Raw genomic sequence first — 127,047 nt, 5'->3', positions numbered from 1 at the left:
GATGCTGGAGAGGATGTGGAGAAATGGGAACCCTCTTGCACTGTTGGTGGGAATGCAAATTCCTGGGTGCAGCCACTCTGGAAAACAGTGTGGAGGTTCCTCAAAAAATTAAAAATAGACCTACCCTATGACCCAGCAGCAGCACTGCTAGGAATTTACCTAAGGGATACAGGAGTGCTGATGCATAGGAGCACTTGTACCCCAATGTTTATAGCAGCACTCTCAACAATAGCCAAATTATGGAAAGAACCTTAATGTCCATCAACTGCTGAATGGATAAAGAAATTGTGGTTTATATACACAATGGAGTACTATGTGGCAATGAGAATGAAATATGGCCCTTTGTAGCAACGTGGATGGAACCGGAGAGTGTGATGCTAAGTGATATAAGCCATACAGAGACAGATACCATATGTTTTCACTCTTATGTGGATCCTGAGAAACTTAACAGGAACCCATGGGGGAGGGGAAGGAAAAAAAAAAAAAAAGAGGTTAGAGTGGGAGAGAGCCAAAGCATAAGAGACTCTTAAAAACTGAGAACAAACTGAAGGTTGAAGGGGGGTGGGAGGGAGGGAGGGGAGGGTGGGTGATGGGTATTGAGGAGGGCACCTTTTGGGATGAGCACTGGGTGTTGTATGGAAACCAATTTGACAATAAATTTCATATATTGAAAAAAGAAAAAAGTCCCATGCTGTAATGATTGAACCAGCCAGGAGCCCTAAGGTGAATTGTTATTTTTTTTAATGTTTATTTTTCAGAGAGAGAGAGAGGGAGGGAGGGAGAGGGAGAGAATGAGACCATATGAGTGGGGGAGGGGCAGAGAGAGAGGGACACAGAGGATCCTAAGCAGGCTCTGAGCTGTCAGCACAGAGCCTGATGCAGGGCTTGAACTCACAAACCATGAGATCATGACCTGAGCTGAAGTCGGACCCTTAACTGACTGAGCCATCCAGATGCCCCTAAGGTGAATTATTTCTGATGGAAGCATAGAAAGAAACCTTTCAAGGGGGCACAGGTTATACTATAAATCCTACAACTGCTTCTATAATTATAAAAGTATATTTTTCAGAATTATAAAATTATCAGTGGTAGGCTAACTTTGTCCTTGTCTTATCTGCCTAGGCTGGCCCTCTCTCATTTCCTCTCCACCTTCCCGTCTCCTTGGAAAGACTTTAGGAATAAAAAAGTTAAAAATGGATCAAAAATATTCTGCTGTTATTCACATATTCATGCAGTCCAGATAAGATTCAAATAAAAATTTTTAAGTATTTTTTTTTTTTGTTTATTTGAGAGAGAGAGAGAGAGAGAGAGAGAGAGAGAGAGAGAGAGAGGCAGAGAGAGAGAGGGAGAGGATCCCAAACAGACTCCATGCTGGAGCCAGACACAGGACTTGATCTCATGACTGTGAGATCATGACCTGAGCTAAAACCAAGAGCCAGATGCTTAACCAACCGAGCCACCCTGGTACTCCCCACGCCCCACCCCCCAAATTTTTTTTAAGTCTCAAGCTTTACACATATTGGTTCTTCAAATTTTCTTGCTAAAACCAATACAGAAGAAAAAGCTGTTTGAATAATGACCTTGGTTATTAGGTTATCAGACCCACAAAGCAGGAAAGTTAAAACTTTTTTTTTTTTTAAAGTTTTTTTAACGTTTATTTATTTTTGAGACAGAGAGAGACAGAGCATGAACGGGGGAGGGTCAGAGAGAGGGAGACACAGAATCTGAAACGGCTCCAGGCTCTGAGCAGTCAGCACAGAGCCCGACGCGGGGCTCGAACTCACGGACCGGGAGATCTTGACCTGAGCCGAAGTCGGCCGCCCAACCGACTGAGCCACCCAGGCGCCCCGGAAAGTTAAAACTTTTGACATGATGTAAATTTTTGGCTTATGAATACAGAGGTTCATTGTATACCAGAAAATCAATAAAAGATGCAAAATGTATATATAGCTATGGAGTAAAAAGAAATTAAGCCTTTGGTTATAGGTTTTCTAGTTCTGTGTTTGGAGGAAACAAAATGTGTTATTTTGGTTAAGGTAGTAACTAATAAAATGTTTGAGACTATACTACAGCACAGTTATAAAGTGACATATCTTATACATATGGGATAATTGTTTTGGCTTATCTACTTGTTAAGGGAACTGCCAATTTTATGAGAATGGTAAATTCAATATATTACATGTTCATTTAACATGCTCATTAAGGTAACTATTTTAGAGCTGAATTAAAACTGTAAAACATGTTTACATGCATCTAAACAAATATCTGGGAGGGCTTGAGAAAGGTGCATTAATGAAAGGCATACAGGGGCGCCCAGATGGCTATCAGTTAAGCATCCGACTTTGGTTCAGGTCATGATCTCACAGCTTATGGGTTCAAGCCCCATGTCAGGCTCTGTGCTGAAGCTCAGAGCCTGGGGCCTGCTTCGGATTCTGTGTCTCCCTCTCTCTCTGCCTACCCCTCCCCCATTAGTCTCTCTCTCTCTACCCCCCCCCCCCATAGGCAAACATTAAAAAGAAATTTAAACACACTGTGAGAGATCTATACTTGTGGCATACTCATAAATTGTTTTAACACAAAGTACCTTATTTTTGAAAAAATGAAACTTCTTGTAATTATCACTTATTGCTGCTCTTACATTAGCAACTTATTAAAATGTCCTGCATTTAAACTGATGCAGCCACTGGTGGAAAACAGGATGGCGGTTCCCCAAAAAGTTAAAAATAGAACTACCTTACAATCCAGCAATTGCACTATTTAGGTATGTACCCAAAAGATACTAAAAGGTAATTCAATGGGAGACATGCACCCCAATGTTCATAGCAACATTATCAACAACAGCTAAACTGTGGAAAGAGACCAAGTGCCCATCAACTGATGAGTGGATAAAGATGTGTGTGTGTGTGTGTGTGTGTGTGTGTGTGTGATGGAATATTACTCAGCCATCAAAAAGAATGAAATCTTGCCATTTGCAATGATGTGGATGGACCTACAGAGTATTATTCTAAGCAAAATAAGTCAGTGAGAGAAAAATGCCATATTTCACTCCTATGTGGAATTTAAGAAACAAATGAACACAGTGGGGGAAAAGATGCAAACCAAGAAACAAACTTTTAACTACAGACAACAAACTGATGGTCACTGGAGGGGAGGGGGGCAAGGGGATGGGTGAAATGGGTGACGGGGACTAAGGAGTGCACTTATGATGAACACTGGTGTTGGACCTAAGTGGTGAATCACTGAATTCTACACCTGAAACCAACATTACACTGTATGTTAACTAGCTGGAATTTAAATAAAAACTTGTAAGAAAAAAAAAATTCCTGCATTTAGGTACTTCTTAATTAGGTTTATGTTTTGTCTCCTGGTCAACTTTTTGCCTTCCCCAATTTGAGAATAAAACTGCCCATGTGTCTTTTAAAACTACACGTTCTTTGGATATCCTGGGATTGCTACAAGGCAACCAGTGATTTGCTTCTTCATCTTTAGAAGGAAGAATACTAGAATGAACTGGATTTGTTTGGTGCTTCAGATTTTAACTCATTTGGAACTATTAGGAGAGCTCTTTTTAGTTTTCCAGACATAGGCTAGAAGAACAAACCCTGAAAAATCCTAAGAGAAATTTTTTCAAATGATGTAACATCAGAGAAAAAGTACCTTCAAATTTTGATGAAATAAGCCCTCCCAGGAGATCTTGAGCTCTTGAATGCTAAAAATCTGCTAGGAGCAGATGATCTTCAGATGAGGTCTGCAACCTCAAGACCTTCCGATCCAAGACATGACGACACAAAGCAGGCAACTTCCACCCAGGATGGCAGAAAAAAATGGATTTTCATGGCTCAACTTTTGTTTTTTTTTTTTTGGCTTTCCTTCAAGTCATACTTACTACTGTCCTTGGGTGCCCTCTAGCAGTCACCTAATGGTTTCACAGAATGCTTTCATACATTCTCACTATTGTACTTTCATTCTCCCCATCTTCCTTGTGACCTAAGGCAACACTCTTGCGTACTTCTGTCCATAGCTACTGCTCTAAATCGAACGGACTTCCAGATTATTTTCATCCCTGACCTGAACTCAGTGACAAAAAAATTGAACACTTGACTTTTTATATACCTCAGGTTCCTTCTGATATTTGAAGTGTCCTCGTATTTATTAACCCCAACTTCCAGTCCTTGAAAAACGGGAACACGACTTCAACAAAATACTTCTGCAGAACTCATTATAGTACAGGCCTTATAAGCTCATTTGAAGTGGGAACGAATTCTGGGGCTATCCTTGTGGCGATGCTCAGTGTGTTCTCCTCAGAGACTCTCCAGCTTGATTTGCAAGAATCTGCCTGCCTCAAGGGACACACAGTTGCCCCTAACATGATAAATCTTATTTATGTAATGTGGTCAATTTTATTTACACTCCCAGTATAGTCTATCCTCATCTTTGTTTTAAGCCAATCTCATTTTCACCATTCTTTTCAGCCAGTGTTATCAGTTTGTTGGATACAGCTATAGCAGGGCAGAGAGGAATATTTATAGCCTTTTATACAAACTCTTTCAGAAAATAAAAGAGGAGGAAATACTTCCCAACTCTTTTAATGAGCTCTCTATTACTCTGGTACCAAAACCAAAGATACTGCAAGAAAACTACAGACTAATATCTCTCATGGACATAGATGCAAACAAACCCTTAATGAAGTATTAGCAAATTGAACCCAGATATAAAAGTGTAGCCCAACATTAAAAAATCCATGAAACTCATTATATCAGATTAAAAAAACCTACATGATCATTTCAGTAGATAAAAAGCATTTGATAAAATTCAATATCCATTTGTGAGAAATCTTTTTGGGAAAGAGGAACAGAAGGCAACTTCCTCAATATTATAAAGGGCATCCACAACAAACCTAATAGTGAAAGGCTGAATGCTTTCCCTTTAAGTTCAAGAACAAGCAAGGTTCTCAGCTTTTGGGGCTTCTATTCAAATCGTACTGGAGACCCTGGGCAATGTAATAAGAGAAAAGGAAAGAAGGGAGGAGGAAGGGAGGGAGGAGCAAACAATAAAGAAAACAGGAAGTAAATAAAACACAGTTTAGAAAGGAAGAAGTAATTTCTATTTGTGGACAGTATGATTGGGTATACAGAAAACGATAAAGAATCTACAAAAAAGCTACCAGTGAGTTTAAGATCACAGGATGCAAAGTCGATGCACAAAAATTAATTTTTATATAATAGCAGTAAACCGGAGAACAGTAACATTTTTAGTAACACTAAGAACCATGAAATACATAGGTAAAAATCTATCAAATTATATGCAAGATTTATATGTGGAAAAGTATAAATTACTGAAGACATCTTAAAAAACTAAACTAAATGGAGATACTGTGTTCATTCGCTAGAAGAGTCAATACTATTAAGACTGTAACAACTGACTTATAGATTCAATGGAATCCCAGTGAAAATCCCAGTAAGTAACTGACAGGCTGATTCTAAAATTTCTATAGAGGGGTGCCTGAGTGGCAGTTGGTTAAGCATCCGACTTTGGCTTAGGTCGTGATCTCATGGTTCATGCCTGGGTGGCCCAGTCGGGTAAGCATCCGACTTTGGCTCAGGTCGTGATCTCATGGTTCATGGGTTCGAGCCATGCGTTGGGCTCTATGTTGACAGGTCAGAGCCTGGAGCCTGTTTCAGATTCTGTGTCTCCCTCTCTTTCTACCCCTCCCCCGCTCCCAGTGTGTGTGTGTGTGTGTGTGTGTGTGTGTGTGTGTCAAAAGTAAATATTGAAAAAATAATTCTCAAGATTCACTAATTAAAAAAAAAAAACACCAGTCTTTTAAAAATGTAGGAGTTTCCCACTTCATTTTTGAAGATGCTATATAGACAGCAAATAAGAATATGAAAATGCTCAACATCATTTATCATTAGGGAAATGGAAATAAAGAAAACAAGGATACACACCATACACCCAGTAACAACAAAAAAAAAAACAAAAACAAAACAAAAAGGCAAAGCAAAAACATATCAACAATCAACCCCCCTAACAACACTGAGTTCTGGTGAGGCTGTGAACCACCTGGAATGCCTGTACATTGCGGTAGGGATGAAAACTGCCACTTTGAAAAACTGTTTGGCGGTTTCTTATAAAGTGAACATATGATTATCATACAACCCAGCAATCCTACTCCTAGAAATACGCCCAAGAGAAATGAAATCTGTTCACACACAAAAACCTTTTGGTGGAAGTTAACAGCAGCTTTATTTGTCATCAGTAAAAATCGGAAACAACTCAAATCTCCTTCACCTAGTAAATGGATGAACAAAACGTTGATACATTCATACAATGGATTACTACTCACCAATTAAAAGGATCAAACTACGGATACATACAACAACATGGAGAAATCTCAAATGATTATGCTAAGTGAAAGAAGTGGGCTCAAAACCTACATATCATAGGTGATTTCAGTTATAGGCCATTGTTTAAAACACATCCCTAGGGAAGAAACCAGACCAGCAGTTGCCAGGGGCTTGGGGAGCACAGGGTACTTTTTGGGGTAATGGAACGGTTTTATACCTTGTGTGGATGGGTACGTGAGAACATCCATTTGTCAAAATTCATACAACTGCACACTGAAAAGGGTGAACTTGACTTTATGTAAATTATCTCATTAACCTTAAAAAAAAAAAATGACCATTACAATATGACCATTACAATAACTGGTCCATGCACTCTGTTTTCCAAAGTTGATTCTCGTTCACCATCAGGTTGTTTGCATAGCTTGCAATAATCTTTATTGCTTGCTGGATATTAACCTTGAAAAAGCAATGGCTTGGGATGAGTCTTCTTCCAGAGATCTTGTGCAGCTGTTAAGTTCAGATTCGGAGAATCCTGGTCCATCCAGCTATGCGTACTTGAAGAGCTGAACTTCGGGAAAGCGCATCTGCCCAAACCGCCCAGGGAAATTGCTTTTTCTATTTCTTTTCCTCACCTGCTCCAAGAGCAGCAAGACAGTCCTCTTGACAACTCACAACGGCTGTAGCTTTGTCGTTGTTCTAATGTTCCATTTTCCTCCTTTGTTACAGACTTTCATCCAAAAACTGACCTGGCAGTTCCTATTTTTTCCTTTCTTCCTTCTTTCTTAAATCCAACATTTTATTACTATGTTTAGTCAGTCATCACCAGAAACTGAAGTCCAAAACTGTTTTTATTAAGTAACGGGTGTATATGGTAAAAATTCAAATCTTACAGAAGCGTACAAGAAAAAAGCCTCCTCACTGGCCCCACGCACCTGACGTTAGTCCCACCCAAACCTACTCCTTAGAAGGCATAATACTCTGGGTTTGAGTCTGGTTTTAGTTCTTCTGATAGTCACAACCTCCAACTCTCCAATGAAGATCCTTCTCTCTCTGCTTCTTGGTTCATAAACTCCGGTGTAAAAAGATAATAGCCCTTACACTAGATTTGCCTCCTTGTCACACGTCCAGTATGTTAGTCTTATTATTTAGCCTTCTGAGAGCCCACTACATGCCAGGTGGTGTTGTAGACCCATACATGCGATAGTGAACAAAACTCATGGACTAATCTGACTTCACAGCACTTCGATTCTAGAAGGACAAAGAGCGACAATAAACAAACACAAAATCTGTCGGACGGGTATTCTAGAAAAAGAATAAAAAGCAGGGTAAGGAAAATAGGGAATACGGGGGCAAGGGCAGATCAATGAGCTTGGCCTTTCTAACTTCTCTACAAACTTCTGGAGCCAGGAATCCTGATAGTCATATTTGCAATTTCAAGTTCAGTCACCTACCACTGGTTTGCTCTTGGGCAAATCACTTAACCTCAAGTTTCCTCATCTATGAATGAGGATGAAAATACCTTCCTGATAGGGCTGTTGTAAGGATTGAGATAATTGTGCTGAGCACAATGGCTGGCACTCAGTGAATGCACCAAAATACGACTTATCATTTTTATTAGCACAATGACACAACACAAAACCCTGAAAAAAGAACAATCAAAAGGCCTATGTGAACAGCTTAGTTTTATTTTTATCATTATTAGGTGTGGTCACTATGCCCCAGCATTAGATGACTGCAGTTTTATTTTATATTGAACTCTATTCTTCTATTGCCTTGTGATTTCTAATTTCAGAGATACTGGTGGATAACTTTCACATGTTTTTTAGTGTTTTTTATTTTTATTTTTTTAATGTTTACTTTTGAGACAGAGCATGAGCGAGGGAGGGGCAGAGAGAGAAGAAGACACACAATCTGAAGCAGGCTCCAGGCTCTGAACTGTCAGCACAGAGTCCGACATGGGGCTCGACCCCAGGAACCATGAGATCATGTCCTGAGAAAGTCTGAAGCTTAACTGACTGAGCTACCCAGGCACCCCGTTTATTTATTTTTGAGCGACAGAGCACAAGCAGGGGGAGGAGCAGAGAGAGAGGGAGACACAGAATCTGAAGCAGGCTCCAGGCTCTGAGCTGTCAGCACAGAGCCCCAAAGGCTGGAACCCACAAACTGTGAGATCATGACCTGAGCTGAAGTCAGACGCTTAACCGACTGAACCACCCAGGCACCCCTCTTTCATATATTTCAACAAAAGTCGACACATCCAAAAATTACCACAAGGATATACTTTAAGTCACGGTCACTGTCAAATATTTATGGAGTGGCTACTATGCACCAGAATCAGCTCTAGGTTCTGGGGATATAGCAATGAACAAAACAGAAGAGATCCCTGCTTTTATGGAATCCGCATTCCAATGGGAGAGATAATGAGCAAACAAACACGATGAGATCACATAGTACTAAGTGCTATGAAGAAAATTAAGCAAGAGGAGTGTGTTCTTCATGAGATGGAGTGATCACGGATTATACTTTATGAAGACAGGGTAGTCAGAGACAGCCTATCTGAGGAAGTGACGTTTATGCAAAGATCAGAACATTGAGAAGAGCGTAAATATTATATATAAAAAACTGTTATCTCACCATTATTTTGTATTCCAGCATCGACTGGCACAATGAGACTTTAAAAGCTTAAGTAGATGCTTCTGCAAAAAATAATGCAAAAATCCACCTACTAAGACACTTATTACTCAAACATATTGTGCCAAACAAAAAGCTCTATAATTTTTTAAAGTTGCATTTTAAGAGATGGATTAAATATTTAAATATATTTAGAAAGGAAATTATATATAAAAGCACCAGGAGAAAATACAAGCAAATACTTATATAAACTTAAGATGGGTAAAATCCCTTTATTTAAAACAAAATTTTAATGTTTATTTTTGAGAGGAGAGACACACAGCATGAGTGGGGAGGGGCAGAGAGAGAGACAGACAGACAGAGAATCTGAAGCGGGTTCCAGGCTCTGAGCTGTCAGCACAGAGCCCAATTTGGGGCTCCGACTCATGAACTGCAAGGATCACAACCTAGGCCGAAGTTGGATGCTTAACCAAGAAACCCAGGTGCCCCCTTTTTAAAAAAAAAATTTTTAATGTTTATTTTTGAGAGAGAGACAGAGCATGAGCTGGGGAGGGTGGATGAGTAAAATCCTTTTAAACATGACCATGAAAGTCAAAAACATAAAAGGGGGCACCGGGTGGCTCTGTTGGTTAAATGTCAGACTTTGGCTCAGGTCACCATCTCATGGTTTGTGGGCTCAAGTCCTGCATCGGGCTCTGCACCAACAGTGTGGAGCCTGCTTGGGATTCTCTCTCTCTCTCCCTCTCTCTCTCTGCCCCTCCCCTACTCTCTTTCTCAAAATAAGTAAATAAACAACAACAAAATAAACAAAGGCCAAAATTAATAAATGTGACTATTTTAAAAATGTTGAACAGAAGGAAAGCAAAACAACCCTAAGAAAAAATACTACCATAAATTAGATTCAAAGTGAAATGAAAAGCTAATAAACACATTTGTAATGTATATTCAAAAACTAATAGTCTTAACACTTAAAAATATCTTAAACCACTAAGGAAAAAAACCCAAAACCAGCAATAGTCATAAACAAATAATTTGCAAGGAAACACAAATGGCCAGTACAGTAATGAAAAGATGTTTAACTACAGTCATAATGAAAGAAATGCAACAAAAACTGAGTTTGTGCTTATCAGAATAGCAGAGGTGGAAACACAGCAATAAAATTCAGTTTTGCTCAAAGTACAGAGAAACTTGAACTCCCATGTCAAGAGTGTAACATAGAAACAGCTTAAAATTTTAATAATAAAAGTGTAAAGGAAATCATAAATATCCTAATTGTACTATATCATCAATATTGTGAAGATTTGGACTTAATGACAAAAGTATTTATGATATACTGTTGAACGTGCCCGAAAGAGAGCATGTTTGGTGTGACATTACATATGTTAAATTAGGTTTATACAGATTGGTAAGTGGGGGTATAGTCACCGAAGACTAATGGTGATTATGCACAATGGGATTTGAAGTAATATTACTTTTTCTTTGTGTAAGTACTTACATATTTACTTTTGGAGCTGTCCCAAAGAAGGAATTGTAGAAAGCTAAACTAACTGGACAGTTAGCTAACAATTCACATATTTCCCAGCAATCATCAATATGCTTTTTGAGTTTTCACCCTGCCACACAAGGGAAAGGGGAGTGGGTGTAAAGATCTCCCAAGCCCAGATTATGGTCAACTCTAATAAGGGAAAAATGCCCAGTCGAGAGCTTTCCTATCATTTGTATGATGGCATCATTTCCTTGTATGCAAAAATGCTAAAGCTGCCTAATATTTTACAAACTGGCATTACCTAATATTTAGTTCAAGTGACAAGGAAAACTTCCACTTCCAAGCCAAAAACACTTCCCCGTTCTAAAACATACTACAAAAATACAGTTATCAAGATTATAGTTTGGTACTGGCATAAGGACAGACATAGATCAATGGAATAAAATTAAGAGTTGTGAAACAAACCCATACATTTATCTTCAATTGAATTTCGACAAGGGAGGCAAGATAGTTCAATGGGGTGAAGAATAATGGTCTTTTCAACAAATGGTGTTGGAACAACGACATCCACATGTAAAAGAATGAAGTTGGACAGTTACACCTCATTTTATACACAAAATTAATTCCAAATGGATCAAAGACCTAATGTAAGGGCTAAAATTATGAAACTCTTAGAAGAAAACTTTTATATTAGCGTAAATCTTTGTAACTTTGGATTAGGCAATGGTTTCTTAGATGCCACCTAAAACATGAGCAGCCAAAGACAAAAATTGAGATAAACTGGACTTCATCAAAATTAAAAACTTTTGTGCTTGCAAAGGTCACTACCAAAAAAAAGTGAAAGACAATGCACAGAATGGGAGAAAATATTTGCAAATCATATCTGACAAAGGTCTAGAATCAAGAACATATTAAAAAAATTCTTAAAACGCAGTAATAAAAAGACAAATAATTTTAAAGTGGGGAAAGAATCTGAACAGGCGTTTCTCCAAAGATCCACAAATGGCCAATAAGCAAATGAAAAGACACCGAACATAATTAGTCATGGAAATGCAAATCAAAGCCACGAGATATCACTTCATAGCCACTAGGTTAGCTATGTTAAAAAAGATGGGCAAATACCAGTGTCAGTGAGGATGTGGAGAAATTTAAACCTTTACATATTTGTGGTGGGAATGTAAAATGATGAAACCATTTTGGAAAAAGTTTGGCAGTTTTCACAAAGTTAAACACAAAACTGCCATACATATGACCCAACAATTCTACTAGTGGGTTTATGCCCACGGTAACTGAAGACATGTTCACAAAAAGATGTGTGCTCAAATAAAGGCTCATAGCAGCAGTATTCAGGATAGCCAAAAAGTGGAAACCACCCAAATATCCATCAAGAAAATGTGATGTATCCATACAATACTATTTAGGTATCTAAAAAAATTAAGCACTGATACCTATTACAGCATGGGTAAACCTTGAGAATATTGCACTAAGGGAAAGAAACCAGACACAATAGGACACGTATTGTATGATTCCATTTAATGAAGTATCCAGAATACGCAGATTTAAAGAGAGACAAGTAGAATAGTGATGACCAAGAGAAAGGCGATGGGAAGGAAGGGAAGAATGGAGCATGACTACTGATGGGCAGGGATTTCTTTTTGGACTGCTGTATATGTTCTCAAATTAAACAGTGGTGACCTTGTGAATATTCTAAAAGCATTGAATTGTACCTTTCAAAATGGTGGATTTTATAGTATGTAAACAGTCTCAACTATAAAGTTTTTACATGGGGCGGGGAGGGCTCCTGGGTGGCTCAGTTGGTTAAGCGTCTGACTCTTGATTTCAGCTCAGGTCATGATCTCATGGTTTGTGGGTCTGAGCCCCACAATGGGCTCCATGTTGACAGCATGGAACCTGTTTGGGATTCTCTCTCTCCCTCTCACCCTGCCCCTCCCCCACTCTCTCAAAATAAACTTTCAAAAAAAGAAAAAAGAAAAAAAATCTTATAAGGGTACCTGGGTGGCTCAGTTGGTTAAGTGCCCAACTCTTAATTTCGGCTCAGGTCATGATCCCAGGGTTGTAAGATGGAGCCCCGCATGAAGCACCATGCTCAGTGAAAAGCCTGCTTAAGATTCTCTCTCTCCCTCTTCCTCTGCTCCTCCCCTGCTCATGCTCTCTCTCAAAAAAAAACCCCAAAAAACCGAAAACAAAACAAAACACATAAAACATAAAAATTTTTTTACAAAGAATGATGGCAAACTTCTTGCCTGAAGCTACTGTATGATAGAAGATAATGGGAGAGCATCTTTAAAGTACTAAAAGACAATAAAAACAACAAAAAAAAATGATGATCTAGAATTCTAGGCCCAGAGAAAGTTTGTTTTAAAACTGAAAACAATGCTTTCAAAACTTTTATAAATACACAGTAATCAAGATAATGTAATATATATAGGTCGATGGAACAAAAATGAGCCCAGAAACGGACCCACACATATAAAGCTTTTTGATTTTCAACAAAGATACCAAGTTAATTCAATGGTCATTAGAACAAACAATCTGGAACAAACTGGACAGTCATATGGATAACCATGAACATCAATATATACCTTCACACAATATACACAAAAATTAACTTGAGTTGTATCACAGATCCAAATGTAAGAGTGACAGAGAAAATCTCTGTGACTTTGTATTTAGCAAAAATTTCTCAAACAGGACTAAAAGCATAAAAAGGAAAACAAAAAACTAATAAACTAGACTTCAGCAAAATTTAAAACTTTTGCTCTTTCAAAACCACTGTTAAGAAATTGAAAAGGCAAGCCATAGACCGAAGGTATTTGCAAATCATACGTCTGATAAAAATATTTGCATGCAGAGCATATAAAGAACTCTTACAACCCAATTTAAAAATAAGGAGCCCCATGAGACTTTGGGAATAACTGGGAAACGAGTATGGCACATTTTCTCCCCAGAAAGTAGTGAAAAACATTGAGAAAACTGTTGAAACAATGATTTTAGAACTTTGGAAAATGACCAAAGGCATGCAACAAACAGAAACGTTTACTCCAAAAGAGCTACCGATCCTTAGTAAAAACAGTGTGAATCTGGCATTTTAGCCCAGAGCAGTTTCCCCACCCTTCTGCCCCACACACAATCCCCCCACAGCCTCCCAAGTTCTGGGGCGTTATAGTTCCACTGGAGAGGGGCAGGCTGTGAGAACCTGCAGCCTCCTTGCTGGAGCGGGGGCTCAACTGCTTTTGGAGCAAAATGTGGGAAAAACTCACGGTCAGAGGTATTGCTGGAAACATCAATGCTAGTGGCAGTCAGGGAAGGCCAACATGGTAGCTAGCCTGAGGTTAAGATACTGATGGCAGCAAGCAACAGATAAGCAGAACCGTGGAAATTTAACACAGTGATCTGGGGATAAGAGTGAGTAAGCCTCCACCATATCCCAGGATGGGAAGGTATGTACGGATGCACGCATATAACCTAGCAATACTCCTTCTAGGTACTTACCCAAGACAAATGAAAAACATGTCCACACAAAGACTTGAAGGTGAATGTTCATAGTGGCATCATTCATAATAGCCAAAAAAGTGGAAACAATCCAAATTTCCATCAGCTGGTGAATGAACCAAAGTGGTATATCCATACAACAGAATACTGTTCAGCAAAAATAAGAATTACTAACACATCATTTGCAACGACATGGACAGAGCTGGAGGGTATAATGCTAAGTGAAGTAAGTTGGTCAGAGACAAATACCATGGGATTTCACTCATATGTGGAATTCAAGAAACAACAACACAAAGAGCAAAGGGGAAAAGCGGGGGGGGGGGGGGGGAGTCGGGAAGAGAAAAAGAGAGAGGCAAACCAAGAAACAGACTCTTAACTGTTGAGAACTGATGGTTACCAGAGGGGAGGTAGGTGGGCAGATGGGTGAAACAGGCGATGAGGATTAAGGAGAGCATCTGATGTGATGTGCAGCAGGGATATATGCAAGTGTTGAATCACTACATTGTACACCTGAACCTAATGTTATACTGTATGTTAACTAACTAGAATTTAAATAAAAACTTAAAATTACTAACACACGCTAGACACGGATGAACCTGAGAACACATTAAATGATTGGATTCTGTGGTATGTAAATTATACCTCAACCAAACTGTTAAAAGTAATGGGATAAAGATCTGATTAGACCTTTCGCCAAAGAAAATACACAGGAGCAACAGGTGTTAAGCTGGGAATATTATTAGTGGTTACGTAAATTCAAATTAAATCGTGAGATACTACTATGTATCCACTAGAATGGCCAAAATTCAAAACACTGACAATATCAAATGTTGGCAATAATGTAGGGGAAACCACGTACGGTACTCGTGAGAATGTAAAATGGTACAGCCACTTTGGAAAACAGTTTGGCAGTTATCTTAGAAACGGAAACAAATATTTACCTTGTGACTCCGCTATTCCATTCCTATTTATTCAAGATAAATGAAATCACATGTTCCCATCAAGATTTATAGATCAATGTTCACAGTCCCTTCATTCATAACAGCCCAAACTAGAAATAGCCGAGGTGTCCACCCATGGGTTGGTGGATGACAAACTGGAGTATATTCATACAATGAATGTAGTATGAGTGAATGTAGTATATTCATACAATACTCAGCAATAAAAAGGAACCGACTCAAGCAGTAACGCTGATGCCTTTCACAGATACGCTGAGCAACGCAAGCCTTACACAAATAATGTTTTCATCTACTCTACAGCGACACAGCGGATCAATGGCTGCCTAGGGGCTGAGGGTGGATGGGTGGGAACAAGGTGTAAAGGGGCCTATGGTACCTTCTGAGGGGTGATGGAAATGTTCTCTATCCTGGCTATGGTGACAGCACAGGTGTATGTATGTGTCCAAGCCCATCAGACTGGACACTTAGAAAGAGTGTTTTGTTGTATGTAAATTATCACTTACTGGAGTTGCTTTTAAAAAGCCGTGAAGAAAAAAAATCTGATTAGGAATAAATAGATCCCCACTCTTATTGAGAAAACAGGCCTCTAAAAAAACAGAAATGTGCAAACTCATCTGTCTGGCTGTCTCCACTGCAATCCTAGTGTGTTTAGTACTTTCATCTGTTTTCACCTGTTTTAGCAGCACTGACACGGACCAGGGTCTGGCACAAGCGTAAAACTGTTAACAGATGCACAGTCAGATAAAGTATTTTCCAGTGACTTTAATAATCGTACTCCCTGAGAGATAGGACAATAAATCCTTATTCAAGAACGAGGTTTCACACAGCTGTGTTATTTACATACTTGCTATGTCACGCCTGATCACCAGCTTTTGCTAAAACTACGGAACCATAAGCTCCCTAAGGGCAGAAACTCGCTTTTCCCCGTCAATGTACATGCAGTGTCTCACACAGTATCTTGCATCTATCAAGTGCTCAAAAAACAAAGGCTAAATGAATGAACCAACACTTCACTCACCCCGCATTCCAGTTCAAGCAACTGCCGCATATTCTTCAGGCCGAGAAGACTTCAAGATTATCAACAGAACTCTAAGAACGAAAATCAGACTACAGCTACTCACATGCTCACATGCAGTGACCTACAGGCGCTCTCTAGCGATCGATGTCAGCGCAGCAGAACGCGATTTCTGAACTGTTAACTGCCACATTTTTCATGCCTTGCATTTCTGGCTGTTTATGGCAACTTAGTGAATCACTGGGAGCTGCTGCTTCAGTAGGGAGAGACGATAAGCATAAGACAAAGACATCAAGGCTCAATTTTGATGTCCAAGGTTTTTTAATGCCAAGGGAAGAAAGAGGAACCTAAAAGGTAACTTTTGATTTGTCAGAGCCACATTCTGGAGGCAGAAAGGGCTTTTAGCAATTTGCCAACTTGGGTGCGCAACATAAAAGAAATCATCGAGGACCTCAGCCTGGCTCCATCAGGCAGTTTATTCTACGAACCAGTGAGATGGGAAGAATGGGCAATGATAGAGGATAGTTTTCTCACTCAAAAAGAGCCAAAAGTTTGATCAAGTCTCTTTCCTAAGAGAACCGGAGGTAATGTAGCTAGATCTTGGCTGTAGAGGTCTACGACAGGCCTGGCACTTTCCTCTCCAATGGCTGACACTCTGGGGAATATGTGAGAAAACCCTAGATAAAGTTGTACCCTGGCTGTGCAACAGGATCACACCACAACTGTTAACTTAGCGTCTCTGGCGTGGGGTCAGGCCTTATTATTTTTATTCATTTTTGAGAGGGAGGAAGGAGAGAATCCCAAGCAGGCTCCCCACTATCAATGTAAAGTCCAACGTGGGGCTCAATCTCACAAATCACAAGATCATGACCTGAGCTGAAATCAAGAGTCAGACACTTAGTCAACAGAGCCACCCAGGCACCCCAAGGCCTTAATAATTTTTTTTGAAAAAACTGTCCTCCCTTCCTACCTCCTGAGTTGATCTAATGTTCAGCCAAGTGTTAAGGCTTACCAACGTGCGGGGATCCCACAGCTGAAGAGTGCAGTACCTGTCTTCCACGGTATAGCCATCCTCGTGTGTAAACTCCCTGGCAATTCCACCACTGACTCCTTTTCACAGGGCGCTTGAGCACAGAATTCCCCACACAAACCAGGGAGCATCTTACTGAACACAGCTCAGACTTCACTACTGGAAACTCTCAAAGCTAGATTTTGAAGAGTCTGTTCTGCGAATGAGTGTCTGGTGGACAAGTTTCACAGTTTAAGCATGGATGTGATACAAAGTTAACTACCTCTAGAAGGCCTGAAACTCACGCAACTGTCCCTGCAGAGCTCAACACAGGGGACAAGTCGGACTGGAGCTATTCATCAGCACTGCTCACAATTCCCGTGGGTCATCACAAACACACCAGCTCAGTTATTCGGAGCTTGTGTGTTCTTACCCAAACACTGTAGTCATAACAAAAGCTAGTGGCATCTGGGAAAGCAAACAGAGGTTCCTCAGACTTTCAACCTTTTCAAGGTATTTCCAGCCTCTTTCACTGAAAAAATTAGGAAACTCGGACTCCATTTAGTAATGACATAGGACCAGCTCTGCTCATGCAGTCCTTAATGAACTTTCTGAGACCCAGGTCTTTACCAAGTTGGACTTATAAGACCTTTGAAAACATTTAGGTGAGGATAGATTGGAATGGAAAACCAAACTCCCAGGCTCATGTAAGACCTATCAGCCATTGGTCACATAAGGCTGGTGAGCACTTAAATGCCGCTATTTCCTAGTACAGATATGGTATAAAATATACATCAGATTTCAAAGACTGAAAAATATCTAAAATCTCACTGATAATTTCTATACTGATTACATGCTAAAAAGACAATAGTTTGGATATTTATTTATTTTTTTTTTTTTAATTTTTTTTTTCAACGTTTTTATTTATTTTTGGAACAGAGAGAGACAGAGCATGAACGGGGGAGGGGCAGAGAGAGAGGGAGACACAGAATCGGAAACAGGATCCAGGCTCCGAGCCATCAGCCCAGAGCCTTGACGCGGGGCTCGAACTCACGGACCGTGAGATCGTGACCTGGCTGAAGTCGGACGCTTAACCGACTGCGCCACCCAGGCGCCCCAATAGTTTGGATATTTAAATACCCTAAGGCCTTTAGCCTTCACAATGTTTGAGCTCCAAAAATGATGAACTATATACTATTTGACTTCCTTGATGGCTATCCTCCGAATATTTGGATAATGAATATCCTTAACATTTACAGACTTGATAACATTTCAACATTTCAGTTATAAACGAGCTACTTTATTTTTTTATTTAAAAAAAAAATTTTTTTTTTAACATTTATTCACTTTTGAGACAGAGAGAGACAGAGCATGAATGGGGGAAGGTCAGAGAGGGAGGGAGACACAGAATCTGAAACAGGCTCCAGGCTCTGAGCGGTCAGCACAGAGCCTGACACGGGGCTCGAACTCACGGACCGCGAGATCATGACCTGAGCCGAAATTGGACGCCCAACCGACTGAGCCACCCAGGTGCCCGTAAACGAGCTACTTTAAAACGTTATGACAGTTATTTGACATTTTTCTGAAATACAAATTTACATTGTTAACGCTAAACAGTTTTGTTTTCAGTTATCCAGACACTAAATTATAGAGCCAGTCAGAAAGGCTTTAAGTCTTTTATTTTAAATGTTCACTTATTTTTGAGACAGAGAGAGCTCACAAGCAGGGGAGGGGCAGAGAGAGAGAGGGAGGGAGCAAAGGATCCAAAGTGGGCTCTGTGCTGACAGTAGAGAGCCTGATCTCATCAACGGTGAGATCATGACCTAAGCTAAAGTTGGTGGCTTAACTGACTGAGCTACCCAGGCGCCTGAAGGATTTAAGTCTTAAACTGACTTTGTTGTAGTTTTTGGTCAAGTACTTTTTAATGCTGATAAAATAATGAACATCGAACTCATGAATTCATGGAAAAGAACCAGACAAATAAGGCACTATATGGCGGAATGGTCTTATAATTACAGCATCAGTATGATATTGCAGAAAAATTATTTTCATTTTATGTGAGAAATCAAATCTTAAATCATGCAGTAATACTTATGTTTTTTATTTTTTACATTTTAGGACAACTCCCTCTAAGGTGTTAAGTTTCTACTATTCTCACAGATCTTGCTTTGTAGGAATTCCTGGTCTAGGAAGTTCCAAGTTATCTACAGGTGTATCTTTGAACCAATTTGGAGAAACCTGTGAAAGTCTGGTGATCCTACAGATATGTTGTATTAGATTAGGGAATTTGTGGGGGGAGTCCTTGACCTAATATAATACAAGGATGCCCCAAGGTTTCTGCTGCTTCTCCAGGAACTAAATATAAGCTTATCAGTCATCTTTCTCTGTCTGCTAAACAAAGATAATCATAGTGCACCCACGGGCAACCCATAGCCTTCCAGGAACCAATAAGCCTCTTCTGGAATACTCTACTTCCAACAATAGCTTACTTCTGTTGTGAATGTCTGAGAAGACTGGCATAATGAAAAGAGTTTGGGACAAATGAACCAGAGAGAAAACCTCATGAATGCTTCAGAATGCATTTCAGCACTTCACTAGACAAAGCTGGGAAAGCATGGCCCTATTCCAACAGGTATTGGATGTTAAGGGGGAATATGGGGGTGGGGGGAGTTGCTGGGAGAAGGCCCAACTCAACTGACCTAGAAGTCATTGCACTAGAAAAGTGTACCTTACTCATCGCGTGCACTTACTGCCCTAACGGTGTTGGCAACATTTTTGTCTAGAGCACTCCTAAACCTTGTCTCTCTCTCTCTCTCTCTCGCTTTCTCACAACTTGCCAACTGTCTGGCTTCTCTCTCAAGGCTCTGCCTCCCATTTCAGATCTAATTTATGTTAGAGTTGGTAATCTTTCTCTCTGGTTCTCCAGGGAGTATTTCTGGCATAATCAGCTTTCCCCAAGTGGAAATATTCTGTCCTTAAGAGTCAACCCTCCAAGCTGTGGCAAAAGGACAGACGGGAGTTGTCCTGGTCTTGTCCTTCATCCTCACATCTAAATGACTACTAAAGTGGAGTTCATTTTGCTCTCAAAACTTGTAAGTGCCTCCATCTTTCTTTTTCCTATTGTCACTCCTTTGGTTTTGTCCTTCATTATCTTGCTTGAACTGCTATAAATTTTCCAACAAAGTCTCTCTGCCTGTAGTTTCATTCTTCTGTATGGGTAAATTGGTCTTTTTCCTGTTTAAAACCCTTGAATTGTAGTCTGGGACGTATATCCCTTCGTGATTTGCCACCTGCTTACCTCTCTAGACATAGCAACTCTCCAAGAATGTCCTGCTTGTGTGTGCTATGCTTTCTGCCTTAGGCTCACTTCCCACTCCACAAGTCCTTTTATCCATACCCCCTGGAGCTATGTATGATCTATTTGTTCTTAAAGACTTAATCATTCTCTTGCCTAGTCTCATGACCTATGGTCTAATGACCATTTGCATCTTGTGTATGTGTCTACAATAACAATTATTACAACTTATTATAGGTTTGCTCACTTATTTGCTTCATCCACTAAAGTTTAATTAAGGTCTCAGAGGCTAGCTATCTTGGATTTCTGTATTCTTGGTCCATAACAGTCCATAAAACCAAGTCTGCTTAATACATACTTGCTGAAAAGAGTCAATCTTTAAGCAAGAACAGAATCTACAATGGGGTTTCTTAAATGCGTCAGCTAAAGGCTTAAGACATTACTTCTACACCTCGTGACTGAAGAGAATGACAAGTTATTTATTTATAGATAAGCACAAATATTTTTATCATCTTTAACCACCACTAACATCATGAAGTGCTTGCTGTGTGTCTGTTGCATACGTGCACCTTCCCAATTAACCCTCACAACAACCTGGAGGTAGGCAGTTTTTTTGTCTGTTTGTTTGTTTTTACCTCTTTTTATAGGCAAAGGCAAGGCACAGAGGAGTTAAGCATCTCGCCCAATGTCACAAAGATAGCAAAACTGGGCAGTGTGGCCCCAGAACCCACGTTCTTAACCACTCTGCTACAAAGCTCAATACCTCTTACACATCATGAAACCTGTACTTCAAAAGATCAATTACTCCTTTTTCAAAAACATGATGGAATGTTACTAAATACAGTCTAAATTTTTAAAGTTATGATTACACATTGACAGACCACCCCACCCCAAAACTTAATAGCTCTACTACAATCATATTTCAATTAAAAAACTTACAAATAGGTTTCACAGTAGAAATTTCAAAGTACATTTTTACTCCTGGTTAAGGTAATGAAGACCTCTTTCTTTGTTCATTACCATTACGTAATTTCTCAAGCTATTGTTGATTTTTAACTTAACGGGTATACAAAAATAGATAAAGAAACTGTGACAACAGTTAATTCATGGTAACCTTTCAGCAATCAGGTAATTCTCAGTTTTATTATAATGTACTGTCAACTTCTAGGCATTACAGTGGATATGACAAATTTCCTTGAAAGCATTCTCTTATGTTATACTTCTAAATAACAGGATAATTTGGCAAGATCATTCGGAAGTTTTATTTATTAAAATATCAATCATGAATTGTTCCATTTTAGTTTAGAACATACTAATACAAGTTGTTCCTAATACATTTTCTAGATTTCTTCTGATGGATGCTTTTGATGCCTTATTTAACAGGAAAATACTTTCTAATAGAGGAAATTAAGAGGTATTACAGAAGAGTTGTTGAAACCATGAACAAACCAATGGAAATAAATACTATTACTGTGATGTTCTTTAAAAAAAAAAAAAGACACTCATATAATCATTGGAAAGAAATAAAATGAAATGGACTTCTGTAATAAAGACCAATATCATCATCAAATTCCAAAATATCTCTTGATCTCCCTATAGGGTCTGTTAACTGTATTCTATGCACACACGTGCTCAAAATGCTAATGACTAATAACATAACCTTTTCAAGATGCTAGCACCAGGGTCACTGGTAACAGGGTACAGGCAGGACTGTAAGTTTATAAACATAAACCATCAGTCAATCTCAGCATATCAAATCAAAATGGAAGGCATGAGAATTTAATAATAGGAGAAATCAGTCACTTCTGATTCTAAGACTTGCAGTCCTGACAGCGGCCTCACAGTCCAGGGCAGAGCTAGGAAGCACAATGTTGGTTAATCAAATACTGCAATCTTACTTTGAAATTTTTCATTTCTGAGATGTGAGTTTATGCCATACTGCTCTTTGATTCCCTATAAACAACTAACAATTTATCTTATTGTTAGCCGTTGGTCTAAAATTAATGATGGCTTCACATCTGAAAATACACCAACTCCCCTTAGTCATACTGCATTTTCAGCTAAAACTTAATATGAATATATCTGGTTTTCTTCAATGCCTTTAGTTCTTTCCAGAGAATCAGCTGAACTTCAAAGACCAGGTATTTCCCATTCAATTCAGGAATTCTGTGATGGAAAAAGAACATTCAGTTTCCCAGCTTCAACACAGCATTCCCAGAATATGGCACTCAAAGTACTGCCTGAGTAAATTATTACCAAAAGTTTTACCTATTCAGCTGTTCATGAATAAGAATCACTACTAGGAGTATACCAAGTAGCAATTTCCTCTAAAAAAAACAAAACAAAACAAAACAAGTAGCAATTTAGTATCAGAATGAAAAGGTCTGGATACAGAGGAATAGAACAGTAAAACATAATTTAACTATTGTCATTCACAATATAGTAAAGAAAAAAATCAGAAGTTACGCACTTCAAAAAAGGGGGGAGTGATGGGGTCAGAGATAAAAGTATCAGCATGCTAAAATTTTTTTTTTTTTAACTTAGAAAATACCTGTACAAGAACAAGGGACATTTCACATTTAACACACTGTCAATATGCATTGAGTTCACCTCAGGATAAATCAAACTGCAAGAAAATGGCCCAAATGAACTAGAAGATTTCCGGCAGCTCACAGACTGTACTCACAATTAATACGCAACATTTACCTCTATGAAGTCTTACAAAGTTCATCTGATTTATATGGAAACTCCTCTGTGAAAAAATAGGATGATTTGGATATTATTATCAATGCATAAAAGGGATGTCAATCAGATGGTAAATTCAATTATTCTTGAATTTTTAAAGAGTTTCATGCTTTGCTCAAATGTAGCTTACTTTTAGGAAATTTCTCTTCTTCAGCTCTCCAAGTTAGTAAATAAGATTAGGTAATATTTACATTTAATTTACTGTCTTTTCATTTAAAGACATTTCTCTTAGTCTTGCTATAGTATGTTAATTTAAATAATTGCCCTTAAACTTCACTATACCCAAATTGGGAAAGTAAAATAAACTTTGAAAAGGAATCTGCCATTTTCACTAATACATTTGTTAACCTGAAATCTTTGCAAAATACATATTGAAAATATGCTGACAGTGATCCTCAGGCATTTCGTTTGGGCTACATTCTAATAAAGTATTTAGAGGTGAGAACAGAAATAACTGTGTATCACTTAAAAGAAACAGAAGATTTGCACAAAGAAACCAAAACCCATATAGCATGCAAGAGTTAACAATATGGCCTTTTAAATGTTGTTCAGCTACCACAAAAAAATCAGTTATAGAATTCATTACTTATATTTCAATCACAAACACTGCTCTTAAAACACGATCTATACCAGATTTATAACCAGATCTGAAAAACATAGATTAAGACTAGGTTTAGCTAATTTCTCTGGCAAAAAGCCCAAAGACAGGATAATTTTACTATCTCTTATACATTCCGGCAATAACAATAACAAAATTCAAAAAGCCAGATCAAAGTAAAACGAGTCAAAATTGGCAATAAACCCATTATGAAGAGTGGCACTAAAGTGAAATTTCAGAACATATTGCTTTCTATTTACGCAAGTGCGATCTCATTTTAAAACGTGTATTTACAAAGATTCTGGAAGGCTATCAATCACCAACTTGATAGCTAGGTTTTCAATCTTTATTTTGTCTCCATAATATTCAGTTGTCAGTAGTTTCAAGCAACATATTTAAATATCTAATGTGATTTTTGTATCCTACTTACACTATTCAGTGTCCACATACAGATACACAAATATTGTAAGTGACATTATGTAGAATATTATAATATTTTCCAGAGTAGCAATTTTGACTTTGAATAATAACCAGAGCATCTGGGCATAAAAACATTTTCAATTCCTAAATTCTTCTTTCTGGGGAGTCATTGATGGAGACTGAACCTAAAGTAAAAAATGCTAACCTCTATCAATTTTAACACAAAAGGGCTGCTATAAACAGATTTTAAGTAAGTACTGTTCTAGACAAATATAATAATCAAGGAGCACTTGAACTAACAAACACTGAACTTTCTTCTGCTGTAGCTGCTGCAGCACAGAACCGTAGGTCAGAGGCTGAGCGAGAGAGGCTGATATGGAACAGGACACAGAAGGAAAAGAACTAAAGTCTGTAAAATTAAAAAGTCAATGAGTAAATCACATATCAGAAAATCAACTTCCAGAAGAATATTAATGCGTCACTGCCACAGCTAGAGTTAAGCTGTGCCTTTAAGAACGGAAGACAACAAAACAATTCTTACCATAACAATATACCAGTAGTAGGAAAAAAATGAATCATTCACAAAATACTCTAAGAGGTCTTTCCTGGGGTGAGCGGGTACATGTGTTATGTGTGGAAGCTTACAAAATTAAAAATGTGAAACAAAATGGATTCATACTAAGATTTCATGGTAACAGAAGAAAATTGAAGGAAAGATTTTCCGTGAGGGAAGAGTATTTCCCATAACTGGTTTAAAAAGCACCTATGAAACCGTGCTGTCAGCCGTCACAATGGAGGTTTGGGACGCTTTTGTCAATTGCAGCATAACAAAAGGCATTTCACAGCATAACTTTAGGGAAAATGTTATCTGGTCTGGAATCACACAGAAAGCAATGAAAAACTCTTTCAATTGTTTCTAAAACACCAATTTTTCTGGGTAGCAGCAGTTGCTCCTGTACGTGCCCTTTCAAAAAATATGAAACAGAAGCAGAATAGGGAAAAATTTTGAGAGTAAGAGTAGCAGCATTAAATAGAAAAGCAAATACTTAAATACGTTAAAGAAAGCGTAAAATAAGGAAACAGTACTTGTGCAACTTTCAATTATACCAAGTAAAGTGCACTGCTTAAATGTTCACTGATAACATTTTCCCTGTATGTTGAAAATATGAAATCTACTTATTGGTATCTTTTTAGATTAAAAAAAAAAAAAAAAAAAAAAAAAGACATTCACTATTGTAGCCTGATAGCTCTCTTCCAGTATTTTGTAACCATTCAGATGTATTGTGTGGGAATATTTATTCACATAATTTTGCTTAATACATTTCTTTCTACACAAGACTGAATTTAAAAGTCTATTATCTATAACATTTTCAATTACAGTAATAACACATTAATAAATTATAAATTAACAAAATCTTCATATTTGCTTTAAAAAATCATTTATCAAACACTAACTTCCAGATTATCTGGAAAATTAAAGATGCAAATTGCTATAAATCCGGCATCCCAATTAAATTCTGATTTTTAAAAGTATATAAAATGTCCCTCAAGTTATTCCAAGTTCCACTCAAGAAAATTTTACCCTTTTCATAAGTTACTAAGTTTACAACCTGCTAAACATTCTACCCAAATGTGGGAAAACTGTCTGGAGATGCAAAGCACAATGAAATAATTGCATGAAAAGAACAAACAAAAATACCCGTTAAAACAAAGTTATTATAGCTGGCAGCACTTAAAATTGGTAATTTGTATTTTTTAAAAAGTTGCATAGCTGCTGCAAGATGATTCATTACTGATTAACTACTGAGCAGTTTTACTTAAGAGGAAATAACACGTGTAATAAATTGCAATTCAATAGACAACCTTAGCCTTAGTTCATTAAAATGTAATTATGTAACTTGATTTACTCTTTGGACTGCATTCTGATAATGTTAAACCTTGAATTTAAAATACTAACATATTTTAGCTCTCCTATGCAGAAGTCTATTTTCTACTCATAGGAGAAAAAATAGAAGAACTTGAGATCATGGTCTACATTCAGAAAATGTTTTACTGCTTGATTTCATTTCTTGGTTTCACATTTAAGACTTTAATTTATAGAAGTACATTATGTGGTCTTCAGTTTAAGAACAGATGAATACAGAAACATCATGTAGGGGAAAATAAAGTGACCCCAAACAAGAAAAAAACAAGTCAAACACAACTAGTTGCGCAGCTCTAGAGAACTTAATAAAATCAACTTTTAAATCAGTTAACTTTGGCGTCTGAATACAAAATGTTTATCAGTATTACCTATGTAGATGACTAGTAAGGGAGGTGCAGCATTTTCAAAATCCCTGTGTGTCCTCTATATGCATGTTTGGTACACTGAGTTCTGTGGCAACTGCCCTCTCTTCAGCAGGGTTTTTTCCCGTGTGATTGTCCATCTCTGCGTTACCAAGTCTCACAGAACTCAGATCTCTGGCTGAGTATGCCTGCAGTTTTGTTTTTCTTTTTCCAGAGACAGATCCTCATCTCCTCTCAGTTTTTCAAGCATCTTGAAAACACAAGAAAACCTGTGGAGAAGCAGACACATGAAGTTCAAGCAGTGGTTCATAATACTAATACAAATCAAAATACAACATCCATTTCCCCAGGAACACTGCTTTAGTTGCTATAAGTTTTCATACATTTACTTACTATTCTGAAAACTCATGAAATCAATGTTCTGCAAAAGAACAGGTAAAGGACACAGCAGGACCAGTTAAAGCTTAAAACAGTCATGAAAAATATCTACCACATCACAGTCATTTTCCCTCCACAATTAAGACCAGAGTACAGAACACACACACACACACACACACACACACACACACACACACACACACACACACACAATACCTATGCATACCTATTAACCTTCCCCCATATAATTAAAATCACCAAATAAAAAAGGTAAACAGTTTCCTGACTAATCACACTTGATCTTAGCCAAAAGGCCGAGAAGCGATTTTTTCTGACTAATCAAAACCTTAGACAGTCCTGTATCTCTTTTGGGCCATCCATTAAATTCTTATGCTAAAAAATATCAGAAATGTTGCATGTGTTGCTACATTTTTTTTTAATGTCTTAACAAGAAATACTCCTCAAACCCATACATTTAGGGGCTCCTGGATGGTTCAGTTGGATGAGCATCCAACTCTTGGTTTCAGCTCAGGTCACGTTCTCATGGTTCATGAGTTCAAGCCCTGTGTCCAGCTCTGCACTAAGCACAGAGCCTGTTTGGGATTCTTGTTCTGCCCTTCTCTCTCTCTCTCTAGAAACAAATAAACTTAAAAAATACTTAAAAAAAAACCAAAAAACAAAACCCGTATGTTTAATCTGGGACAGCAAATGGGATAGGAGGAATTTATCATTTGACAAATAAGAGCAGTTAGAACAGGAGCAAAAATATAAAAGAATCAAGACATTCCATGTCTATACATTCTTAAAAATGACTCAAGACCCACAGAGACAGATTCCATTGATTTCTAAAGTTTCTAAGGCAGCTGTTACCAAACTCAGGTTCTATATACAAAAAGAAAAAAAAAACAAAAACAATGAAAAGATAACACCAATACATAGGTAAGGAAACTGAAATGCTGTTTAAGACCAATATGCATAATGACTATGAGATGAGACGCATGTTCCTTATATCCCATAACTCACTGTGACGCTAAAGGAATTTAGCTGATCAGATCATGAAATAACTTTTAAATTTTATTTACTTTTTAGAGTTTATTTATTTTGAAAGAGAGAGAGAGAGAAAGAGAATGTGAGTGGGGGGGGGGCAGAGAGAGAGGGAGAGAGAGAATCCCAAGCAGGCTCTGTGCTGTCAGTGCAGAGCCTGATGCGGATTCAATCTCATGAACTATGAGATCATGACCTGAGCTAAAATCAAGAGTTGGTCGCGTAACTGACTGAGCCACCCAGGTGCTCCAAAACTTTTTTATAATAAAATTTTTAATCATAAAATTCAACCTCACACAGAAAAGTTTACTGCCTATAGAAGACTAATTTTACCCACAGGTGAAAAATTTAGACACACTACCTTGGTACGTAAAACACTATGATAAAAATTTCATTTTATTAGCATTGGTTTTTAGTACTTCTCTTAAAATGCTGCTACAGTTTTACCTATAGTTTTAGTTTATTGGCCCAGACATAAGGTTACACTGAGGATATTTCAGAGCATCTTCCTCTTCAAAAAACCTTTCCACAGCCAAATAAAAACATTTATGCACATATACTCAAAATATCACTCTATCGCCACACTTTCTTTACATGGCCATCTTATCCCAATTCATATTTCAAATGTGTCAAAGTGTGGTCTGAATCAGCTCACAGTAGAAGGTTCAAAAGCTGACAGTCCTCTAGTACCCTACAGTTCACCAAGGCTTTCACATTTCACACGCATACCCTACCGTAATTGTGACAGAGGCCTCAATTAATGTTGCAGTTCTTTCTTTGGTTGCTATGGTGGCTATTAAGTTACCTCAAATCTCCTGTCAATATTCTAATCTGCTATTAAATCATCATCATTAAGAGCAACTTTCTGCTCCAGTTTCCTGTCTTTGGTCTTAACCATTCAGGAAAGACTGTTGTCGACTGCTACCTTAAACCTTTGAACACAGAGGCTCCAACTCCTGAAACGATTCCAGGATCCGCTAACATGTTATGCCTTGATGTAAAATCCCAATGCTTTATGTCATTTCTCCAAGTCTTCTCGTAAAAAGCTTTTCACATATATGAAGATAACATTTAAGTTAACTATTTTTTTCAAAGTCAAATGAACACACTTCACGTAATGTGGAAAAAAGCAATAGTCAAGTGAGGTTATCATTCAATTCACTGAACATTTTTAGATAATGCAGAATAATGAATAAGCTAAATCAGCAGACCAAAACAAATTCTGTATTTGGTTTAAAATTCAATTTTTTTTCTTTTTTCCTCCTACTGTACAGACAGGCACTTTATTATATGCTGAGGATACTAAGGTGAAAGATTGAACTGAATGAATGAATGCATGATGCAACTTTTTGAAGAAAACGCTCCTACCTAATAGCAGCAAAATAGCTAAGAACACAACCTTTGGAGATAATATGCCTTGGTTCAAATCCCAGTTCTACCGAGGAATTAGGCTTGACAGGTCAGGTTTCTTAATCTCTCTTTAACTGTTTCCTCATCTATATGATGGGAATAGCAAGAGTCCTGAGTTCAAAGGGTTGTTCCAACAATTAGATGAGTTATTAATAGATGTAAAATGCTTGGAACAATGCCTGGCACATAATGCAACATAAATGCTAATTAATTATTATGATTAGAATTACAATATATTGCATTACCTAAGAATATACTTGTAAAGTGAGGGATAAGAGTACAGAATTTGATTTTGTTTGCTAAATACATGACCTTTGACTATTACGCATATTGCTTCTTAAAGTCATGAAATTAAATACTTAGGCCTTGAGGTTTTCAGGGGTAAAATGGGGTAATGTGTACTAATATGTAGTACATGTATGAAGTAATATATCGGCCATAGAGTTCCTGGGTTTAAGCACTAAACTAAAATTAAACAAGCCAATGTATTTTAAAGTACCAAGAATGGGGAAGTTACTCAATGTATAACTCTTTTCAGGAATCAGCAAAGTTGTTTTCTACATATCTTTTCACGTGAGTTTTCTATATAGCAGCCAAACACAATGTCTGGGATACATACACACACACACGCACACACACACGCTTCAATAAATGAATAAAAGTGGTGGCAGAGAATGTATAACTCCGGTAACAATTAAAAAGCCAATTAGAACAGAAAAAGGGAGAATTACCTATAAAACAGGAAGCTGATGCTTAGTCTGAAGGGTGCTCCGGGCAAGATCTATTTACTTCAAACCATTCATCTATGCAGCTAGAAAAGAACAAAACCAGAAAAACTGAAACACTTATGCTTATTTATATCATGACAGCTGTAATAAAAAATTCTTACTTCTTGACTTTAATGTATCTTTTCAGGAAAAAAAATCAGTATTTTAAATGATCATATTTGGCATATCTAAGTAAAAGATAAGGATCTGTTTACTACATTTTGATTATTTACTTATCTTTTAAGTTTATTGATTTTTTTAAAAGTAATCCCTACACGCAACGTGGGGCTCAAACTCATGATCCAGAGATCAGGAGAGGCATGCTCTTCCGATTGACCCAGCCAGGCACCCCACATTCTGATTACTCAAAGAAGTTAAGGAAATAATCTTTGCAAAATTATACTATAAAGTACTTTAAAGTTTAAATATAACAACCATTACACCAAAAGCAAATCTGAAGAACCACTACTTTACCAGTATTCAAAATTAAGTGACAAATCTGGACAGATATTTCTCTCTCCAAAATAGTCATTCATTCACCCAAGTATTATTCTGTTCATGCCACTGATCAATGTAATCAAAAGCAGCTTTTAAATTCTAATTCTGGACAATACTGCATCACCTCTCAAATCTTTTATTCAGTGTTTATCCATTTTTCAGAGAGAGAGAGAGAGAGAGAGAGAGCGAGCGAGCGTGCGCAAGCGGGGAATGCGCAAAGAGAGGGAGCAGGCTGAAGTAGGCTCCAGGTTCTGGGCTGTAAGCACAGAGCCTGACACGGGGCTCCAACTCGTGAACTGTGAGATCATGACCTGAGCCAAAGTCGGACACTCAACCGACTGAGCCACCCAGGTGCTCCTGAATCACCTTTTAAAAGACTATCTTTATATGTGAGTATTGAATACTTATTTTAATTCTATCCCACCCTACACAATACATACACATACACAAGTAAATATACCATCATCCACTTGGCATTTATAAAGTATTTCATGATTTTATTGGAAGTTAAATACTAGGGTGCATATAATTATCCTCACTGTAATCTGCATTGTTCAATGCAGTAGCCACAAGCCACATGTGGCTATTTAATTCATTACAATTAAATAAAAGAAAAATGCAATTCCTCAGTCGTACGACCACATTTCAAGCACTCAAAAGCCACGTGGCTATTTGCCCCTCTATTAGCACAGATACAAAACATTTTCATCACTGCAGAAAGTTCTTTTTCACTGTGATAAATGGGTAAAGCCTTAGGCTAAGTAACTTGCCCAGCAGCTAGGAAGTTACCCAAGCAGAATTCAAACTGCTCAACACTCCCACTGATGTGTCAAATTGGCACACACCACAAAGCTAGCAGGCTTGGTAAATACGCTTACAGGCAAAATTAGTATTTATCACTCTCATATCCTGACAGGATAATTTGGTAAGTAAAAATAATGGACAAAACTGAACGGAAAAAAGATAAAGTATTTCATCCAAATAATATTCTTTCAACCACTAATTTCTGTTGCCACTAAGACTTCTGCTGTCTAAATAACCTTGCCCCAATTGGCTTCTGACATGGTTTTCAGCCTGCTTTCTATCCTACTTACTTGGCTCCAGCAGTCCCCTGGTCTACTGGAATACCCCTTTAAATGAAGCACTGAACAAAATACTCCACATGAATTAACAATTCACGGTACCTATGTGATTTAAAATGGGCACTTCTTATTTTACAGCCATGTAATTTCGGCTCATACTGAGAAATTAATCATTTAAAACCCAGGGTCCTTCTCATGTAAATTGCTATCAACCCATGTTATTTGAAATATTATAATCCCTTCTCCCAACTCCAGCAGGAAACCATTACTCTGAATTTGGTGTTTCTCATTCTTGGACATTTTCTTAACCTATCACTACATAAGTACATATTCCAAAACAACATATAGTATTGTTTCTGTGTTCTAAATTTTATACAAATGCTACCGTCAAGTATGCTTTTTCTGTGTTTTTCAACCTGAGATTTACAACTGCTAATAAGGCTCTGGTTTTTACATTTTTGTTGTGTATAATATTCCATTAACATAAGCATATTGCAGTGTATGTATCCATTCTTTCACTGACAGACTCCTCGGAGGCCTGGTCTCAGGAGTGGAATTACGGAGTTGTAGGATGTAGACAGCACAGAGCTCTTACAGAGCTATCCACCAAGTAAGTACACCAACTTACATCTGGATGTTTACTGGCACTTGGGGCTCTTTTTTTCCCCGAATTGACTGGTAACTTTTGCCAAATTTTCTGTTTTGTCTTTTTCTTATAGGTTTGCAGGAAGTTATCATCCAGATACTTCAGCTATAATATAGTATACACATTTTTGATGGTCCTTGCTGTCTACAAAATCATACACTAAAAGTAACAGGGCTTATGGGAAAAACGTTAAAGGCAGACCACTCAAACAATACAACCTGGTAACTAGAACAAAGATGTGTTTGCTCCAAATAATTAAAATACCACTATAAATACAGGATTTTTTCCCGAAGGTATAAACTTTGACCTAAGAGGACTAAGGAAGGATTAATATGGAGACAAAAGCCCAGTGCACAAACTATGAATGAAGCAAGTATTTCCAAAATAAAGCCCATGGCCTAACTGAACTGGGTATAAAAACATTCAGTGGATGGGTATCTTTATAACAGCAGGCACACCTCATATATGGGGGTTCGGTTCCAGACCTCTGCAATAAAGTGAATATCGCAATAAAAAGAGTCAAATAGCTTTTTTGGTTTCCCAGTGCATATCAAAGTTATGTCCACATTTTACCTTAATTAAAAAATACTTTACTGCTAAAAAAGGCTAACTACCATCTGAATTTTTAGTGAGTCATAATCACTGATCACAGATCACCGTAACAAATAAATAATGAAAGTATGAAATACTCTGAGATTTACCAAAATGTGACACAGAGACACGAAGTATACAGATGCTGCTGGAAAATGGTGCCCACAGACTTGCTCCGCAGGGCTGCCACAAACCTTCAATTAGTAAAACAACACAGTATTTGTGAAGCGCAATAAAACGAAGTGCAACGAAACACGGTATACCTGCATCGTATTCTCCCATGGCTTGCTTCCACATATGCTTTCATCTGCTTTTATTTGCTGGAGCAAAACACTGATGTGCTGAGAAATACTATGGATGAACCAGTAAGATCATCTCATTATACCGTCACCGTTTCTTCCACTTACCAACTGCAATGCGCTAACTGCATTACAGAAAGTTGCTGAAGGAGAGTACTGTTTCAGATACTACAACTGTTGTTCGTGTATTATAAAAAAACAAAAAAAACCTCAGCCTGAGGTCTAGTTTTCTTTTACTTTTTCACAGTATCATGATGCAAAAAGTTTTAAAATGTTAATATGGTCCAAATTTGAGAACCATGAATGAAGCAAGCAAGTACTTCAAAAATAAAGCCCGTGGCCTAACTGAACTGGGTGTAAAAACATTCAGTGGATGGGTATCCTTATAAGAGCAGGCACACTTCAATTTTGGGGGTTCAGTTCAGATCATTGATCAACTTTTCCTTCAAGTTTTTATAGGGGGGTGGGGGAAGGCTTGTTATTGTAGCCCCCAAAGAGGCCAAGAACATTTCTCTACATTCTTTCCAACACTTGTAAGAGTTTTTTTTGGTTTCCATAGGCATATGTTCAGTCAATCGGGAATTGATTCCTATTTCAAATATAAAGATTCAACTGTTTTTCTACATCAATAACCAAGTGATCTCAGTACCATTCTTTGTATAGTTCATTCTTCCTCTACTGCTATAATACCACCACTGCCAAATCAATTTTTTAATTTTTTCATTTACTTAACAAATATTTACATACTATCCATCATGTGCCAGACTTTCTAAAATTTAACTCATTTCAAACCTCAAAACAACTCTATGAAGTTGGTACTGTCGCCTCATTTTATAGATCGAAGGAGGGAAAAACTAAGTAACTTGATCAAGATCACACAGTGAATTAGTGGAGGGGCTGGGATTTGAACCTTGGGAGGAAGGCTTGACTCCCAAGAGTCCAGGCTCTTAACCCCTGTGCTATGCTGTCTCTCATATATGCATGAGTGTTTATGGGCTCTATTCCTATGTCCTTTCCACACATGTCTTAATTAATAGTCTTAAAATGTATCTGCATAGGGGAAGCCCCCACCCCCCAGCAGTTTTCTTCTTTGTGAATATGACTGTTCTTGCCATATGGACTCTTTGGTCCATGTGTATTTTAGAGTCAACTTGTCAAGTTACATGAAAAAACTAGTCGAGATTTGAATGGGATAATATTAATTATATAGATTAATTTGGGATTAAGTGACATCTTTATGACACTGAGTCTTCCTATCCACAAGACAATATACCTCGACATTTTGGATCTTCTAGATCTTTCAGTAAAGTTTTAAAATCCTTGTATCTTTTGTAGGATGTATTCTTTTTTTTTTTTTTTTTTTTCAGCGTTTTTTACTTATTTTTGGGACAGAGAGAGAGCATGAACGGGGGAGGGGCAGAGAGAGAGGGAGACACAGAATCCGAAACAGGCTCCAGGCTCTGAGCCATCAGCCCAGAGCCTGACGCGGGGCTCAAACCCACGGACCGTGAGATCGTGACCTGGCTGAAGTCGGACGCTTAACCGACTGCGCCACCCAGGCGCCCCTGTAGGATGTATTCTTAACATAGCTTACTGCTATTGTAGTTTCTATGGGTGTTAATATTATTCTAAAAAAAAAAAAAAGCTTTTATTTTTTCTTACTGAGTTATCAATGAAACTAACATTCATGTTGAGCTTATATCTGAAAACCCTGGTAAGCTGTTAACAGTTTTAACAGTTTATCTAACATCTATTCTTTGCTTTTGTTTTGAAATCATTAATACCCAAGTATAGAACTGTAATGCATTTTTTCTCATTTACTGAGATAATATGGTCTTTCTCCTTTATTAACATAATATGTTGCATATGTAAGTTTTCTAATCTTACAATGTCTTTATATTCCTAGCATAAGTCTAATTTAGTCATGAGGCATTACTTCAGATAGATATTGATGAATTTGGTTTGCTAGTATGTTTTGGTTTTTTTTTTTTTTTGATTTATGTTCATAAATGAGAGTACCTTCTAATTTCCTTTCTTATACTCTCCTTGTCTGATTTTGGTATCAAGTTTATACTATTTTTACAAAATAAGTGGGGGAACCTACCATCCTTTCCTACCTTGAGGGGAGTTTAACAATGGTTAACATGGTGTTCTTTGGACGTCTGGTAGAACCTGCCGTCAGACCAATTTTGTAGGCCTCTTTTTAGGTTTTGGGGTTTTATTTTTTAATATTTGTTGTTTTTTAAAAAGTTTTTCTTAATAATTACTTATAATAGTTATTATAGTCAATTCACGTGTTCTGTTTCTTTTTGAAATATCTTGGTAATTGCTATATATTGAGATATATAGTTAGTAACATAATAAATATACTTACATATTACATAATATATAATGAATAATATATAAAATAATGTTCTTAAGGAAATTGCCTGTTTTCTTTAAATCGAAGAGTAAACAAATTTCTCACAGATTTTTCCATTTGTTTTTTATTTCTACTATGTCTGATGTGTCATTCCTATACCGTTCATTTTTTCCTCCTAGAGATGATCCTGCCAGAGGCTTATCTATTTCATTAGTCTTCAAAAAACAAACTTTTGGCTTTGCTGGCCTCTAGCGTGTATTTTTTTTTTCCTTTTTTTCCTTCTCTAACCTTTATTATTTTCTTGTTCTATTCAGTGTTAATTCATTTTTCTAAATTCTTAAGGAAGAATTGGGTTTAATGATTTCCAGTCTTTTTTCCCCACTCTAACACAAGCTCTCCATGGATCACTCTAGAAAAATGGCAAGACTTTTCATTATTATCCAGTTCCAAGTGTTTCTAAGTTCCATTATGATTTCTTCTTTAATCCACAAGTTACTTAAAAGTATGTGTGAAGATAATTCATCTTTTATTACTGACATCTAAGAGTGGCCAAAGAACCGCTTTCTGTATGGTATAATTTTTCATAGTTTGCCAAACTTGCTTTATGGCCTAGTATGCCATCAATTTCTGCATATGTAATGAGTGCCTGAAAAGTAAAGATGCTAATTGCTGGGTGCAGATACACACACATCCATCAGACAAACCTGTTAACTCTGTTGCTACATTCTTCTAGGTTTTGACTCATTTTGTGTCTGCTTGACACAATGAGAACTGTATTGAAATCTCCCATTATCATGACATATTTGTCAATTCTTTTCTGACAGTTCTATAAATATTTTACCTTGAGACTCTGTTCTTAGGTTCACCAAAAACTGAATTTTATATATACTTTTATCATATCATACTAATAATATTTTTGCCAAAATTTATTTTGTCTGCTATTATTCTAGCTTTGTCAGTTTTCCTGTAATTAATACTTGCCTGGATACAGTTTTGTATCCCCTCACTTTCATATTTTTCTATATCCTTATATTTAAGTGTTACTCATCAACAGCATATCCTGATCTTTCAATCTCTTTTCCACTGGTGAGTTTGTTTCATTTAGAATTATGCTGATAGTACATTTATTCTTGTCTCTTTATTTTGTATAATTTATTGTGCTCTCTATGCTTTTCTCCACCCCCTACCTTTAAATAAAATTCTACCTTATTCCTTTTATTGTTCGAAAGTTATAGTTTTCTAGATTTTTGTGTTTGCTTTAAATAATTTTCTACCCCCAATTTTCCTGTGTTGCTCTGAAACCAAGAATCTTTTTTTTTTATTTTTTTTTTTTCAACGTTTATTTATTTTTGGGACAGAGAGAGACAGAGCATGAACGGGGGAGGGGCAGAGAGAGAGGGAGACACAGAATCGGAAACAGGCTCCAGGCTCCGAGCCATCAGCCCAGAGCCCGACGCGGGGCTCGAACTCACGGACCGCGAGATCGTGACCTGGCTGAAGTCGGACGCTTAACCGACTGCGCCACCCAGGCGCCCCTAAAACCAAGAATCTTTTATGAGAATCCAGATGGGTGTTGGGAGTCAAATAGGCATGGCTAAAATCTCAGCTCTTCCATTTACTAGCCATAGCATTGGGGAGATTTCCTATGGTCCCTTGGCTTATTCCCTCGATTTTAACATGAGATTATTACAAGGTGTACATGGGCTAGCCTGGCTAAGCCATTACGGACAATGCCTGGGTAACAGTAAACGTTTAACAAATGGTAGATTTTTGAATACAAACATATTTGGGCTCAAATCTTAGTTCTAGCAGGAAACAAAGGCTGTTATTTTTTAAGAAATGGGTGGGGGTTTCAATTAAGAAAACTTTTCAGCACTAACAACAATGTTTGAAACTTCGAGAAGCATCTTTTTACTATCAACTTGGTCAACATAAAAATAAACTTACCCTTTATGATATATGCATAGACAAGGCAGTCGTGCTATAGTATCTCCCTGCTGCAATTCTTCAAGGCATATTGCACATTCCCCAGCATCTTTACTCAGTACATCCTCTGAGGAAAGAGAAAAATGAATTCAGGACAATAAAACTGAAAGAAGAATTATGGGAACGTTAATTTATAGAGTGGTGACTGCCATATTTTGTCCGAAATACATAAAACTTGGCAACCATATTTGACACATTATTCATAAGTCAGTGAATAATATTTACCTTTACCTATAGACGGCATCTCTTATTTCCATTTACATTTTTCAGTAAGCAAGAACAGTACAGAGTCCTCTAACTTGCAAAGGATTTTGCTATAAAACTTTATCATCAAGTCAGTTATTTGCAATTTGGAATCCATTTTCCTTCTCTTACTAATCATTATTAATTATTGCCTAAGATAGTTCAAAAAACCTTAGAGCGTAATGTGGCTGAAGAGACATGAAACTACTATTATAATTTTTAAAATTCTAAAATAACAGGGCACTTGGGTGGCTCAGTTGGTTAAGCGTCCAACTATTGGTTTCGGCTCAGGCTATGATCTCACGATTTTGAGAGTCTGAGCTCCGCATCGGGCTCTGTGCTGATAGTGCAGAGCCTGCTTGGGATTGACTCTCTTTCTCTCTCTCTCTCTCTGCCCCTCCCCCACTCACGCTGTCCGTCTCTTTCTTTTTTTTTTTTTTTAATTTTTTTTTCTTTTCAACGTTTTTATTTATTTTTGGGACAGAGAGAGACAGAGCATGAACGGGGGAGGGGCAGAGAGAGAGGGAGATACAGAATCGGAAACAGGCTCCAGGCTCTGAGCCATCAGCCCAGAACCCGACGCGGGGCTCGAACTCACGGACCGCGAGATCGTGACCTGGCTGAAGTCGGACGCTTAACCGACTGCGCCACCCAGGTGCCCCATGTCCCTGTCTCTTTCAAAAAAAAAAAAAAAAGAGTGTCTTATAAAATTCTAAAATAGCAAAATTGGATTAAGTTAAAGAAATCACCCTGCATATGGTACTTCTTTTAAAAGGTCTGCTTAACTCAAGAAGATCCAAAGATTCCAAAAGGTACTTTTGGAAACCTGAGGATTCAGGCATGCAACAATTCTTCTTAATCCTTTTCTGGGACAATGCAAGGCCCACATCAGGCAGCAATTAGAGTGGCTTCCAGAGGGCCCTGCAGAGTGTTTAAAACACCCGACCGGTAAATAAAGCCCTTTACAAAGCAAAAATTCCTTTTGGAAAAAAAGTTACCCTCAATTTAGGTTTTATACTGGAAATTTAAGTATTTTATTAATGTTAAAGCTTAATTTTTCAAAGGATCTTGCATAAAATAGAGTATGTTAGCCAGATAATTCTTTGTAACTCTTTTTAAGTGAGGAAGAACTGAAACCACCATTACTGAAGAGTATGGAGAGGCTGCTCAACGCAGGAGAATGTGTACCCAGCAAGTGCAGAGGATGGAAAGGTAAAGCAGGAACACGCAATATACATTTACACCACAAAGAAACAAATCACTGTGTTTAGAAATGAAAATAAAATAGGATAAAGAGAAAAGATTACACCAATCTCTAAATGCTGAACGACAGAGCAAGGTAGGAAAGTTCCTAAAATCAAGTATTTGTTTGGTAGTCTCATACCTCTTATAAAAAACAGCGAATGTAATTGTGCATATATCTGTAGTCATTCCTTGTAGAAAAATTCATTTCCATAAGAAGTAGTTCCCCATTTAGTCATTCATTTTGAGACAGCACATTAGAAGGAAACACAACCTTTATTGGGTCTATACCAGCAGATAATTTACCCCTAAAGCTGGAGGGGGTAAGAGGGCAACTTCTGCAGAAAAAGGCCTTGGCAAGAAGAATCTAGGGGATACGACTGAGATGATTTTAGCTAACTGCTGGGTAGTTCACAAGCTAATATATCACAACCAGAGATTTGACCAGGATAAGTCAAGCTGGATAAACAGAAAATGCTGCTTGCTCATTAACACGCACCCTAATGTGCTATCCCCATTTTTCTCTTCTTCACCCTGGAGGTCCCATCCCTACCTCCACTCTACACACCCCAACCCTGACCCCAAGTCTTTCCTCCTTTGCTTGATCTCCATTTTGCTGTTATTGTTCTGGCTGGCTTTCCACAGATAGGAAACCAGTGTGATGTAAAAAACCTAACTAGTGACTGTTAATCGGTACACTGGGACACACAAAATGAGGCCACTCCAGTTGGCCCCACCCACGTCACAAATCTAAACCTACATCATCCTGCACTTATGGAAAACACCTCACTGTCAAGGCAACTTAACACCAGTCACAGTCTTCCAACTTGGCTTTAGCTAGCTTACATCACCCTAGGCAAGAGGACCCTGGTAGCCAGTCGTGCCCTGTTTCAGTGCTGTCTCCTCCAACATCCTGTAAGAAAATACCTTGGGCAGTGCTTGTGATGTGCCATAGTCCCTCAATCCATGCATTGTTTTCTCTTGAATAAAGTACACCAAACTCACTACTAAATTGTTTTAGTTGTGCCATTTGACACTAGGGTGATAGCAATGAATGGATGTGAAGGAAACAGGAAGAGATCTTAGTAAAGGTCTGTAACTCCACATATTATGGTATAGTCACAGCATAGATTTCTTCCACTACAAAGACATACGGCATCGTAACAATGAGTCTAAGTTCTACAACAAACTTCAAAACATCAGTGATCACTTTTTACCAAGCCTAAAACATCAATGATTATAACATGTACCATTCATTTACACACGAGCAAGTAAGAAAAAAAATACCACCATTAAAACGACACAAACCAATTTTAAGATACGTCTCATTTTCCAGGGCAGTTAAAGTAAGAAAAGGAAGTGTGTCTTAGAATTGGTGAAATATGGTATCATGTTTTCTACCTTTTGGAATACATTAACACTGCATCTAGATTTAAGTAAATATGAACCGTATAATCTCAATTATCTTAAATTAAGAAAATAAGACAGGCCAGCTTTTAAAAAATAAAGAAAAAGTATTGCCTTATTTTTGCCATACACTACTAGGTAACAGATTGTCAATACCAAGTGAAAAGAACTCGAAATCCATCAAGTACAAGCTTCTGAATGCATTGTTCACAGAAAAATAGCTGTCTTAACAATACTTTTATGGTGACTTACCACCAAGTCTCAGTTCTTACAATAGGTTTTTAAAAATCAATCTTTGAGTTGAAAAATTTTAATACCTTGAAGGCCTTGGTTTCATCCTGTTTTTAAGTGAATTTATTTACAGTACAACACAAACAAATATAATCTGCATATAATTAACATAATGGTATTTATTTAAAGAATATAATGTTATGCTTTGCAGGTAATAAGTTAAGAAAATCATTTCAGTTTAATCTAAACTGCCATATTAAAGTCAGCCATTTAATCATAAGCTCCCTAAGCCCCAGTCATGAAAAATAATCAGAACTTCATTTTCTACGTTAAGAAAGGTACACCTATATACAAGAACATCCCAAGCAAATTTCAATGCAGAAGCAGCCAATATCCACTGTAAATAGCTTCTAGTGAAATGATCTCTACTCAGAAAACGTTAAAAGCTAATGTTAACAATGCCACCATCCAACTGCATTTTGATAAGCAACTCTGAGTCAAAACACAGTTCACTCACTGAAAAACTTTATTTATGGTCTCAAATAGCAAATGCTTAATTTTCAAATTTGAAAATGCCACTTCCCATAAAAATCTGTGTTTTTATGTTCGAAAATGTCTTTCATTTTTAAAATTCACTATGCAACATGATTTATTATTGCCTACGTGGGAGTTTGCTAGGATATTCCCTTTTCCCTCTCCATTATGACACTGTCCTCTCATTCAAAGGAAAAGTTGTGAAACATTCAGAGTTATATACGGCTGGGAAAAACCACTAAATCCAGGATACTGAAGCATCTTCAAGACAGCTGGGAAAAGACTGATAAAAATCTTTAGCCAGTCAATTGAAAACATTCTTAAATGTTTTCCTCCTATAAGCAATAAGGAGTCAACAGTTTACAACTGCAATACATTGAGGGCAGGCTACTAACTAGCCAAAGTTCTTATCAGAGGAGGGAACACTAATAGATTTCACTTCACAGCGAGCTAGTCTGGATTCCCGCTCTCCACAAGCACTGACAAATGGACAAGCACTAAAGATAGTGAAGAGGAAAGTAAATCTGTGTTGCTTTTTCAATCGTTGCGGGTGTCCTACTTAAACATTTGGAACACTGAAAGTTAAACCAGGGTATTGCTTATCACGCTAATTCTTCTGTCTTATTCATATGATGCAAGCATTAATTTAGGTGTACTGATACAGGAAAGAAGAATTCAGCCAGGAAGAGACCAATGATTTCTAACCAGAGGTGGGCACCAGAATCACTTGGGTATGCATTCTGTCTCAACACAGGAGAAAATAAATTACATATACCCGGGCTCCATCCCTAGAGATTCTGAAATACACCCCTGCCTCAGAAACACAACTGCTAATAATGGAACACGCATGCTGAAGAAGAAAGAGTGTGAGATTAAAAGTTGAAAACCTAATATGAATATCCATCCTCACAGTTAGCTATATAAGCTCCAAAATATTGGCCATCTTTGAGTTTTCTTTTTATTCTTTTTTTCCCCTAATATTAATACAATAAAGGTACCTAAAATAGTATGGACATGAAATTTTAAAGAATTATGTGAAAAACTTTGTAAGTTATGAAAACATTATACAAAAAATTCATTTTTATTGCCATTGTTATCAGAAAATACTTTATGAACTTCTCCAAAAACAAAGTGGCTCACTTTTCTATCTCTTTTTCTCCTCGCTCTGGTATTCTAGTTGTTTTAACTTTACATGATGTCATAAATAATCCCATGGCCACCAGAAACTTCTATAGGACACTCGACCTAACCATTTCCAGAGACCTATTGTAAATTTCAAGGCTTGGAACACAAATTCATGCAAGCAACATCACTTAATTTTTAAATGTTTTGGCTTCATTCTATATTTAAAAGTATTATAAATGTCCACTCTGTGACATATCTTTACATATAGTTAATATTATTTATTAATCCTATGAGGTAACTAATGTTACCTTCACTTTATAGATATGGAAATTGAGGCTCAAAGAAGTAACTTACCAGAAGTTACTAACCTAAGTAAGTTCTGGGGTCAGGACTCAAAATTAGGCTAAGTCGGTGGGCTGTTTACTACATGAATTTTGTTACAAGAAGTAATTTCACTTTAAAATAGAATAGTGAAGCAAATGAACTATTTCAGACAACTTTAAGTATGAAATACTCAAGATCGAGATGGCACATTAACTTAGAGGATGTATGCTCAAGACTGATCACATGCTTTAGCTTCTGGAGTTACCAACTGCTCTAAAAACTGGTATCATCAGAAATGAGCTTACAATTTACTGCTTATTTGCTTCTATTGGACAGGAAAATAGTCCTGTCCAATTAGAACTTTCTATGATGACAGAAACAGTCCTTTATCTGTGCTGTCTGGTAGCTACTAGCCACATATGGCCTGAAAGTAGCACTTGAAATGTGGTCAGTGCAACTGACTGAGAAACTAAATTTTAAATTTTAATGTTAGTAAAATACCAAACCTGAAAATATTTAATAGGTAAAGAACATACATTTATAAGCTAATTAAAAACTTCTGTAGATTACTCTTTCACTTATAGCCTCAAGCTCTTAATTTGCATCGCCCAACATTACTTAAATTTCAAGCAGCCAAAAATGCAAAATTAAAATATTTAGCAGATACAAGCACATAGCCATAGTTATTGCAGATCAAGACAACACGAAAAAAAGCAGACAGCCAAAATCCTTTTGGAAATTAAGAAAGAGAGAAAAAGAGAGGAAGAAAGAGAGAAAGAAAGAAAGAATGAACGAACGAACAAGTGAGACCAACTCTGTTAGAGGCAGCCAAGAAAACTCCATGCGGAAATTTCATAGTCATCACAACTGTATTTTCAGATCAAGCATCCAAACAGCTATATGACCTTTTCAGCAAAATACAATGCCAAGCACTATTATGGATCAGGCATTTTACCTGAAGACTTATTTTTTGTTCTTGAACCCTCAATGATAGCAGTAGAAAACAAAAGCAGCTGAAATGTGAAATAATCCCTAGAAAAATCAAGAATTAAAAAAATTCACAACATTAGTAAGAAGCAATTACTCAAAGAATGAAAAACAGGGACTCACAAGGTTTATTAATAAATACTTTCAGATATAAATTTATCTCTAATGGACTTAAGAGAAGAAGTTAACATTAATATTCTAGATTATAGATCCATGAGCTATTACTGTACTCAAATATCATAAGAGGAACTAGAGATGATACTTAGGGAAATTGCCATTTTCACTATGAGACAAATATGTAAATAAAAACATAGGAATGACCTTTATTAAAGTGACTAAAACTCAAAGTCCATGGTCAGCCTATGCTTTTATCCTTTTTAGACACTCACTCTCATTCAGCTTGAAATTACTGGCTTCCTCTGCCACAGTGCCACTGACAATTACCGCATCAATGTTTTCTTTAAATATTACGGAGAATTGACTAAGCATTTAGCTACTTTTCATCTGCACTGTTAGAAACAATTTAATATTAAGACTAGTTCTTTAGAAGTGGGTAGATGGAACTTGTGACTCTTCTGATGACTTTTAAGGGAAAATGTGTATTCTTGGGAATATTTTTGGAAATAGACATTTGGTGCCTTCTCCAAGAAAATGTAAGTAAAATAAAATGGAACCCAAACTCTGAAGGGTAAAATATACAAATGGAACATAAACTCAATATTCAATAGATTTAGCTTTCTTGGGCCTTTTGTTCTTAACTTACTTTAAAAGGCTAGCTAGGGTTGGGTATTATATAAAATTAGGTATGTAACAAGCTGCCAAAAGTCACACAAGTCAACCTAAGTAATTGTTAGGTTACCAAATTGTTCCCCAATCTTCAAATCAAGGTAACTTTCCTATGCCCCTCTCTGTCACAAATCAACAATAAACCAAAATTCACAACCAATACACTGATTTGCTAAACGCTAAACAAGTACTTTCCTAAATAAGTTATGCCCATTAAAGAGCAAGAGAATTATTTTAAAACAGCTGAATATATACAAAACAGAATATACTTTGAACTAAACTTAAGTTTGGTCCACTTTTATTTTGAATTACACTGCACAGAGAAAACACCTGTCCTAAAAATACAAAAAGCTGATTTTCAAGCTTAATTTACCACTGTGTACTTCTAAAATATAGGCTCTTAATGGCAATAAAAAGGACTCAAGCAAGCTCTGTAATATGACGCAGCAAAACAAAACAACAACAAAAAAACCACCAAAAACCAAAAACAAAACAAAAAAAACCCAGTGTTGCTTATAGACAGTTCTAGGTTCAAGTTCCAACTCGTCAACTTATTGGGGAATATAATGAGAATAACAATACCTATCCCACAGGGGAGTGGTAAGAATTACAGGAGACCTGTTAAACGTCCAGCAGTGTAGCTTCATAGTAGCAGGCATGTTCTGAACACTAGCCATGTGATAACTGCCAAGAAAGGACTCTTCCTCTGAGTTTGTTTTCTCCAATCTAAGAAATGATGAAACCCGTTCCACCTGTCTCTTAAGACTGTTGTGAAGATCGAATGAGACAATGCAAATGGAAGGCGGCCTCGTGGAAAGAGAACAGGCTTGACCTTTGGACAATGTGCAAACCTCTTTGAGCCTCGTTTGTCTTCAACTACATTGCAGGTCATAATACCTGTATCTCATATGATATTTTATTTTGATGATTAAAAACAAAAGAGCTAATGAATGTGAAAATACTTACAAGGCTTTAACTAAGCGTTAACTGAATATAAACACCATTTTACTACAGCATTATTGAAGTAAACTGAAACATGTCAACTCAAATGGTATTATAACATGCAAAAACACATGTCAGAACTATCATCAGATTTTTAAGTTTACTTATTTTGAGAGAGAGCACGCGTGCACTTGTACATGGGGGAGGGGCAGAGAGGGAGAGAGAGAATCCAAAGCAGGCTTCTGCTCAGCATGTGCAGCTCGATCCCACTACCATGAGATCATGACCCGAGCCATTATTAAGAGTTGGATGCTTAATCGACTGAGCCACCCAGGTGCCCTCCCCGTTTTTTTAGATTTATAAACCATGATTCTATCTCTTTGTTAGAATGAATTTGAGAAAGAGCATTACAATGTGTCTGTCTGTCTACTCCTTTTGTTGACTGAAGCTAAACCATGGTGCCTTTCCCTTCTGCTTCCTCCTGAAGCTGTAAGATAATTAGCAGGCTGACTAATAAATATTATACAAAGGTCACAAACTCAAATGCCTGAAGGATAGCAAGAAGACATTCAAGAAGTAGCTCATCTTTTTAATCATTTTGTAAGAAAAAGAACAGCACAGTTCTGACAATAAATACCAAATGAAGTAGGCCTCAGTTTTACGGATTAAAACTGATGTATACAATCCTATCTAAAGGGGCACTTGCTATGATAGCAGAATGCCATGTAGGAATGAGGGCCCAGTGTAGCCAGATATTACATATTTAAGGCAGCTGCAAATTTAGGTTTCTAGGTGAAATTTCTCATTTTCAAAATACTCACTGAAAAAAACCTCACTTTGATACTGTGTAAACCAAACAGAGTTGAATGAGTCTACATTCTGAGAATGTAGTCAGATGTAGTCAGTACTCTGTAATCTCTGTAATAAAGAAGCAGTCAATTCCATGAGGCCAGAGAACCCTCTATGCTCTGCTTACTCTACCAAGTAGCATAGTGTTTTGTACACAGCAAGTGCTCAATAAACATTTTTTTGAATAACTAATGAAGCAAAAGATCTCAGGAGACTAGAGAAAACACCAAGTGACAAATAAACAGCCAATGAACAGAGAAAACGCCCCAAAGCCCAGAAGTTGTTGCTTCAGTGGCTTTGTTTGCAGTCTGGTGACTCAGACGAGCTCAGATCTATTTTTTGTTAAGTGTACTCAATTCTTTACCCACGAGGTTATCAGCCTACTGGACATATGCTGAGTCTGCCAACAAATACTTACAGGTTTATTAGTATATATGAGGAAAGTATTAAAAGTATGTATGCACAGGAAAGCTATTTAAAATGTCCACTCCTGAGAAAACAGAGTGTGAAACTCAAAAGTATCTGGAGACAGCAAGCAGGGGTGAACCAGTAGCTGTGACAGTAACAGTCGTGAAACACTGACAACTCAGACTTCTTTCTTGATCCCCTCTTATCCTGCTACTAAATTACTAAAATAATGGTGACTACCTGACAGATCATGGAGAATCTAAACCTAGATTCATCTGAACTTCAGGTAATGAAAGTGCCCCAGCGTCACATGAAAATCAAGAAAGAGCAAGTATGAAAAGGGTTTTTTAAAAAAATCTTTCTAAGGATGGGGAAAACACACTGCTTTGGAAGGTCTATTTCCTTTCAGCAGATCTGCTCAAAGCTGACCGACCAATCCTTAAGTTGCCCAGGCAGTCAGCAGTATCTGCGTGACTCTCACATGGACAAGGGAACAAGGCTGCCTGAACACTGAGAAACCAGAAAAAAGCCACAGAGCTGGGCTAAGGATAACACTCTCCTTGTACACCCAAGAAGAGGGCAACTTCTTTCTTCACACCTTCCAACAAAAAGGGCTTAGTGTGTCAAGTTAATGATCACTAAGCTCTTCTTCTATCAGAGAAGAAAGTAACGCTAAGATCTACATGTGTGTCGAGAGATTCTACAACAGCTAACGTGATGTAACAGAGAAGGGTCATAGCTAACTAAGTACACACAGTAATGTGAATGAAGGTGAACGAGCCCAAGAACTGAAACAGACGCTTACTGCAGTGTCAGAAAGAATGAATGGAAGGAAGCAAAGAAGGGATGGAGGGGATGGAGGGACAACCACTTTATAAGTTGCTAGAACCAAAACCCATGTTTTGTTAATACTTCAGAGAAAGAGGAAAAGAAACATCAAACGACTTTATTAGCAATCCAGAATTCATATCACGTCATTCCAAAAAAGCCCCAACATGTCATGAATGAAAACATATGACACAGAGGACAAATCCAGCTCTACTACTGAAATTCCAGAGATTACAGAAAGAGGAGCCCCTGGCTGGCTCACTCAGAGGAGCATGCGACTCTTGATCTCAGGGTTGTGAGTTCAAGCCCCTCATTGCATGTGGAGATTACTTAAGTAAAAACAAACACACAAACAAAAAACATTTTTCAAAAAGAGAAATTACAGAAAGAGAAAAAGGAACACAGAAAGAAATACTAATCAAAGAAATACTAGAAGAAAATAAACCCCAAGATGACTAAATGAGTTTTAAACTGAAAGGGTTCATGAAGTTTTAAGCAGGATTGATTAGAGATGGGAGTAAGATTGAAAAATACTAAAATCGATGCATCCTGGGGGAAAAAAAAATACAATTTCCAACCTTCAAAACACAAAATCAACCCGTAAGCTTCCAAATATAAAGAACAGGAAACCTTAAAATTAAAAAAATGAGTTAGCCAGACTTCTCATCTAGAATACTGGTAGTCACAGCACAGAACAATTTTATATACTTAAAAAACAAACAAAACAACTGAAATAACAATATCCTATATTCAGCAAAGATAGTTATTCTGTGGGAGGGCAAACCAAAAACATTTGGGCATCCAAATGTTATTATACTCATTAAGTGAATAATCCATGAAAGGTATCTAAGGAAATTATTCATGGAAATGCTTCTAACAAAAGAACATTAAAAAACCAAGAACCCCCCCCCAAAAAAAACCCCACAAAAATTTCAAATAGAAAAAAACAGAGTATAAAAAACAGCAGTGGGAATTAAACATGTATAAGTAAAATTTAAATAGAGAATACTGTGACTGAAACTGTAATGTAACTGTAGGTTTTTGAAATAAAAACAGTGTTTCACTAGTGTAAACTTAATGATGCAGAATGTAAACTCTATTTCACAACATCTAGGAGTTGGGAGATACGCGGGAGAGAAGTCGGGGAGACGAAAGTGAACAAGAATGGCAGAAAGCACAAAGAAAACCCTGAATTTTGATAGAATGAAATAGAAATATATGTTCAAAGATACATATAGGGTTCAAAGATACATATTAGAGTAAGGTTATCATAGGAAAAACAAGATGCAGAGTAAAAGTTGTTAATTAACTTGGAGGGAAGGGAAAGCAACTTCATTAATCAAGGGAAGGTTGGGCAGGAATAAAGTAAATAATACAACATAAGTGACGAAACAACACCAAATTCGCCAGCTTTATAAAATATGTGCATTGGATAATGTAACAGATCATATAGCTACTATCCAGCCTCAACATGAATTTATTTGCCATGAATTCAAACAAACAAACAAAAACACAGAGAAGTAACTATCCTAGAACACATGCAAAGATATTACAGCTCAGGAATGAAGATGAAAAAGAAGGGGAAAAACAACTTATAAAATGAAAATGAGGTGGAAACTAATAAGAAGCACAAAGAAAAATTCCTGAAATCACAGGGACAGAAGGAGTTAGAAACCAGAAAAATAAGCTGGAAATGAAGAAACTATTAAGAATTGAAGGGGACAAAAAAGGTATCTTTCTATTGAAAACAAGAGCTCCAACTGCTATCTACAGCCAAAAGTAAAATGCAAGAAAACATTACGAAAATGAAAATATAACTAGAGCTGCATATTTGAAGGACACATGGAGTCCTCGAGAAAAATTAGCCATGAAAACCCAATACTATTTAAAGTATATCCTACAGCAGATACTGGTCATAAAAAATAAAAGTTCTTAGGGCGCCTGGGTGGCTCAGTCGGTTGAGCGTTCGACTTCGGCTCGGGTCATGATCTCACGGTTCGTGAGTTTGAGCCCTGTGTCGGGCTCTGTGCTGACGGCTTGGAGCCTGGAGCCTGCTTCAGATTCTGTGTCTCCCTCTCTCTTCCCCCCTCATGCTCTGTCTCTCAAAAATAAATAAACGTTAAAAAAATAAATAAATAAATAAAATAAAAGTTCTTTGAGTACCCTGGCAAGAAAGACTGTCAATTCTAAAAGGAAGGGAAATCTGGCTGATGTCAGACTTCTTTGGAGCAGCATTTTACATGACGGCTGGAGGAACACTTATAATACCCTCCAGTAAAGAAAGTGTAACTCAAAGATTTCAGACCTAAGCAAGAAGTGTAGGGAACCATTTCCCATGAGCCCTTTTAAAAGATTTACATGAGGATGAACTTCACCTAACCAAGAGATGCTAGAAAAATCCAAGCAAAATGACTGGCAGGGAGAATTGAATCTGCTTAAATGTAAGTTCAAAAACAAATGTGGGAATCATTCTAAGATAATATATAAACAATATCTAAATAAAGTTAAAAGAGCTAATTATTACCTTTAATAACTGGGTGTCAAGTATCATTTAAAGCTGACAAAGCAAATAACATAAGTATAAATAAATATGTTTAATACTATATGAGTAAACAAGATAATTTAATAACCAAAATTAGGATATAGAAGAACTTTTATTGTTTCATTCATCATATTTCATCATTGCTCATAGAAATAAATTAACAGAGGGGTGCCTGGGTGGCTCAGTCGGTTAGGCATCTGACTTTGGCTCAGGTCATGATCTCACAGTTTGTGGGTTGAAGCGCCACGATGGGCTCTGTGCTGACAGCTCGGAACCTGGAGCTTGCTTCAGATTCTGTGTCTCCCTCTCTCTCTGCCCCTCCCCTGCTCGTGCTCTGTCTCTCTCTCAAAAATAAACAAACATTAAAAAAAATTTTTTTTAAAGAAATAAATTAACAGAGTATAAAAATAGGAGCATCAAGGTTATTATATAGTTACATTTATGAACTAAAAAGCTCTAAAATAAGAAATGCAGTTGTTCTCAATTAAAAGAAGAAACATGGAGCAAAGAAAAACTGGCCACTTGGTGGAATGTTTTTAAAAAGCTATAAAAACAGGAAGTATAATGACGGAATTAAAACTAGCTATATTACTAAATGTAAATGGACTAACCCAATATAGTTATAAAAAAAAAAAAAAAAGATTAGACCAGATCCCAAATAAACTTAACCTTGTATTGTACACAAGAAGTGTATCTGAAACAAAAAGATGAAAGATGAAAATAAAAGGAAGAAAAAACACTTATCAGGCAAATAGAAACAAAAGAAAAATTATTATTATACTTTTAATATCAGACAAAGTTATATAGTCCAAAAAGCATTAAAGGAGACACAGGACCCTTTAAATACTAAAAGATGCAAAAAAAAAAAAAAAAAAAAAAAGAAAAAAGGGGGCGCCTGGGTGGCGTAGTCGGTTAAGCATCCGACTTCAGCCAGGTCACGATCTCGCGGTCCGTGAGTTCGAGCCCCGCGTCGGGCTCTGGGCTGATGGCTCAGAGCCTGGAGCCTGTTTCCGATTCTGTGTCTCCCTCTCTCTCTGACCCTCCCCCGTTCATGCTCTGTCTCTCTCTGTCCCAAAAATAAATAAAAAAAAGTTGAAAAAAATAAAATAAAATAAAAGATGCAATTTGTACCTAAGGTATATAGTAATTATAACAAATGATAGCATCTAACAAATAACAGCATCTATGAAGCAAAAAATGATAGACAAAACAAAGAAAAATAGAAACATCAACAGAAGGAAACTTTAATTCACCTCAGTCCATGACAAATCAATTGAAAAACAAGACGGATATAAAAGACTTTTTAAATTGAACACGAATATGGAACATTTGCCAAAATGACCACATAGTAAACCACAAAGAAAAACTTAGTAAATTAAAATACAGAAATAGTACAGGTAACATCGTCTGATCACAATACAGCAAAACCAGAAAACAGCAAAACCTGAGGGAAAAGGCACCTAACACCTGGGAATTTTAAAAGACTCTCACATAACTTTTAACTTAAAGAAGAGAGCCCCCAAAAGACAAAATATCTAAACAACAAGAAAGTAACAGTGATAGGGGCGCCTGGGTGGCTCAGTCAGTTGAGCGTCTGACTTCGGCTCAGGTCATGATCTCACGGTTTGTGATTTTTAGCCCTGCATCGGGCTCTGTGCTGACAGCTCAGAGCCTAGAGCCTGCTTCTGCTTCTGTGTCTCCCTCTCTCTCTGCCCCTAACCCACTCGCATTCTATCTCTGTCTCTCTCAAAAATAAATAAACATTAAAAAAAAAAAAAGTAACAGTGATAAATAAACAGTGAATAAAAAGAATCTATGGAACAGAGCTAAAATATCAGAGAAAAACTCATACCCTTGCATATTTATGCTGAAAAAGGAAGGGAAGGAAGGCAGACAGGATGGAAGAAATGAATACTCCCAATACAACAGACAAGGACAAGCACATCTAAGGAAACCAGAAGAAATAAGATTTTAAAAAGCCTAAGAACAGGAAAAAGATTTTGTTTTTTTGTTTTTTTTTTACATTTATTTATTTTTGAGAAACAGAGCAAGACAAAGCGTGAGTGGGGGAGGGGCAGAGAGAGAAGGAGACACAGAATCCGAAGCAGGCTCCAGGCTCTGAGCAAGCGGTCAGCACAGAGCCTGATGTGGGGCTTGAACCCACGAACTGTGAGATCATGACCTGAGCTGAAGTCGGACGCTCAACCGACTGAGCCACCCAGGCACCCCGAAAAAGTTTTAAAACAGGAAATAAAAAAGACTCAAAGGAATCTAAGGGCAATAATAAAAAGGGTGAAAGAGTAAACACAGACACAGAAGTTAAGAAAAAAATGGGAAAACAATCACATTTGGGCAGAAAACTAAAAATCCGTAAGAGACTAAATTTGCTAGTAACAATATGCAGCAATGAAATATGTAACTTTCAGGAGGGAAAGACAGAAATCCAAATAGATCAATTTCTGTAGAAATCAGAGACAGCTGTCTAAGAGTGATCCTCAAAGAGCATGAGGCCCAGACACTTCCATAGGGAGTTACACCAAACCTTTGAAGTTCAGATGGTCTCAATGCTATTTATACAGCTGCAGAACACAGAAAAAGGAAATCTGAATTATTTCTTCTGAAGCAAGCATTACATTGATTCTAAGACTCAAAAAAGACTACCCTTAAACTGGTCCAACCTCATTTTTGCAAAAATCCTAAATAAAATACTAGCAAAATCACTCCAGCTCTACACTAAAGGTAAAACTAGAAGTATTATCAGAAATAGGGACACTCAGTATTATTAGAGCTAGAAGTATTACTAAACTAGTATTACTAAACTAGAAGTATTATCAGAAATGGGTGGCTCAGTCAGTTAAGCACCGACTTCAGTTCAGGTCATGATCTTGTGGTTTGTGCGTCTGAGCCCTGCATAGGGTTCTGTGCTGTCAGCTCGGAGCTTGGAGCCTGCTTCAGATTCTGCGTCTCCCTCCCTCCCTCTTTTCTCTCTCTCTCCCCGTCCCTCCCCTACTGGTGCTCTGTCTCTAAAATAAAATAAACATTAAAATTTTTTTTTTTAATTACAAGAAATATTATCAGAAATAACAAATTCACATACATCCCTGACCAAGCAAGGCTTCCAGGACTGTATCCCATATACCTACTCATACACATACAAAATACCAGGAACAATTTAACATCCATTAACAATGGGCTAATAAATTGTGACTCACCCATCTATAAAATGTAAGGTAATTACAAAGAACAATGCTCGTTTGGAATAATTTCCAGGATATACTGTATTATGAAAAAACCCCTAAGGTTCAGAACCGTCTACAGCATGATATCACCATGTAAAAAGTTTGGGGGCAGAATATGTGTATATATATTTGCATGTGCAATCACAAGAACCGATCCCAAGAACTGACAGCATTGGCTGCCTCTGGAAAGGGTGAATAAGGGACTGAGGTGAGAGAGGGACTTCACTGGATATCCTTTGCATCTCTTTGCTTTGGAACCACTGCAAACATGTTATCTATTCAAACACAAAATTAAAATCAATTACGAGAGGGATGAGCAAAAAGATAGCAGGCAAATGCAAATAAAAAAACTGTTGGGAGATAATTTTCCATAGGTCTTTCACGTTTCAACATGTTTTGGACTGTCTTTTTAATGATCTTTGTACAGCAAACAGCCTTGGAAGACAGATGCAGTGTCCTCTCCAGAGCCAAGAGTAGATCTGCTTATTTCCCACAATAAAAGATTTGGGTTCCCTAACCATGCTCAGGGTTCCTCTTCTGCAAAGCAACTCAATGAACGTGCAGATATCACCTGGCTCTTCTCACAGAGAACTGGGGCTGGAGGAAGTGGCACAAGAAAACGCTGATATCTTGGCTATTGCTGTGAGTAATAGTAATGAAAGTCCTTTGATTCCGGTTTCTGCCAGAATCCATGAAACTGTAGCAGGCTAACTTGTCAGCTTGCAGAAAGAGGAAAATCTCAGGCCCTTCATAATTTTTGATAAGCAGTAGTCAAAATATTATCAGATAAACCAGATTATTAGGTAAAGTAGAAGAGAGAAGTATATAATACAAAAAGATCCAATCCAAAAGGAAAATACATCATAAATATGTAGGCAAATAATATAGCTATGAAATATATACAGCTAGCCAAGGCAAATATCACCAAAAGGAACTAGACACTGTAAATAAAATAAAAAACTGATAAAATTACAGCCATAGAGGGTATATTGTAACAAACTTCTTCCTAAATCTGTCAGACGATATAGACCAGACATAAGCAAGGAAACCGACTAGTTCAATAATGCAATCAACCTCAATTTATTCTAGGTACATACATACATATGCAATTAAAAAAATAACAAGTAGAGGTGCCTGGCTGTCTCAGTCATTTAAGCATTGGACTCTTGATTTTGGCTCAGGTCATGATCTCGTGGTTCATGGGTTCAAGCCCTGCATGGGGGCTCTGCACTAACAGCCCAGAGCCTGCATGAGATTGTCTGTCTCCGTCTCTGCCCCTGCCTGCTTGCATGCACGCTCTTTCAAGATAAACATTTAAAAGAAACAACATGTAAACTTTTTACTCTACATGACATACATGCTTCTCATACATTCGCAATTTATAGAGCTTGACAATGTGCTCGGCCACAAAGAAAACATGAATAAATTTTAATAACATAGATATTATAACCAGCATTCTCTAATATCAAGATCAAAATGACTGCTCATTACACATATCCCTTCCTCCAAAAAAGGCATCTTTGAAATTAAGAAGGCTTTTTTTTTTTTTTAGGGGCACCTGGGTGGCTCAGTCTGTTGAGCGTCTGACTTCAGCTGAGGTCATGATTTCACAGTTCGTGAGATTGAGCCTCACATCAGGCTCGCTGCTGGCATAAACAGAGCCTGCTTCAGAACCTCTGTTTCTCTCTCTCTCTCTCTCTCTCTCTCTCAAAAATAAACATTAAAGGAAAAAAAAGGCTGTTTTTTGTTTTTTTTAGTTAACCTCTGAGTCAAGCAGATTAAAAACTGAAATGAGAAGTTATCTAGAAAATAACAGAACATTTTACATTAAAACCTCAATTATAACTAACCCTCTTATAAGAAAAGTATTTCTATTTCTAAAATACCTTTATTAAAATGGAAAGACTGGAAAAAAGTGAAGCAGCTTTAATTTGTACTTATTAATAAGTTAGTACAAAGTTAGTATAAAGTTAGTCATGTTAGTACCTTTATCTACAAGTCTAAAGTAGCTCTTTGAAAATATCAATGAAATATATGCCCTTTTTGGCTAGCCTAAGGCACATAAAGTACTAAACCAAAAGTATTTATTTGAATAAAAAAGGCAATATAAAGGATATTTAGAAGATTAAGACAACTGTCAAGAAATATTATACGTGCAATTCTATGGCAATTTTTAGGAAATTTAGAGGATGTGGATTATTTTCTAGCAGAATACAAACTTTCTAAATTGACTCAGGAAGCAGAAAAACCTGAATATACTAATGATCACAGAAGTCAGAAAGACTGCCAAAGATCTACCTTTAAAAAGGTAAACGGTTTTACAGTTGAACTCTGATATGAAAAGAACAGTACTTCCTGGGTTAAATTATCCCAGAACAAAGATGGAAAGCTTTCCAATTCATTTTGCAGCATAATCTTTGTCTGACATAACTGGTATCAGTGCTTCAATGGAGCAGTAACACATGATCAAAAGGAGTTCAATCCAGCCACATTAGAAACCAACAGAACTCAACTAAAACATTAGAAAAATCAACCTAATTTATCAACAAATAAAAAAGAGAAAAGAGCATTTCGTAAAATTAAGCTGTTTTTTGCTTTAAATAAAAAAATGATACATATACAACAAAGATAATTTACCATAACTCAAAGCAAGCATCTATTAAACAGTGAAATACTAGACACCGAACGAAACAAGCATGTCAACAGGCATGATTATTTTATCTACATTGTTTTTAAGCTTCACACTAATGCAATAAGACAAAGAAACAAAACATGTACATGACACTCGAAAACATGATCTTCATTTGAAGATGACGGTTGTAAATCTAGAAAATCCAGGGATTCACCTATAAGCAATAGCTTCTCTTTATTCCAGCAAAACCAGTATGAAATTCAAATGGTAAAAACAAATGCCATTCGTAACAGTAACAAAACTATAAAATACTAGGTATGAACTTAACAAGTTTAACACTAAGTATATAGATTCTCATTGAATCAAAACAAATGTAGATAAACCATGTTGATTAGCAAACCGAAAATTTTTAAAGAACAGCATTGAGCAAAGACAGTATGCACCCTGAAACTTAAACGTAATGTTATATACCAATTTTACCTCAATTTCAAAAGACAGCACACATCTTTCTTAGTGATTTGATAAGGGGTAATATGAGTCCAAGTGTCTTTTGTTAATAAATATTCAACTCCTCTCTTCTCTATATATAATAAACATAAAATGTTTAAAGTTAGAAAATAAGACTTCATGGTAGAACCCCTCATTGAGAGAATTCCATAGTATAAAACCTAACACAATATCAGAATTAACTCACATTTTCCATCTAAAAAACGATAAAGTCTTTTGTTGCTGGGCTTATAACAGTAGCTCTCATTCCCCTAAATCCCTCTCAGACACACTGGAATATTTACAATAAACTAAGATCACGTATTTCAAACTATACATGTGCCACATACAGTATGTTTTAGTATATCTTAGGAGTACTTAAAATCAGAGAGTATATATGGCACATGAGAAAATTTTGGAAGAAAATTCTTTTATATCACCGGTAATGGGAATATGGAATTAAAAAAAAATTTTTTTAAATAAATCTCTTAGGATTCAGTCTCCAGGTTAAACTTTTACAATTCTATATGCATTTACTGATTGATATATTTATTTTATTATACTTTTGGGTGTAATTCAGTATTATGCTATACTAATTTTGTTACTCAAATTGTTCATTGGGAGCTCTTTGAGACTGGCTCCTGTGTCCCTCTGATATAACCTTATCTTTTTGGTTTTTGAACAATTCCTTTCTTTCAGACAATACACAATCTCCAGGCTTTTCTTTATTTTCTCTGCTCTAGCCCTAGAATCAGCCATTTTGCCCAGGGGCCCTGGTTCCTTTTTCCTAGAGATTTACTTCTAAATATTTAGAAACCAAGATCTGGGTGCTGGATGTCAAAGATTTTTTTAGTTATAAAAAGGTAGCTCATACCAAAAAGCATTACGAGGAAAGGGCCTACGATTAAGGTAAAATGCTGAGGAGTACAGTTTAAAAAGATTAAGATAAAAAGGACACCTAAGTAACAATAATCTAGGAGGTGCTGAGAGGTCAAGAAGCCTGGAGATTCCAAAATCAGTCTATCAGAAAATGGAAGAAGCAAGCAAATCATAAATCTTAGTAAATATTTAGATGGCAAAAGAGTAGGACCACCTAGAATATACTCTTTATTACTTTTATTGTTCTATTAACTTAATACACTGTTAAAATGTTAAGAGTTAAATACAACTTCTCCAACAATGCAGAGCCACTACATTAATACAGTCTGAGTGGCTGAGAAGATACTTCTCAAGGCCATCTCTGAGGCAAATCCAGGCAAGTACTTTGAATTGTCCAGACTAAGAGGACTTAAAGAGGGGGAGAAAAAGCATTTAAAAAAAAGTCATTTAAGAAAAAGTCATTTATTACTTGAATAACAAAAAAATAATCACAAGCATTTCTTTAACATTCCTCCCTAAAATCCTTCTTGAACTCAACAAAATATTCCCTCTGCCAAATACTTACACCTCCTTTTTTTGGGGGGGGGGGCGGGAGAAAAAAAAAATCACAATTCCTATTTTTCACATTTTGCAAAGATCAACATCACTGGCATTGTGTTTAAAGCAACTAGGTACTCTTACTATCTTTTTTACCCCAAACTGAGTCACTCCACATCTGACCCTCAAGTCACCTGAGACTGTTGGAGAAGGTTACTGAAGAGTCCTAACTGCAGGTTAACTCACTAACTGGACCCAAGCAATCTGGAGGCTCCTCACCCCGTCCTCTGTCCTTAAAATGTGCATTCTGCTTCCCGTCCCTGATCCCTGAAGCCGCCCGAAGGATACAGCCTTGAGACAGTTAGGTGGTATTGAGAACATCTAGACAACATACAAGGCTGAACCTAAGTTAGGGCCTCTATATAATCTTTTAAGATTTGGCAGAGGGAGATCTACTCGTATTGTTACCGCCCGAGACAAGCCTCTTATGTAAGTTCCCTTGCTTATTAAAACTGTCCCCAGAGTGCCTGGGTGGCTCACATTTGTTTAAGCTTCTGGCTCTTGATTTCTGCTCAGGTCAAGATCTCACAGTTCATGAGATCAAGCTCAGCATCAACTCCACGCTGCCTGCGTGGAGCCTGCTTGGGACTTTCTCCCTCTCCCCTGATTAAATAAACATTTAAAAAAAAAAAAGCGAAACTTGTTCCCTACTGGGGCACCTGGCTGGCTCCATCACAGGAGCATGCAACTCTTGATCTCAGGGTTCCGAGTTTGAGCCCCATGTTAGGTGTAAAGATCACTTAAATAAATACTGTAGGGGCGCCTGGGTGGCTCAGTCGGTTAAGCATCCAACTTCGGCTCAGGTCATGATCTCATGGTCGATGAGTTCAAGCCCTGCGTTGGGCTCTGGGCTGACAGCTCAAAGCCTGGAGCCTGCTTCTGATTCTGTGTCTCCCTCTCTCTCTGCCCCTCCCCCACTCATGCTCTGTCTCAGAAATAAACATTAAAAAAAATTTTTTTTTAATAAAAATACTATTTAAAAAATCCATAAAAAATAAAAAACAAGAACAAAAACAAAAACTGTCACCTCTCAATCTGAAGTGATCTATCTCTTCTTTTAGTCTCTGGCCTCTCCCTGCCCTTTGCATAGGGGGGCAGTTTCAGATCACAGCCAGGAACTCCCGAAGAGAGGAGCTCTGGAATGGACACTCTTCCCTCCCCTTTTCTAGCTCTCAGCCCGTTCATCCTCTCTCCTGGCTCTCTTTCTCTTCCCCAGGCTCCAGCTAACCACTTCCACATCAAGTCCCACACCATTCTCTAAACTGGTCTTTAAAGAAATTCTTTTCCTTACAAACATTTTTGCATATGTATGATTGAAGTTCAAAATAATTTATTTTAAAACTCCATTATATAGTCCTATCTTTTCACTTTCAATTCTCTTTTATTGAGGTGTCCCTTGCTCCAAACTATGCCTGCCTACTTGTTATTTCTAAACAGGTGCTCCATTTCTCTCCAAATCTTATTAATACTTCCAAGATCTAGATTAAATATCTAAATAGACTACAACTTTTACTGTGCACATCACCAGACATATAAAATATTTTGTGAAAGGTCAAAATTGTTGACAGATGTGGGCTGAGGTCCTAGCTTTGTTCTTATATAGAGGAAACAAAAAATGAGATAAATCTGAAAATGTACTTTATTCATATTTGTATTAGAATTCCTTGGAATTGAGACTCTGTCAATGTCACACACCTTAACAAAAACTGGGACCAGGGAACAAGACCTTTTTCCCTTTGGGGACAGGTATGTCAGTTCACTTGGTCCTTCTAAGGTCTTTGTTTTGTTTCTTCACATTCTTAAAATCAGGAAAGCTTACTTGGAATGTTAGAATTTTTTCTTTTAAGTAGGCTCCACACCCAGTGCAGAGCCCAACAAGGGCTTGAACTCACAACCCTGAGATCAAGCCTGGAGCGGAGATCAAGAGTTGGATGCTTGGGGCGTCTGGGTGACTCAGTCGGTTGAGCATCTAACTTCGGCTCAGGTCATGATCTCGCAGTTGACGAGTTCGAGCCCTGCATAGGGCTCTGTGCTGACAGCTCTGTGCTGACAGCTCAGAGCCTGGAACCTGCTTTGGATTCTGTGTCTCCCTCTCTCTCTGCCCCTCCCTTGCTCATGCTCTGTCTCAAAAATAAATAAACATTAAAAAAAATTAAAAAAAAAAAAAAGAGAGATGCTTAACTGAGTCACCTGGGTACCCCTAGAATGATTTTTTTTAATGTTTATTTATTTTTGAGAGAGAGAGAGAGAGAGAGAGAGTGAGTGAGTGGGGGGAGGAGCAGAGAGAGAGGGAGACACAGAATCCGAAGCAGGCTCCAGGCCCTGAGCTGTCAGCACAGAGCCCGACGCGGGCCTCGAACCCATGAACCATGAGATCATGACCTGAGCTGAAGTCGGACGCCTACCGACGAAGCCACCCAGGTGCCCCAGAATGAATTTTTTTTAATCAACATTATGACAGTGATACAAAGATAAGGAGAACACAAAAGAGGCAAGACTTATGATATGAAAGCTCTATGAAATGAGACAAATCAAGAATCAGTAAAGAAACTTCGTCATCCTTCTCAAATAAGTCAGAAATGAAATCTGAAACCCTCTTCATGCTTTAGAAATCTATCAGAACTTCCTTCTCACTGAACTATGTACTTGAGTTCAATTTCTATTCTATGTATCTTCTTTTTATGCCACAAGGAAGGGGTCTATCTCAAGACAGTTATCCATGGGTAGTCACCTTTCTACAGTATTCTATTTCCATAGGGAGTATGAAAGGATCTATGCTTCCACAAAGATTAAGCAATCTGCCTATCAAATTCAGAACTCAGATTTTAGCTGAGTAGCCCACCATGTTGCTCATAAAAAGTAGGAAATTTTTTTTCATTAAATTGCAGCTTTAAATTGTCACATTATATGACAGCAGGTAATTTTCTAATTACCCTTCCACCCATCCCCGATTTCTCCATATATTATAGAACTATTACTGCTGCCCAAGCTTTTCTGGTATCTAATTTGGAATTAAATAACTATGGGCTTTTAAAATAAAATATCAAAGGAACTGCAGATTTGTTAGCATGTTAAATACAGCACCAACTACAGGTTTACCTCTCAAAGCCAAAAATAGTATTTCTTAGTAAGAACAGGTCTTGTTCACTTGGCACTCAATACCTGCAAAGAACTATGCATGATTTCTCACTTGATTCTTACAATAAGTCTAGTAAGAGGCACTACTTCTAGTCCTCAGTTTCTGGGAGAGAAAACCAAGACCAAGGTTACATGGCTATTAAGTGGTAGAATAAGGATCTGAACTCAGCAAGCTGAATTCAAAGTTGGTACTTTGTTCCAAGTACTGCTGTTTTGCATAACATTTTAAATGCAAACAGGTGCTGCTCCTGAGCAGCTATGTTAAAAGTAGGGCAGTAAAACTGAATCTGGTGTCTTCTAAAATAGGCATTCAATTTTCCTAAGTGGGTAAGACTGTAACAATGTTTAAGTTTCTTGTATGACCATTTTAAAAAAAATTTTTTTAATGTTTATTTTTGAGAGAGAGGGCAAGAGAGGGCAAGAGAGAGCAAGAGCGACAGAGAGAGCGAGAGAGAGAGAGAGAGAGAGAGCGAGAGCGAGACGGAGAGCGCGAGGGAGACAGAATCCGAAGCAGGCTCCAGGCTCCGAGCTGTCAGCACAGAGGCTGATGCGGGGCTCGAACCCACGAACGGTGAGATCATGACCTGAGCCGAAGTCGGACGCTTAACCAACTGAGCCACCCAGGCACCCCCTGTATGACCATTTCTGATCCCTCGTCTTTATAAAGTAAACACATACTAAATTTTAAATTGCTACACAGAACAAAAAGCATTTGAGAAATGCTAACACAAGTGGAACAGGGTAAAGTATTTTTCAGGTTACTTTAACATTTTACTCTTTTTATTTGGACTTGGTTTACAGTGTCCCTAGGTATGAATTTACTTTTATTTATACTGCTCAGCATCACAGTGCTCCTGCAATCAGAGAATTCCTATCTTTCAGCAATTCTAGAAGGTTCTCTGCCATTTCCCTTCAAATACTGCCTCTTGCCAATTCCATCTCCCATTATGCGCAAGTTGTACCTTTTGTGTAACATGTTATACATCTTTCATCCCACAGTCTTTTAGTGATCCTATGCCTTTGGACTACAAACTTTACAAATATTTCTCGGGTTTTTTTTTTCTCTCCGTTGTTAGATGGAACAGAATGGCTAGAGCAGGCTGGAGTATTTCCCTTCTCCCAGGTCAGTTAGGGTCTGGTTAACTAGTTTCTCCCAGGCAGACCTCATTAAAATAGTCCTCTGGCATATTTCAAACTGGTCCCTTGTCCCTCCCCTTACCAGAAGCAGGAGGGAATTTTTCTCCCATATTTAATATGGGAACCTGGTCAAGCTCCTGGAAGAAAATCTTACAAATTTGTGGGGGCTCCACTGTGACTAGGTCTCCCTGGAGTTTTAAACTCTCAACTTGTCTGCACTGAGCCCCCAGCAATTCATCAATTACAGTTCAGGATGACCCTGACACTGGTTCCTGCAATGGTTCCCACTACTGAGTCTCTGCTGCAATAAACCAAAACCAGAGAGTGCCTGTATTTGCCTATCTCAGCAATCACAGGGGCTGGCCATTTGCCTTGTGTCCTTCCATCTCTTATGAATCCAAGAAGTCAGTGATTTTTCAGTCTGTTCAGCTTATTACTTCTTGTCAGGATGGAGTGACCACTTCTGAATTTCTTACGTGTTGAACTAGAAACCAGAAGTCAATTCCATTTCTTTTTCTGAGATTATTTTATGTATGGCAGATGCTCTTGTTCCAGGCTCCAAGCCATGTACCTCTCTATTTTCCATCACTCTTTACACTCTGCTTAACTTCCTCAGATCCACCTTATACCTCACTAGTTCTTCTTGCAGCTCTAATGTGCTAGTTAATCTATTTGTTGAGATGTTAATTTCAGTGACTAAAGTCTAAAGAGTTCAATTTCTGTCTTATTCATGATATCTTATTATTATTTTTTACTTATTTCCTATTCATCCTTTTATGATTGTAATGATTTGAAATCAATTTATAGTTCTAAAGTTTTTTGGGGTGGTAATTCTGATCATATCTGCTCTTACTCCATGCATATTTAAAATAAAAAAAATTTTTTAACATTAGTTCATTTTTTGAGAGACAGAGAGAGAGAGCGCAAGCAGGGGAGAAGCAGAGAGAGAGGGAGACACAGAATCCAAAGCAGGCTCCAGGCTCTGAGCTGTCAGCACAGAGCCCAACATGGGGTTTAAACTCGTGAACTTGCAAGAACATGACCTGAGCCAAAGTCGGATGCTTAACCAACTGAGCCACCCAGGCATCCCTAAAATTTTTTAATCACAAGTTCACCTTTAATAGATGGTGACTACATTTTTCTATAGGAATCCTATATGGGTTTTAGAACAGTTTCGTTTTTGTTTTGCCAACCGCCTCTGGGATATCATCTACTTTGAAATTTTTATAACATAGTATAATGGATTTGACACTTTCTACTGCCTTTAATTTCACTGCATTGCAGGACAGTCAATTTATGGTACAAAAAAATAACTTTACTTCAATGCTGTCCCCTAATGTAGTATTTACAACTATTAGGAATCCACATTTAAGTTAAAACTCAACCACAGAACACTAACAAATAAACAAAGAGAGATGTCAAATCACACATAACAGAAATTCCACAAAAGGAAAAGTTCACACAAAGACCATGATGACTACCTCTTATTTAAAATTCTGCGTTGTGGTTGGCATTTTTTTTTTTTACCTCAATAATAAGAGATATGCCATTTTCAGAAAGCATCTTGAATTCAGAAAGATTAAAATGGGGTGGGGGGGATCTTAAAACCAAGAAAATGTAATATGTAAGGCCAAGAGCAAGTTTATAACTTAAGATGAGCACCACAACCACCTAGAAAGCCACAGTATCTACAAAAGAAGAAAGTATACTTCTTCTTACACGGGAAGCCAGGCCCTTAGGAGGTGGCTTGTCACCCTGGAATCAAAGTGCTGACGGCCTGGTGCAATCTATCTTCGACACCTGAGCGAGCCTGAGTTATACTCTCCCACAGACCTCAAGGAAGTGGGAGCCTTTTTCCTCCCTTTCATTACAGAACAAGTTTCCTTCCAAGTGACTCCATCTTTCAAGTATGTTTACTTTAACAGAGTGATAGTCACATCTTACTCTGTCCACAGAGTCAGGTTTATATTCCTGATGGTTCTGAAAAGTTCTGCTTTGATACACTGCAGAAGTTTATTATTAAGTCTCAGAAGAAAAGAGTAACTTAACTCTTCAAGTTCCATCTCCTCCAGGTACACATGCACACACATTGTACCACTTACCAATAAAACAAAGATATCTTAAGCACAAACCTACTACCCTCAGTAACAGGAGGCTAAAATAAAAACTGAAATTTATAGGACACAAAACATGCTATGATCTAATGAACTTTAAAGACCAATAAAATCAAGACTAAGAATTTGCCAACAGTATTTATTTCATTTTTTGGTTTTGGTTCTAAAACACTTTAGAAGATGAGGATAAAGGAAATGAAGAGACTCTACTGGGGCGCCTGCGTAGCTCAGTCGGTTAAGCGGCCGACTTGATTTCGGCTCAGGTCATGATCTCACGGTTCCTGAGTTCGAGCCCAACATCAGGCTCTGCTCTCACAGCTCGGACCTGCTTTGGATCCTCTGTCTCCCTTTTTCTGCCCCTACCACGCTTACGCTTTCTCTCTCTCAAAAATAAACATTAAAAAATTTAAAAAAAGAGAGAGACTCTACTATGCTCATAATATCTGTATTGGGTTCACAGACTACATAATGAATTACTAGTTCCATAAACTAAACAATGAAGCACACAAATAAAGGGGAAAGTATATGAAATAGGCAGTGATGAGGGACAGAAGCAGAAAAACATTCACCTTTAGCCCAGAAGACGGACCTATAGACTAGATAGTTCTGATAAGGATCAAATGCTTACTGGTTGCTACATTCTTAAAGGGTCTCATGACTGCCTGTACATCTCACCAATAGTTAATATCAAGCTGAATTATAAGCACCAGAGGAATCTTGCAAAAGTGGTTTTACAGGTAGAAATTTAAGGAAAACATTTATGATCTAATACTTCCTGCATGTTCCCTCCCCCCTGAAGACTAAGCATAGAACCACATAGAATCAGCTTCATACAGAAGTGCAGCTCTTTCTGCCCACAGGTCCTGTCCCTGTGCTACTTAAACAAATGTACTAAGGTGCACTGTAAAACGTCTCAAGAATTCTTTCTTAACCGGCACAGAACGCTCAATAATCCCGCAACAGGCAGTCCTTGACTTAAGAGCAATCTATGTAGATTAACGCTGATTGTGGCATTATGAATTTTTTTTTCCATCCTGCCAAAACACCACCTGCAATACATAACCACTCACATCATTCTGAATCATTCTCTGCCAGACTGCCTTGGGTCTCCTACCTGAACCTCTGCTGAGACAGCTGCTTAAACCGAGAGCTCCCACCTAGCCAATTTTCTTCTTCAGTTACCAGGACTTAGGTATTTGGATATAGTATTACAGATTAAAGAAAAAAAAATTAAGAGAATCATTGTGAACTAGTCTGGAAACCAAACCAACATTTAGAATACCATCTCTGGGAGTATAAATCTGGAACTCCAAAACACCAGCTTATATTCAAATCTCAAATCTCTGAAAGTCATCCTAGAGTTTGACTATAAATATATCCAGCCTGAAAAACAAGCCCAACTAATCTCCTCACTGTGTGTATCTATAGACAGTTAAATTAACATACATTTAACAAATAAATTTCAAAATTTCAGATGTCTCTACTCTAGGAAAGGCTGTAAAAGATCTACATTAATAAGCACTATGCTGCATAAAACTCTCACTTGAGTATCGATGCAATTTGCAGGCCCCATCTCTCTGATGCCAGAATCAGTTGTTTAGGAATTCAAATATGAAGTGTTAAGAAGCCCAGGTGACTAAGAGGACCGATTCCCTTTCACTGATTCTCGGACTCATCCTGCTCTAAACTTCATAGTAATCCTAAATGCCTAGTTTAGGTGTTAAAGAGGCCAATTTTCACAGTCATCACCTGTGATAGATGAGCTTCAGGAGACTGAAGGGTAACAAAACATGCTACGATAAAATAAGCCTCTCTGGCATAAGGATTAAGATGACTAAAAAACGACAGACACAGGAGAGACCCTAAACATAGTAAAAGTTATCTTTTTGTAAGGGAAATTTAAATTTATAAAGGAAATCTCCATTTGTTCAACGTTTTTTTTTTTTTTTTTTTTGGGACAGAGAGAGACAGAGCATGAACGGGGGAGGGGCAGAGAGAGAGGGAGACACAGAATCGGAAACAGGCTCCAGGCTCTGAGCCATCAGCCCAGAGCCTGACGCGGGGCTCGAACTCACGGACCGCGAGATCGTGACCTGGCTGAAGTCGGACGCTTAACCGACTGCGCCACCCAGGCGCCCCAGGAAATCTCCTTTTGTAAGGGTGTCCCCCTTCTACACCAGGAAGAAAAGGTTGACTCCAAATCATAAGGGAATATTACAAGAGAATCTTATCAATGGAGAAGGCACAGGACTTAAATATGCATAACAAACTACTAGTTTACCAGGATTTTCCTGGAAACCTTCCATAACTAGGAAGGAACCCTTCCTAACCCTAACCTTCCATAACTGAAGAGGGTGTTTAAACCCACATTCTAAACCAGGCTCATTTCTCCCAGGGTATCTCCCATACATACCAAGACTTAAGCATGTTACATTTTTGTTTGTTTTTCTCTTGTCTTTTACTAGAGGTCTCAGCCAAGAGCTCAGACGGGTAGAAGGATTATTTTTTCCTTACCTACAGGGCTCTGCCCTCAAAACTGTAGCGGAAGAATTCCCACAGACTGTGATGGGGAGGCATATTATCAATCACCCATCACTCTCTAACCTAAATCAAAACTCCACCTTCTTTCACCACAGCTGGCCACTGTCCAATTTTAAAACTTCAAGAGCTATGTATAATTTTTAGAAGAAGCTGTTTTTGCTTTTTGTTTTGAATGTTTATTGACAGTTAATATGTATTTAACAATTTAAAACGTTTCAGATCCACCTACTGTGAAGCAGGCAGCGATTCTTAAAAGTATTTGCAACTTTATTTGCTTTTCACACTAAGTTACTGACTTCCGAATTGGAATACTGTCAAATATTTGAAACCTAAATCCTTGGTTTACAGTGTTCAATAATAAAAATTTAACTGAGTAAATTTTAAAGATCTAATTGGCTTTATTAATCAATTCATGAATTAGGCAGTATCCTCTCTAGCAAGTAGAGGGGAGCTCCAAAGGGCTGCAGGAAAGGAAAGGTTTCTAAGAGGTAAAAAGAGAGGGGAAAAAAAGAAAATTATTAGAAAAGAATCCATTGCCTAGGGGAACTGAAGGAGTGTATCAAATTTCCTAGTGCTGATCAGGAAATTCTCATGGTGACTGGTTAAAGGTTACATTTCTGGGGGGCTGAAATTGCAGTTAGATTAGGTATTAAGTCTTGGTTTATTGACTTGGTGCTTTAACCTAAGTGACACCATTATGGCCTGTGGGTTCCTTTTTAACAACAGTGTGCCCAAGCAGAAGGTTACATCTTGGTTCTTGAAGACATCTTTAAGACACCAAATACATGATCTAGTAAAAAACTTTAATGACTTGAGCATAGTTAAATCGGGAAATTAAAAACTGCCAAATATCAACATTCATAGACCATACTGTACATACGTTACACAAAAAGTCAATGTACAGAATACTGAGGTTGTGTGCAAATACACACAAAGGAAATACATTTGTGCTTTCAAAACTGAAGGACAGACTCTTGACATTCAAGGGTATTTATTTCTAAGACACTGGTAATAAACATCATAATTTTGGAGGCTAATGATAAGATAATGGAGTACAAACGAGAAACAAGCCCAATCATTTCACCTCAAATTCTGAACCTGAATGAGAATTCTTTTTATTTTTTAAGTAACTGAATTTCAACTATATTATGCAAAGTAGCCCATTCAATTTCACAATGCAGAAAGGTCTAAATATAATCAACAGGTACATTTACTATTCAAAGGAATTGCTACAATCTCCTTTTACTTATTCATTGGAAAATAAATGGGAAAAAGAGTTCTATTGTCACTACAATAATAGTGTGGCTGAAGCCCTACCTTAGAGAGAGATTCCTAAATCAGTCTGCAAAAAAGCTAGTCAGGGTAACATGTTCATTTCAATTTTAAAGTCTAACCTCCAACCCCCAACATTTTATAGTCTGACAAGAAACCTCAGATTCTTAACTAAGTGCTGCTGCATTGATTAACCTGTGGCTGATGCTGGGCTGTAGTGACCCACTTCTGTTTTATTCACTGCTGTATTCCAAGTTCCTAACGCCACACCTCATACTCACAAAGGTGCTCAAAAGACATTTGTTGAATGAAGTCAACCTTTCACAGTTCACTGGTATTCTTCTGACTCATTCTATTTCAAACCAAAATTACATTTGAAAAATTCCTGAAAATTTCTTGCAGGCATTTGAAGTTTGTCTACTTATGAAATTTTTTAAAAAGCTCTCACTCGTCCTTTATTTCATTCCATTTACTTAAAATTAGGAATGAACCGTGTGATCATTTTTTAAGTCTATTTCAAAATGTACCAAGGCTACACTGAAAAATCTTCCCCAGGATTTTGAAGGTCTTGGGATTGTGGTCAGGAAAGAGCAGTAAAGCCAGAGCACCAGACCTATAACTGAAACACCAGTTAGCTCCAGGGCTCATAGACGGTCATTCCTTCGCCTTTCATATTTTATCTGAAATATAAAAATCATAAAATCTAAGGTCATTCTAAAAAGCATTTCAAAGCACTGGACTTACCATTATAGGTTATTCTTGGCTTTGTTAAACACATCACAAGATGCAAATCCATTTCATCTGAAGGTACAAATTTTGAGCATACAGGGCACTTAAATCCTAAAAAGTAAAAGAAACCCATTTTACTTAATTATTCTGAATGTCCAATTCTGTTCTTTAATAAAGCACAGAAGACTAAAAGCATTTCAAATTTCAGTATTACACATACAGTAATATACTACTTAACTGCAAGTTCGTTTGGGAAAAGGGTTTGTAACTATAATATCTGACTTAAATCACTTTACAAAGACCATCCCATATCAAATAAAACAAGGACAAATGAAAAGAAGTAGGCTCACTACAAAACTCCCAAATCTTTTTCTAATGTATGGGTCCAATCATTTTTGTTTCTAATTTTTTCCTTTAACCTGGACTTATCATTTCGTGGAAATTACCTTTCCCAGCTTGGTAGAGCACAGTTTGAATCCCAAGGTTTTATTGCTAGACAGTACTTTAGAAACTATTCTACTGCATTAATCTTTTAAAAATTATTCTGATGAAGAAAGTAAAAAATCAGCAAAATCAGGTCTAGAACCTAAGACGCCCGTCTTCCAGTATCGTGATCTGTCACACTATGCTACTCAAGTCACAATGCAAACAGAAAAAAAGCACTAAACAGGGCAGATTTCCCAGCCAATTTCGAGACTTAAATATTAGCTTGTTTCCTACCATATTCAATCTATACTACTAAGTATTTGCTTAAAGTGGTCTATTAAAAATAAACTGGTATACCGAAGAGAGAGTATGTTATGTATTCAGTTCTATCCTGCTCCCTGACTTCCCAGGGGACTGTCCCATCTCTGGTTCCTTGCTGTCCCCCTGCTGCCCTACAGCTCCCTCCTCAACACCCCTACACTGCTTGAGCAGCACTGGACACCTGATTGTAGACAGCCAATTAATACTTCAGGGCTAAGAACTACAAACCAGAAGTGGCACAAAAAGATAGTCTGGGCCAATCTGTTTTTCTTGGAAATATGACAAGAAATGGCAAGAGAGTACACACTGGTCAGGTGTAAAGAGCTGAAGCAGAAAGGTCACATGTAGGTAAAAGAGAGCCCAGTGGCTCATGTGTAAGCTGAGCTTACAAGAGAACAGCAACTATCAGCCAGCGAAGGACAATGGTTTGCATGGAGATCCCAGAGCAGATGTGTAGAGAGGAGCAGAAGTGCAGTGAGAGACCAAAGCTAATAAGAAGGGGAGTGACAGAAACCAGTCCCTAAGGTAAGGCTGCCTCAGAGTCTGACAGCTCCGTACTTCTGGCACATGTGTGTTCTTACAGGCACTCTCCTCCCTTCATCGTGACTCAAAACTTACTGTGACCAAATGTGTCAGACTAGACTCATACCTCATGCACAATTTTGTACAAACTAGGACAAGGTTTTGGCATGGGTACTTAATCCAGGTATTCAACTTCCTAAATGAAATAAATGCTATTGAACACCATTTTTCACATTGTAGTCAATGTATTTTCAAAGAACATACATTTTTTTCTTTTAGTAAAATGCACTTAATACAATGTGAAAAAAACGTATGTAATTTGTATGTTTACTGCCCCTTCTTGAAAACCACCAAAATGAAAAAGAAAGAGGAAAGAAATCCGTCTAAAATGAAACTTGCAGGAGCACCTTGATGGCTCAGCCGTTTAAGCACCTGGCTCTTGATTTCGGTTCAGGTCATGATTTCACAGTCAAGAGATCAAGCTCCACATCAGGGGTGGAGTCCGCTTAAGATCCTCTTTCCCTCTGTCCCTCCCCCGCTCCCACTAATAAGTAAATAAGAAACTGCAAAATAGCTATAACCCCCAAATACAGAATATACCAATACAAGGAAACTTAGATCAAATGGGGAGAAGACAGAGACTCTCAAGTAGCATTCATATTTCCAGGACCAACTAACTATCTTTCACTTGGAACTGTAAAAACTTTCTTCCCTTGAGGTTTTCAACAGGACATACAAGAAGGCAAGAGGCCAGTTTTTTTAACTACTGATCAGAAATCACCTGAGTATAGGCACATAAACTCTAAATTATCAAAGTACAATACTGTGAACTACTGAGAGCCATCCAACTGCCCACAAGGTAGAGCCCAAGGAGAGAAAACTCTATGTACAAAGAACCACCTGGATTTCTAATTAAATACTATAAATTCATGTGTTTCTTTCTCTTCCCCTCTAAAATCTACTGAAATAGATTTCAGTAGAATCTATAAGAGAATGAGAATAAAATAAGATAAAGACCTTGAAAGGAGACAGCCAATGAGAAAACAGACACCCTAAGTGTCTGCAAAAGTCAATTCTATCTAGTTCTCAAAAGACTGCAAAATCGATACCTCCAAATGACTTCCCAAGACAATGGGGAGGCATGAGGATAAAATCTAGACTGGTTCAAAGACTAGGAAAAAAAAAAAAAAAATTCCCTAGGTCTCCAAACCATGACATACAGCAGCTGTAAGAAACTACAATTCCCCAACTACAGCAGGACAAAGAAGGCTAACTAACTTCTAGAATAAAAAACCCAAAATAGAATGACTTAAGCAATGGGAAGGAAAGAACACAGAGGAATAAAGACCTGTGTACCGAAAGGGGCCCCTCTGCAATTTCCTTGACTCCATCTTTACCAAGAACTTGGTAGATTCTTCCCTTTTTTAAAAAAAAATTTTAACAAAATTTTTTTAACATTTTATTTATTTTTGAGGCAGAGAGACAGAGAGCGAGTGGGGGAGGGACAGAGACAGGGAGACACAGAATCCAAAGCAGGCTCCAGGCTCTGAGCTGTCAGCACAGAGTCTGACACACACCCGAACTCACAAACTGTGAGATCGCGACCTGAGCCGAAGTCGGACGCCTGACCTACTGAGCCACCCGGCTGCCTGCCCTGGTAGATTCTTCTCTTAAATCAAAAGGTCCCGCAGGATGAAACATCAAGACCCTTGTCTGTTGATAAGCCCTAGCCTTATACATAAAGCTGCTAATCAGCTTTTCAGGGCCTCTCTCAAACATAATTCAATGAAAGAAAATATTTAGCATGACTGAAAAACAATACGTAGAAGCAAATTCAAAAGACAAAAATATTTACAGCATGTATCATAAAAAAATACCCTTAATATATAAAGAACTCTTAAAATGTGTGGAAAACCAATTATCAGAAAACTGGGCAAAAGTTTTAAACCAGTATTTCACCAAAAAGGTATTTTCAACTGACCTTTCTTTAAACAAATGAAAAACTGGGGCACCTGGGTGGCTCAGTTGATTAAGCGTCCGACTTCAGCTCAGGTCATTGATCTCAAGGTTCGTGGGTTCAAGCCCTGCATGGGGCTCTGTGTGCTGACAGCTCAGATCCTGGAGCCTGCTTTGGATTCTGTGTCTCCCTCTCTCTCTGCCCCTCCCCTGCTCCCACTGTTTCTCTCTCTCTTTCTCTCAAAAATAAACATTAAAAATTTTTTTTGAATGAAAAACTGCACAGTGTCAGAATAAAAGAAATATCCCCTCCTTTCTTAAGTTTATTTATTTTGAGAGAGAGTGAGTGAGCACAGGCAAAGGAGGGGCAGAGAGAGAGGGTAAGAGAGAGAGAATCCCAAGCAGGCTCTGCATTCTCAGCACAGAGCCCGAACCCACACATCAGAGACCATGACCTGAGCCAAAACCAAGAGTGGATGCTTAACTGACTGAGCCACCCAGGGGCCCCAAGAAGCACTTTTCTCTTAAGTTCTTTTTCTTTATTCTCATTTTAGTGGTCTTTAGGAAGGAAAAGTAACACCTGTGTTCAATTCACTTTATTTAACTAAAAATCCAGGTCAGTTCTTTGTATTAACTGTTTTCTCTCCTTAGGCTTTACTTTATCTCTACATTTAAGATATCACTGCTTACCCGAAATTGGCAAAAACTCAAAAGCTTGACAACACACTGTTGGTGAGGTTGTGTGGAAACAAGCACTTTCATACATTGCTAGTAGGAGTGCAAATTTATACAACCTCTGCAGAGAGCAATCTGGCTATATGTAAATCAACTACATATGTATTTATCTTCTGGTCCAGCAATCCCATTTCTAGGATCTTACCCTGAAGGTATGTCCCCAAAATACAAAAAAATAAGTGCACACATAGAGAATTCTGGGAAGACAGTCGAGTAGGAAGCACTGGCAGAATCGGCCTCCCCACCTAAATGCTTGCATCTGTCTGAGGGAACTATTTTGGAACTCTGGAGACTACTGAAAGCTTGCAACTTCCAGGGGAAAAACCTGGACAGTACATTGTGGTTATTTTCAGCTCTTAGCACAGTAGCAGCCACCCTTCCCAGCCCAGCCCAGCCCAGCCCAGCTACATGGCAGGCAGCAGTGCACTTGTTCTTGGAGCAGCTTACACACACCCTGCAGGAACTCAGGGTGGACATAAAGGACTCTATCCTCCAAAAACTGGAACTCTGCATTCTGACTGCTGCTTCTGATTCAGGAGATACAGACAAAGAGAAGGGTATCATTGTTTTGGACCTTCCCCATTTTAAGCCCCTCCCATTCTGGCTCAAGAAACTGCAAGGGGATTTAAAGGACCTACACCCCTTTCTCCCCCTTTATTTTTCTCTTTTTCGGAGCCAGACATTAAAGATTAGGACATTCAAAAACAACTATATACACAGGGGAAATTAGAAAGGGACTGTACATGCCCAGGGCAGGTCTCAGAGAAGACCTTAAGTTTAAAAAAAAATTTTTTTTAACGTTTATTTATTTTTGAGACAGAGAGAGACAGAGCATGAACGGGGGAGGGTCAGAGAGAGGGAGACACAGAATCTGAAACAGGCTCCAGGCTCTGAGCCATCAGCCCAGAGCCCGACGCGGGGCTCGAACTCACGAACCGTGAGATCGTGACCTGAGCCGAAGTCGGACGCTTAACCAACTGAGCCACCCAGGCACCCCATTAAGTTTATATCTCTGGCTGATGATCCTCAGAAACAGGCTATAACACTCCCCAAAAAACAATACAAAATAGCAGACACTGGGAAGAGGGGGAAAATCTGATTTCCAGAGTTACCACATTATTAGATTCAAATATCCAGTTTTCAACAACAAAAAACCACAAAGCATACCAAAAACAAATAAGAAAACAGAAAAGCATGGCTCCTTTAGAGGAAAAAAAAAAAAAAAAAAATTGTCCCTGAAAAAGATCTGATGACAGATATACTAGGCAAAGATTTTTAAATGCCTATCTCTTAAAGATGCTCAAAGAACTAAAGGAAGATGTAAAGAAAGTCAAGAAAATATGATCAAAATATGAATAAAATGGAAATATCAATATGTAGAAAACCTAAATAGAAACTACAAAGAAATTCTGGAGCTGAAGAGTATAATAACTGAAATTAAAAATTCACCAGAGGAATTGAAAGGCAGATTTGAGCAGGAAGAAATAATCAGTGAACCTGAAGATAGGACAATGGAAATTATGTCTGAGGAATAGAAAGAAAAAAAAGGACTGAAAACAAGTGAACAGAGCTTAAGGGGCCTGTGGGATACCAACAAGCAGACCAACATATGCATTGTGGGAGTCCCAGAAGGAGAAGAGAGTAAGGGGGGGGGGAGAGTATTTGAAGAAATAATGGCTGAAAACTTCATAAGTTTGATGGGTGAATGAATATAAACATGAATACAAACATCTAAGAAGCTCAACAATCTCTTTATAAGATGAACTCAAAGACATCCATACCTGGATACACTATAATCAAACTTTGAAAAGGCAAAGAGAATTTTGAACACAGCAAGATAAAGGTGATCATCATATTAAGGGATTCTAAGATTATAAACAGATTTCTCATGGGAAATTTTGGGGTCCGGAGGCAGTGGGCTGATGAAAAAAAAAATGTCAACTAAGAACCCTATATCCAGCAAAATTCCTTCAGTAGTAAGGGAGAAATTATAAAATTCCCAGATAAGCAAAAGCTGAGGAAGTTCATTACCACTAGACCTGTCCTAGAAGAAATGGAGTCCTACAAAGTGACATGAAAGAACACCAGACAGTAACTCAGAGCTATAAGGAGAAATAAAGCTCTCAGTAAAGGTATTTAGGTCAAGGGGAACTGTTTTCGAGGAACTGTACTGGAGGAACTGCACCTGAGAGGTATTATCCATATCTGGACCTGACTCAGATAACAAGATCCTGGACTTCAGATTGATGCCTTAATGGGATGAGACAGTGTGAGTACTGGAAAGAAAGTGAATACATTTTACATATGGAAGAAATGTGAACTGTGATGGCTAGAAGGTGACTCTGGTATTTAGTCTCCAAAGATAGTTGCTTTCAATTTCATGCATCCTAAGATAAAAAACCTAATTCTCCTTTCCTTAAATCTGGGCCAGCCTTAATGAGTTAGTCAATCAAGAGAATCCGGAAGTGATGTTCTGGGATTTCTCAGATAAATCTTGAAAAGCCTCACAGCTCCCATTTGGACCTCTTAGAATGCTCACTTTTGGGATATTCCCTTTCAGAGCCCACTTGACATGCTCTAGGAAGTTCCAATCACAGAGAAAGGTCATAGATAGGCATTCCAGCTGACAGCCTGCGCTGAAACCAGCATCAATTTCCAGGTATAGTGAGTGAGCTACCTTTGATGTTAAGTTACTTTGAACTTTCAGATGACTCTAGCCCCAACTTCCATCGCAACTGCCTGAGAGACTCCGAGTGAGAGCCCCATCAACTGATTCCATTCTACTCCTAGAACTTCAAGAGTTAATAAACGTATGTTTTTTTTTTTAATTTTTTTTCAACGTTTATTTATTTTTGGGACAGAGAGAGACAGAGCATGAACGGGGGAGGGGCAGAGAGAGAGGGAGACACAGAATCGGAAACAGGCTCCAGGCTCTGAGCCATCAGCCCAGAGCCCGACGCGGGGCTCGAACTCACGGACCGCGAGATCGTGACCTGGCTGAAGTCGGACGCTTAACCGACTGCGCCACCCAGGCGCCCCAATAAACGTATGTTTTAATTAAAACACACACACACACACACACACACAGTAATTTACTATGACACTCTTTGGAATAGCACAATACTGTAAACATAAGAGACATAATGAAGAAACCATGAGGTATCTACACAATGGAATACTACGCAGAATAAAAAAGAAATGAGAAAAGTCTCTACGAATGGACACAGAGAGATATCAAGGCTATATTAAGTGAAAAAAGACTGCATGTTCTGCAAACTGCTGTGTATCAAAAAAGGGTAAATAAGAATACATGTACACATATGTACCTGCAAACAGAAAAACAAGGAACTTCAAACTAAGGTTTACATACATGTTGCCTTTAGGTAGTGAAATGTGGTGGAAAAAAGGGAAAAAGGTACTCCTGAGTATACCTTTTAATAAAGTTCTTGACTTCTGAAAAATGTTAGTGATATACATATTCAAAAATAAATGATTAGGGGAGAATCCCTACTAAAATTAAATATAAATGGAAACGAATGTAACTGTACATCAGATACAAAGAAAATACATACATGCATGTGCACATATATACACACACACACAAACACACACACACAGAGTTCAGTCCACTAAAAGGATGTAGAAGCAAGGATACCTCTCAAAAAGCAGATTCAGCCTTTAGATTTTACGTTGCTTAATATCACTCCCCATCAAGCCCTGAAGGAGCTTCTCCTGGTCAGATTTGGACAATCTGACAAGCCAAATGGATAATGACTTAATAGTTTATAATATTTTGTATTTAAAAAGAATGCAGAAGTATATATAATTATACATTCTGAAAATATCAACCTAAAATCACGTAATTAACAAAGATAAAAAGATACTTCTAAGATGGAGAAACTACCTGCCATCAGCTTCCATGTTCAAACTTAGGATCAGCAACAAAAGGGCAAGCTGACAACCGTGCTCCCTGATATGACTCACCAAAGACACAAAACTTCGATATATTTCCACCAAATATAGTTAGATCTTCATTACGAGGAAACTTTTTAAAAAGTCTCCAACACAGAAGATGTACACCAAATAAACAGAATAGCAGAAGTATGGTAACACTGACACAGGAAAGAGAAGAAAACATTAGCACTGCCAAACCCCAAAAATCTCCTAAGATTTCTATTTACTTCTGTTTCTGTATATTTATTTGATTCCGTTTTCTTTAGTTTTGGTGTCCATCTTATATGTTGGAAGTTTTTTCCAAAATTCCTCAACTTTCCCAATAATTTAAGATGATGTTGCATCCACAAGACAAGAGACTATAAACTAGGAACAGAGAAGCAAACAAAAACTCTTGAAATAAACTTTTGATGAAATTAAGAATGCAAATAGACAGATGGAATATTAACTTGAGGTAATAATGATGTCAAAGGATAATAACAATGAATATTTACTATGTACTAAGAAATTACTAAACACTTTGGCTAAATTAATTCATTTATTCCCACATCCTTGAGTTAGGTACTAATATAAACCCTATTTTACACATGAAAAACAGAAAGGGTAAGTGACTTACATAAGATCACACAGCTAAAAACTGGCAATGCCAGAAATCAAACCAAGCTTCTGGCTTAAAAGCCTAACTTAACCATCACTCTACACATCTTTTTTTAATCTTGCAGGAAGTAGAACCAAAAGTCAAATAGGGGAATAAGTAATAAAACCAGAAGATCAATCCAAGTGGTCTTAACATCCAATCAGCTAGAAACAGACTTGAGAAAAGAGGAAGGAACTACCACAGACATAATTTCCCAAACTGAAGTTCATGACTATGCAGACTGAAAGAATGCACCCATGTAACAAATGAAAATAAATAGCCATATCAAAGTACGGTACTGTGAAATAACAGAGCCTTAGGGTTAAAGAACAGAAGTCTAAAAGTTTTCAAAAAGAAAAAAGATCAATGAAAAACATCTAGAACAGTTTCCCAGACTTTTAACTTTTTTGTCTTTCATGATATTAATATTTTGAGAGTCTAGTTCAACTGCTTTGTAGAATCAGAATGGCACTGGTCTTCTTAATAGCAACACTTAGAAGAAGATAAGTGAGTAACTTCAAAATTCTGAAAATTATTTCACCTAGACTATATACCCAAACTATTACATATTCACACTGGACTGATCAATACATTTCATTAAAGCACAGGCAAAGTATCAAAAACTTTCCTCCCTATGCACCTGGAGAAGTATCTTGAACACCCGGCACACTAAAACAAAGGAGCAAATAGGGCGTCTGGGTGGCTCAGTCAGTTAAGTGTTCAACTTCAGCTCACGTCATGATCTCATGGTTCGTTGAGTTCCACATCGGGCTGTGTGCTGACAGCTCAGAGCCTGGAGCCTGCTTTGGTTTCTGTGTCTCCCTCTCTCTCTGCCCCTCCCCAGCTTGCACTGTCTCTCTCTCTCTCTCTCCCCCCCCCTCAAAAATAAATAAACGTTAAAAAAAATTGTTTTAATTAAAACAAAGGAGCAAATAGAAAAGAAAAAGAGAGAGAGAGAGAGAGAGAGAGAGAGAGAGAGAGAGAGAGAGAAAGACACCGAGATAGAGGAAATAAGATCTCTCATAGGAGAGAGGTGTAAGGAAATCCTTGGATAATTGTGGTCTAGAAGCTATTTGGTTCAGACCAAAGAGGAAGTAGAGGATCCAAGGAGGAGAGGAAAAGGGTAGAGGGTAGAGAGTGGTAGGGAATGAACAGATAAGGTTTCTTGATGTGTTTTATCAGGTGGAAAACAGTCTTAGGTTCTGACAGTTTTACAATTCTTTTGCAAGTTTGGGAAGAAGAGGAACTTAGAAAATCAGGTAAGCAAACAGACAAGGCAATTTTTTTTAACTACGAGACAAATACACAACAAGAAATGCAATCCAGAGTCATAAACAAGGAGTATGAAATTAAGCAGATCATCATTTAGAAAGATGTTCAAAGGTCGACGGATCGGGGCACCTGGATGGACTCTTGATTTCAGCTCAGATCATGATCTCCCGGTTAGTGAATTCAATGAATTCAAGCCCTGCGTTGGACTCTGCGTTGACAGCGCGGAACCTGCCTGGGATTCTCTATCCGCCTTGCTTGCTCTCTCTCTCTCTCTCTCAAAAATAAACAAACAAACAAACAAAAAAGGTAGATGGAGGGGCACCTGGGTTAATCATCCGACTTTGGCTCAGGTCATGATCTCACGCACAGCTCATGAGTTCAAGCCTTGCATGGGGCTCTGTGCTGACAGCTCAAAGTCTAGAGCCTGCTTCACATTCTGTCTCCGTCTCTCTGCCCCTCCCCTGCTCGCGATCTCTCTCAAACACAAAAAAAAATTTAACAACTTTTTTTTTGCATAGGGGATGAATCAATGGAATCTACTGAAATTATAGCATTATATGCTAACTTGGATGTAAATTAAAAAATAAAGTTTTTTAAAAAGGTATATGGATAAAAATTAACACACGTAATATATATAAATCCTAATCTCCCACAATAAGCAGTTAATAGCATCTAAAAAAATTAAATAAGCATATTACTTATAAATATGGAATTAAATGTTATAAGTGACAGCTACAAGTACTGAAAGTTGTCTCAGGAAAATAAAAACTAGTAGTTGGGGCAGAAGCATAAGATTGTTATTAGAAGACTAGAAGTTCTTTTTTCAAAATATATACATATATTATCTTGATTTAATTTTAATTTTTAATTTAATTAAAAACTATTTTAAAGGAAGAAGTGTCTAGAGCATAGGACACATTAGCCTAGTGGAAAAGTATTCTGCAAGAATGTATCTCAGCCGAAGATGCTGCCTTCCCTAAATCACTTTCTCTGCCCTTTCCCCACATTGCTTTTCACTTTTACAGCAGTCCCAACCTGAAGTGACTTCATTCTCTGATGAATAATAATAAAGGATTCAATATGGGACCTAAATAAGCATTGTAGGAATTCACCATATAAGGAAGACAAAAACCTGAAAAAGGCAGATGAATGAGACAATTTAAAAAATTAACTCAGGAAACAGCTGTCACGGTTCAGCAAATAAATTAAATAATAACAATAAACCTGTAACAGAAATAAAAACCACGGAAGAACCAGGAAGAAACAAATAGCTAGTGACAACATCACTGACACAGAAAAGGAATTACGGAAAACAGTACAGAAATGATCTGAAAAAAGACAAATTCATGGAAAACAAAGGCTAACTGCTTTTCCCAAAAATAAGAATGGACTCAAAAGAACACATCAAAATTATCAACGACCGTTAAAAAAAAAAAAAAAAAAAAAAAAAAGAATCCTAGTGACCAAACAGAAAATATAAGAGGTCTACGACAGAGGGGTGAGAGTGGCAGAACTCTTACTGGTCTCAGAACTATCCACAGAATACACAGATATTACTGTGGACACATTTTTGTGCATGCCTGGAGGGGGTGTCTTCAGAATACTTACAAGTATTCTGTCTTTTACAGAATACTTAAAAGTGGGACTCAAGACTCAGAACTCAAACAAGAGCTTAATAAAGAATCCAGGAATGGACAAGCTATGGTGTTTTACATACACACTCACACATAGTACATACACTACATACAATATTTAATTGGAGAAATAAGTGAAAACAACTGTAGGAGCTATTGCTCTGGTACAGTATACAAATACTAGATATATCAACAATGTGAAAATGATACAACCACCAAAAACTGGGATGAGAATGGCACGATCATGTTTGTGTATAAAGAGGACAAGGGAGACTAATAATGGAAGACAACGGACCGTAGAAATGAGCCTGATAACCCAGGTCTTTTAAAAAGTGAAGTACAGAGGTGCTGAAACACGAATATTATTATTCCCTTTTACCCTACACAACTCTTAGGTTGTCACCAAAGCCCTAGTTAGGTATCATCCTTCTCCAGGAATCTTTCTCTAAATGCTCCATTGCAAGCAAAGCCTGATTTAATTTTTCCCTCTCCATTTCTTCTATGTTTTGATGATACTTCCAATACTAAAATGTCGCACACACATGGCACAGTAATTACTTATGTTTCTATATTCCTTATTATCTTAAATGGGCTAGTGAAAATACAGACTTAAAAAAATTTAGTATTTTATTCTGAGAGAGCACAAGTGGGGAAGGGGCAGAGAGAGAGGGAGACAGAGGACCCAAAGCGGGCTCTGCACTGACAGCAGCGAGCCCGATGTGGGGCTGGAACTCAAGGACCACGAGATCATGACCTGAGCCAAAGTCAGATGCTCAACTGACTGAACCACCCAGGTGTCCCGAAAATACAGACTTTCAAGTCCCAACGACCTGGGTGCAAATCCAGTTCTATATGCAAACTACGTGACCCTGGGAATGGCACGTAAGTCCCTCCCCCAGATGCTGTCAATCTATTATTATCATCCCCACTGATTGCCAATGTTCTCTACTCAAAGCTGGTACTCCAAGTTTTCCCAAAATTACAACTACTCTTCTACACTTAATTTAAATGACAAACATAATTTGGAAGAAAATGACCAATAAGCTTAAAACTTAGGTATATGCGCAATGAATATGATAAACAGAACAGATCAATAACAGAGACCTCCATCTGCTACACCGAACTCCCCAGGTAATGCAAAACAGTAGATGCCATTTCCTATCTTCAATAATGGAATTGAAGAAAATTAAGCAAAAGGACTCTCTTGGTTAAAACTGCTCACTTCAAGAGAACAGCAACCTAAAAGTGCAAAAAAATCAAAAGTGACACAATTCAGCTCTTCAGATTCCTAGCTATCAAGGTTTTTACCACAGCTCCTGGCTCTTGATCATCTTTTGCATTACTGTACACACACATACCCTGTTTTCTCCCAGACTGGGCTTTTCACATAATCGCTATTTGGTGTAGCCAGTTTAATCTTTCCTCCAACAGAATATACCCATTCACACCTCTGTGCCCTTGCTCTTAAACCAATATGCCTTGCTTTTCTCTCATCTTATTAAAAATCGACTTCTATCTGTTTAAGTGAGCTCAGATCAAGTATCACCATTGCAATGAAGCCTTTTAAGAGAACTCAAAACCATGATGTCCTTCTCTTACTACATTCTTTTTAGTGGTTAAGTCATTTTATATATATATATATATATGTATATATATATGTATACACACACACACACACACACACACACATATATATATCTATCATCTACAACATTTCTTGTGTTTAGATTTTATCTCCCAAATTGGATTATTATCTGTGGGGACAGAAATTATATATTCTTCTACGTATTCTATTCAACCACCCTACCCCAGCATCCAGGCTAGACCTATAGTTGACTCAATAAATATGGAAAAGCATTCATGAATAAACTGCATAGTTGGTCTTAGTGTTGCAAGAGTTGCAACAATTAAAGGCAGATGATGGAATTCTAATTATTGGGAATTCTACCTGCGGTTTAAATAAAGTCCCAACCATTCCTTGCAGGAAAGAAAGGCATTTTTTAAAAATTCAGTTTTAAGCTGAAAGGTAAAGGTAAAATTGTTCTAAACATGCCAATAAAAACAAAGGTAAATAAATCAACTTCCATAAGCAAAGTTTTATAGTATATATAAATAACATGTGCCATAAAACAAAAGGTCTGGAGCGTGAACTGAGGAGGAAGACATTTCATTTGTCAGCAGGACCTGTTCAGAGTTTGGCAAATACAGGATTATATATGTTACGAAAAATTTCCTCAGAGGGCGCCTGGGTGGCTTAGTCAGTTAAGCATCGGACTCTTCCTCTGGGCTCAGGTCATGATCTCACGGTTCCAGGGATGGAGCCCTGTGTCAGGCTCTGGCCTGACAGTGCAGAGCCTGCTTGGGAGTCTCTCCCTGCCCCTGCCCCTCCCCCAAGCACACATGCAGGCTTGCTCCCTCTCTTTAAAAGAAAAAACAAAACTCCTCAGAAAAGGTAAGCCAAGTAACCTAAATAACCAGCAGCAAGATGAACGGCAGGCTACCTGTTTTCTAATTACCATGATTGCCTGGTAAGTGAAACTTCTGCTGTATTTTGATTAAAGATGCTTGAGAAAGCCAAAAGGAAACACTTAAGTAAAACCTGCACTGTTTAATAATGACAGCTACAAAGGACGGGGCCAAAATGACAGGGGCAAAAATCTAACAAAATAAAAGGGACAGAATAGCAAATGTTTCCACAACACAATACAGAAGACCAAACTTGCTCAACAAGCCTATTTACCAGATTAAATGTTTAAATATCGAATTCTATGAATCATCAAAAACAAGCCTTGATGAACCTACAAAACATCAGTATACATCAATTTGCATAATAAACATTCTTGAAAAGCTTCACTTATATCAGGACCATATGTTAAGTCCATTAGGGAAAGTTGTTATTTTCTACTATCGACCTATTTGTGACAATTCTATCATTTTATTCTTTTTACATATACTATATTTTTAAAAGAACTATTTCTGCTGAGAATGGAAAGAGAAAATGAAACAATTTTAAGTGAAAATTAAGATCTAATTTCTTTTTTGTATCCCAAATCTATTAGTGTGCCTATTATATGAGACATAGTAGATATTCAAATATCAGAATGAGTGAAAAGCTTATCCAAAGATGTGTAATTTTTTAGTATTAAATAGCACACTGAAATGATTCATAAAATGTTCTACAAGAGTTCTTTATATATGCCCTGAAGATTTCTTTTCGCTCTTTTGGTTCCTGATTAAAAAAAACAAAAACAAAAACAAACTTATGGGACTGGATATTTTCATATGCTTTACCCTGGGTGCACCTAACAACACCCTCAGTGTTGTTTAAAAACAGCTACTTCTCCATGTTCACTGTCATCACTCCCACACCACTTAGGACCCTAAGTGAACATCTACTCTCATCGTTTAGCGATAAGAAAACCCAGTGAAGTGAAATTGTTTGCCGAAAGTCATAAAATGAGTTAGCAGTACGGCCAGAAGTAGGCACGCCACTCGTCAACCAGACCTCTCTCATTGGCACTTACAACCAACTAAACTAACAACGTGCAAAATCTTATACGTAAAACTGTTAGAACCACAAAACCCTTATAAGGGATCCATTTTGACCTTGTTTTTAAAGAGTGGTGATATTCCTTGTGAACACTGGCAAAATTCTACAACATGAATGGCTAGGATTAAGAACATACACTAGAAACCACCAGCAAATCAAAATCCATACTGGACATCTTGGCAAATGTTACTTCACATGTTCAGGAAACTATTCAGACACCCAAAGAGATGAAGTATTGGAGACTCAATAATTTTCCTCCATCCAAGTGAAAAAATTTTTTGCATTGTTAAAGTCGTAAAATGCAAGCTTAACATGCATAATTGTTCATGTCCTTGGCATATTCAGAACCTTAAAAAAAAAAAAAAAACAGCAAAGATGTCCACCTTTTGGCTTTTGTTTCCCATTTATTTTACTTTTTTCCATTATTTCATTATTCCTTTTATTTTTTTATACCCTACTAAGTAACTTCCCATCAACTTTTTGTCTCCTCAACTCCACTCCCCAAAATACCCCATTGGCTTCATTTCTCATCCTATATTTTGGCTTTTTTATTATCTAGATTATCTTAAATACATACAACCTACAAATACGATCAATTAATTACAAAAGATCTTAATGGTGGGCCACAACTGACAGAGAACACTTCTCTGTCACTGTAATTTCTGTGAGCACTACATTATACATAGAAAATAATTCTGATACTGAAATTCAAAGCTTAATTAGAAAATAAAGATCTTCAGCAACATGGGTATTTTCCCTTGGAAAACATTTTTATTTAAATCTGTTTTATGGGCACTGGGTGGCTCAGTTAATTGAGTATCCAACTCTTGCTCTCGGCTCAGGTCATCTCAGGGTTCTTGGGTTCAAGCCCTGCATCAGGCTCTGCACTGACATCATGGAGCCTGCTTGGGATTCTGTCTCTGCCTCTCTCTCTACCAGTCCCCCGCTCTCTCACAGTCTCTCTCAATATAAATAAATACACTTTAAAAAACCAAAAAGAAAAAAAATCTTTTTGAATGAATTAAGAAATTAACCCATCTAAGGGCAACTGGGGGGCTCAGTCATTTGAGCATCTGACTTTGGCTCAGGTCATGATCTCACAGTTCATGGGTTCGATCCCCACATCAGGCTCTGTGCTGACATCTCAGAGCCTGGAGCCTCCTTTGGATTCTCCCTCTCTCTCTGCCCCTCCCCCCACTGGTGCTTTGTCTCTCTTTCTCACTCTCAAAAATAAACAAACATTAAAAAAAAAAAAGAAATTAACCCATCTTACACAAGAATACTAAATAGGATACGATGTGGTTGCTCTTATTAAACAGCTAGAAGGGGAACAGAAGCAGCAAACGATTATTCAGAATGGTAGAAAAGTAAACTATGGTAGTATGAGGCAGGTCAGCTCTCATGGAAAACTAAGTAAATTCCACATGGCAATATAAACAAGGTGTCTTTAATTTATAATTAAATTATAAAAAGTACGTCAATAATCGTATAAGGACCTAGGCATCAGTGGCTTAACTAGTACAAATGAGTCCGGCAAAATTCAATATATTGAATATCTTCTGTCATCAATGAACCTCAAAATAACACACACCCTCACTGGGGTTGGAAGCTACTGAAGCAGAGTATGGAACGACCAAAACACAAAGGGAGATAAGCAGTTTTTATCACTATTAGAAAAGGAGGAGGAGGCCTCAGTGCCAAGGGTAATTTAGTCTCTGCATTCTTGGGGCAGTTTTAGACACTTGACCACATATGTGTTTCAGTCCATTTCTATAACAAAATATCAGAGACTAGGTAGCTTATAAACAACAGAATTTATTTCTCACAGTTCCGGAGATCAGGGTGCCATACAACCACTGGATGAGGTCTTCCTGGTCACAGAATTCTCACTGTAACCTCATCAGACAAAAGGGGTTAGGGAGCTCTCTGGAGCCTCCTGTATAATGGCACCAATCCCATCCATGAGGGTTCCACCCTCAAGACCTAATCGCTTCCCAAAGGTGTCATCTCCTAAGGCCTTGGCCTTGAGCATTAGGTTTCCAACAGAACTCTGGGAGGAACACAAACATTAAACCACAGCAGTATGCAAAGCACTACTGGAACAGAGCTTGACCTTCAACAGTAATCAGAGGCTATTTGCTTATTTTCATAAATAGGACAACGGCCTCTGTTCTGGAATTTTCTCTCAGCGGGAGGTGGGGGTGGGAGGCAGAGGATGGAGTACTGGTATGTGCTCTAGGAATTCACACAGATGAAAAAGGTGCCTTGGAGCCACACAGCTTTTTATCCAGGAAACAGTTCATGTGTATAATACCCACTAGCCTATGGGATCATAGGTAATATACGAGCAATAGGTTAGTTCTGCCATGGCCCTGGACGAACACTGAAGTCAAATGAAGAGAAAGAAATTTAAACTCTAGATTTCAAAATAATTATTACAATGAACTCTAACCACTACAACTAATAACCATTTACACTCCGTAGGCTTACGCACAGCACTATGATAAATCTATATAGGCCACAGCTAAAATTCTCAAGATAATTTGCTTCTAAACATACATGTTTCCAATCTCCCTGACTTGCAGAAAACACATGATCAAAGTTTGGAAATGAACCCGAGAAACAGGATCAACTTGGGTACAGCCCACATGGCTTAAAATTATCACCAGTTTCATTTCAGGGTCTGTAAGATCTACATAGTGTTCTATCATATTTATACTTGTTGTTTTACCATGTTTTAGATACTCTAGAAACTATCTACTGAAGGTTCAGGTGGATTTTATTGAAGGTCTTAAGTCTCTTTAAAATGTAAATGAAGGGGCGCCTGGGTGGCTCAGTTGGTTAAGCAACCTGGCAAGTCTTGGTTTCACCTCAGGTCACGATCTCACAGTTCAGGGGCTCAAGCCCCACATTTGCGCTGACAGAGCGGTACCTGCTTGGGATTCTCTATCTCCCTCTCTCTGTCCCTCCCCCACTTGCTCTCGCCCTCAAAAATAAATAGGTGAAAAAATGTCAATGAAAACAAAATAATTGCTCTTACTGTACAATAACCAGACTTCATTAGACTTCAAATTTATACAAGAACTACAGGCACGGTTATAGTCATAATGAAACTACTATCAAATTACTTTAGAACTTTCAAGTAAAAATATTCAAAATATTCCACTAAAATTGAAAACACTTTAAATCTTCACATCAACATACCCATTTACTTCACAGCACCATGCCAAGGTAGAGTAGACACTCATTAATACTTACTGAATGGATGAACAACTATGTCCTCCCACTAATATATCCTCCCTCTTGCCAAATTTGGGGATAAAGTGTAGAGTTTTTTCTCTTTCCACAATTCTCTAAGTCCTCAAATTAACAATGGCAGCTCTGAACAGCTGGCTAAATGACATTTTTAAAGCATGGCTCACTATGTTTCTCTCTCCTCCTCCTCTCCACATCTCCCTCTCCCACACACACATGTAACTTACACACAAACAGGGTGTCAGCTGTCAGAATTAAGCTTAAGTCAAAGATGACAAAATATGTAAAATTTAATTCTCTAAAAAGTAGAAAATGGGGTGGAGACCATAGGGTTGAACAAACAAATTCCAAGATTTGTTATTTTTTAAAAATATAAATCTATGTATTTGGTGGACAACAGCTGGTGCCTTTCTGCTGCTGTTTCAGGTAAAATGCATTTAAAAAAAATTTTTTTAATGTTTATTTTTGAGACACACACACACACACACACACACACACAGAGTGTGAGTGGGGGAAGGGCAGAGAGAGAGAGGGAGACAGAGAATCTGAAGCAGGCTCCAGGTTCCAAGCTGTCAGCACAGAGCCTGACGCGGGGCTCAAACTCATGAACCCGTGAGATCATAACTTGAGCCGAAGTCTGACGCTTAACTGACTGAGCCACCCAGGTGCCCCTCAAGTAAAACATATTTAAATGGTTTAATGTTCCATTCACAGCCACAGGAAAATGAGAGAGAAGCCAACATAATGAGGCACAGATTCTCCTGATAAATAATCACAGTATAAATTCTCCCTAATTGACCATAAAAAAAAGTTTCTTTGAAAGGAGCAGGGAATGATATGTACATTATATGTACATTATATATATAAAATGCTAAAATTTTTTTGTGTACTTCGTTTCTAAAGGAGGCAATCTTTTATCAATCATCTTGATCAACTAAATCTTAAAATCTTTACTGATCTCATTCTCATGGAATTAGAGACTTAAAGAAAAGATGCCCCAAGAATAGCTACTTTGAACAAAGAAGCACAAGAAAAGTTAAGACCCAACTAGGGAGGCTTCAAGAGCAAAAGAAAGTACAAGAGCCCCAATGTACTGGCTAAAGCAGAGCTGTTAGAATACAGGTAGGAAAACAGGAACACAGAGCCACGAATAAAAAATAGATCCTCTTTTTCTGCCCTTGCATCTTCCTGCTCAGTGTGCTCTATACTGTCCAAAAAAGGGGAAAAAAAAATCTTAATTGAAAATGCAAAACAATGTTGAAAGAAAAAACACTGGACCACAGATAGTATACAGGGCTAGTTGGCAAAACATCTACATTTTTAAAGTTCTTAGAATTAGATTTATGGTATATTCATGCCGTCCTAGTTGCATCTTACACTTGTTAGTAAACCTACTTTTCCTCCACATACTAATGCACTATAATTTGAAATGTGAGACAAACGTAATAATTAAAACAAAAAATTGTAATTTAAATAGTAGCCAGATATCACTTTGTAAAATATTAAATATTCTAGTTTTCCATTAAAAATGTCTTTGATGCTGTATATCCTTATCAGTGTGAATATAGCAATTCTCAAGAACGCGTATTTAACATAAATCACAAATACTACATTCTTTACCCAATAACTGTTTTCATATACCTACTCAAATGTAAAATGCACCTAACAAAATTTGATTGAATTTTTAGAAATGCTCTTTTGGCAACTGGAGCTTTAAAACATTAAATACATTTGGCTAAAAATAGTTTTGTCAATACTCTAATTTTTTCGACCATGTCAATATCTTTTTTTTTTTTTACGACCACCATGACAAATAAAGAGGTAATTATGAAGGCTAAACTCCCATTAACAGTTTAGTATCCCAATTAAAATCAAATGTTAACTGTAGCAGTTGGGCACACGAACGTAATCAGTATCGCTTTTATGTAGATGAAACTTTGCCCACTGTGTTTTCGCTCAAATAAGCAGGCTCAGTGTTGCCTGAACTTCCTAACACCACGCATGCATAATTTAATCCTCATGACCTGTCGTATCAAATTTGATTTAGAATTAAAGGACTGGTTCTATACGGGTTTTCTAGCTTAACAGTCGTGATATCACTAGAATAGGAGATTCTGAGAAGAGCAAAGACTAAAAGAAATGCCAACTCCCAAGTTCACATTAATTCCCTACACTATAACCCAACTCCACTTTTTAACACATTTGTATTTAGTCTAACAAAAGTTATTGACTTACTTTCCCATAGGTGCTGACCTCTGGAAACTACTTCTCATTGGTACCTCGTTAATTACCTTCTTAAAGTTACAGTTCTTCAGGGAATTCATTCTGTATTAAATATTTCCCTAGCAATACTGAGTTTGCGGAGTTCCTTGTTTCTATGTGTATTCCTGTCTATTGGGCCCCCCCACCCCCCGCAACTCACAAACGGAAGGATCGAATGACAGCATTACAGACTTAAGGATTTATAACTCTTTAGTAATGAAAGGAATTACCATTGTACAGCCTATTTGCTATTTACCTTAAACGTTTCTTGCAAAGAAACTGCACTTGGAGTAATTCTGGCAAACCATTGGGGGGGCCATGGGCTAAACTCAGCTCGACCACCTACTTTTGTACAGCTGTTGCGTCAAGAATGATTTTTAAACGGCTGGGGTAATACTTACTGACACATGAAAATTCTATGAAATTCAAATTTTAGTTCCACTAATAAAATTTTACTGGAACAGTTACACGTATGCATTTATATATTTTACCTATTTTCTATGGCTGGCTTCACACTACAACAATGGTGACAGAAATCAAATGGCCTGCAAAGCCTACAATATTTACTATCTAGCCCTTTACTGAAAGTCTGATCTCTGAAGTCACTAAAAATTGTTCAAAAGGTCTGAATATTTGTTTTCAAAAGGGAAACTAGAAAACTCCTTTGACAAATTTTGGTCATCACAAAAACTCTGTAAACTGCAGGCGAACTTGATTGAAAAGTTTAATCTACGAAAGAGTTGAGAGATAATGATGATGCTCCAGTCAGGCCAGTATTACCACTGCTTCCCTGAAGCCACACCTCTATATTCTCGATCGGTCACCAACCTGGTAGATTTTACCTCCCAAGTATCTGTCAAATTGTACCACTTCTCCACACATCCATCACCATCCTATATCTAGCTACTATGTTTTTTCCCTGACTACTGCAGTAACCTCACATCTGCCCTAGCCCTTCCATTCCCCAAACTATTTTTATAGGCCATCTTCAAGACACAAATCTGATCTTGTCAACGCTCCTGCTTAGCGCACACATGCGCACGTGCGCACGCACACACACACCTTTTTATTCATTATACAAAGCCTTGCATTATCTCTTCGCTCCCAACTCCAGCGTCATTTCTCTTCCAACCGCTGATTTTTAAAAAAATGATATATATTACATACCACATATCTGTAGTTTCCTATCAGCATGATTTAGTATTTAGTTGAATCACAAGTGCAAAAATCAACAAAAAAATTACTGCACATCTTTTGTGCTGCATAATAAATAACATACATGTTAGAGTATTTAATTTTTGCATTCCTAACCACCCTGAAAGTTACCTATACTTTTACTTTTATCCAACAATGGCCAACATAGCAGTCCCACTCAAAAACTACTCACTGCTTGATTGGTTATAAAACCGTGAATGTGCTCTCAATTCTACTGGAAGCTTAGACTAAGATGTGCTGATTCAGGGCACTGAACTCAGCACAACTCAACAGCAAACCAGTGGCAGATGTGAAAGACTGTATGGACTCTGGAAGGGTTGCTTCTAAGAATAAAGAGTCAGAATAAGGTCTTTTTTAACAGTCTATTCAAGTCCTCAACTAGGACAGACATCATTACATATGTTGCATTTTATTAGAGAAGCAGTAAATTTCTAAGCACTCAAACATTTTCTTGTCCCTAAAAGTAAAACCTGGGATAATCAATCATTTTAAGAAACCTGAATTTCTGACTCTGCTGGTGAAATATAAAGGATTCAGTATGATTACTAAACTGAATACATACTTCAATACATTTGAAGAATGTAGAGAAAGTTCAAAGACCAGAGGTTCACTTAAAATCTCTCACTCACGATATCCCAAATGGTAAGAGTTTACAAACTGTGCTTTGTCATTATTTCAGAGTTTTTACATGTTTTTAATGATGTTGCTCTAACTTTTTAAAATAAAAAAGGCCCTCATTAAGAAGGACAGTATCATCACGTAAAGAAAATGGGATATATTTCAAATATGCACAAATACATAGGGGAAAATAATAGGGTGTCTGCAATCTGCCTTAAAATGTTTCAGAGAAAAGAGACACATGAAGCAAATACGGCAAAATATAATTAAGTGGTAAATGTGGATGATGGGTACATGAAGTCTACGAGTTCACTTTACTTCTTCTACCGTTCAGTGTATCTGAAAACTTGAAATATTTTTTAGAAAGTCTTCCATAAGTGTAAGAAGTTAATTTTTGCAGTAAATACAAAAAGACAAAATTCAACTGTTGTTAAAGTGAACCCAGAAAATACTAAAATTCTAATTTTAAAAAAATGCACACTCCGGCAATACTTCTTGCTACAGAGGAAGGATGCAGGCAAACAATGGACTCTCAACCACCACCAACCTGAGTATAAACTAATACAACTACATCAGAAACCAAACAAAGCTGAAGGTACGTGTAACCTGTGATTCAGCAATTCCACTTCAAAGTACGTATCCCAGAGCAGTGATTCTCAAACTTTAATGTATAGAAGAGTCATCCAGAGAGCTTGTTTCCTGGTCCCCTGAGACTTCACCAAGATGAAGGTGGAGCCCAAGAATCCACATCTCTGACACGCTCCCAGGTGACAACACCAATGCAGCCAGCCGGTCAGAGGACCACACCTTCGAGCGAATAGCGTCCTAAAGAAATCTGTGCACACGTGCACCTGGATGCGTGTTAACAAAATACAGCAGCAGTGTTCATAACCGGAAGGGCTAAATAAACGAGGACGTATTCATAGAACGGACTGATGGGTGTGGATGACGGCGGCTACAGAAGAGCAGAGGACACCACTCTGAAGCAGGCTTCTTCGGTACAGTGGTTATTCTCAGCTGAAAGCAGCAAATACAGGGGGAGGCTTACTCCGAACTCCCTCATTATCTAAAGAAATGATCTCCCATTGCCGTAAATCCCCTCCCTGGGAGTTTCATCAACCAGGGAGGGTTGACCCTATCACAGGAGAGAAGGCTAGAAGTTGCCACCACATCCAAACCAACAGTCACACACATACCTCTCATCTACTCTTCTAAATAGCCCCTTCAGCTTTCCTAGAAAATCATGTACTCTCCTCTGAGAGGACTACCTCTCCTCACCCCTTTTCCCTCTTAAGATGATATTCAGGCCTGATTTCTAAGCCATCTAAGCCACCATGGGAGAGCTACTCTTTTTTCTCTGGGTTTCTCCCATGTTATTCATAAAGCATACATGTTAATAAACTTGTTTGGTTTTGTCTTATTAACCTTTTAGTACAGGAGTCTCAGCTAAGAACTCAGAAAGGTAGAGGGAAAGTTATTTTTCCTCCCCTATCCTACACACAATATAAATAAATCTTACAATAATAATACTGGGGGGAAAAGATGACCCAAAACAAGAGTATGATTCCACTTATATCAAGCTGATAAATTCAAAGATATGCTTTAGAATTACATATAGAAATGACAAAACAAAGAAAAGCAAGGAAATATCATAAAAGATTATGGTTATTTTAAAAGAAAGAAAAAGTTTTATAATCGGGAAAGACACAGGGGAGGGTTTCTAAAGTATTGGCAATGTTCTATCAACTTCTAGACACTGATGATAGTTGCATTGGTATTCATTTTGTAAAACTATATTCTGTTTACACATTTTTCTTATGTATAAACAAGAAAAAAATTTTAAGAGATTGTCTTTGATGACAGAATGTTATGAAAGTGACTTTCTAAAGTTTCCTATTTAAATCTTAGTGCACTAAACCTAGCCTCACCCTTTTAATCAATAAAGTTCTATTTCATAAGCTGAGTTCAAAAAATTAAATATCAGGCTTGGTGGTAAATCCAAGTTTCATTAAATTAAAATACAAAGTTTTGAGGCAACAGCATGATGAATAGATACTGCTATGATAAATCCTAGAAATCATATTTCAAAAATACCCCAAAGGCTCAAACACCTTGAATTTTCAAACTAGAAATAAAGCAACAAAATTTGGTAGAAAATTTAGCAGTTAAGAGTCAATGGATGACAACAGTATCACTTAACAGCCTTGGACTCAATCTACAATTCTGCCCAAAGATAACAGTAACTATACATTTAATGTATACAGAAGAGACATCTTACAAGTATCTAACTGGCAAAATTTGGAAAGATTCCAAATACTGCAGGAGAAATGAAAGTGCAGATGTGTGCTTTTTTTCTTTCCCACCCCAACCCACCCACCAAACAAAAACAAAAACAACCAGCAGAAAGAAGGGAAAAAAGAGTGCAAGCTCCAAGAAAAACATCACTATGAAACACACAAACAATGGATGCCATTTGACACAGCATGCAAGGACAGGAGTACCTCAAAACTAAAGTTCTGTCAGTCTACACACAAACAAGGCAACAATGAAAACCTGGGAAACCACAGAGACCATCTGGAGTCTACAAAGTTTTCACCAAGACAGGTGAGGGTAAAAAATTCCTCACTAGGTCAAAAACTTTGTAAATCTTATTTAAATACTTACCATTAAACTACTGGTTCCAGAAGGAATAGAGGTAGCAGAGTAGAAAAAAGAGGGAAAACCCAATCAATACTAAGAATAAAAAGTGGCAACACAGTATCAACTCTAGGCACCTAGAATAAAATAGCAAATAAATACAAAATACGAGGTTAGGCAGCCAACTTTCTAGTAGTATTGAGAGGTGGGTTATCAATGCCCCCCGCTTCTGCCTCTTATTCCTGTTTTGCTTATTATTTGGACATAGAACTACTTAACAGCTGGCTATCTTGAAAAGCAGACTTGGGAAGGGAAAGAAGGTAAAGTCTAACTTTTATTATGGCCAACAAGGCAACATGCAACTTAAATGACTAATGGCAGGAAAATCCTATTCTGACTTAAATTCTATTCTATAGCAAGTAGGCTATCCAGTATTTTAGGAAAATCATCTACATTTATCCAAAATATATTTATAGAACCAAAGTGGGTGATTAGCATCGCAGTGAACAAAACACACGGTCTCATTATCTGCTGGCACGGCTGATATCAAACTATTATCCTGAACAAATGAAAGGTGACAACACTTAATCACCTCACTAATATGCACCTAATAATATGCCACCAAAGACTGAATTTTACTCTTCATGACTTTGTTTCAATAATAGCTTTTGCTATTTTAAGTGTTTCGTGCAATCTTTTACTATCAGCTTTCATATCCACCATAAGGAAACTTGTAGATAGGAGAATTTATCATTTTGATAAGGATGCTGGCTCACATTTGCAGAGCACTTTACCATGAGCCAAGTTATTTGCTAAATACTACATTATCTCACCCAATCTTCAAAACCACTATATGTGGTAGGGGTGTTATTATCACCACTTTAATACCGAGAAAATAAGAGGCTGATAGACTTTAAATGATTGGGCCAAAGTCACAAAGGTCCAACTACAGACCCAAAATTTTAAACTATACTAAATAGATGGTAATAAATAAGCAACTTAGAATAATATTTTCACAATGTTTCAGAATTTTCTTATTTCTGTAAGTGCTGAAAATATGTATGACAGATAAAAGTGAATCACAAGTCTCACGGAAAGTTTCCTCAATTCACTGATTTTTCTAAAGTACCAGAACATAAAGACACCAAATATACAAGTAGGAAATAATTAAAACAACATTTTAATCTTACAAAAAATCAAATTCAATCATAAGCAGAAATACTAGAGAAGTAATGTTTCTTAGTGTTAACTGATCAACTCATCTAGAACACCACTGTTAAGAATTAAATCATGTACACACACAGTACACACAAACATGTCCATGTTAGAAAGAACAAAAAAAGAGTATATTCCTTCTTGCTACAAGAAACTCAATGAAACTAATGGCTTTCAAGGCAGACAAATTCTGTATGGTTGTTATAAAGAAAGATTTTTCAAGGATACCTTTAAATAACATTGTTTTAAAAGACTAGGAGAACAAATTTGCAAAAATACAGTCTACATACAAGTAGAAGCTAAGTAGAGGCATATTTTCCTTAGCTCAAGATAATGTTTACAATATTTGAGTAGAACTAGTATAAATAGTTCCTCATTTCCTTAGGAACAATTAGTGTTTATTTTTTAAAATGTTTGTTTATTTTGAGAGACAGAGTGAGTGCTTGTGCACAGGGGAGGGAGGGAGGGAGAGAGTGAGACAAAGTGAGAGAGAGTATGAGTGAGTGAGTGAGTGAGTGAGTGAGAGAGAGAGAGAGAGAGAGAGAGAGAATGAATCCCAAGCAGGCTGGGCGCTGTTAGCACAGAGCCTGACAGGGCTCAGTCTAACTACGGATAAGAACCTGACCTAAGCTGAAATCAAAAACTGGTCACTTAACCAACTGAGCCACCGGGGTACTCCCAATTAATGCTTTACGGAGGAGACTGGAAGGCCCAAATCTTCAGAAAATAAGTATATCTACAACGATGAAAGGCAATCAGAATCTCAAACAGCGAAATGTTATTTATACCCAGTGGTAGATGTTTAACAACTACTCTCCAAAAGAGAAAAAATCCTGACTTTTAGTATTTACTGATTTCAATGGTATAATCTATGACCGATTTCAAACTTCCAAACGGTCCTCACTGAACACAGAACCGGGAAGAGGCAGGCAACAGCTGACTGATATAGTGTTTCCACTATCCATATACAATGCATGTCAATAACCTCAAAAACACAAAGAAGAGTAAAATGTAATAAAATAACTAGGAAGTGATGAGCTTTGAGAATTTACTACCTATGTTTTAAATATAATTTATTTAATTGTAAGTTTACATAATTTCACTTCAACAGTGGTTGCCAAAATCCTGAGTTTAGCCATCAACTCCAGGAAGAGCTTGCTCCAGAACACCACTGTCATAAAGTTCCCTTTTTAATTCACCCAGTCCTTTGTTGATTTCTCATTTTCCTATTACACTTTTTTGGGTAGATTAGCAAGAAAGAAAGTTGTAATATTCTAATCAGGTTCTCTCAATTATTTCTTCTAAGCCTATGTGAGTGTCCCCTAAGTCCACCTATTCCTGCTGTTTAGTTAAGCAAGCCCCACCCCGCTGCCCCCAAACGTTGAGGGGCTGGTAACATTCATTCACATTTTTCTCCACTCTTCACCACAGAAAAATGAAAGCAATGGCCAGCTGCATTTGCAGCCACATACTTCCCCCACAATCCACTCCTTTGACATGACAATTTTTGCCTGATAAAAGCTGTTGAAGTTTCCTAAAAGACTAGCGCAATTTACATTTCCACGAGTATCATTTACAACCCGTATCACCTGTAATGGTATGCTATGACTTTCCTTTCTGCCAATCTGACCAGCATAAAGTGCTATCGCATTACTACTTCAGTTTGTATTTCCCTAGAAAGCAGTCTGGCAAAGTCTACTGAATAATAGAGAATGCTGTTCCAGGAATATAGCGGAACAGTACTGAGATCAACCCTCCTAACAGAAGCAACTCCAAATCCAGGATTAAAAACAAAAAAATCTTAAGAACATTAATGAGCTGGCAAAGAAAGCTACAAATTCTTAGGCCAGAACTGGTTCATGAAATGGAGCCCGGAGTCGGGCTCCACACTGACAGCACAGAGCCTGCTTGGGATTCTCTCTCTGCACCACCCCCCAACTCACGTCCTCTCTCTCACATAAACTTAAAAAAGAAACAAACAAGCAAAGAGGGGGAAAAAAAGAGACAAACCAAGAAACAGACTTTTTACTATAGAGAACAAGCTGATGATTATATATATTTATATACACATTCATATATATATATATATTCATAGTTACCACAGGGGAAGTGGGGGGGGGCGGTTAAACAGGTAATAGGGATTTAGGGAGGGCACTTGTGATGAGCACAGGGTGATGTGCAATATAGTAATTTAACCTAGCCTAAAACTAACGTAACACCATGTTAACTGGAATTAAAAACTTAAAACAACGAGGTATCGCCTCAGACATCTCAGAATAGCTAAAATCAAACACACAAGAAACAAGTGTTGGCACGGATGGAAAGCTAACTGGTGCAGCCACCGTGGAAAACAGTCGAAGTTCCTCAAAAAGTTAAAAACAGAACTACCCTACGATCCGGTAATTCCACTACTATTTATACAAAGAATATGAAAACACTAATTTGAAAAGATACATGTGCCCGTGTTTATTGCATTATTTACAAGGGCCAAATTATGGAAGAAGCCTGAATGTCCACTGATAGATGAATGGATAAGATGTGATACACACACACCATGGAATAGGATTCCGTCATAAAAAAGAATGAGATTTTGCCCTTTGCAACAACGTGGATGGATCTGGAGGGCACAATGCGAAGTGAAATGAGCCAGCAGAGAAAGACAAATACCATATGATTTCACTCATATGTGGAATTTAAGAAACAACAGAACAAAGGATAAAAGAGACAAACCAAACTCTTAACTATAGAGAACTGATGGTTACCCCAGGGGAGATGTGGGGGGGGGGGGGGGGGAACGAGTGAAATAGGTGAAGGGGATTAAGAGGACACTTATGAAGAGCATTAAGTAGTGTACAGAATTGTTGAATCACTGCATTATACACCCAAAACTAATATAAGACTATGTTAATTATACTGGAATTAAAATTTGAAAAAAATAAAAGCGGTATTTTAAAAGATCAGTATTTTTAATATTTCTGAAATTACATAATTGCAACTATTTAAACATGATAAATCAGGGGTGCCTGGGTGGCGCAGTCGGTTAAGCGTCCGACTTCAGCCAGGTCACGATCTCGCGGTCCGTGAGTTCGAGCCCCGCGTCGGGCTCTGGGCTGATGGCTCAGAGCCTGGAGCCTGTTTCCGATTCTGTGTCTCCCTCTCTCTCTGCCCCTCCCCCGTTCATGCTCTGTCTCTCTCTGTCCCAAAAAAAAAAAATAAACGTTGAAAAAAAAAATTAAAATAAACATGATAAATCAGATATCAACTTAAAAATGTGCAAGGAGGTAGACAGCTTAAAAAAATTATTAGGGGGATAAAAAAAAACCCAAAAAAGTTTGAAGACCACTGCCCTGGAGTACTTGTGAACATGTGCCCCAGGAGTCACAAATAAAAATGTTCATGGCGGCACTGTTTATAATGATGCAAAACTAAAAACGCCTCCAATTCCATCAACAATAAAAATGGATAAATTGTGGTATTCATTCAATGGAATGTGAAGGATAAATGAAGTGGAATAAGCTATAGCTCCAGACAATAACATAAGTGATATATACAAATAATGTCATATGTTTAGAATGACTCTATTAATGTAATATTCAAAATATTCAAAACCAAGCTTACTGTTGCACATGTTAACTGTGGAGGGATGCCTAACTGAGTGGGAAAGCTATAAAGGAAAACAATGAGAAAATAATAGAAGGGCACATAACAGAAGGGAGATTTTAAGAAACTATGAGTGTTCTACTTCTTAGCATGGGTGGTAATACAGGAAGATTCACTTCATTAGATGCATATGTGTGTTACATACTTTTGTGTATGTAAAATACAATTCATAATAAAAATTATTTTTAAAAATTACCCTTTGATCCAGAAATTCCCACCTGGCAATTTATCCTAGCAATAATGGAATCAAGTATATAAAGAATAAGGATTCTTCTGTATGTAGTAACAAAAACTGGCCAGTAAAAACAGCTGAATAATTTGTCCCATATCCTTACCATGGCCTAAAGCAGTTATTAAAAAGAATGTGATACTAATTGAGGAATTTCCACAGTATTTTAAGTGGGAAAAGATGCAGACAAGCACCCATATAATTCCATTTTCGTAAAACAATGACCACAAAATCCCTATAAACGTGTATTTACTGTATCAATGGATATCAATGGATAGCTTTCAGAAGCTAAACACTGGGTTAGTTTATCTTGCAGAATAAGGTATGGGTGTGGGGGAGAAAAGGGAAAGAAAGCACCCCAAAACTGGGTGTGCACATATACACATGTAGAAAGACATATGTTGACTACTGTACAAAAGTGCCAGTGATTTATTTATCTATCATAGGGAGTGGATTTCCACATTTTTTTTATGTGTTATTTCAAGTTTTAATAATAGTATACATTATTCTCTTAACAGGCTCCATGCCTGGGGCGGGGCAGGGGCTTGAACTCACGACCCTGAGATTAAGAATCACATGTTCTACCAACTGGCCCAGCCAGGCACCCCAGTATACATTATTTTATGGTCAGGAAACACCAAGGTGGATATTGTCATTTTGGGCAAAGTATTTCTGGGCTCTGGAATAGTTAACATCTATACAAAAAGAGTCCTGGGTAGTCAGTTTATAAAGTAGAGAATAAGTCACATAATGCACCAGGAAAGCTTTTCCCAAGGTGCATGCTACCATCAGTGTTTCTCATGCAGTAATGTGCATACAAATCACCTAGGCATTTTCATAATGCAGATTCTGTTTCCATAAGTCTGAGGTGGGGCCTGAAATTGTTTCTAATAGGCTCCCAAGTGAAGGTTAATACCATTGGTCCAGAAAATGAACTTCAATTAGCAAGGTGGTAAGCAATTGTAATGCACCATGCCTTATACTAGGCACTTTTGCAAATATTACATCATTTAATCTTTATTACAACCTTCTAGAGCAGGTTTAATCATTACCATCTACAAATGACTAAGTTGAAGCTCACAGGGCAGCAGAAAAATACTGACGACAGAGGGAAATAATGCCCCTGGGGTAATTTAGTTAATGAAGCCCCTTTTGGAAGCTTCTTCTATGCTAAACACACTTTTTGCTTTTTTTTTTTTTTTTTTAAATTTTTTTTCAACGTTTATTTATTTTTGGGACAGAGAGAGACAGAGCATGAACGGGGGAGGGGCAGAGAGAGAGGGAGACACAGAATCTGAAACAGGCTCCAGGCTCTGAGCCATCAGCCCAGAGCCTGACGCGGGGCTCGAACCCACGGACCGCGAGATCGTGACCTGGCTGAAGTCGGACGCTTAACCGACTACGCCACCCAGGCGCCCCCACTTTTTGCTTTTAAGATACTTTTCTTCCAGTAGGAAAACATCATAATCTAGCAGAGTTCTGAGTTTATACATCAAGGCAAGATGGAAGTGCAAATCACATACAAAAGTGAACACAAGATACAGTTCCTGGACCAGGAGCATCAGCAACACCTGGAAACTCGTTAAAAAAGTGCAAATTCTCGTGTCCCATCCCGAATTTAATTGAATCAAAACTCTGGGGGTAGGAGGGAATCTCAGGCCCACTGTAGTGTGAAAACCACAGAACATCAATAAAGGATTACTGGGGGGGGGGGGGGAGTTACTATGAAATTAATTTGGGAAATGAGGAATTAAAATGAGTTATTCATATTTCTTTACTGCAGACCTTGAATAGGTTACAAACTTGCCTATCTACATACAGAGCTCTTCCTTCCAGGAGAATCTTATGGGAGAAGTGTTCAATAGGATTAAACTGTCAAGGATGCTATCTGAAGTAGGTATTGCTCCTTGGGACCAGAGTGCACTACCCAGAGCCAAGCCAGACAGACTTGAGCGTGAATCTGAACTCTGGAAGTATGAGTAATGGGAGTACAGGAATAGGAACAGAGTAGCCATGGTGGTGACACCACTACCAATTCTCTTCTGTTTATAAAAATTACAGGTGTATTACTGTTGACACAAAGCAATACATAATAGAAAGCAGTGTTCCTACTTGCCAGAGATAACCAACTTTTAATTTACGGATAACACCTCTAGGCCTTTTTTCTTCATTACACATATACACTCATTTAGTAACAAAATTACCAAAACAAACCACATACCATTTTTATAATCATTTGTTTCCAAGCTATGTCTCCACTAGACTATGTGCTCTTAGGGAACAAAAGTGTCTCTCTCCTTTGCATTCTCAGTACCACAAAACCTATGTAGCCTACTGCAGCAGGTATTAAATATTTAATGATTGAGGGGTGCCTGGACGGTTCAGCCAGTTAAGCATACTACTCTTAGTTTCGGCTCAGGTCATGACCTCGTGGTTTGGGAGTTCGAGCCCCATATCTGCTGCGCTGATAGTGCTGAGCCTGCTTGGGATTCTCTCACTCCTCTCACTCTGCCCCTCCCCTGCTCACGTGCTCTGTATGTCTCTCGCTCTCTCTCTCAAAATAAACTTAAAAAATATTTAATGACTAAGTAAGCAACAAAGAAAAAATCAGATTATGTATGACAGTAAGAGAACAAGTTTCCTCTACCCCTCAATTTTAAAGTCAGCTAAAACACAAAATATCTAAGCCCTGTGCTACCTTTGCTTCTGAAGTCCACTATCACATTTTCCTATATAGCATAAGGAGTATTTTTCTCTAGTCCCTCCTACATGACACTACTTTTTAAAAATGACTTAAGATGTTCAATATGTGCATACAAAGCAAAAGGATAATGTCAATGGGATGGTAGACAATTTGGTACCCAACAGACCAACTTTTTGTGGAGTAATAAGCTTGTCAAATGTCTCAAATTCCTTTATAGTGCTGGACTCCCAGGGGGAAAACTGCTTTCAGAACACCAAGGAAATGATGCTGAGAGCACAAATTCACCACCACCTCTGAACAAAGTGAAACCACCTCCTTCTCTGAACAAGCAACAGCAGGTAACTTTCTACAAGTACCATCAGGATTCCCTTTAGTGCACTAGCCTGCAAGAGGGCAGTGTCTCCGGGCTGCTGACCTAATCATCTGTTTTTATACTGTACATTTAATTGTCTTTGTGGAACCTCTAATAATGAAAATCGCCTGCACTAGTATATTCAAATTTTTAAAAATGGACACGGCTTTTTATTTAAAAGCCTTATTATTCTTTAGTTTACCTCAGAAAGTGAAATCCAAGAAAATGAAAAATGAAGGTCATAAAGCTAGTTTTATTGACTTCAAGGTAGAACTTGTTCTCACCATAACCTGTGACCCTTCCAAAAATAACATATCAAGAGTGAATGCAGCTAACCATACTCCCGACTTTTAGGAATTTTCGTCAAGCCTGTTTACTAGCTTTTTAAAGCACTCTTCCCCAAGGCGGTACATGCATGCATGCATATGCGCGCGCGCACGCACACACACACACACACACACACACACACACACACACAGGAATATTACTCAGCCATAAAAAAGAATGAGATCTCGCTATCTGCAACATAGATGGACGTAGAGGGTATAATGCTAAGTGAAATAAGCCAGACAGAAAAAGCCAAATTACCATATGATTTCATTTTTATGTGGAATCTAAAAAAAACCAAAAACCAAAAAAAATAAATGGACAAAGAAACAAGCAAAAAACCAGACTCTTAAATACAGAGAACTGGTGGCTGACAGGAGGAGGATGAGGGGATGGGTGAAATGGATAAAGGAGATTAAGAGGTACCAACTCCCAATTATAAAATAAAGTCTTGGTGGGATGCCTGGCTATATCAGTCAGTACAGCGTGTGACTCTTGATCTCAGTGTCCTAAGTTTGAGCCCCATGTCGGGGGCAGAGTTTACTTAAAAATAAAAATAAAATGAAGTCATGGAGATGAAAAGTACAGCACAGAAAATACAGTCAATATTGTGATGGTGTTGTACTGTGACAGATGGTGACTGTACTTACCGTGACGAGCACCAAATAATGTACAGAACTGCTGAGTCATTATGTTGTATGCGTGAAATCTAACACTATGTTAGTTATACTTTAATAAATAATAAATGACTTAACGAGCCAAACTCGTAGAAACAGAGTGGTAGCTGCCAGGGCTGGGTGGTGGAGAAAATGAGATGTTGGTCAAAGGGTGCAAACTTCCAGTTACGAGATGAGTAAGTACAGCATAGTGGCTATTGCTAGTAGTCCTACATTAGAGTTGAAATTTGCTAAGACAGTACATCCGAAATGTTCTCTCCACCAAAAAATTGGTAATTATGTGAGGTGATGAAATGTTAACTTTATCCTGATCATCATTTCACACGTACGTGCATCGAATCGTCACACTGTACACCTTAAATTTACACAATGTTAGGTCAAATTTTATTTTTTTAATATATAAATAAAAACACTCCTCCTCCTAATTACTAAAGGAATCCCCCAGCTGAGGCTCTCCACCCCTGTCCCCTTTCTCCACCCTGAAGGCTACAACAGATGAGCACATCCTTCTCTTCACCAGTCTCCTCTTTGGGGAGTACAGATTTCACATCTGAGAGTGGGGACAGTCCACCTCGCCATCACAATAGCCACAAGAACTCCCTTTGCTGATTCCTCTTGCATAAAGGCTGAATTTCTCTTTGGCCAAGCTGTTATTCTGGAGTACAGGTGAGTTGTACACAAAACTTAATATGAGACCTGACTCATTTATACTTATTGGACTCGTATGAAAACAAAAACAAGTTACAGGCGTAAAGAAAATTATGCCTGGCCATTGTCTATTGAATTTTTTAAAGTTTACTTATTTATTGTGACAGAGAGAGGAGAGAGCAGGTGGGGGAGGAGCAGAGAGAGAGGGAGAGAAAAAGAATCCCAAGCAGGCTCTGCATGGCCTGACGCAGGGCTCAAACTCACAAACCCTGAGATCATGACCTGAACCAAAGTCAGATGCTCAACTGACTGAACCACCCAAGGCGCCCCCTGAATTTTTAAAAAAGTTTTATACTAAACCAAAAACATAGTGAAGTTCCAACTCTCAAGTTTTTGTTCAACCACTTCCCTACTTGAAAAATACTGACCCTAAAAATAAAGTTCCCTGAACTTTGTCCTTCTCCTGAGAATTGACAATTTGCAAATAAATCAACCACTATATCCTGCTTTGCTATAGTGAATACCATCTAAAACATTTAATGGCATCCAAAAACTTTGCCAATCAGATAACTGAAAGAATATACCAAGTAGGGATAAATTTAAGCATTAGTTTTTTCAAGTTAAGTTTATCTTGAATTTTAAGATATTTACACAATCATGCTTTCTACTACATATCCATCGAGTACTTAGCATATTCTTAGTTTCGGTGTGCACACATTACAGAGTTGTACAGCAAGTGCGGATGGAGTAGCATGAAGGGACAGAGCAGGATAATGGCAGCAGTTAGGGAAGAATTGCATGCATCTTTCCAAGGTCTTCCATTTCTAACTTACTTTACAATTGCCCCAAACCCTCAACGTCAAAGAGGACTTGCTGTATGACTCCATTTATATGTAGTTCAAGAACAGGCAAAACTAATCAGTGAACGTAGAAATAGGTAATATTAATCAGCCTCTTGGAAGCAGGGTGAGAATGACTGGGAAGGAGCGTAAGAGAACCTTCCAGGGTGAAGAAAATGTTCTCTACTCTGATGGCGTGTTAATGTATTTGTCACTGTATTTGTCAAAACTCTTCAAACCGCACATTTAGAATCTGTGCATTCCAACGTATGCAAATTAACCCTACGTTAAGGAAAAAAAAGTAGTTACTTCCTTTCCACAAAGAGGTCTGTCAAAGAAGTGACAACTCTGCTTTCCATCATTCAAGAGACTAGATCTGATGATCACTGCATTTTTTGTTACTGGTTTTTTGTAAACCCGTCCACTCATTGTCATTGCTTCATGTATACAGCCTAATCCCTGGAATCATGTTAGGTTACATGGCAAAGTGGAATTAAGGTTGCTAATCACTGATCTTAAAATAGAGAGATAATCCTAGATTATCTGGGTAGGCCCAACTCAATTACAAGGGTCCTTAAAATATGGAAATGAGGCAGATGAGTCAAAACCAGAGAGAGGTCAGCGTGTGAAAACCTGGCCCAATACTGTTCCCTTTGAAGACAGAGGAAGGGGTCCTAAGCCAAGAAATGCAGGTGGTCTCTGGATGCTAGAAAGAGACAAGGAAACAGGTACTCCCTCAGAACCTCCAGAAGCAGCCTACAAACACCTTGGTTTCAAACCAGTGGGACCCATTTTGTACCTCTAACCTCCACAGCTGTAATAAACTTGTGTGGTTTTAAGTCATTAGGCTGGTGGTAATTTGTTACAACATCCACAGGAAACTAATCCATAGGATGGAATGAAAAAAAAGCAATGACCTGATTCAGAGTCATTATAATTTATACAACTTAAAAGCCAAATTTCTTTACATCTCAGAGCCTCAGTTTTCTCATTTATGAAACAGGGAAACTATGTTCTCTGCATCTTACAAAGATGCTTATATAATTTACTTGAAAATATAGAGGGTATCCCCTGACCCCCACCCCACGTGCTGCCTGTGTCCAGGTTCTCCCTCCTGCCCCTCCAATGAAATAAAGCCTCCTACCCCCCAAAAAACAGAGTATATGTAAATATGTTTTTATCAACTATAAAATGTCTACAGATGTGAGCTAGTAAATATTATTACACAAGATCAATATTAACAAGGTAACCCTCATGCTGGGATATAAAGCTATATTCAATATGTTGTATATACATATACAATTAAGAGTTCTATAAACAAGGCTTCGTTGATATTTATTGAACTATGTATTCCTGAAAGTTTTAAGTCAAAAAAATCATTTAAATTTCTAAGAAATCTCTTCAATGGTAAATAAATAAATAAATAAAGTTAGCTCTGCACCCAACATGGGGCTTCAACTCATGACCCCAAGATCAAAAGGTGCATGCCCGGGGCTCCTGGGTGGCTCAGTCAGTTGAATATACAACTTCAGCTCAGGTCAGGATCTCTTGGTTCAAGGATTCAAGTCCCTAGTTGGGTTCTATGCTGACAGCTCAGAACCTGGAGCCTGCTTTGGATTTTGTATCTCCCTCTCTGCCCCTCCCCTGCTCATCCTCTGTTTCTGTCTCTCTCAAAAATAAATAAACACTAAAAAAAATTTTTTAAACAGTTGCATGCTCTACTAAGCCAGCCAGGTGTGCCTTCAACGGTAAAATTAAAACACATTTTTTAGGGGCGCCTGGGTGGCGCAGTCGGTTAAGCGTCCGACTTCAGCCAGGTCACGATCTCGCGGTCCGTGAGTTCGAGCCCCGCGTGGGGCTCTGGGCTGATGGCTCAGAGCCTGGAGCCTGTTTCGGATTCTGTGTCTCCCTCTCTCTCTGCCCCTCCCCCATTCATGCTCTCTCTCTATCCCAAAAATAAATAAACGTTGAAAACAAAACAAAAAAAAAAAAAAACACATTTTTTAAAAGTTTATTCACTCAGGGAGAGAAAGTGCGGGGGGGGGGAGAGGGAGAGAGAGGGGGAAAGAGGGGGAGACAGAGAGGGAGAGAGAGAGAAGGAGACGAGCGCTGGGAGACGACGAGAAGGGAGGGGGGAGAGAGGGCAGGGTGAGCGAGAGGACCGAGGGAGGGGGAAAGAGAGAGGGAGGGGGGGAAGAGAGAGGGAGGGGGGGGAAGAGAGAGGGAGGGGGGGAAGAGAGAGGGAGGGGGGGAAGAGCGAGGAGGGGGGAAGATGCGAGGGAGGGGGGGAAGCAGAGAGGGAGGGGGGAAACGAGAGAGGGTCGGGGGGAAGACCGAGCGGGACCGGGGGGCAGAGAGCGGGAGGGGGGAATGAGAGAGGCGGGGGAAGAGAGAGGAGGGGAGCCGAAGAGCGGAGGGGGAGAGAGAGGGAGGGGGAAGAGAGGGAGGGGGGAAGAGAGAGGGAGGGGGGAAGAGAGAGGGAGGGGGAAGGAGAGAGGGAGGGTGGGAAGAGAGAGGGCGGGGGGAAGAGAGAGGGAGGGGGGAAGAGAGAGCGGAGGGGCGGAAGAGAGAGGGAGGGGGGAAGAGAGAAGGAGGGGGAAGAGAGACGGAGGGGGGGAGAGGAGGGGGGAAGAGAGAGGGAGGGGGGAAGAGAGAGGGAGGGGGGAAGAGAGAGGGAGGGGGGAAGAGAGAGGGAGGGGGGAAGAGAGAGGGAGGGGGGAAGAAGAGAGAGGGAGGGGGGAAGAGAGAGGGAGGGGGGAAGAGAGAGGGAGGGGGGAAGAGAGAGGGAGGGGGGAAGAGAGAGGAGGGGGAAGAGAGAGGGAGGGGGAAGAGAGAGGGAGGGGGAAGAGAGAGGGAGGGGGAGAGAGAGGGAGGGGGAAGAGAGAGGGAGGGGGAAGAGAGAGGGAGGGGGAAGAGAGAGGGAGGGGGAAGAGAGAGGGAGGGGAAGAGAGAGGGAGGGGGAAGATGAGAGGGAGGGGGAAGAGAGAGGGAGGGGGAAGAGAGAGGGAGGGGGAAGAGAGAGGGAGGGGGAAGAGAGAGGGAGGGGGAAGAGAGAGGGAGGGGGGAAGAGAGAGGGAGGGGGGGAAGAGAGAGGGAGGGGGGGGAAGAGAGAGGGAGGGGGGGGAAGAGAGAGGGAGGGGGGGGAAGAGAGAGGGAGGGAGGGAGGGGAAATCCCAAGCAGGTGCCACACTGTCATCACAAAGCCCAACACAGGGCTTGAACTCATGAACCATGACATCATGACCTGAGCGGAAGTCAGAAGCCCAACCCACTGAACCACCCAGGCGCCCCTCAATGGTAAAATTTTAAAAGAACTAAGTCTTCTACTACATACTTCTCATTCCATAAAGAACACATCACATAGCAATTTATAAGGATACTATACATATAATAAATTATTAGAATAGACAATATAATATTTATAGAATTATGTCACTTAGAGTTATGGTCAATTTTACATCACCTTTAATAAAACAGAAGAGGAATGATCTGGATAAATACCATTCACACAATTTTTAAAAAATTAGTTATTACCTTTGGACTTCTCTCATCATACTGCCACAATACATATTCTCCCTCTTCTTTCCATTCTTCATTACTTTTAAAGAGTTTAAATGTTCCCAAATAATGGGACAGACACAAATGGGGGCCTATATAATTTAAATCCCTATGAAACTAGCTCTAATATATCTAAGATAGCTAAAAATCACTCCCCAAAATCTTGCCATTACTAAAGGCCCTTTCTTCTTCACTTATAGGAAACGAGAGCTTAGCATTTTAATAATTTAAATTCATAACCCTGTGCCATTAGAATTGACACAATAAATCTAATTCATAAAAATTTAAGTCAATAACCTGAGAGGAAATATTTAAAACATATAAACAACCCAAAACTAATTTGTAGAATATATAATGAACTACAAATCAATATAAATAAAATAGATGACAACATAACAGAAAAATGAACAAAGTCAATGAGTAGGCAATTCAAAAAAGAAATATACGTGGCTAATAATATATGGAAAAATGCTCATTTTCACTAGCAATCAGGAAATGCACATCAAAAGTTTTCATCAAGTGAAATGAAGGAAAAATAGCATCTAATACCAGAAAAGCTATGGAAAATTTAGTATTGTCATATATGGTACAAAGCAGATTACTAATGCCTCTGAGAGGGAGTTTCAATATTTATTAAAAATTAGAGTGTGTATACCATTCAATCAGAAAATTCTACTTCTAGGTGTCTGTCTGGTCTTTGTTCCTAGGTTCCTGGCACAGAGCTTCTGAAACTCTTGGAATTTCCCAAGTGATAAGAATGTCTTCACTATTCACAAGCCCCCTCGGTGACATGTGACTTCATGCTACTGAGACAATTCAGAATGGGGGCTAGTCACCAGAAAGACCAACCCTGGGAGTGAAGGCGTGAGGGGCAATGAGCCAGGCAACCTCTAGGGAGGAAAGAGGGTCAGAGATTAAGCTAATCATATGGCCAATATTTAACCAACCATACCTACGTAATAAAACCCAAATAAAAAGGGACACCTGGTTTGGGGGAGCTTTCTAGTTTGTGAACACACAGTTGTGGTAGGAGGGTAAGGAGAAAGCAGGAAAGCACTGTGTTCACGATCCTCCCAGACCTCACACCGTGTCTCTTCATTTGGCTGCTCCTACTTTATATCCTTTATAATAAAACTATAGTCCCATGTATAGCATTTTCCTGAGTACCATGAGTTACTCTAGTGAATTCCCAAACCTGAACAGTCATGGGACCTTCCCCTGCCACCCCAGTTCCTCCAAATTTGTAGTCAGCTGATCAGAAGTACAGATGGCCTGGGAACCCCAAAAGGTAACTGAATCTGAAGTGAGGGCAGTCTTCAGACAGTGCCCTTAAACCTGGAGTCTGACATTAATTCCAGAGGGCTGATGTCTGAGAAAGATCCATACATGTGCACATATTCATAAAGGTGTTTTTTACAACACTGGTGAAGTGTAAACGTCCTAAATGCTTACCGACAGAAGAAGGGTTAAACTACAGTATATATGCAGATTATGGAATAGTAAGTATGAGGCAGTTACAGAAGAGTTACACTCATATGTCCTCCCACATAAAAAGTTCCTAAACCCATTAAAGAGAAAAAAACAGGTTTCAGAAGATAGTACGCCCCCGCTGGTCTTGTCAATAAGCTCTATCACAAAATTTCATACAAATGAAACCGTTTTTCTCCAAGTATGTGAATCAATTTACCAAAAAGTTAGGAAGTACACATACAAAACAATCATAATAGTGACATCTGGGGAGTGAATGCATCACCAGGGGAGTGAAAGTGACTTTCATTTTATCTGAACCATCAAAATTTCATAAAAATGGATTCATATTTCTTAGGCAATTAAAAAAAAAAGAGGACTTCCAGTTAAAGACAATTGCCTGAACATATTTATCAGCCTCTGCTCAGTTCAAACATCCTACTAAAATCTTTAAGAATGTATTTTTTTCAAGGAAATAAGCCTATAAAAGATAGAGGGGATAAAAGGGTTATCGTTAGACTACAGAAAGAAAAGCAGTGGCAACTTTCATCACAGAACTAGGAAAGCAGAAAAGCAATCAGATTTACAGCAGCCATATGAAGTGGCAGGCGCGAGAAAAGGACTAAAAAGAGAGTTACTCCAAGTCTCTTTCCAGTTGTCCTCCCTGACTTGCAGCAACTAGGCAGCTTTCCCACCCCAACCCTGGCATTAGACTGGAGGTTTGTTATTTGGAGGGAGGAAAGTTTCTGGACTTGGGGACAACAGGAATAGTGACATGCAGAGGTCCCTACTGATAACGAATATGAAAATTAAGTGAAAAGTACCACACTGAGTGTTAACAGTCCCGACTTTCTTCTCCTCTGCTCCTAGAATAGAGGTATAAAAAAGTGCATCCTCCAGGCGAGAGAGAGAGAGAGAGAGAGAGAGAGAGAGAGAGAGAGAGAGAAGAGGAGAGGGAGAGAGAGGGAGGGAGAGGGAGGGAGAGGGAGGGAGAGGGAGGGAGAGGGAGGGAGGGAGGGAGAGAAGCCACTCTGGAAAATATGACCAATTCAAGAGAAAAAGACACTAATTCTTAGGAATTTCTTAACTCCTAAGAAAAAGGGCACAGATAACCCTAGGTGTTCAGACAGCTTCCAATCAGCTTTTTAGTGCTTTAAAAATGAGTGAATAACCAACCAACGATCACCAAACATTTGAAGAAAGAACCCAATGAAAGACTGAAGTCAAACAGAAAAAGCAACTGGGAAGAAACTGAGTAATTGGGAGGGTAAAAAAAGCATATGCATACACACAAACAAAACACAAACAAAATGTATGAAAAAATTCACAAAAAACTCTCGGAAATTTTAAAAGATTACAGAAACAGACAAAAATCAACTAAAGGGTTAGAAGATAAAAGCTGGGGGGAAAATCCCCCCTAAAGAACAAAAAGATATAAAAAAGATAAAGCAAAGGATCACTCTATATCCAACACTGAAATAATGAGAAAAGAAAATGGTGGAAGAAATAATCACAGAAATAATTTTTAAAAACTACCCAAAATGAAAGACCAGAGTTAGCAGATTGAAAGGACCTACCAAATATGCAGTGCATGAACACAGAACCATTCCAACACATGTAATATCGTCTTCCCACTTAATGCTATTTTGCATTATGTTTCTATCATTTGCCACTGAAAAAGTCTTAAGACTCTATGACCACAATGCAACACTTCTAGGGAACACTAGAAATAACAAAAGGGCAGTAAGAACAACAGTAAATTTCCCACCAAAACACGTTAAAGCCACACTTTAACTCCTCGCTAAAAGAAAAAAAAATCTAAATGTAGTGAACAAAGGGCACCTGGGTGGCTCAGTCAGTTAAGCGACCAACTCTTGGATTTTGGCTCAGGTCACGATCTCATCGTTCATGAGATTGAATCTGCATCAGGCTCTGCGCTGACAGCACAGAACCTGCTTGGGATTCTCTCTCTCCCTCTCTGTGCCATTATCCCATGCATACTCCTTCTCAAGATAAATAAACTTAAAAACTAATAAATAAATGTAGTGAACAAAATTATTTCTCAAGGGAGTTCATTTAATGACAGTGAAAATACTAAGTATCTAAAGCTATGGGAAGTGACTACTTATATGTACCAAGGGGGTAATCATTGCCTTACTGTTTTTATCATTAAAAAAAGAACAAATGAAAAATAAAATGAACTAAGAAACTTGGCTGGCTCCGGTAGAGCACGCAACCCTTGATCTCAAGGTCGTGAATTCTACACTGGGTGTAGAGCTTAAAAAAAAATTAGGGGTGCCTGGGTGGCTCAGTTGGTTAAGCATCTATCTGACTTCAGCTCAGGTCATAATCTCACAGCTTGTGAGTTTGAGCCCCGCATAGGGCTCTCTGCTGACAGCTCGGAGCCTGGAGCCTGTTTCAGATTCTGTGTCTCCCTCTCTCTCTGCCCCTCCCCCACTAGCATTCTGTCTCTCAAAAATAATAAAACATTAAACAAATTTTTAAAGATCTTTTTTTTTTTTCCAACGTTTATTTATTTTTGGGACAGAGAGAGACAGAGCATGAACGGGGGAGGGGCAGAGAGAGAGGGAGACACAGAATCGGAAACAGGCTCTGAGCCATCAGCCCAGAGCCCGACGCGGGGCTCGAACTCACGGACCGCGAGATCGTGACCTGGCTGAAGTCGGACGCTTAACCGACTGCGCCACCCAGGTGCCCCATTAAACAAATTAAAAAAATAAAATAAAATTTAAGAAAAGCTAGGAGAAAGAGCAAAATTAACTTTACAAAATGAGAAAAAAAAGAATACTAATGAAATTTAAAAATCAATAATAGGGGCGCCTGGGTGGCTCAGTCGGTTGGGCTTCCAATTTCGGCTCAGGTCATGATCTCATGGTCCATGGGTTCGAGCCCCGCATCAGGCTCTATGCTGACAGCTCAGAGCCTGGAGCCTGTTTTGGATTCTGTGTCTCCCTCTCTCTGACCCTCCCCCATTCATGCTCTGTCTCTCTGTCTCAAAAATAAATAAACGTTAAAAAAAAATTTTTTTTTTTTAAATCAATAATAAAAGTGGTAAAATTTATTCAAACCAAAAGCTGGTTCTTTGAAATGAATTACATGTAATAACTCACTATGCACAGTATATGGTTTATTTTTCTCAGCTCATATGTATACAAATAGAATTGACACATTATCACAGACTAATCAGAATTCAAACAAAAATTAGGATATACAAGATGTCAGAATTCATTAAATTCAAATGATGGAATGTACTTATTCTTTTTTGATACACTAAATTTATTATTAAAAAACGGGCACTGAACACAATAATGACTGACAGACATTACTCAAAATCCACTTTAAGTATTAAAAAACCTCACTGGAGTTTTCATGGGGAGAAAAAAAAAAAAAAATCAGATAGTCCTGAAATTATACCTTGCTTGAAGAAGCAGCCCTTTCCAAAGGGCAATTCAGCAATAAACATCAAATGCCTTGAACAAATGCATACCTTTGGTTCAAACAATGCCACATCTCTGATAAATTTTTAAGAAGTGACTGGAGAAACATAAAACATTTGTGAGTCAGGGTTCTGACAGCAATAGTACACGGTGAAAGCGCCCACTGCAAACAAACTGTATAAAACCCCAGCTCCTCTCTCACTCTCCCTCCTTCGCATATCTGGTTGGTAAGAACAGGAAGGACATCAAGAATCTGGCCAGTCCACACCGCCTCCAGCGCTACCACCCTGGCCCAAGCCACTGTTATCTGCTGCCCTGATTTTTTTAACTCCTTACCTGAGTCTTGCCCTCCAGCATCCACTCTCACATCGTGGCCGGAGTAATCCTCTAAAGCCCAAGTATGAGGAGGGGGGGGGCACTGGGGGACCCAGTCAGTTAGGCTTAGGCATCTGACTTCAGCTCAGGTCATGATCTCATGGTTTGAGTTCAAGCCCTGTGTCACTCTTGCTGCTGTTAGCGCAGAGCCTGCTTGAGATTCTGTCTCCCTCTCTCTTTGCCTCTCCCCTGTGCGTGCGTGTGTCCTCGCTCTCAAAAATAAACATAAAAAAAAATTTTTTAAGCCCAAGTCCAGTTATGTCAATCTTCTGCTCAAAAAACTCTCAAATGCCTCCCCATCTCTCCCTAAAACAAAAGTCAAAACACCAGGTCAGTGGTTACAAGACATTTTAGGATTCTGTCCTACCCAACCCCTCTCTGCTCTCACCTACAACCCTCTGCACTCCAAATATACTGGTTTCACAGCTGTTCCCAGGACACATCAGGTACATTCATTTCTCAGGGCCTTTCTAGAAATTGTTCCTTCTGCCTGGGTATGCTTTTCTCCTAGAGATCCTTCATGGCTTGCTCCCTCCCCTTGGTTTGAATGTCAACCTTGTCAGTGAGGTGATCTCCAAAACATTATTTAAAACAGGGGCAAGCCTCCACCCCACAATCTCTATCCACCTTCCCACTCCATTTTTCCCCATTGCATTCAACACCCTCTGACACACTATGTTTTTACTTGTTTACTGTCTCCCTAGAGTAGAAAATAAGGTACCTGAAAGCAGGGACATGTGTTTTATTTCTTCACTTCTGTATCCCTAGGACAGTGAATGGCAAAATAGGTTCTCATTAAATGTTTATGGATTGAATTTTGGAACCCTGAGCAGTCATTAAAAACCACGTTATAAAAAATTCAAAGTGATGGAAGAAACTGATGAAGTGGAAACAGGGTGTTATCAAAGAATATCAAACCCATATATCAAAGAAGAAATCACAAGAGAAATTAAGCAATATTTTTAACTCCAAGGTAAAACCACTTCACAATTTGCGGGATTCACCTAAAGCAACTCTCAGAGGGAAATGTGTAGCCTTACAATCTTACATTAGAACATGAGAAAAGTTTAAAATGAAAAGTATAGAATGAATGTTCCAAAAACATGTATATGAAAAAGTAGACATCGACATTTTCTTCTAGTTATTTCTGGTGGCAAGATTACAAGTGATTTGCTATTTCTTTTGTGTGTTTTTCAGTATTTTCTGATTTTTTCTAATCATATTATTTTTATAATAAAAAAATATTTCAATCAACTTCTTTTCCTTGGGTTCAATTCTAATGGCTGTTCTCCTACTCTGCTTGTCTCTTAAAATTCTTGTTCCCCAGGCCTCCATGCTTGCTCCTCAATTTATATTCATCCCATAGTAATTTTGTCCATTTTTTGGCTTCACTTACAATCTGCTGATTATTTCTCAAGTTTTTGTAATGTTCTACATTAGTGACGTTCCAACTGCTTAAAGGATACTTCTAAATGGAACTCCTATAACCATGCAAAATTTAAGCAGGCCTAAAAGAGCTAATCATTTCCTAAAATTTCTTCTTTCCTTTTTTAATATTGGTTAATGACATCACTATGCATCCAGGCTCTCAATCCTATTGGTTCTACCTTAGAAATCTTAATCAAATCCAACTTTTCCTCTCCTTCACCAATGCCATAATTTCAATTTAGGCATCTTCCACCAATTATAGTCTAAAAGAGTCCTAGCCTGGGGCACGTGGGTGGCTCAGTTGAACTTTCGACTCTTGATTTCAGCTCAGGTCATGATCCCAGGTAGTGAGATGGAGTCCTGGGTTGGGCTCTGAGCTGAGTGAGGAGGCTGCTTAAGATTCTCTCTCTCCCCCCCACCCCCTTGCCTGTTCACGCGCTCTCTGAAATAAAAAAAATTTAAAGCAAGAGCCCTCCTAGCTTATCTTCCTGCTACCTCTCCCCTCCTAACAACCAACTTAATCATGATTAGCAATGTCATAAACAGTGTCACAGACTGCACACTGCAGTACTCAGGAAGGTTGCCATCCATATCAACTATGATAGGAGTGTTGCTACTTTAAAACTTGGTTGGTTCGGTAAAACAAAGGCACAGCACTATAAAATCCTTCAACAAATGGTCCAAACCGAGTTTTCCAGTTTCATGCTCTTATCAGTCCTCCTTACACACTACAATCCAAACCTTTCAGTGTACCCTATCAAAATCCAAGGCTTTTGTGGATTCTTTAGTCTATAGCATCTCCCCTGCATACAACTTCTAAACCTTTCAAAATACAGTTCAGGTGTTACCTTCCTCTGTGAAGTATTCCTTACCTGAGACAAAATACCTTACAAAGCATTTTGTAATAGTCTTATTATGGCACTTGTTACAGTATATAATAATCTCAAATTCAACTGGGACCTGAGCAAGCACAAGAGAGGCCAGGTTTGTACCCCTGACAACTACAATGCCAGCCCTTAAAAAGAAAAAAGAAAAAAAATTATGTTTACTAAAGCAACATTTACCACATTCATTATTACAACTTTTCTAAAGTAAATAAAAAATGAATTTAAAAATAAAGTTAGAACAGTTCCATCTTTAACTGGCCAAACGAAGTCTATAACCAAAGGTGGTTACACTTTACGATGGTCACATATGATCTCTGCCTTCTGAAATTTACACCTGTCATTCCCTCCCCTTGAGTCTGAGCAGGGCCTATGACTTCTAACCAGTGGAAGCAGTAAAGCAACGGGCTGTGTGTGATTACACGCACGGATTTATGTAAGAGTATAGCATCAGTTCATCTTGCTAGACTTTCTCCTTTGCTGGCTTTGAAGAAGCAAGCTGCCATGAGCTTAGCAACCATGAGGAAATCAATTTTACCAACCAGAGGGGGCTTGAAAGTAGATGCTATCCCAGTCGAGTCTTGAAAAAACAACCCAGTCCTAGCATACCGTTATTACAGTCTTGCAAAAGAACCACGCTAAATTGAACCCAGATTCCTGACCTATAGAAACCGTGAGATAATAAATATGCATTGTTTTGGTCAGCAAAATTTACAGTAATTTGGAGCATCTGGTTGGCTCAGCCAGTTAAGCACCCGACCCTTGATTTTGGCTCAGGTCATGATCCCAGGATCGAGGGATCAAGCCCTTCTTTGTCAGGCTCTGCATTGAGTGTGGAGCCTGTTTTATCTCCCTCCCTCTGCCCCCTCTCCCCTGCTTGCACTCTAAAATTTAAAAAAAAGGGGGGGTTCCTGCGGCTCAGTTGGTTGAGTGTCCAACTTCAACTCAGGTCATGATCTCGCGGTTCATGGGTTTGAGCCCCACGTTGGGCTCTGTACTGACAGCCTGAGCCTGGAGCCTGCTTCTGATTCTGTGTCTTCCTCTCTCTCTGCCCCTCCCATGCTTGCACTCTGTCTCTAAAATATAAAAAAATGTAAAAAAAAAAAAAAAATTATAGTAATTTGTTAATAAGGAGCATGGAAAACATATAATGAGAACCTAAGGTATTTCTGAACCCTTTGTTGTTTACACAAAAGACATGTTTTCCCCAATTTCTAAACACTTAAACAAGTACAGAACAAATTTAAATCATCAGTTAATACCAGTCAAGTGCATGCATAATTAAAACATTTAATTTTTAAATTAAAATACTTTGCTACATAAAACTTTGCCTGTATTTCTTTTTTTTAACCAACTTACTAATATACCCAATTGTACATATATCCAGTATATGCAATAAGTATAATATTAAGGCAATTCTCCTTATAAACACAGAATAAATAATCAATACTTTAAAAGCTAGTATCTAGGGGAGCCTGGGTGGCTCAGTCAGTTAAGCATACAACTTTAGCTCAGATCATAATCTCATGGTTCGTGAGTTCAAGTCTTGCATCGGCCTCTGCTGTCAGCACAGAGCCTGTGTGGGATTCTCTACCCCCCTCTCTCTCTGGCCCTCCCCCCTCCCGAAAATAAACATTAAAAAAAAGCTGGTATCTAATGACACTGGTAACCAAAAAACAAATAAGAACCCATTTACTAGTTACCAGGCAAAGCAATCAAATTGGAGGGGGCTGGGGACTTGCTGGAGGCACCATCCTTAGTGAAACAACTGTCTTTGCAGCCAGCAAAGCATCGGAGGTACTTAGGTCAGACAGCTTTCCTATCAGATGATGCCCGGTGCAACACAAACCACCCCTCCCTCCAGCCCATCTTCTACCCTGCAGTCAAGAGAAGTTTCCAGGGGAAAAAGTAATAAAATAAAGCTGGAGGTAGAAGAGAGGAGGGAAAAAAAGAACTGTCAAAATATTCCCGTGCTCCCTTCAGCAGTCCCTATACTAAAACTGGAATGATACAGACAAGATTAGCATGGCCCCTGCACAAGGATGACACTCAAAATATTCCCAATGCAGAAACTTCTAGGTCAGAGTCCACACTTTAGCAAAGCGTACAATGCAAGGTATCTTCTACGGTGTTTAAAGACACGTGGGATTACAAGTGAGAAACACTGGGCCACCTGGGTGGCTTAGTAGATTCAGCCTCCAACTCTTGATTTCTTAGGCTCAGGTCATGATCTCACATGGTTTATGAGATCGAGCCCTACAAGTCAGGTTCTGCACAGACAGTGCCCAGCCTGTTTGGGATTTTCTCTCCCTCTCTCTGCCCCTCCCCACTCATGCTTTCTCGAAAAACATTTTAAAAAAAATCCTTAAAAAAAAAAATGTGAAAAAATATATTAACCACCAGAGTTCTTGTTCTTTTGAGAAGTGACAGAGGTGGTAGTTTTAAGTGTAATTTTGCTTAGGAAAAAGCACATATTTCTATTCTGCCACACTGCACGAAGATTTTCAATTGAATAAAATTCAGCAAAGGAAGATTAATCACAATATCCCAAATTCAAACATTTTTGGCATTAGATAACTGGTAAGAATGAGAACAATTCAGTAACAACTAATGAAGATAATCAACTACCTTAAAAACCTTCACCTATCTTGAAGATTAAGAGAAATAAATCTGCCTGGAAATACAGGTTTTATTTAACATATTCGTGTTAAGAGAGAACATACACTCCAACATAAGGAAGCAAGTTTCCTCAGGAACAGGAGGCGCCTGAATTACAGACTACTGAAACACTCAAGGACACAACTCAAGCCAATTAGAAGGCCAAAATCAATTGAGTACCACCAGTTAATTGTCCAGATTAATTCATTTTACATGGTCACTTATAGGTGCATGGATAGGTTCTAACAGAAGCCCACATGATTTCTCCAGAAATAATCTCCATTCACTGGTATATTTGTATACTCCAATTTTCCTTCCCCATCCTTGCTGGATCATTAAAGACTACTATTCTACCACTCACAATAATTGATTTTAAGTTTATTTATTTTGATGGGGGGAGAGAGAGGGAAAAGGAGGGAGAGGCAGAGAGAGAATCCTAAACAGGCTACGTACTGTCAGCACACAGCCTGACACCGGGCTCGATCCCATGAACCTTGAGATCATGACTTGAGCAGAGATCAAGAGCCAGATGCTTAACCCACTGAACCACCCAGGTGCCCCCATAATAATTGATTTTATGAACACCAGCAACTTAATAGGGAAAATGTAGACAAAAAGCCAAAAAAATCCTAAAATGCCACCAAGGCTTTTAAATTATTGGCCTATATATCACTGAAGACCTGTTTTAAAACAAACATGATAGCCAAGAGAAGGCTTTTGTTCATTTTAATAGTATTAAACTCAGCAGTCATAAAACAAAAGAAACATCCTTCAGTTCTAGGGAATTTCTGTAAACTAAAGTATCTGGATTAAGCACCTCTCTTCAGGTTTTCTCCAGAGAGAAATAAGAAAGTATACACAGCTAAAATGCACATTCAAAACATAAAACCAACAGAGAAAACTTCATGCAATTTGGTTATTCATTATGACGAAACTAGTAACAATTCAACCTGTTAGACTAATATTTTAAAAAAAAAAGTGGTACCGTTTAGATTTTCCTTTTCCATAAATCACATGACATCCTAAAAGAGAGTAACAATTTTGAATCTTATTAGCACTGTATTTTCTCATTAGGAATAATGTAAACATCAATTAAAAGAAGTTTTATAAAATTACAGCAAAACTTCACACTAATTCAGAAATAATTCCTTTTCTCAATTTTCAGAGGGCCTTACTTTATATACACCCAAACATCTGTACAACCTGTAACTGAATAAACACATTAATACCATAATACATACTAAGAAATTAAGTCAAAATGAAGTATAATCAAGTCTAATTTTTAAAATAAGGTTCATCATCTGAAAAAAACATAAAAAGAAGATAAGATTCATCTGGTTTCCTAAATCTCAGGATGAGGAAAATCTTGCTTCTATTAAATCTCCCTGATGAACCTATCCACTGAAATAGAAGCAAAAAATCTCATGAAATCAAATGCCACTACAAAGATGTGTTTCTGCATAAGTGTGCTCCATCCACTTGTCTTAACTAGGATTCAAGGTAGTGGCATACTGATTTGTTCCTACCATACAATAGAAGCAAGTAATTTCTCTGATCCCCTTCCAGGCTCTCTCAACTGGGGTTCCTCATCTAAACTACCAAGCACAGATAATTTGACCGTTTTCTCCAATTTCCCAAGAATGATACATAACTAGAATCGTTCTAAATGCATAGTAGAAAAAACTGAATTAGCTGCATACATCAGAGAACTTAGGCCATTAGGATGCCATTCTGTATACAGACCTGGAAGAAATACTGCCACAACAAGTTCCACAGTGTGTTAGGCTCCAGTCATCCTAACCCCCAAGGTATTTAAAAACAAACAAAAAAACAAAACTAGGTGCACAAAACAAAACTAGGAACTTCAACAAGATAAATTTGCTTTACTTCTACTTTTAGGAACCAGGTCTTTTCATTTGCTAATTTACTATGAATTAATAGCAATAGCATGAATGTCAACTACCTTCCCCTGCTCTAAATGGAAGGGGTTTTTTTTTTTTTCTTTTTTGAGAAAATAAACCCATACAGATCTACTGACTCTTTGTTAAAGGAAATTACCAGCTCGTAAAAAAGAGATAGTAATCAGTATATTAAAGAAATGAGATATTAATTTGACAGGCTTTTTCGTATTCCTTTAGCAAGCTTTTAAATACATTTTTTGATGATCATAACTGCTAAATGCAGTTGCTTTTTCACTTTAAGATTTTTTTTAACTTTTTTTTTTTAATGTTGATTTTTGAGACAGAAAGAGACAGAGCATGAGCAGGGAAGGGGCAGAGAGAGGGAGACACAGAATCCGAAACAGGCTCCAGGCTCTGAACTGTCAGCCCAGAGCCCGACGCTGGGCTTGAACTCATCAACCATGAGATCATGACCTGAGCCGAAGTCAGATGCCCAACCGACTGAGCCACCCAGGTGGCCCTAACTTTTAAAGTTTATCTATTTAACTTTGAGAGAGAGACAGAGACAAGGAGAAAGAGAATCCCAAGCAGGCTCCACACCATCAGCGCAGAGCCCAACACGGGGCTGGAACCCACAAACTGTGTGAGATCATGACTTGAGCTGAAATCAAGAGGCAGATGCTTAAACACCTGTGCCACCCAGGTGCTCTTTAATCTCCCATTCTCAAGAAACTCTTGTTACTCCTCAATGTAGTGACTACAGCCGTGTTAATTACGATCAAACTAACCTTCAACTATGTTAATTATGATCAAGCCACAGTAAGGACGGCACTAGTTCTTTTTCTCAAAAAAGGAAAAGCTTTTAATGGCCCAATTTTAGGAAATGTCAGTATTTCTACTTATGTATCAAAATTATAACAATTAAAGGTAGGTAAAGAGTTATTCTATATTGAATGTGCAAAGCAGCATTAAAAACATGGAAAAAACTAAACATGACATTCTCGTTTTCAATTATGCTACCATGAATATTGATAGTACAGAACATTAGGGCAGATAAATAACATTATTGAACATTCCACTTCAACTCAAATCTCTCACATTTGGAAACATGAATAAAAGGGCCACAAAAATGGAGGGGATAGTGTTTTCACTGTTCTAGCTGCGCTCACTTGTGAACATAATGCAATGATATGGGGAGGTTTATCTTCTATAGTCAGCATCTCTAATCAGATTAAACTTCAATTTCTTTTCATGAACTGGGAAGGGAGGGGTTTCTTGATTCATTTACTGTATTAACCGTTTTGAGGTAAAGTAAATCACCACTGAACACACGAGGCGGCCAAACTCCGTTTCCTCAGATCAAGTGCACCCTTCCTCTGTTTCTACACCAAAGCACATCATTTCGCTATTAAAAATGTCCATTTCTCACAAGCGACTTTTCTTGAACTCTTGTCAACACTGCTTTTCCGAAGCACCTCGGCTCTTACTGCATCTTTTGGGCAGAGTCCTGATACTCAGCCTCTCTTTAAGAAACTGGTTTCAATGTTTAAAATGCCCTCCTCCTCCAAAGTAAGAGGAGCTCGCATTAACCATTACCTAAAGTCGCAGTTCACTGGAGTCAAAAATGCATTTTTTTCATCACACATTCAACCCATTCAACTGCTCGCAGTAGGTGTGGCTACTGACATAGACTTAAGAATTACAGTTTTATATTAACAGCCAGTCCAAAGGAGAGAACTCCCTCCTTTTCTAAATACTCCCACGTTCCTTGGAGACCCTTTGACTCTTGGCCTTTAGAAAACGCTCACCACTTGGGTCCCCAGTTAGCACTACGTTTGGCAATGGGTCTTCCGCTCACTTCCTGATACTAAAAAGCCACAAGCACGAGGGCTGCAGGGTCGGTTTGTTTCAAAAACAATCTTTGCTCCCTGCACCCCAAGGGGAAAACGTGTGCCTCCTCTGCTGGGGACCCACTCTGAGGCGGGGGTGCACCCGGTGTCTAAAACCCAAAGCCCAGGGCGCAGCGGGAGCGGCGCCGCCAGGGTTAAGCGGCGCTTTTCCTCCCCAGAGGGGCGAGCGGGCCGCGAGGCAAAGCCGCGGCGCTCAGGCTGAAGGAGAAAAGGAGAAGGGTAAAAACCCAGCGCGACCGCGGCCCACGTGCCGCCCGCGGGAGGCAGGGAACCCGGGAGCCGGAGAGGGGAGGGAGCCGTACCTCCAAACATGTGCGGCGAGAGGTGAGCTGGTAAGGAGCCGATCACCAGGCGCGGTCCGCCGGGGCCCCCGCCCGCCGGCCGGTCCCTGCTGCCGCCGCCGTCCTCGGGGCTGCTGTGCACCGAGTCCTGCGAGCCGTACGGGCCGCTGCTGCTGTTGGGGATGTTGAAGGAGGACTGCGCCGCGCGGGCCGCCGACGCCACGCTCCCCCCGGTCCCGCCGAGGGAGCGGCTGCGCGGGGCCGCCGAGGCCGCCGCGGCGCCGCCCGAGGCGCTGGGCTGGTGCGCAGCCGGGACACCTGAGCCGGAAACCTCCCCGGGGCCGCGGCCCGCGCCCCTCCGCCGCCACCGCCGCCGCCGCCACCGCCCGCGGTCCCATTGGCCCCTCCGCTGCTGCTGGAAGGTAGATCCGAGCCCGAGTAGGCGCGAGTGCGGCCGTTAGCAGCGGCCGGGCCGCTCTGCTTGGCGCCCATGTCCGCCCAGCCCCGGGCCGGGCCCGCGCGCGGCGCCCGGAGCGCCGGGAGGGCGGGAGCGAGCGCAGGAACGAGCGGGAAGGGCCGAGGCGCCGCGACCCGCGCAAGAAGAAGCCCGCACGTCCAGGACCGCCGCCCCGCGCCCCGAAGGGCGGTAGGCGCCCGGCGCGCTCTTGTGCTCGGGGGCGGCGGGCGAGACCGGTGGCCTGCGGGAGGTCGCAGGAAACGAGGAGAGGCGGAGAGGAAGGAGGTCGGGCTGCGGCGGACGCCGCTCTCTGGCTCCGGCGGGAGGGGCGGCTCAGGTGGCTGTGCGGCTGCCGCTGGTTTCGGTTCTGGTGCTCCGGGACGGGCCGCTGCCGCTCTCTGCCGCCGCCGCCGCGCTCTGCGCCCGGGGCCTCGGTACCGCCTCCTCCCGGGCGGCCGCAACTACCGCCGCCATCCTCCCGCTCACACGGCGGCTCGCGGGTGAGTGGGAGGCGCCCGCCCAGACTCTGCCGGGGCCACCTTCCCTCCTCCCCCAGCCACCCAGCTGTTATTAACGGAGAAAGAGGAAAAACGGGTGGCGCGTGAGGGGAGGACGGAGGAGGGAAGGGAGGGGCGGCGCGCGCTTCCCGGCAACCGTCGCCGCACTCCCCCCGCGAAAGAGGGGCGGGGGGGTCTGGGCCACGAAGGTGGGGGTGCCCAGTAGGGGAGGAGGTTCCCCGGCCTTCACACCGGAAGGCCGAGGAGCAGCGCGGCTCCAAAGTGCACCGGGCCGGGTGTTTGGGTCGCGGGCGGTAGCCCCACCCCCACCCCCTCGCGCCGCCCGGCGGATTGGCTCCCGCCGGCCCGGCTCCGCCTCCCCCGGCCGCGGCCTTCCCGCCCCGGCCCCGCCTCGCCTAGGTACAGCGGTGTGGTAGGTGCTGCCACCCGTGGACTCGGTGATGGACAGGTCGTTGGCTCCGCCCCCTCCCTCAGGGCGCGCCCCCTCCTTCACCGCGGGGCCTAAGCGGATTGGAGGGATGAAGCCCCTCGGGGCGCCAACCAGAAAGCGGCCCCTCCTCTTGCACGTGGCTCCAGGACCCTGGGTTACACCGGCTGTAGGAACTTCACGTTTTCCCCGCTGAGCCTGGGGATGGCTGGGTCTTGGGTCCGGAACTTTCAGTTTGGGTGGGTGTTAAGGTTCTCTTTGGTATTATTCAGAGCATCTCTTTTTAATAAAACAGAAGTTCAGCAATATTGATGATAAGACTATGAACAGCGAAAACAAAAGAAATAACCAAGAAGGCAGAAGCCAGCTCCATCTTAATTAGACCTATCCCATAAAACTGATGGTGTAGGAAGCGCAGCTGGAAGAACGAAAGATAATCGAGCCTGACCTTCAGTAGTAAAGCAAAAACTGTGGTGCAGAGAAAGCTACACCCGATTTAGGAGACCAGGGGTCTGGGTCTGGGAGCAGAAATAACTTACATGCAGTAAGCAAATTTTACCTTTTTGGACATTCGTTTCCTGACCTGGGATTAAATCCCTAGGGCACCCGCAGCCTTAAAATGCAGTAATTTCTCTAGGGGCCCCTGACTGGCTCGGTCGGCAGACCGTGGGGGATGTGAGTTTAAGCCCCCAGGTTGGGTGTAGAGATGACTTAAATAGATAAATAAACTTTAAAAAAAAAAGATCCCACTATGTCTCTAAAATGGAATTTAGGAAAATTATCTTCGGTTCATTACTGTGATGTAGTATCTTGGTGACAGAGCATGGTCTGGAAATTCGTTTTGAAAATGGCTGAAGTGTCCTCTCTTGTGAAAATAGCAACCGGTATTTTTGTACAAACTGTAAAAATAAATCTATTTTTCCCATATTTGTAATGTCATTGGTGTAATTATTTTCATCATTTAAGTATGAGAATCAAGTTTTTATTTTTTTAATATTTTTTTCAATGTTTTTATTTATTTTTGGGGACAGAGAGAGACAGAGCATGAACGGGGGAGGTGCAGAGAGAGAGGGAGACACAGAATCGGAAACAGGCTCCAGGCTCCGAGCCATCAGCCCCGAGCCTGACGCGGGGCTCGAACTCATGGACCGCGAGATCGTGACCTGGCTGAAGTCGGACGCTTAACCGACTGCGCCACCCAGGCGCCCCGAGAATCAAGTTTTTAAACAGAAGTGAAGAATATATGTACAGATATAGATGCATTGTGTGTGTGTGTATGTATGTATATATATATATGAGAACGTGTATGTGTATTTATCAATATATATGTATCAGTGTGTGTATGTACATATGCGTATATATCAGTGTATCTGAGAATGGGAAAACAAAACTATTCCATGCAAATCTAAAATTCTGTCATCTTATGTATGAGCTTACTGAAACCATTGTTTACTTGGTAAGCAGAGAAAATTTTGAAAGGCTAAAGTGGTCACCAGAATAAGTTCTAGTTCAAGAAGGTATTTAGTGATTTGATCTGATTTAACTTTTACTGAATGGGGCCTTCAGTGTAAAACTCTGGTTCAGCAGGAATATAGAAAAGTAACAGACACTATGATTTAAAAAAAGTAAAAGAGTTTTGCAAGTCTCTGAGGAGATAACAACTGATAAGCTAAAGGATATCACATTCATCATTATATATGCATTTTAAAAGTTTAGGTAGTGGTGCCTGGGTGACTCAGTGTTGATCTTGGCTCAGGTCAGGATCTCATGTGATTGGTGAGATCAAGCCCACAGTCACGCTCTGCGCTAATAGCCAGAGGCTGTTGGGATTCTCTCTCTGCCTCTCCCTCACTCACACTCTCTTTTTCAAAATAAATAAACGTTTAAAAAAAGTTTATGTAACTATAATATGGAGCAAATGCCATTCAGTAGTTAAAACTATTAAATGAAACGACTTAATAAAACTGTTATGACTCTTAGTTGGGATACAACTCTTAGTTGTATCCAGATTTAGTTATATTTTGCATCATCACATCCAAACTTATATTTTTAAATCATTTTCACTCAGATGGTAATTACACCTGAAAGCACTCAATATTTATTCCTAACTAGGAAAAAAAAATCCCCTTATAGTACCAGGTTTCCAACATTCATAGCACGCATAACAGCTGGAATGTTACACATGTTTGAGCAATTGTTTGATTTATGTCCCTTTCTCACAAGACTAAATTCCATGAGAGCATGGAAAGTGTGTAGTTTTCTTGCTCACCATTGGCAGTGCTTGGCACACAGTAACCTCTAGGTAAGTATTTGTTGAACAAATGAGTGGCCAGGAGGCCATATACAGGCTGAATGTTGGATAGAAGAGAACATAAATTGAAATTAATTATTTAGCTCATAAACATGTGTTTTGTGTTACTCAGCACCAGGCAAAGCATGTTAGGACAGGCTAAGCTACTCAGTGGAATCAAACCCCTAACCTTGGGGCGCCTGGGTGGCGCAGTCGGTTAAGCGTCCGACTTCAGCCAGGTCACGATCTCGCGGTCCGTGAGTTCGAGCCCCGCGTCGGGCTCTGGGCTGATGGCTCAGAGCCTGGAACCTGTTTCCGATTCTGTGTCTCCCTCTCTCTCTGTCCCTCCCCCGTTCATGCTCTCTCTCTGTCGCAAAAATAAATAAACGTTGGAAAAAAAAAAAAAAATTAAAAAAAAAAAAACCCCTAACCTTGAGGGCCATGATGCAAGGAAGGAAAGCACATTTGTGAGCTCACTTGGTCTGCCCTCTCATCTCTCTTCAAACGGTTTCCCACCTGAGTGGCAATCTTGGGTTTCTCTTCAAGTGGTGACTCAGGGACCCACACTCTTATCTAATGGCTACGCAGGCCCTCGGACCCCTAACAGAGCCCTTCTCTAAAACCTGTGTACCTGGCTGGCCAAGGGAAAAGGACTGATATTGAAAGAAGTTTTGGCCAAGCCTGGAAGGGTTTGCATCCCTCCTACCCACCACCCAAGCTGGCAGAAATCAGTCAGTCACATGGTCTAACCTAACTGCAAAGGGGTCAGGAAATGCGGTTTTATGTGTGTGCCCAGAAAGAAAAGGAAACAGTTTTGGCAAGTACAGAGCAAGTATGCCTTTGTCACAAACAAGAACAGTTAGTTGCCTGACTGTCAAATATCTAAGTATTAAATCTTAGTAAAACATTTTACAATCAAGTTAATTTAAATGAAATTTTTCTAGTGACAGTTACTGTTATTAAGCCATCAAAATATAGTGAAGAAAAACTAATTTTTTGTGTGCATGTGGATCAGCTAAATTCTATCTTTTGTATGTTTTTAATTTTTTTTTAATGTTTATTTATTATTGAGAGAGAGAGAGACAGAGCATGAGCATGGGAGGGGCAGAGAGATAGGGAGACACAGAATCCAAAGTAGGCTTCAGGCTCTGAGCTGTCAGCACAGAGCCCGACGTGGGGCTCCAACTCACAAACCTCGAGATCATGACCTG

General features: G+C 38.8%; 1 protein-coding gene and 1 non-coding gene across 2 annotated transcripts; one reads left to right on the top strand and one right to left on the bottom strand.

The window, feature by feature from the left end:
• Positions 1-21,503: 21,503 nt before the first annotated feature.
• ZNRF2 (zinc and ring finger 2) lies at positions 21,504-122,658 on the bottom strand. Its single transcript, XM_030308176.1, is given in 6 exon segments — positions 21,504-26,573; positions 29,868-29,947; positions 37,329-37,434; positions 68,595-68,690; positions 122,166-122,460; positions 122,463-122,658. Coding segments are annotated over 5 exon segments (729 nt in total). The 5' UTR covers positions 122,637-122,658; the 3' UTR covers positions 21,504-26,573; positions 29,868-29,889.
• On the top strand, positions 117,365-117,472 carry LOC115509468. Its single transcript, XR_003967369.1, has one exon. It is a non-coding gene; the product is annotated as a U6 spliceosomal RNA (small nuclear RNA).
• Positions 122,659-127,047: the final 4,389 nt, after the last annotated feature.

Source organism: Lynx canadensis, chromosome A2 (genome assembly GCF_007474595.2).
Source record: "Lynx canadensis isolate LIC74 chromosome A2, mLynCan4.pri.v2, whole genome shotgun sequence".
In the NCBI taxonomy this organism is placed as follows: domain Eukaryota; kingdom Metazoa; phylum Chordata; class Mammalia; order Carnivora; family Felidae; genus Lynx; species Lynx canadensis.
This window is presented reverse-complemented; position numbering and strand designations above follow the sequence as displayed.